At 35.3% G+C, this 142,852-nt stretch overlaps 12 protein-coding genes and 3 pseudogenes across 26 annotated transcripts in view; 12 read left to right on the plus strand and 3 right to left on the minus strand.

Annotated features, from left to right (window-relative positions):
- Window positions 1-862, plus strand: part of LOC146926614 (uncharacterized) — a 4,869-nt gene extending 4,007 nt beyond the window's left edge. Inside the window, exon 8 of the mRNA XM_085758874.1 lies at window positions 574-862. The gene's annotated coding sequence lies outside the window, so the exon portion shown is untranslated. The remainder of the gene's footprint in view (window positions 1-573) is intronic.
- A 1,304-nt stretch (window positions 863-2,166) lies between these two features.
- LOC146926615 (rhamnogalacturonan I rhamnosyltransferase 1-like) lies at window positions 2,167-4,765 on the plus strand. Of its 10 annotated transcripts, none has more exons than XR_015034171.1 (7): window positions 2,167-2,450; window positions 2,639-2,853; window positions 3,533-3,600; window positions 3,682-3,770; window positions 3,858-4,020; window positions 4,171-4,284; window positions 4,424-4,765. XR_015034171.1 is itself a non-coding variant. In XM_085758875.1 (7 exons), exons 2-7 carry the CDS (start codon window positions 2,745-2,747, stop codon window positions 4,428-4,430), a joined length of 471 nt encoding a protein of 156 aa, XP_085615001.1. In that variant the 5' UTR covers window positions 2,167-2,450; window positions 2,639-2,744; the 3' UTR covers window positions 4,431-4,765. The 10 variants fall into 10 exon arrangements, 4 of the variants coding, with proteins under 4 accessions (XP_085615001.1, XP_085615002.1, XP_085556245.1 ...); XM_085758875.1 differs by having other exon boundaries at window positions 4,250-4,284; XR_015005446.1 differs by lacking the exon at window positions 2,639-2,853 and having other exon boundaries at window positions 3,524-3,600; window positions 3,844-4,020.
- A 2,840-nt stretch (window positions 4,766-7,605) lies between these two features.
- Window positions 7,606-15,599, minus strand: LOC146926616 (trafficking protein particle complex II-specific subunit 120 homolog). Of its 2 annotated transcripts, none has more exons than XM_085700121.1 (10): window positions 15,136-15,599; window positions 13,850-14,056; window positions 13,229-13,411; window positions 12,053-12,156; window positions 11,825-11,884; window positions 11,039-11,327; window positions 10,465-10,760; window positions 9,460-10,307; window positions 8,090-9,031; window positions 7,606-7,994 (listed from the first exon to the last, which is right to left on the minus strand). In XM_085700121.1, the coding sequence occupies exons 1-10, from the start codon at window positions 15,550-15,552 to the stop codon at window positions 7,774-7,776; spliced, it is 3,567 nt and encodes a 1,188-aa protein (XP_085556247.1). In that variant the 5' UTR covers window positions 15,553-15,599; the 3' UTR covers window positions 7,606-7,773. The 2 variants fall into 2 exon arrangements, with proteins under 2 accessions (XP_085556247.1, XP_085556248.1); XM_085700122.1 differs by having other exon boundaries at window positions 10,465-10,757; window positions 15,136-15,577.
- Window positions 15,600-17,282: 1,683 nt separating this feature from the next.
- Window positions 17,283-24,473, plus strand: LOC146926617 (ribosome biogenesis protein BRX1 homolog 2). Its single transcript, XM_085700130.1, has 9 exons — window positions 17,283-17,372; window positions 18,282-18,510; window positions 21,252-21,393; window positions 21,922-22,000; window positions 22,180-22,304; window positions 22,769-22,870; window positions 23,741-23,809; window positions 23,894-23,992; window positions 24,096-24,473. Exons 4-9 carry the CDS (start codon window positions 21,952-21,954, stop codon window positions 24,225-24,227), a joined length of 576 nt encoding a protein of 191 aa, XP_085556256.1. The 5' UTR covers window positions 17,283-17,372; window positions 18,282-18,510; window positions 21,252-21,393; window positions 21,922-21,951; the 3' UTR covers window positions 24,228-24,473.
- LOC146926618 (ribosome biogenesis protein BRX1 homolog 2 pseudogene) lies at window positions 18,299-21,951 on the plus strand (annotated as a pseudogene).
- Window positions 18,920-102,639, plus strand: LOC146926619 (uncharacterized). Of its 3 annotated transcripts, XM_085700127.1 has the most exons (10): window positions 18,920-19,191; window positions 19,360-19,431; window positions 20,722-20,785; window positions 98,078-98,149; window positions 99,440-99,503; window positions 99,970-100,111; window positions 100,463-100,762; window positions 100,836-100,937; window positions 101,359-101,643; window positions 102,304-102,639. In XM_085700127.1, exons 6-10 carry the CDS (start codon window positions 99,983-99,985, stop codon window positions 102,385-102,387), a joined length of 900 nt encoding a protein of 299 aa, XP_085556253.1. In that variant the 5' UTR covers window positions 18,920-19,191; window positions 19,360-19,431; window positions 20,722-20,785; window positions 98,078-98,149; window positions 99,440-99,503; window positions 99,970-99,982; the 3' UTR covers window positions 102,388-102,639. The 3 variants fall into 3 exon arrangements, with proteins under 3 accessions (XP_085556253.1, XP_085556254.1, XP_085556255.1); XM_085700128.1 differs by lacking the exons at window positions 18,920-19,191; window positions 19,360-19,431; window positions 20,722-20,785 and adding an exon at window positions 97,638-97,909; XM_085700129.1 differs by lacking the exons at window positions 18,920-19,191; window positions 19,360-19,431; window positions 20,722-20,785; ... (1 more) ...; window positions 99,440-99,503; window positions 99,970-100,111 and adding an exon at window positions 100,152-100,381.
- LOC146926620 (uncharacterized) lies at window positions 25,101-58,338 on the plus strand. Its single transcript, XM_085700123.1, has 17 exons — window positions 25,101-25,539; window positions 26,790-26,937; window positions 27,049-27,209; window positions 49,874-49,973; window positions 50,229-50,303; window positions 50,417-50,551; window positions 51,986-52,075; window positions 52,175-52,357; window positions 52,441-52,545; window positions 53,546-53,704; window positions 55,408-55,452; window positions 55,565-55,786; window positions 56,246-56,352; window positions 56,726-56,782; window positions 57,042-57,111; window positions 57,227-57,470; window positions 58,047-58,338. Exons 1-16 carry the CDS (start codon window positions 25,205-25,207, stop codon window positions 57,386-57,388), a joined length of 2,154 nt encoding a protein of 717 aa, XP_085556249.1. The 5' UTR covers window positions 25,101-25,204; the 3' UTR covers window positions 57,389-57,470; window positions 58,047-58,338.
- Window positions 28,551-31,242, plus strand: LOC146926621 (molybdopterin biosynthesis protein CNX1-like). The gene is made up of 4 exons (XM_085708098.1): window positions 28,551-28,727; window positions 30,274-30,452; window positions 30,535-30,629; window positions 30,781-31,242. Exons 1-4 carry the CDS (start codon window positions 28,683-28,685, stop codon window positions 30,831-30,833), a joined length of 372 nt encoding a protein of 123 aa, XP_085564224.1. The 5' UTR covers window positions 28,551-28,682; the 3' UTR covers window positions 30,834-31,242.
- On the minus strand, window positions 65,024-72,855 carry LOC146926622 (trafficking protein particle complex II-specific subunit 120 homolog; annotated as a pseudogene). The gene is made up of 10 exons (XR_015005450.1): window positions 72,402-72,855; window positions 71,116-71,322; window positions 70,495-70,677; window positions 69,321-69,424; window positions 69,093-69,152; window positions 68,307-68,595; window positions 67,733-68,028; window positions 66,728-67,575; window positions 65,358-66,299; window positions 65,024-65,262 (listed from the first exon to the last, which is right to left on the minus strand). The product of XR_015005450.1 is annotated as a trafficking protein particle complex II-specific subunit 120 homolog (transcript).
- LOC146926623 (uncharacterized) lies at window positions 73,732-83,683 on the plus strand. Its single transcript, XM_085700125.1, has one exon. It carries the CDS (start codon window positions 74,268-74,270, stop codon window positions 79,068-79,070), a length of 4,803 nt encoding a protein of 1,600 aa, XP_085556251.1. The 5' UTR covers window positions 73,732-74,267; the 3' UTR covers window positions 79,071-83,683.
- On the plus strand, window positions 83,880-90,350 carry LOC146926624 (uncharacterized). The gene has a single exon (XM_085700126.1). It carries the CDS (start codon window positions 84,415-84,417, stop codon window positions 89,890-89,892), a length of 5,478 nt encoding a protein of 1,825 aa, XP_085556252.1. The 5' UTR covers window positions 83,880-84,414; the 3' UTR covers window positions 89,893-90,350.
- A 1,060-nt stretch (window positions 102,640-103,699) lies between the features above and the next one.
- LOC146926625 (ribosome biogenesis protein BRX1 homolog 2) lies at window positions 103,700-106,921 on the plus strand. The gene is made up of 6 exons (XM_085700131.1): window positions 103,700-104,448; window positions 104,628-104,752; window positions 105,217-105,318; window positions 106,189-106,257; window positions 106,342-106,440; window positions 106,544-106,921. The coding sequence occupies exons 1-6, from the start codon at window positions 104,400-104,402 to the stop codon at window positions 106,673-106,675; spliced, it is 576 nt and encodes a 191-aa protein (XP_085556257.1). The 5' UTR covers window positions 103,700-104,399; the 3' UTR covers window positions 106,676-106,921.
- A 621-nt stretch (window positions 106,922-107,542) lies between these two features.
- On the plus strand, window positions 107,543-113,216 carry LOC146926626 (uncharacterized). The gene is made up of 8 exons (XM_085700133.1): window positions 107,543-107,987; window positions 109,238-109,385; window positions 109,497-109,657; window positions 110,785-110,884; window positions 111,140-111,214; window positions 111,328-111,462; window positions 112,898-112,987; window positions 113,087-113,216. Coding segments are annotated over exons 1-4 (645 nt in total). The 5' UTR covers window positions 107,543-107,652; the 3' UTR covers window positions 110,786-110,884; window positions 111,140-111,214; window positions 111,328-111,462; window positions 112,898-112,987; window positions 113,087-113,216.
- Window positions 113,217-113,249: 33 nt separating this feature from the next.
- Window positions 113,250-119,067, plus strand: LOC146926627 (uncharacterized). The gene is made up of 10 exons (XM_085700132.1): window positions 113,250-113,273; window positions 113,357-113,461; window positions 114,435-114,593; window positions 116,298-116,342; window positions 116,455-116,676; window positions 117,136-117,242; window positions 117,617-117,673; window positions 117,933-118,002; window positions 118,118-118,361; window positions 118,938-119,067. The coding sequence occupies exons 1-9, from the start codon at window positions 113,268-113,270 to the stop codon at window positions 118,277-118,279; spliced, it is 933 nt and encodes a 310-aa protein (XP_085556258.1). The 5' UTR covers window positions 113,250-113,267; the 3' UTR covers window positions 118,280-118,361; window positions 118,938-119,067.
- Window positions 119,068-126,502: 7,435 nt separating this feature from the next.
- On the minus strand, window positions 126,503-135,748 carry LOC146926628 (trafficking protein particle complex II-specific subunit 120 homolog; annotated as a pseudogene). The gene is made up of 10 exons (XR_015005451.1): window positions 135,279-135,748; window positions 134,413-134,619; window positions 131,990-132,172; window positions 130,843-130,946; window positions 130,615-130,674; window positions 129,830-130,117; window positions 129,256-129,551; window positions 128,253-129,099; window positions 126,882-127,823; window positions 126,503-126,786 (listed from the first exon to the last, which is right to left on the minus strand). The product of XR_015005451.1 is annotated as a trafficking protein particle complex II-specific subunit 120 homolog (transcript).
- Between the last annotated feature and the right edge of the window lie 7,104 nt (window positions 135,749-142,852).

Raw genomic sequence — 142,852 nt, forward strand, 5'->3', positions numbered from 1 at the left:
TAATTCCTCATTTTAACATCTGTTTTCTTGGCTTTTCTGTTTGATTCCCTCCCACCCCCCAAATTCACTGATGTGTTAAAGTTCACTAAAACCAATAATATTAGGCGTTGTTTGTTTTCATTAACCCGAGAATAATACAAGATTGATGACGGGATCACATACCGAGTGTCAAATTTTAGGCTTATGAACTAAAACCCTACATGTTCCAGATGAACACTGTATGTACGCTTGAGGTGCTAGTGCAGTGGTAAGAGTTAAGCATTGTACCTTAAGGTACTGAGTTTGAATCTCCTTGGGGACAGCTGTACCTTAAGGTGCTAGTGCGGTGGTAAGAGTTAAGCATTGTACCTTAAGGCTTATGAACTAAAACCCTACATTTATTTTAAGTTTTCTCATTTCCTTCTTTCCATATTCCCGATGTAAATATCTGGCACAAGACATTTCAATGACAGATCAGAATAAAAATAATATTGATTTACTGTGACTATCTTGTGGAATTGTTTTAATGGAATATTTAAACTAATGAGTTTCTTATTCAGTTGCATCTAACATGTTAATAAACTCTTCTTGCAGGGTGATTTTGAAGCTTGTTACTTGGGCTGGTGATTTTTGATACATCTTTTTTAATATTGTAAGGTCATTGTTTTTGTCCCATTCATTTTCACTAGTCTTTGCCCCTTTGCAGCGTGAAACTTTGTAAATAGGATGTTGCTCCTTTATTATTTTAATATTAAAAAAAGGAGCAGCATCGAGTCCAGTGTTGTTTACTTTGTTGAGAATGACAGTAAAATGTGAAATATTTTGTAGATGCTGTTTTTGGATGCATTCAGACGTGTAGTGAAAATTTTACCGATTCTTTGAACTGCAAGTTCTACATGCGCATTAGCATTACCAATTTTTTAGAAGATTTTTTACGATCAGGATTTTTTTTTTTTTTGAGGGAACGATCAGGATTTTATAGTTTGGTTTTTGAGGAATTTTAACGTACCTTATGGATTTATATGATTTGAAACGACTCGATGAATGTTTAGCAAATTAATAATACTAACAACAAACATGTAAGAGTGTCTGTTACTTTTTGGCATCTATATCACCACCAATATATAAATGCAACTCCAAAATTAACTTCCACATTATTTTTTTTTAGCAAAAATTAACTAATTTGCTCATAGGAATAAATTTGATCTTTTGTATAGCTAATTTGTTTGGCCATAGGCCATAGTTTGTTTGGCCTTAAACGACCATATTTCCCTTTTTCTACGACATAACACCTACACAAATGGCTACCATAATTCTTACCAATTCAACCTATTCAAACTAATGCAGATATTTCTACAAACCTACTACTGTGATGCCTCAACCCTTAATCAGAAAATCAAATAGAATCATTAAACCTCCTACACTTACAGGCCTATTATTGCAACCTCCTAAAAAGTGCAGTGGGAAATTTTGACTCTACGACTTCAAGTAAATCATTTCCCATCTATCTCCCTCCTAAAAGTACGATGCTTTTTCTACATATTTTCAAAATATCAAATTTTCATAATTTTTTCTAATATATTATTCAAGATATTTAAGCTAAAAATTATGCATTGGTATTTGTAATAGGGACAACTGTGTCATGTATTATGGGACGAAGGGAGTATCATTTACTAAAATATCCTTATTAATTGTAGTTAGTAGAATAGTTAAGTTGGATGAAATTCAATAAATAAGGGTATAATAATGAAAAAAAATAATAAATGTTGCATTGGTATTTTAAAGTGACAATTATTTTGAGAAAAAGAAAAAAATAGTAAAGAGACAATTATTTTGAGACGGAGGGAGTACTCCTTTGGGTTAAACCACTACCAGAATCTCTCGTTTTTCCTGCGGATTTTCATGCAGAAATATATCCGCAGGAACACCTGAGGATTTTGCTGCGGCTGCGATTAGTTAAACGAAGTTTCCAGCGGATTCATATGCCGCAGGAAAATCTGCAGGTATATCAACATTTTGCAGGTATTTCTGTGGATTTTCCTGCGATTTTTCATATCTTCTTTCCTGCGGATTTTCATGCAGTTTGTTTATTTTGATGAAATTTAGTAATTTTCTTTTTAATTATAAATGATAATTGTTAGGAAAATTAAAACATTTTATAAGACAGATAAAATTTATAAGAGTCTCGTGATACAACCATTTCTCACTTCACCACAAAAGTCTCGTCAAACACTTCACCACCATCTCTCTCACGTCGCCGCCGTATCAGAGCCTCACCACCGCAATTTCGCCATCACTCTTGCCGTGAATTTCTCACTCCAATTGTGATTTCGCCGCTGTATCACTCACTTCACCACCATATTTGTCACCTCGCCGCCGTATCAGAACCTCACCACCGTATCTCTCACTCTCTCAGATTCTCAACTTCGTGGCACTTTTGATGAGGTTAATTCAGAAGAAAGTTTAGTGAGGTAGATTCCTTCACAAATCAATCTAATTTGATTCCCAATATTCTGTGTTCTTCGTATTGTTGTATTTAGGGTTCTGATTTCCATCAGTTTCATTCTAGATCGATTGAATTTTAGAGCAAAATGAGAAAATTGTAACAATTTCTGATTAATTTAAGTCTTATTCTATCTTTCTCCATCATTAATTTCAGGTATAATTGTTTCTATTTGTTATATGTTTCTGATATATAGACCAAATTGGTGAGAATTTATACGAAATATGGTTGTTTCGAGAATGCATGTAAAGTGTTTGATGAAATGCATGTGAGGAGTTTGTTATATGTTTCTGTTAGTTATGTGCCCTGTATAGTCTTACTGTTGGACCAGCTTCTGCGTCCAATTTCGACTCCGTTCTTGCATCGCTCAGGTTACTCTCGCTCGCTGAGTTGATGCTATAATTTTGATTTGATAATATATAGATTGTTAATTTTTGTTCCTATATTTGATTTGATGATACTTGCATGTTTAAAAGCTTATTTCAGCATTTGCTAATTTTTTAATTGATTTGATTTGATAATTTTTGTTCCTATATAGGTTGTTAATACCTCAAATCGTTTTTGATGTCCAATACACTGTCGAATGTTGATAAGAACTTGACAAGGATTTGTTAATTTGAGAGTCGCTGTATAAACCATATGTGTTGATGTTATTAGATGTTGTTACATTGATAAGGTATTGAACTTTTTGGAACTAATTGTTTTGAATTTGAAGCTATATGTATGTCTGAGTAATGTAATGTGGTTAGGAACAGTTTAGGAACAGTTTATAGTATGAGTTGAGAGGAGAAATCCCAAACTCTAGTCAAGCATTAATGTCTGATGATTGTTAAGTGTTGTTCTATAGTGGTTTTTGAAACTGTCCGGGGGTTATTATAATTTGAAATGCTGATTCTAGAGTGTTACCTTTATAGATAACCGTCGTATTATAATGTAATGTGGATATAAAGCAATAATTGATGTACAGGTCTGATGGATAGGTATAGAATATTTTTTATTGTTTTACTTTTAATTTCTCACTCATTTTGGTAAATATTAAAGCTCCTACAGGAAATTATACAAGTAATGGTTTTCTAAGAGTTTCCTTCAATGGTGGCTTGAATCAAATGCGTGATGCGGTTTGTACTTCCTATTCTAAAATTTATATGTTTGTATGATATCATAAGCTTAAATACTCATTTAGTGATATGGTATTTCAGATATGTGACATGGTGACAATTGCTCTATTTTTTAATCTCACATTGGTCGTGCCAGAGCTTGAAAAGACATCATTTTGGGCAGACCCTAGGTATATACGTTATTCTGATTTTTATTTTGAGTATCCTCTAATTTAACCTTCATATCATTCTAAAGTTGTGTAGTTTTCTTTTTACAGTAATTTTGAGGACATTTTTGATGTGAACCATTTCATTGATTCTTTACGAGACGAAGTTCGAATAGTGAAAAGAGTTCCTAAAAAGTTTAGCAGTAAATATGGATATTGTACCCTGCAGATGCCTCCTATTAGCTGCTCCAATGAAAAATATTACTTGGAGCAGGTGTGTTTCTTTTATGAATTGTAGTTTGACTGTAATTTGGTGGGACAGGTTTGTGTTAGGATGTTGGATGTGTTTGTTTATTTGTGAATTGTATAGAGCTTTTGCTTGCATAAGGTTTAAGGTTTGATATTATGTTGTGATGTTAATTAGGATTATGGATGCTCCATAGACATTGTGAAATCCCCATTTTAGATTATGGATTCTAAAATTTCTTCATGGTGGTTGTTAGATTTTTGGAGACTTTTGTTGGGTCTTTGTCTGCAGGTCAGTCTCTGAAGAACTTGTTTAATTTATGAACTGAGAATCTTAGATACTGTTGTGTATTGTAAAGAATTATTATTTATATTTTCAGTATTCCTAAAGTTATAATTGTGATTTTAGGTTTGTCAATTGCATGCTGCAGGTGCTGAATTGAAAGCTTAGTGAAGATAGCATAATGAACATGTGGCATAAGGGGAGTGGGGAAGTGATTCAGTAATTATAGGGAATATGTTAGGTGGTGTTAGTGTAACAAACTTTTGAGAAGGATGAGACATTATCAATTGTGGTATTTTATTTTGTTGTATGTTTAGTTCAATTGTAATAGATTATATTGAAATTTCAGTGTTTTTAAAGGCTATATATGCCTAGGTAAAGTTGTAGTGCAACTAGATTGCTTTGTCTCCTGCTACACATTCTAATTACTAAAATGTTTAGAGAAATTGTACCTTTTTTGATTTAAATAAAAAGAATGCTTTGAAGTGTATTGCATGAGCTGCAGATTTACCAGTTTTTTTTTTGTTCTTAAAAACATTTCCTGCGGATTTTCCTGCGTTATTTGCTGCGGAAGTACCTGCGGATTGTTCGCAGTAAACAAGCTTACGGGCAGGTAAACTCTTTAAAACTGACCAAACTTTAGCTGCGGATTAATTGACATTTCCTGCGGATATATTCGCAGGAAGATTTCCTGCGGAACCTAAAATCCTCAGGAATCAATTACCCACGAAGGTATTACCTGGGAACCTCAATCCTTGGGAAAATCTGCATGAAAGCGGTTTCCTGCGGAATTTTGGCCGAAATCCACAGGAAAACCGAAGATTTCTAGTAGTGAACGGTGTTTACGCTTCCTATTTAGGCGAGTTTTGGTTTATCTGTCTATAAAAAAAATTGGACACCGACCTTGTACTTTGAAAATTTTTTGGTTTTGGACATTCGTGAATTTTGACGATACAAAATAGTCAATATAACATAGAAGTAAACCAAAGTTCGCTCAAATTTCAGGCGGCAAAAGTACCTTAAATTTTGATATCATGAAGATAAAAAATTAAGGAATCTTGAAATTACAAAGTTGGAATTCAAAGTTTTTTTTTTTTTTTACAGAGGGATAAACACCAGTTGACAAGACACAAGTAAGCAAGATCCTTCATTTAATATGACACATACTTAGGGGATTTGATATATGTTTCTTGCGAATGGAAAATATTTGGCTAGGATGGATGAACCCACTTTATCTTCCTGACAAGTTCCACACGAATATTAGTTACTACTATTATACATAGTTGGGATTTTCTTATCAATAATACGACAAAAAAAGTGATCCTTATCGACTTAAGATCTGCAGGTCAAGAGTTGGTTGAATGGTTGATTAGCAGCTCCACATAGGGGGTGATGTATCTGTAGACACTTCGACAAACAAATAATTAAAAGCCATAAGTGGGAAGTTTTTAGGGTTATGGATTGTACATGGACTAGAACTAATTAGTAGGTTTTAAAAGAGCATGATATATCTTTAAAAAAAAAAAGCATGATATGATACGATGATTAGGGTTTTATGACCCAAAATCCTAGTTGGACAACTGTCTAAAATGACAGTTATAGACATGTCCATAATATGGTCTACTGTTAGATTAGTGACTTAAGGATGATCTGATCCGTTAGTATATTGAGCTTACTCAAATTCAAAAAATTAATATACAAAAATGTTATTCATACTTTATTTTAATCCGAGTTTCATATTTTATATTTGTTTAATATCCATCATCTTATTACATAATATAATCTTGATGCTGTTAAGTCAGTTTTTCATTTTTTTTCTATGATGGAAAAAATCAACCTTTAAAATGTAACAAAAAAAAATCAACCTTTAAAAATATTGGAGTAAATTCTTCAACATATTGGAATGGAGGCCTGACTCAATCAGATTTTTTTTTTTTGGTCAAAGTGAAAAGTCTGAGGTTCGAAACCTGGTCTTTGCATTGTTCTTGCAGCTATCAACTGAGTTGTGCTTATATGCCGACTCAATTGAAATCTTAACTCAAAAGATATTGATGTAGCAAATGTTGATTGGTTTACTTTATTCAGAATTTCAACTGATGCTCTTTGATGGGACAAGAATGTTCTCATTTTCACTAAAAAAACTCAGATTGATTGGATGATCTTTTTACAAAATTTACCACCAAGCTCAATTATAATTGATAAGTAAATTAATCCATTTGGGGTTGGTCCAATGGTTGGTTTGAGACCTTGAAGTGTGCCCCTCTCAAGGTCTCAGTTTCGATTATCTCTGTTGCCAATTTCGGTGGGTTAAGTCCATATAAAGCTATGCTCTGACTTTAAATGGACCCCCTGCAAATGGTTTGTTGCCAATTTCGGTGGGTTAAGTCCATATAAAGCTATGCTCTGACTTTAAATGGACCCCCTGCAAATGGACGACATGATTGGACCCCTCGGATTAGTCGGTTCTCAAGCAGGATATTGAGTTTTCAAAAAAATATTGATAAATAGATTTTTCAAACTCCTAGTTTTATGGAAGATCAACATAGGATGATTCACACAGCTTGATCTTCTCTTCCCACAATTTTTTTTAAAGGTTAATGTTGATGGTACTCATAACATAATTACTAGTATATCTATTTGTGGTGGTATTTTAGAAATGTTAATGGGATTTTCATCAATGTCTTTGTCTAGAATTTGAAAGTTTGTTATGCTCTCCATTATGAACTTCATGCTATACTCCTTCGTCTCAAATGTGATCGTGATATTCATCTACATGATGTCTTTCTTGACTGTGATTAACTTATACTCCCTCCATCTTTTTTCTTCTGATGATTTAGAACTTCAATTATATTTCAAAACTTTTGATATTTTAGTGAATTTATTATTGTTTTATCAAGTTTACCCTTTTTGAAAAACACCATAAACTATTAAAGTAGTTGTGACCTTTGGTTTATCACATGTGAATTTAATGATAAATAAAGACATTTTAGTAAAAAATACACAAATATTTATATACTTTAATTACTCCTTAAAACTTGTACCAAAAGCTAAGTAGCAGTTAGGATGGTTCAATTCAATCAAGAGTGCATCTATTTTATATTCTCTCCGTTTCAAAATGAGTGTCGTTTTAGGTGTTTACACATATATATTAAGAAATGCAATGATTAAAAGAAAGAATGATTAACTATTGGTTAGTTTTAAAAGTAATATTTTGGAAGTAGTGTGTTGAGTATTAATTGGAGGGTACAATTGAAAAGAAAAAGTTATTATTGTATTGGAAACTGAAAGTGACATTCATTTTGAAACAATTTTTTTTGGCTAAAGCGACACTCATTTTGAAACGGAGGGAGTACTTTAAATCTTTCATTGATGAGATTCATTATACGTTCCAACTTTCCTTCAAAAAAATTATACTTAACCGCATCACTCTAAATAATCCAACGAAATCTACACATTTTAGCATACAGTGATATCATAACATTTAAGGAGAAAATTTGTTCATGTATTCCCAAGAACACGAAGGTGATATGGTGGTCCACGGCAAAAAATTGGCTCAGCAGCTGAAGTTGCCCTAGCACGAGCCCGAAGGATGTCATTTGCATCATCGATCACTGCTGCGGCGAGTAGCGTATACTCTCCTGGGACAAGGAAATGCAGGCAAAAAGAATGTTTGATTTGCTGAAGTGGGGGGATTTCAATGGTAATTTCACTCAGGACACCTGAAAAAAGAATTGATTTTGGCAAGACAGTACAATGTTAGAAACCCATATGAATGCATACCAATTACAGAGAACAAACAAAAATTGAATAGTACCGGTCCACAGAACAGTTGATTTGGTACCATCTACACAGTTTTCCCCAGCTACATCTCTGCATGTAATGTTAAGATTAATTTTGATCGTATCCTTTGTATTATTACGGACCACAACTACCATTGATGTCATTTCATGTGCAAGCACGGAACTTTTAGAAGCAGGGGATTCAGGTAAATCAGATTCTTTAACAGGATCAAGATTATCTGAATCAGATTCATCTCTAACAAGCTTGAAGCCAAATGTCAGTGGATCTGGCAGCAACACATCCATGATTGATGTCTGTAGAGCAGCCTGGATAGGATCCTTGATATTTAACTCTCCAGAGCTATTGCGTCCCGAGTGCCATTGAACCTTAATCCTAGATACAAGGTTCTTGATGCAAGCATTGAGTTCGGCTTTGCTGCTCTTTTCAGAGAATGATGAATTTCTTCCTCCACCAATCTCATCTGTATGAGTATCCTTCGATAAAAAGCAATCATCAAGAACGGGTAATTTAAAATGCTCAAGAGGCACAAGAACCCTTGCTGAGCAATCTCTATCAATTCTTGTTTTAGGATAGCCGTATTCTGTAGCATCCTGATCAGCTAAATGATTGTCCTCGTTACTGTTGTTCTCCAGTTTGACAGAGACATTGATTTCAAATACAACATCAGTTGGATTAGACAGCTCAAGTTCAAGAAAACGCAGTCCCCAGCTTCCTCTGAAAGGATCTATTTTCACCAATCTGTCCATTTTTGACTCTGAGTTAACATGTCCTGCATTGGAACTATTATTCACATCATCCAACTTAGGAAGATTTTCACTAACATGAGCAGGAAATTCCATTGAAAGCAGCTGAGCCTTCACAAAAGACAAACCCTGCAAAACACAAATCTGCAGGGGAACAACAAGGCGTCTACCGGGGGATACAGCGTTTGGATCTTCAGATGTTTTCAGTGGACCTGAAATAAACATGGAAAGAACCTTAGTACCAGATATAAAAGGACAAGCACAAGTTAGTAACAGTCCTCAGCACAGCAGCACATGAAACCACCAAATGACAAATCAATAAATGCATGTTATTGCTAATATAGAGAATGCCAGTGTGCCATAAGATGGAGCTACATAAGGAACCTTGTCAAACATATTTCAACTATTTACGATGGGACAGGACTAAATGCAAGAGAACAATGATACTGATCTAACAAAAGGGGGAGAGGAAACATGGAAAAATTGAAACGGGGGCAAATAACGCTGCACAATCTAAATGAATAAAATATTCAGATCCACAAAAGGTTTTGATCTGAATGTATTCCAATGTAAGGCCTGCAGACTGAACTTCTAAACTCATCATGAAAGCAAGAAAATAATGATGTCTTGAAGACAGTACCGGCGTAGTGTATCAACAGTGATGGGCAACTTGCATCTTTGGAGTGCCTCGTATTATCAGCATCTGCCACACCAACCTGCCAGGCTCGCAAAGTCACAGGGAATGTAACTTCTGCTCCAGGCTTTAGAGGGAGGTGAGATTTTAATGTTTCAGAAGAATATGTGATTACAGAATCTTGATTTTTCCCGGACAGTGAAATATGTGCCTGCTCAATTGGAACTGTGCCTGCATTGGCCAGACTTATCCACACATCACGAATTTCGCCTTCGTACAAAATGATGGCCCCATCACCTCCAACAACATGTGATATCAGCAATGGAAGTGGCGGTACTACAGAAATACTTGGAACAGATACATTCTTCAACTTTGGAGATCCACAACACCGGAAAGGGTCAGAAAGGACAAGCCCTTGTGCGGCCCCAAGAAGCAGATTGTCAACCTCTTTAAACAGGTGTTCAGTAATAACACGAAAACAATGAACGATGCACCCAGGAATTGTAACTGGCCCCACTGATGTTGGAATGCCAGATAAGGTAATCACTTTTGAAGAATTTGGTAGAAGGCTTATGCTCACAGGAAAAGCATCAAAATTTCCTGAATGCACAGACAGATATATGCTATCGACTCTTAAATCAAAGCCACACGGGTTTGCCAATTCCACTAAAACCTGGATCGGCTCTCCAACAATCCAAACAAGCTCTTGCTTCTTGATATTATTTGGATCTCCTTTACTGAATGGCGTGTAAATGAAAGGGCCTGAAGGAGCAGAACCCACCCACCAGTCTTCTCTAGCAGGATTACGTTTAACAATGTCCATTTGTGTTGGGTGGACAGGAAAATAATGCGCCCTGAAAATAATTAAATTGTTTCTTGGATTAGCTCTCCAAAATTAATGTAATTGACCAAATTAGCATTTGAAAAACTTGACTTGAAAGGGAAGATGAAGGAATATGACTTGGTCATGATGAATTGCGTGAAAAAAAAATTCTTTAACCCAGTAAATACCTTATAAAAGGTAAGGCGGGATCAGCACAACGAGTCCCTGGTGGTAGCCTCTCGGACGAATTCGAAAGTGCATTAGCAAGACCATTTTGCCCAGCAGGAGTTATTAGAGGATAGTAGGACCTAAGTAGTCGTGCCGCTGCACTCCATGCAGTAAGAGGATCTCCGGCACGAACTGCAGAGAGCAGAATTTCTCTTAATACAACCATCTGGATGGTACTCCATTGAGACTCAAACAATGAGACAACTGATTGGTGATATATTTTCCCACCATCAGGTTTATCTGATCCAATTCCCTTCTGTGAAGAAGCAACGATTTAAATTACATTTTTATAACTGGAAAAGTTTTAGCAGCAAAATAAGAGATGTTTCCATAAGCAAATAAGAGATAAGCAGTAACAGTTTACTATCATAGCAAGTAATAATTTCTAGTTTAAAAAAAGTACGACAAATCAATCAAAAATTTCTCTCCAATACATAAAATAGTTATATTTTTAAAGTAACATAAGCTAGGCCATAGGTGTTTCGAGTATCCAAAGAAATAAGAAGTTTTGATGGGTGATGTGTGTATACTCACATTATGAATAAAATGATCGGAAACCGATGATCTACTTTGAACATGATAAGCTTTTGTGGTCATTGCCAAAACTTGCATTGCACTAATTGCAGCCAGCCTATTTTCTTGCTGCAAATATAACTGAGCAACCTGTCTCGAAAAGAAAGCGGCTTTCCTCTGGTATCCAAGACTACCATACAAACGAGCTATTTCAATGTATAATATGAGTCTATCACTTGCATCAATTAAAGATTTAGCACCATCTGCAGCTGTGGTTAACAACTCCACCACCTCCTTGGCCAGCTCTCGCCTGTTGATTGAGAGAATTCAGCCAAAATTGGTTTTCAAATAATAAAAAGAGGAACATATTGCTTGATACACCTAAATTCCTCTTGATAACAAACTAGTATAGATATTCTAAATCTCATATGTAAAATACCAACTGTTTTGAGTAAACAGGAGCATGAAATTTAAAAATTGATGAAGCATCATTCAATTGAAATGCTGGTCAAACTTCAAGAAGTTAAACAGTGAAATGCAAAATTCATAATGGCTCGTCGCGGTGCATGTATTCAAGATGATAGAGATTTGGGTACTATGGGGTGCCCAGGTCAAACAATTAGTAGTGTGGGATGCTCAGTAGAGAATTTAAGTGACTTGGTTCTCCGCCTTGATGGCTAGCTTCTTAGGGAGGGTACTCGAGTGCTTAGATACTTCTCAGAATACTCAAGCTAATTGAATTACGTATTCATAATGGGCATCATCATAGCACATTTATCACATTGTAAAGCACAGCAAAGAACGTACCTGCAAAGGAACCTTGCTAATTTCAAAGTAGCTTCAAGTTCAAAAGTTATGGGGGAAAATCTGCACAAAAGAAATAAAAACACGAAGAAATAAAAAAATAGAAATTGGAATAATCAGCATGACGCGTAAATATAGATTGAGTAATATAACTAGGGAAAGCACAGTTAAGCAATAGACATCAGAGAAATCGGTTAATGAAGGCTCAAACCTCAAAGGATAACTTCTTACCGCTGAGTATTATCTTGTGACTTCTTGTAATGCAAGATGACACTATTATAACGATATCTAACTTCATCCTCCAAGACTGAATCTTTCTGGCCCATACAGTCAATCTGAAACCATAAAAATGAAAAGAAATAAATAACACTAAATGTGAATGTAGACAAGAGCGTGTTCATTTTACAGGACAATCATGGTCGTCATATGACTTATATCTATACTCCTATGCGATGTAGCATGCACTGCCTGCCACTACTCTCAATTTATAGAAATATACTACAATATTTATACTGCAGATACCATGCAATGCCAGAAAACTGTCTATAAATTGAATCAATAACCAAATTATATATGACATGCAGCATTTCCAAGGTCAACTAATTTCCGCCTAAACCTCATGCCCTTGAATTCTTGAGTAAAAACAAAGACAAGATTCATTTGATAGCCGTATGAACATATCATCTTTCCCTTCTAAGAACCGAAATCTAGCTTAATTGGAGCACAAATTAGAGGATAAAGATTTTAGACATTGGAGCCTTAAATTGTCGATACTCTAGTCTACTAGTTCATGCTTTCTAAATAAATTATATACAAAGTAAGTAATTGTTCATACGTTGTCAGCAAATAAAAAAACAATTAAGCACTTGAAAAAGCAGTTAACAGTGGACACATAAAAAACCACTACGGCTGCATGTCTCGATCCCTTCCATTTTCAAAATGCAAAACTAATCACCACACAAAAGCAGTGTTTAGTGTTATATTTGGGTAAGGATTTTACAATCGTGGTTTAGAATGAACATAATTTTGTAAAACTGATTTAGTCAAATTTGAGTTTGACCAAAGTTTGCAAGCAATACCAATCTTGATTGTGAGTAACCACACCACAGATCTGGATATTTACTAAAACCACATTTGACAATAGAGGGAAAAAAAACTCTCTACCATGAATCCAAACCAAATACGCACTTTGGATGCAATCATAGATAGGGTTTACAAAACTCATAACGAAGAGAAGTTTTTATGTACCCACATTACTTCACCGGTTCCAATGAAAAACACAACGCATGTGGATTGCCTAGCCATACAGTCCACAATCTTTAATTATTATTGTTTTTTTTAAAAAACACTATTCAATTTTTAATCAAACTCAGAATGAAAGCACGAAAAGAGGAAGAAAAAAAATACCAGCAAGGCACAAACACTGCCCTCCAATGCACCAGCATACCAGAAGTAATCCCCAGTCAACCTGCCAAGTTCTAATGCAGTAGAATAATGAAGATTAGCATCAACAGGAGAACCTGCCAGCAAGCAGTAATCACCAATCGTCTTCTGAGCACGCCCAAGTCTCCGTTTTTTGGCCTTGATAACCTGCATTCCACACAAACACACAAAAGATCAATCAAATTGAACTTCACAACAAGGCCTGTTTGAATTGGCTTATTTGAGCTGAACGTATCAACATAAGAATTTGAGAGACTTTTGGAACAACTTATAGAAACACCTTATGGCATGTCCATAAGTTGTTTTAAGCTTATTTTTAGAAGCTCTCCAAAATGGCTTATGAAAATAGCTTATATTAAAACAGTTTGAAATTATTTTATCTTCTGTTATGGAAATAGCTTATACATAAGTACGTAGATGGTAAGCTATTATACTATAAGCTCTTAATTGAGCTGTTTATCCAAACAGAGCCAAGAACACGAAACCAAAAATCAAAATCCACATTATAACACATAACACCGCCAAGATATAAAAATAAAAAACAACAATAATAATCATGATTCATGACACCTAAAACATGAACACCTCCTCTGAGCTGAGACTAGCTTGAGAATCCAAAGGCGTCTTGAGAATAGTTCCAGAAGATTCTGCTTGAAGCATCCACTTCTCAAACTCCATTAGCAACGAAGCAGCTACTTCTTGCATCATAGTATTCAAATGAAACTCTAACGTTGCACGATCCGCAGGTGGAAACAACCTCAAATTTCCACCTCTCTTGCTTCCATCCTCAAGCTACAACAAAAAACAAAACAATAAATAAACAAAACCTACAAGGATCTGCTTGATAAGCACAATAAGCTAGCTTAAAATTGAAAGTTGATAAGCTCATATGACTAAAAAAACTGTTTTTTTCACGAGTTGATAGCTCATTTGGTAACGAGCTTATAGCTTATTTTTACTAGCTTATAAGCTTATATAACTAAAATACAATCATTTGGTAACCATCATTTTCTCAGCAGCATATAGCTTATTACTAGCTTATACCTTTTTTTTGATAAATATATATTCTTTATGTCATTTCATATTTAATTTTCCCTAACATTACATAATCAATCAGCTATCTATTCGCTAGAACCGATTCAATGAGGGAAACGCCGATTCAAGTTTGGAATTTTTAAATTTATAAAATAAAAATTAAATCTGTATTTTTCTAGACCGTCCAATCAGGACCAGAAACACTGCTCGGACGGACACATTCATTGTGCGAAAGTGTCTTCCAAGGCAAGGCAGGGTATCTGTTTTCTATCCGTTATAAGCTAGCTTATCAGCAAGGCTATCACTTATTTGCTAGCCTAATAATGTTTCTAATTATAACAATTTCTAACAGAAAATTCTAAAACTAAAAAAAAGTAAATAAGAATTAAAAGAAATATTTCCTTTTTTGGATCCATTTCTTAGGCTTTGTTTGGGAGTTTGGAGGGGAAGGAAAGGAAAGGCTTTGAGGGGTGCAAAATATGAGGAAAAATGGAGAAATTTTTCAAATTTTTTAAAAGAGTAGTTTTTTAGAGAATGATAAATTAATGCATATGCTTACTTTGTTTTTAATTTTAAAAATATTATAACAACATAGATTAAATTTGAAGAATTCTTATTAACCCTCCAAAACCCTCCTCCAATACAATTTTTTAGTTCCTCCAAATGAGGAGGGTTTTGTATTATGAAGAAAAGTTAACCCCCAAAGCCCTCCTTCCCATTTTCCTTTATTTCTTCTACTTGCTCATTCCTTTTTTCCCAAGCCTTCCCCTCCTTCCCCTCCAAACTCGCAAACAAATCTTAGGGAAATTAATCACGTTCAAAAAAAATGTCACTACCTGAGAATCATTAGGGTAAACCGCAAAGCAGCGATCAACAAGCGAAGAAGGATAAGATTTACAGGAACTTGCAAACTGATCAACAACATCATTAAGATGAACCAACGAAGAAGGACAATGAAAAATGCCAACAACAGCAAGAGTTTTCCGATGCGATTGAAAATCCTCCCAAGGACTAGGAGGATTAGCGCCGCCGAGGATGAATTTGAAGCGAAGTGAACCGGAATCCCAAGGTTGATGAGCGAAAGGGGATTTCTGGTGTTCGGTGTAGAAGGAGCTGATGGCGGAGAGAGGGATGGTGTGGAGTGGGAGGAGGAGGGAGTAGTAGTCGCGGAGGAGTGGTGGTGGGATTAGTCCGATTGGGATTACGGCGATTTGGACTGTGGAAGACCCTTCTATGCTTACTTCTGGTTCCATTCCATTCTGTGTGATCGTCGGAGTGGTTGGTTAGTTAGTTACTTGCTAAAAATAAACAACATGGTACTAAGATGATGAAACCACAAAATCATACAAAAGAAGAGTAAAAATATGTTCCCTCTTAAAGAGTGAAAATCACTTATTTAACTAGATTAGAAAAGGAGATGCGGCAAAATTATATTGTTGAAACTATTATATTCTCACTTTTGTAGGTTGTGTCGCAGGTGCAACAAAAGAGGTTCGTGACTATCACTTGAAGTCTGTGGAAGAGCAGGGACATGAAAGTGTGGTAACATGTTAGAGAGACATGTAGCAAAATCCTAGAGCGCGTGAAGCACTTAGATGGGGATTGGTTGAATGAAAATGTAACAAAGCATGGTCAACTCAGCAAACATAACAACAACCATACCGCCCACCTACAACAACACTGACAACAAATAACGCGCAACAACGGTTGTCTCGTTGGCAACTGCCAGCAACAGGGTGTCTCAGGTGCAACATTGGCGCTTCTATCTCCACCACGTTGAATTATACAGTGTTTGACATGTGCTTAAGGGATGTTGAAGGAAGATTCGTTTTTGCCAAGACACTTTGGTCACGACCTATTTGCTCCACAAAAATTTGTGAATCTCTCGGGATTGCTTCATGCAATCAATTTGGTGCATGATCTACAACTTTCTAATGTGGATTTTGAGTTAGATGTGAAGATAGTTATAGACTTTTCAACAACATAAATCATAACATTACGAAATTCAGTACTATATTAGCTTAATGTAGATGTTGTTGTAGCTTAATTTTAACAAACTCATGTCGAGTTTAGTCGGAGATAAGCGATGAGGTAGCTTATACATTAGCTAGGGATGTGACATTTTTAGCTAGTCCTCGTACTTTTGTTGATGTACCGTCATGTATTAACGAGTTGTTATCTAATGAAATACTATAAACATCATTTTTTTTAAAAGGACAAAGAAAAAACAATTTGAATGTGAGATTTCAGGCTAAAATTGACTTTACACCTTTTTCTTGTGAAGGAAAATTGACTTTAAACCTAACGACTAGTTTTTGGCTAAGAGAAAATACAATAACATCATGTTCATGAATCCTTTGAAATCGACGAGTAATTTTTTTTATTTCACAATTATAATCCGAAACATGCTTATATATAATAAGCAAGAATCTCTCTCATTTCAGCAGTTTTGAATTTTGCTTTTAAAAACAACAAAAAACAAAGTAAAAAAATAATAAAAACTTGTCAAATAAATCATAAAAATATAAACATAGCACCAAAAAATTATAAAAATCAAATAAAACTAATTAATTTTTTTCCGGATTAATCTGAGAATATGAAAAAATTTTAAAAAAATGAAAAATAGGTCTAAACGATTGAATTTTGGATTTTGAGGGGAGGAGTCCCATAAAAATTTCCTTGTAATGTGCAACCATCAGTGTGACGCGGTTTTTGTCAGGCGTTGTGCAATGTTGTTTCGCTTACCTGTCTTGTTGCAATGTTTGTTAGATTCAAGTTGTCAGATTAACTACAAATTCAATCAATCACTTTGTGTCATACATGAATATTTCAAACATTTGAATATAGTCGTACCGTAATCTTATTTTTATACATTAATATGAATGATATGAGTTTATCACAAATTCATTATTTTTTTAATAAACTTGTATTGTATTTATGTAGTATTTTAATTTAAATAAATGAATATTGTTAACTTTTAATTAAAAAATAAGATTCAGGGAGTTAGGGTTTTTGGACTCTCCCACCTGCCTCATCTTCAATCGGCGCCTTCCACCGAAATCGTCGCAGCTCCGTAAGCTTCTTTCTCTCTCTGTCAGAATCAGATTAATTTGCATCCGTTTTTCGTTTTCTATCAATTGAACACCAATTTACTTGTAGCTTCAACTTCTACATTAATGCGTTTCTATAAACACTAGCTTAATTTAGTAGGGATTTTAGCAAGAAATTCAAGGATGTATACAATTCGTGTAGTAATTTCATTCACGGAAAAGTTCCTAGAATGTGATTGTTTGTGTATGCTTGTAATTAGCTTCATTAGAAGCTTTTGTTCGTTTATTGCTAGAATATAGTTGCTGCTAGCACTGAGTTCAGTAATTTTGTTCTCTCTTATTTCGTTTCATTGCCCTCGTGCATGCTTATGTTGCTCTGAAGAAATCAAATGGGTCACTGTCAAAATGTTATATTGAATCAAAGTGGTAAATGGGTCATTGACAAAAATTTATTTTGTAGCTAAATGGTTCATGTATCATTAGTTTTAATGCAAGACCCTGTTTGGATAAACAGCTTATTTGCAGCTTACGGTTATGTATAAGCTATTTATAGGGAAAAAAGATAAGATTAAGTTGAATTGTTATAAGCTATAAGCTGTTTTAACAAGCCATCTTGGAGAACTTATGCAAATAAGCTGACAACAGCTTATGAATATGTCTTAAGCTGGTTTCATAAGTTCTCCCAAGCAGTCTCAGAAAACTTATGCAAGCAGATAAGCTAAAATAAGTCAATCCAAACAGGCCTAAAGTTTTAATTTTCAGGCACTGTCACTATATCTCAAGCAACTGATCATGTGTGTGACTTTTGAAGTGATTATGATAAACATCAAACTTTTTTAACGTTCTACCAGTTATGATTGATCGACAGTGTAACAACTTTTTACACTAATGACGTATATGAATTAAATGATTTAATTTATATTATGTGATAGATTTGTAGCCAAACCACATGGGGAAGAGAAAGCGAAGTGAAAAGGCTGAAGCTGAGGCCGTGCCCAAAAAGGAGGATGTTGCTCCAGAGAGACCAGTGAGGACTCTTTTGGGATGGAAGGATAAGAATGATAATGAGAATGAAATTGAGGCTAAGGATAATGGTGCTTCACCTGTATTCAGGAACAAAGAGAAAGTTTTGGTTACTTGCTCTAGGCGTATTGTTTACAGGTACAAATCTCAAAACCCAAATATATTTTGCTGTATCCGCACAGTTTGTGCTTGTTTTGAGTTTGGATTTGTTTATTTTGGTTATGTTTGGCAAACAACTTAGTTAAGTTATTATGCTGTAAGGGCGTATCTTGTAAGTGCTTATTTATAAGTTATTTCTGCAACAAAAATTAAATTAATGTCAAATGGTTTCGATGTAAAACAGTTTATGGACGTTTCATATGTTGTTTCTAGAAGTTGTCCCTAACAGTCTCACAAGTGTTTATTCCAGTAGATAAATTTAAATAATGCAATCCAAACAAGCTCTTTGTGTGCAGTAAAATTGAAACACACCGTTTCACTTATGTTTTTTTTTTCAAAAAAAATAATAATAAAAAAAAATTGAAGAAGGGCCGAGAACCTTCATTTTTTTTCTTTTGTTTTTACATTTCCCTTTTCTTTCTCTTTCTTCCCGTATCATTCTTTCTCTCTTCTCCACCTTTCTTCTTTTCTTCACATTTTTATTTCTTCCAAACCACCAATTCATCACCAAATCAAACACCCAAAATAAATATTATGCATCTAAGCAAGCTATTTCATAGTACAAGCTCTATTTGGTGGAATTTTGGGGTTAGAGTTTATGCTTTGGGAAAGAAAAGGAATACCCATATTGTGAAAGTTGCTCATTGAGACTTCTTGGAGGTATATTTAACAATTTACAACTCAATTAGTGTATATTTAGACATGATTAGTTGTTAGAAATTAATTTTTGAGATTAGAGTAGATGATATGGGGAATTTATGGTTAACTATAATTAGAGAAGTAGTAGAATGAGTTTCTAATTCATAAGAAAATATTATTGATGCTCAGATATGATGCCGGAAACTTCACATGCTTCTTCAGGAGTGGTTAGAGATCAAACTTAGTTGATTCGTCATAACTGTGAGTTGATAACTATCATTATCACATATTTTCACTATTAATATCACTGATATTTTGATATTTTTCTACGTTTAAGTGTTTATAAAAATGGGGAACACACCCTTTGAATATTTTTCCTCTCATTGATACTTGTGATGAAAGTCATTGATATTATTACGGTCTCTATTTAAATTATCTCTGACTTATGGGACAAAGGATTTGAAATTGAGAGTTGGCTGCATATATTATGACATGTGTTTGAGACATGGGAAATACGGGTTTTGAAATATATGTTTTTTTTTGGGAATTTTCGATACTAATATGCGTTTTTGAAAGGATTTGATATTAATATGTACGCGACTTGGACTTGGGTTTGAATTCAGATTTGCTTATGATTTATTAAGCATTATAGTTTCAATTGAGATTTGATTGTACGTATTTTGAATATAAGTTTTGATTTTGTGAAATATGGTTTTGGCAATTTGTTTTAAGAATGGTGTTTTGAAAATTACGGCTATAATGACGACGACCTAGGTGCACCTAGTATGTGATTTCAATTAGGTAGAATTGCCCCATTAGATGGAGCCGCCCCTTTGGAAAGGCCACCATTAGGAGGAGAGGGCTATCAATGAGAGGTAAACTTCCTAATTGAAAATGTTTTACACATTTTGTTTTGAGTCAAGAGAAAAGAGCTATCCGTTAGATGGAGCTGCCCCTATGGACAGGCCACCATTAGGAGGAGAGGGCTGTCAACGAGATGGAGCTAGTTCTTGATTCACCTATTTTGATATACTTTAAAAACATTTTGTTTTGAGTCGAGAGAAAAGAGCTATCCGTTAGATGGAGCCGCCCCTATGGAAAGGCCACCATTAGGAGGAGAGGGCTATCAACGAGATGGAGCTAGTTCTCGATTCACCCATTTTATTTATTTTAACTAAATGGAGTTTTCTATATTTTCTTTAAAGGTTTTTATTAAAAAATTTCGGCAATATATATTTTAAAGGCTTTTATTTTAATTTTCGGCAATTTATTTTTAAAGGCTTGTAATGTTATCTTCATGTTTTTACGAGGTGGGACTTTTCGTTGAAGTATACCTATTTTATTGGAAATATTTTCAAGGTGTGAATTTTCATGCGTATAAACGGTTGCAGATTATTAGAATTTTATACGGCTACTAGATTTGTAAATTGTCATTAAATTTTTGAGAAAAAAAAAATAATCGTGCTCTTGTGTGTTTCCCTTCTAGTTGGTCGTGGTTGTTGTCTCTCACTAAGTCCTTGTGACTTACCCCTTTTTCTTATATTTTTACAGATTCAAAGTCAATTGCGTAGAAAGCTTCTAGCAAGGTTAAAGATCTACCAGTGTCAATCTTTTGGTAGGTTTCCTATGTGTATGAATTGAATGATCAATGTATCTGCAGCTATTGGTTGTTTACAAATGTTTTGTTTTGAGTTGTATTTGAGATTCTAATGGTAACACAAGTATGAGAATAATGTTATTTGAGATACTGGATGATGAAACAGGTTTTAAAACAGGATTCATATCTTGGAAATGTTGAATTTTTAGAGGAAACTCTGTCGAAATTTCAGTAAATATTTTTTTTAAATGAAAACTGAATTGGAATTGTTTTTATTTTATAGTTTGTCAAGATGAATCAATAGGCTTGCCGGGCTAGAATGTTCTAGTTCGTGCGCCGGTCACGATTAGTGTTTTTGGGTCGTGACAAAGTAATTGTGTCAGAACGCTCATGTTTGTGTGTGAAATTAAGCACAAATGTACTTCTTCCTTTTATTGTGGGTTATTGGCTTTTGAATATGGTATTGATCATAAACTTATTATAGGTACCGACATTTGATGTTGAACTTGGTATCGCTTCTACCTCATTGCAAAAAGGATAACAAGGTTGAATCGAAAGAAACTAAGGGCGCCACCTTGAATGAGCTTGTTGAGCTCAAAAACTGTTCGTCGTGTTTATTTTTTGAGGTATTCTTTTTAAATATTTTTTATGACATAAGGTTTTTCAGTGACATCTATGCATTATGTTTATGAGCTATGCTATGTTGTTGTTGAGTTAGAAAATTGACTGTTTGTTTATGGTGTGAAGAATTATTCCATTTTGTTACAAATGTTGATGTCTATGTTGATATTCAGATTCCCTAAAAAAAATGTTGAAATTTAGATCTAATGCAATATGTTATTGTTGGTTAATTTCAAATTGATATAATCTGTTTCCTTTTTGTGATGGATTACACAACTGATTCTTGTGTCTTGTAGATTTTTTTTATCCATTTTAAATTTTAAAGTGTAGAACACGATCACTCCTTTGTTTCCCCTCCCAAATTGGTTTTCTATGTATTTACGCAGTTTACTTATTTTAAATCTGGCGACTGAGACAACATTTTCCATTTAATCTCGAGTTTGAGTTCCAGTTATTAATCTCGAGCAAGTCTAGTCTATTTGTGACATTTGGATAACTATCTTATATCTACCTTCTTTGTATGTGAATTTCAGTGCAGGAAGGCAAAAGATCTTTATCTTTGAATGGCAAAATGCCCCAACGGCCCGTCTGTTAAATTTTTAGTTAGTGCCGGTAATAATCTATCTGTTTGTTATCTTAAGGTTACTACATAAACCAATTTCCTTGCTATGATTATATAGTATTCTAGGATCAGTAATCCAGTTCTTCATTCTTCTTTTTGAATTATGACCATCTCTCTTTCTCTCCGAGGCCATTTTACTAGTTTCTCTTTTACCGTCACTGCTTTCCAGTGCACACAATGGAAGAATTGAAGCTTACTGGGAATCACCTAAAAGGCTCTCGTCCTCTTTTGACATTTTCATCAAATTTTGAAAAAGATGCATACTGGAAGTTGTTGAAGGAGATGCTGTTACAGGTATTTGGTTTGATTACTCTTCTATGCATAGTTTTGGATTCAAAAGTTAAGGTCATTTCGATAATACCATCTTAGTTTGGTGGTGATTTGGGGGTGTTACGTTATATGAGTTCCTAGTATGATCGAAAGTTGTTGTATTGTGCATTTTTCTGACGTATTTGTGATCTATTGTCATATATCTATATGCTTAAAAGTTTCTTAATCTGTCACCGTTGACTTGAGAAGTCTATAAATGTTATGTTTGGCTCTTGTCATAGTTTAAAATTTTAATTGTGTAGAATGCGGGCTAAGCATTTATTCCTGTTCACAATTTTCTGTAGTTTTGGTTCTTGTACTTGAGTTATGTATTTGAAAAGGGGTGTGGATTGTGTGCGCGCACGTTCATTTTTTTCTTGGTTATTAGAATAATCAAAGTATACACAATTTTGATTATTGCTGACGTAGTTTTTCTTTTCTTCATCCAGATATTTGAAACACCGAAGGACCACAGAAAGGCTAAGCCTTTCCATGACCACGTTTTTGTTTTCTCGATTGTTGATGACCATATATGGTTCCGAAATTACCAGGTTTGTGTTTGCATTTGCAAAAGATCTAAATAATTGGCATAACATTGTTTTCAAATTTGCATTATTTTCGAGTTTAAACTTTAAAATCTGTTGGTTTGTTGTTTTCAACATCACTCTACTAAAAACAAATAAGCGCTGGCATCTTGGTTATAATTATGCCAATTGTTTTGGTTAGCCATAGTTTTTGACTTAGAGTGAAATTGAGATGACAAATCTAAATGTCCTATTTCTTTGCTAACATTGCTGATGGATAAACTGGGTTTGTGAACATTTCAAATTAAAGCATTAGCCTTAGGTTCCTTTACAAACAGGCTTTAGTATATGAAAATAAAAATATACTTAAACACAATTACTTTGAAGACCAATAGAAATATGATATTATGACATGTGTCTAGATTTGATGTAAGATCAAACCAAAACCTTATATACTATATCAACGAAGAAGTAAATGATTGTTTTGCTATGGTTACATGGAAAGCTTTCAACTGATTTTTTGTAAACCACTGGATGCTATTATCATGTAATTACATTGTCTACACTTCTAGTCTAGGAGAAAAGAAAATGGATTCTTCACATAGGTATGCATGTCTTAAACACCATGACGCTACCACATGTGATTGACGGATCTACAGTGTTACTTATTCATGCATTGATGACTTTTATACTAATCCGGTGAACTTAATTTTGCTTATTTTATAATGTATGGAGGTCTTAATAATTTAAACAAGATAGAGGTATTATTTTATGCTGACACACTTGCATTTTTTGCAGATGTGGCTTTGCAATGCTATTCTCATTTTCTACTTTATGTTGTCATTGATGCTTACTGAACTATGTTACATAATAAAACACATTTTTATTCTCATGCAGATCTCTGTTCCTCACAACGAGTCAGACAAATTACCCCGTGGAAGCCTTGATAAAATGACATTGATTGAGGTCTGCAAATTGGCTTATCGATTTATATTTGATCTGACAATTCCTAAGATTCATTTAACTGATGTGTGCAAACTACTTGTTTAGGTTGGTCCACGGTTTTGCTTGAATCCGATTAAAATATTCGGTGGCAGTTTTGGAGGCCCGACTTTATATGAGAATCCACTCTACGTGTCGCCAAACCAGGTAACAACCAAAATATTCTCAATGTACACTTATAATTTTTGTAATTTTCTACTGAAAATAACTACATATTGGTTATATTTTTAACCTTTTTATGTTGTTGTAGATCCGAGCTTTGCAGAAGAAGAAAAAGGCTGGAACGTTTGCAAAGAAGGTCAAAGCAAAGACAAGGAGGAAAATGCATGAGATGGCCAATCCTCTTGAGCCTGATGAGTTTGCAGATATGTGGAAAGATTAATCTTAAATTCACCTGCCTCTTTTCACTAAAAGCAAGAATGGACATTTCACCTTATATCCAACATGAAATGGTGATTTTTGGCTGGCAGTCCGTTCTCTATTGCGGCTTTTTGATGTTGCGAATTGCTTTGTATGTTCTATTGGAGATATGGGATGTACTTCTATCTGATTGTTCCCATCAAACTATGATACTATGATCTGTAATGTTATTTTCTTAAATTATTGTTTTTCTGGTGACTGTTTCCTACCCTGCCAAACTTGTACTATATATTTTTGCTATATTTATATTCTTATTAGGTGTTTTAGTCAAGTAGTATTTAGCAGACAAGGTTGTAGTTTTTAGCCTAAGATTGACTTGGCTTATGCCCTTAAACATGACCAGCTTATTTTTTTCATTAATCTCACGAGAAGTAAGAATTACTACCTCCGTCCATAATTATAAGACCCTTTTGAAAAAGTATCAGTAATATTTGGGAAGCTATATTATTAAAAAAAATAAAATTTGGGAACTTATATATAAAATAACACTAGGCTTCCTTTTTCCATTTAGTAGCTTGTTTAACAAAGTGTGCGTTCCTAGGCTAAGGGTATGTTTGGCTTGCAAAATTGTTTTTACTTGCTGAATGTTAAAATATGTTGTCTTGACAGATTTGTGCAAGTAACAGTAAATATTTCCTTTAAAATTTGAACCTTTAAATATTTCCTTCCCTCCTCACTCTACAATGCCTAGTTCTCATATTGGTGGCAAGAAAAAATAATTACCATTTGTTCCCTTTTTGTGCTTTTCTCATATTGGTGGCAAGAAAAAAATAAATAGCATTTGTTCACTTTTTGCGCTTTTTCTTGTCCATAAAATGCTACTTATTTCTTGCTTTTAGTCTTACCTCCCAGGGGACATTTGCTTTGCCTGCAGATTCGTCTTTTGAAAAGCAGTATCCTAAATTTTGGGACTTTATAAAGAGGGCATGTACCAAATTGATGAAAATTTTAGTTGCCATTCAGGGAAGACATCCTTACTCCTTTGGGGATAAATTTGTGCTTTCATCGGTCATGGACTTCTGTTTGAATAGAATAATAGATCCCGAGCCAAATCTAATGTCATTTGAACAATTTATCATTCAATGTATGGTGATGATTAAGAGTATTCTGGAATGTAAGGAATACAAACCGAGTCTTACTGGTCGGGTGGTGGATGAAAAAGGAGTTACACTAGAGCAGATGAAGAAGAATATTTCCAGTGCAGTTGGTGGTGTTGTAACCACCCTTCTCCCCAATGAGCGGATAGTCCTTCTGTGTAATGTATTGATAACAAGGTATTCACTTCACAAGCTCTTCTTGGATTGTTTATTTGACCAGCATGTCTTGTTTTCTCAGCTGAGTAAGCTCTAAAGATGTGGCATATGTTTGTTTATGCACAGTTGTCAGATTCAAAAGTCTTTGAAAGATTTTGGAGGGTCTGTGGACTCTACCTCTGAACACACACATGAGTTTACCATAAATAAGAAACATTAAAAAAATATATAAATAATACATGCACAATATAACATAGTAACATAATAATAATAATACAACATTCCAAATTATAACTCCATAGGGTTTGGATCCTCTAAAAGGCAAAGTGAGTAAGTCAGGGGTTTTTATTTTAACAAACTCGTGATTCTTATGATCTATCGTACAATATCTACTTTTGATCTGTTAATTAATGGTCGATATTACTCACTTTACACTCTAAAGTGAGTTGCTCACTTTAGAAGAGCCGGATCCAACTCAATAATGCAAATTAGCTAAGTACGCATATAAGACCCTTCTACATAAAACATAAGACATAAGTTTCATAAGTGAAAACAATTAAAAAAACATATGATTATGCCTTCAAATGTCCAATCCTCTTACAACATCATCTTTGCCATCATCAATATCATATCCAACATTATCATCATCAAACTCTTCCCTAGATAAAAGTTTCTTCAACATAATTATCAAAGCCTTCTCAACCTCAAAGATATACCTATATAAAAAAGGTTCTTCATCATAATCACTTTTATTCTTGCAAGCTACATCTTCTCATTGTAGGGACCTAGAAAATGAAAAACACGGTTTCAAATGAAGTCCTATTGCGCTCATACACAGGAACTATGAGCCAATTTTTCAGCGCGAATTGTAAACCTCTTTAGTTCTCGAAATTCATCCCCATAGGAGTCCTACCATTATGCAGGACAAAGTCTTCTTGCATGTAGATATAAAACAAAACTACTATTCTGCATTGCAAAACCTAATTCACTGCTTTCAACTTCAAGATTTAGTGCGCAGTTCAGCAATGTTACTGTCATGTAAGAGTGTGTGTGCACATATTCAACATGTTTGCATATTATTGATTGAGAAGATGTCTTAAAATGTTACTTTTGAAGTTGACCAACTTTCTGTTCTTCGTGTACATTTTTCATGCTGACGAGCTACTGAGGTTCAGCTACATAATTTTCATTTGCATCAAGAGTCAGTTATAAATATCCTCATGATTATGCTCTCTATTTCCAGACTAAACAATGCCCTTAGCTCCCAACAGGTATTTTGTTCTGACAGCAAGTGATTTGGAGGAGTGGTACCGTAACCCTGAGTCTTTTCATCACGAGCAGGATATGGTCCAGTGGACAGAAAAATTGAGGCCATGTGCTGAAGCTCTCTACATTGTATTGTTTGAAAATAATGGCCAAGTAAGTGACATTTAAACATCACAGATTTTCTTGTATTTTCTCTCTGAAATATTTTAATGACTATATTAACTATAGACTAATATGTATGTGTGATCTTGACCGTTAATTTAGCTGCTAGCTCCTGTTGTCGTTTCTCTTCTTCAAGAGACCATGAACAATTGCCCGACTACAGTGACAGAAATTACTTCTGCATTGCTTCTTAAAGATGCTGCTTATGGTGCTGCTGCCTATGTTTATTATGAACTCTCAAACTATCTGATCTTTAAAGACTGGTGAGTCTAAAGCTACTATGCTATCTATTGTTTTATCTTGGTTTTCGGGTGTCAAACATTGATTACGTTTGAACCTTTTTAACCGGTGATATCTTATTTTTTCTTGGGAAGGGAAAAAGTAAGCAAAACCCTTGAGAATCGAGGTCCGGGAGTTGTTTTCGCTATGGGAAGGTGTTAGGCACCCATAACGACTATAGTATCCTATAGGAACCGTCTTTAATTTCTACGCGCGCGCTTTATTTTTAAATGCTATTTTGAAAGTGTTTGTTTAAACCTAAGGGTATTCTAAGTGAAGAATTGGAGGGAGAAGAATGTGTTTGAATTTTTATTTTATTTGAATTGAAGGAATTTTGTTCCTTGCCTACGTACCCGTTTAAGGGATCAAATCCACCGTAGTTCTCTTCCAAAAATGTTTTTGTTTTTGTTGGTTGATTTTAAGTTTGAAAATTGGAATTTTGAAGAATGGAGATTGAGAGGCTTCATGAGCATTGAGACTTAAGAAAAAAGTGGGGTTTGATTAGTGATTTGCAAAAGAAAGTCAAAGTAAGATTAAAGTTCATTGAAATTTGATTAAGAAAATAAAAGGGAAAATTACAATGGGATTTTGATCCCAAGGTTTATTTAGAAAATGGTTTGAGTGATGTTGTTCACATTTTTTTGGAAAATGATTTTTCTAAGTATAAAGCCTAAACATTCATCTAAACATACAATCCTAAACATACATCTAAACATGCATATTCTAGCTATATACCTAAAGTGAAGTGTGTGCATGTGTCGCACTACAAGAAAACAGCATTTTAGCCTCCAATTTTAGCATCGGCCATCGACACCGACGCTAATAGCGTCCACATAGAGTCGGCTTAACTCACGCTAGTTCGATTTATAATTTTTCTTTATTTTTTCGAAATTATAGAGTCGGCATAGCCGAGGCTACATGTAAGTAGACCCACATATGACTTTTTAGAATAGATTTAGAATGGGCCTATCCGACTCTATCACTTTTGATGATAAAAATTTAATTTATAATTTTTTTTGAAGGTTTTTTTAATATTATAAAATTGTTATTACCTCTTTGAACTTAAATCAACCAAAAAATTACCCCCTCACATTTTTCCCTCTCCTCGTTTACTAAAAAAAAAACTCAATATTTTCCCTCTTTTTCGTCTCACACTTAATCTCCAAAATTTTATCACTTGTAAATAAAATAAAAAATAAAATAATATCCACTCACTTATCTGAAACCCTTTCAGTCTCCACCTCACACCCACAAATCCAGAACTCATCTTCTCTCATTTTTCCAGATTCAATCCACCCGTTCTTCTTCTTCCAAATCACAACAGAATCAACGACAGATTCTTGATACGGATCCGAGTGAAGATCCGAATATGTGTGTGGCTCCGGTGATTCAAACATGTTCATCCACCGCCCTCTCTCGCCCTTCATCAAACTCACGAAACCCTTCGTAACCTGTTCATGAGCGAACTGCCAGCTTTCTCGCTTCCTTTGCTCTTCAATCAGGTATTTTTGAACGCTTGACTGTCTTCACCCTTTGTGTGATTTGCGTTTCTGGTTACGTTTCTTTTTTTTCTTTTTTTACTTGTGATTTTTGCTTGTTGTAATTTTTGGGTTATGTTTAACAAAAAGTTTCAATCCTGTTAAACGTATTTTTTTTAGTGTATTTTTTGTGTGGAATTTATGCTATGTAACAAATTAGCAATGTAATTCTTTAGATGTGATTATAAGCGAAAAAGAAGAGTAAAGTTAGGAAGATGAAAATGAGGTCAAAATTGTGGTGGTTGTTCCTTTGGTTGCTTTAGTTTTCTCTAGATTAGGATTTTGGAGTCATGACATGATTGTGATGGTGTTCTGTCAGTGCTTCAAATGGTGTGTGCGATAACAAATAGTGTCAATCTTGTTGGTAAGTGTATTTTTTACCCTAATAGTTGTTCATGATTCAACTTTTGTTATTGCCTATGAACATTCATCAACATTGCACACAAGTTGTTTGTTATAATGCTTGACTGTTGTATTTGGGATGAGAAAATAAAGAGTGTTGGTTTCAAGTGATTTTTTAGAACCAATCGTTGCAATTATTTTGAACATTGCTAATGATGAACACAAGTTATATTTTTAGAACCATTGCACACAAGTTTTTTTTTAGAACATTGCTAATGATTTAAGGTTTTTTGAATGGAGAAAGTAACTCTGAAATATGAAGGAACTGATAGTAAGATTTATTAATTGAGATTTGTTTATCATGTTTGTTGTTTGGTGGGTTTCGAGAAGTTTAGAACTTGGTTCACTTGGGACAAGAGCTATGTGTGAATTATCTTTGGTTTGATCCATTTTTTATTTATTTTTTGATATTGATGGGGAAAATATAAAAAAAAAATTGGGTTTTTAATAATAGCTTAATTAACACCAACTTTTAGAGCAATATGCGGTGAGTTCTTTTCTATCTGACTACTACATTAGATTGTCTTACACCAGCACAAACTTGTAATTCACTATTGAAGTGGATGCCAGTCTTTGTTTTCGGTTGTCAAGCCTTAAGTTTTCTTGTAGTCTCAATATGTTATGGAATATCATACATGTAAGCACTTGGTCACATGTTTTGAAATATCTACTTTTCAATAAGACTAGTGATAGTGTAGTGTGTTTACTCATATATTATTTATTATGTTAATCATGCATGTCTTTAACCGAGAATATACCCTCTCTTCTATAGCTTTGTACTCCTAGAAATGCTCAATTCCTGAAAGGGCCAATTAAACTAGCACCATGCTTCAAAGTTTATGCTTGGTTCTCTTCATTTCTGGAAATCTTCTATATAATTTTAACAATCGTATTTAACTCTAAAGTTCTATATAACAGTTTTAATAGTCATATTTAACTATAAAGTTTTATATAACAGTTTTTATGTAATGGTTTGGTGGTGTATTGTGTATGTTGTATTTCTGCAGTTGTAGGAATAGTAAAAATTTTAAAATTTTATCTAATGCTTTGGTGGGCAAGATTTTTTATAAATCATGTTATCTTAACTCAGGATTGATCTATCTTCCAGGTGTCTATTAAACCAGGCAAGCCGTTTAATTTTGCAGAGATTGACTCTCAATCAACAGAAAGTAAAATTCTAGCTTTTGGACTGCCTGGAAATCCTGTTAGTTCTTCAGTTTGCTTTCATCTCTTTGTGGTCCATGCTATACGCCAACTTGCAGGGTGGACAAATCCTCATCATCTGAGGTACATATACTTCAAAAGAACACTTGTTGTTGTGACGGCATGCCTGTTTTCTCTATGATTTCATTCATTCATTTTTGTGCAGGGTACAAGCTCGGCTTCAACAACCCATAAAGACAGATCAATTTAGACCAGAGTATCATTGTTCCACTGTTATATGGACTGAATATGATGGAACAGGTAAGTTAATGATGAATTGCATTATTGATTCTTTCTTTATGGCACATGTTTTTTTGCGCGTGTATTTGTTTTCCAGAGGCATAATTGCTATGCCGATATTTGACTGGGTTTCTCTAATGAATGAGCTTTACTTTCTGCCAATGAATTTCAGTTTTGTCGCCGAGAGCACTGGTCATCAGGGGAGCAGTCGACTACATAGTATGAAATCAGACTCAAACTTTGCGTTGCCAGCAATTAAATCAGATAAAATAACTACATATTCTTTTGGGGGTGCTGACCTCAGTGGCTATTCTTATAGTAAGTGATACAGTTGTTGCGGGGGCTGGACCATACCAAAGGTATTGTTGACCTTTATCTTATATTTCATACGGGTGCATGCAAACAAAGATACATACATAGTGTGGAAGATCAGGACTATGCATTTTTGTAACCAATTTGGATTTAATCATTAAACAAGCTAAGCACATTAATTAATTTTTGTGGTATCCAAACAATTTTATATGGAATATTGAAAGCTAAAACCAAAGTTTTTGCATTCCTCGATGAAATAACTTCTAGGTGCTTTTGATTCTTTACCATTTATATAAAACTGATAATTTAATTGATTATAAAAAAGTTAATGGATTATTGGCCATATTTAACATTATAAAAAAAGTTAATGGATTATTGGCCATATTTAACGTATTTATTATTGTCCTTTAAGGCTAGCTATGAGTTTTTATTGTTACTTGTTAATTGGGTGCATCTAGTGTACTCCTTCAAACCTAAGTAATATTTCTGTGGATGCTAGAGGAATGGAACAACTTATTGTTTGTTCTCATTAATCTACATTTGTATAAAATATCTTATCCATGATGATCTCTCAAAAAAATCTTATCCATGATGACATTTTTATGCTATTGGAAAAGTTCTATCAACTAGTAATAAAGATTACCCACATTTATTCTATAATTTCTATTGGTTTTCCTTTCTAAAATACAAGTGATATATGTGAAGTATGATTCACAAGGGATTTGTTAATTAAAATTATTTTAAATTTTAAATTAATAAAGAGATTGCATGTCAGATATGCTAGTAAGCTATGGTGACAATGTGGTTGTATTTGGGCCTGACTACAAGTTAAAAGATTCTATTTATTTTTTTCAAAATTATTCTCTGCTAGGTATATAAGTAAAATGTAAAATATAGTGGCTGACTATGAAGTAAATTGTTAGAGCATTTTTTTAATGAAATAAATTGTTCAAGTCAGATACAAATGTATGTACTTTGATGCTCAATTTAGTTTTTTTGTAAGTAATTAATATGTATGTAACAATGTCGATGCCCTATATTTTTTACATTAACAGTATCGATGTGTCCGTGTTAATGTCGTGTTAGATGTCCGTGCTTTATAGGTGGACTAGCTCTTAAAAAACGAATAAATTACCATGCAACACTTATTGACTATGGAATAGAATTATAATCACACTTGCTATGCAGTTCATTTCTTGTTTCAAGTACACTTAACTTCCTAAAATGCAGTGTTCAGTTTGGAACAGGTGTGAAAGCATTTGAGTCTGCAGCATGCAGCTTTTACAGTTAGATTTTAACAATTTTTTCTTTCATTTTTTTTTCCTCCTTTTTTGTGTTCTAAGCTTGTAATATATATGGAATTTTTGTGTCTGTTGTACATAGGGCAGAGTTACAAGTGACGAAGGCATGTTCTATAATTACTTCACCATATAGGTACTTTGATCTATACAAGTTGTGGCATGATGTATTATAATGAAGTTGTTTTTTGTTTTTCTCTTTTTCTTTGTGCATCTATCATGTAGAGACAAATATGACAAGTTTGATTGGCTTAGGGTGTGATGCTATGTGTTGTGTTTAGTCTCCCATCTACGTATTAGCTACTTTCACTTGTTTGTGAAAACAAATAGAAATAATGATCTAGAGTCCTCTAGATACTGGTATGCAGTTAAAGTTGATTGGGATAGTTCTAAGTTTATAAATTATTATTGATATCTAGTTAATTTATAATTTGTTTAAAGTTTAAATTGGAAGACTCTAGTTAGGATGTGTCTGAATTCAGCTGTTGTTTAATTACTTCTCTATTTTAGATGATTTTATTTTTTTTTCCGAACGTTACAAGTTCAAATTAATGAAACAACTGATTTGATGTATTAACTGGTTTATTAGCACAATTGGGAAAATAGGGTATAAAATGCAGTATTTTTTTTTACAAAAAAAATCATTTAGCGTCGGCCTGACCGACTCTATATCATTCAATTGACTTTTGTGAATATTGACTTTAGCATCGGTGTGGCCGACTCTATAAAGTTCCGTTGACTACTTAAATGTTGACTTTAGTGTTTGCCTATCCGACTCTAATAAAAACTTTTAGCGTCGGTTTCACCCACTCTACCTGATTTGGTTGACTTCTTAAAAGGTGGAATTAATAGCCTCGGCTCATTGTAGAGTCCGCATTAAACTCGGCACAACCGACGCTAAGTTAGCCTCGGAGTCCAGAAATCCAACTCTAGCCAGTAGCTTCGAGTTTTTTAGCCTGCCCCCGACGCCGACGCTAGTCCGACTCTAAATCAGTATTAGCGTCGGTTTTAGCTCTGTTAGAGTGGGTTTTCGGCCGACGCTAAAACACAGTTTTCTTGTAGTGTCGGTGCTTGTGTCGGTGTACATTATTAGAGTCCATTGTCCTTATTACATCATCGGCCTAGATACATTCTATGGTCTTGCAAGAAATTAAAATTGCATGAAAGTAAAGTACAAAAAGTCCTAATTATTACATTCTAATCTTTGGTGAAACTTAAAGTGCAAGAAATAAGATGGATATGGAATGAAATGGGAATGCTTATGAAGAATATGAGACATGAAATGAAATGGTTAGTAACACATGATAATATCAAGAGAAATAAAGCAAGAAAGACACTATAGCACAAAGCATAGAAAACAACCCAAAATAAAGGCAAAATGAGTGCAAACATGACTAGAATTTGCTCATAGAATGCAAGAGCCATATGACCTATAATTCTCACACTCCAACACATTTTAAAAGGTTTGGAATCAAATTTTGGAATGGGAATTAAGGCAACATGGTTAACTTGACATTTTGGAAGCAAACTTAAGCATATTTGCATTATTTATTTACACAAGTAACTTGTAAACTAAGTAACCAATCAAGATTCACCCCTATGCAGCAATACCAAACACAAACAGTAGCTAAAACCCTATGAAATCAAGTGGTATAGGTCACAAACATTCATCAAGCAATTGGGATTGAAATCAAGCAAATTTCCATTCATTTTTAGCACAAAATAGTAAGAAAATTAGCCACATTATTTTTACCAATCTTTAATATGCAAAATTATCACAAGAACACCACAAAAATATCAAGAAATGTGTATGAAAATTTTTAGAATTTTTAAAGAATTTTTAGACACAAAAACATATAAAATTTCACAATTTTTTAACAAAAATAGTAAACAATTGACAAGAAAATACCACACACTTTTTAACCAAGATTCAATATATGACAATATCACAAAAATATCAAGAAAATGATCAAGAACACATAGGAATTTTTTAGGAATTTTTAAAGGATTTTTTTAGGCTAAAAATAGGCAAGAAAATCACGAATTTTAGCAAGAATAAAAAAAATGCTTCAAATATTTTTCTCAGGTTTTAACACAAAAAAATGTCACAAAAATGTTAAGAAAAAAAAATCAAGAACACATAGAAAAATTTCTAGGATTTTTTGTGAACAAATTTGGACAGGATGGGGTGTATGTAGCAATTTTCAGCAAGTAAGACTGGGAAGGGGGGGGTGCACGTAGCATACTGGAAAAAAAGCAAAAAAAAAACGTTGGGCTTGGGTTACTGGAGCGGGTTCTAGGGTGGTATGGGTCGCACCGGTTCACTGGTCCATAAAAGGCTTTGAACCGGTTTTTTTACTTCATTTCATCTCCTCTTTCTCTCTCTAACAAAGGTTAGAGAGAGAACCTCTGCAAACCATCCCTTTCTTCTCCGATCCCTCTCTTCACTTTCCGGTCATCTACTCCAAGTTTCCGACGCGGTGGTCGCCGGAGCGCCGCCGTGCCGGAACACGAAACCTTCCTCTTCTTTAAACAAACTATATCAAACGGTTCCTCTTTTATTCCTCTTTTCAAATCCGAGGTCGGTTTCTGTGAATAGATGACTAGAACTCGCAGATCTAGGTTTTTATATCCGAATTAAATCTTAGGAAAATAAAAACGAACGAAGAATGAGATGAACTGGTACCTTTCAGTGACACTGTGAACCTGGTTTTTGAGCTGCAGTCACACTTGTTCTTCTCTGCTTCAGATTTTTGCTTGATTCCTCCTCTTTTTCAATCCAATCCACCACGCCTTGAAGATCGTTCCAGTTCAGGTATGGCAGAGAACGATTTTGAGACGTTGTTGATGCAAATTCACACGATTCAATTCTTTGAGAACTTACGCTCGTTGTGATTTGGTTTTTGGGGAATTTTCGTGTTTGGAAACGTTTTTTGGATGAATCTTTGAACTGGTGACGAATCTGTATCCTTGATGTTACGAGGCTTTGAATCTGATCTGGTTTGTTTATGATTCTTGATTCGGATTGCGTGAGATTTGAGCTTGAAATGCTCGAATTCAATCTTGTTGAGTGTGTCTGTGAGAATTTTTTGGTGAATTTTGGTAGTGATTAAAGGTTGTTACAGTGGAGGAGAAAACAGTTACGGTGGTTGGAGGTGGAGAAATAGTTTGTTAGGGTTGGGGGAAGATGAAGGTGGAGGCGCGTGAGGCAGAGGAGAGTGAGAGAGAAAGTTCTCTGATTCTTGACTTTTTTGGAAACGTGTAAAAAATGATTGGTGCTGTTCATGATTGTGATGTGGCAGATATTTATAGGTGGCGACTGTAACATCTGGACCAATAGGATAATGACACATGGACCTTGACTTGTAACTGACTTTTTGGACTAAACTGCAAATGACTAAAAAATAAAGGACTGAAATGCGAAAAATGACAAAAAAGGACCTTTAAAAGTAATTAATAATAAAATTGGTAAAAAACGTAATTTGGAAATAAACGTAAAGTGAAACGATTAAAATTGACAAAATGGACTAAAATGAACCAATGGCCTAAATGAGGTACTTTAAAGTAACCTCTCTCTGCCGAAATTTCGTGTGAAATGACCAAAATGCCCCTGGGGCTAAAACGACTAAAAATGACTCAGATGCGAATTTTAAAATCGATTTTTAACAGAGAATTGAAACAAAAGTTTATTTAAACCAACTTGAAAGACTCAGGGACAATTTTTTTAGATTTGAACAGAGTTTTGACACATGAAAAGACTAAAATGCCCCCTAGGGGCAAAACTGACTCAAAATGACTTCAAATGCAATTTTTAAAAGGGATTTTGACATAGGATTGAAATGAAGACTTATTCAAACTATTTGAAAGGACTCAAACAAATTTTTAAAGATTGAAAGAAATTTTAACATAGGAAATGACTAAAATGCCCCTAGGGGCTAAACTGACTAAAAAATGACTCAACTGATATTTTTTGAAATGAATTTTGACATGAGATTGAAACAAGGATTTATACAAACCAATTTAAAAGACTCAAACAATTTTCAAGGATTAAAATGAGTTGAATGCAGGAAATGACCAAAATACCCTTCTATGTGAATTTTGCAAATAACATTGAAATAAAATGCAGAGAAAGATGCAATTGATCAGAGACAAATCAAATGACTTGAAATGCAAGATAAGAAGAAATGAGTTAGTATTTTTAGGTCCAAAATTAGGGTATGACAGCTGCCCCTATTTAAGTTTCTTTGTCCGGAGAGTCAAGAGACGAGGTCTTTGACTTGACGGGACGAAGATACTTAAATATTAACATTTGCACTGTTTTTGGACATAAAAATACGCTCTTAGATTTTCAAAACATAAATGCCATGCAACATTTTGATTATGAATGCAAGACAAGCAACTGGAGTCTAACAGAGCATGTCGTATCACTGGGGATTTAGGTAGACATTGACAGGGTAGACAAACCAAGGGACAAAAGATAGGTACAAGCTGTTCTTTGGATCGAACCTGCCACTTGACCGAGAGATACAAACAAGAGATGGGTACAAGCTGTTCTTTGGATCGAACCTGCCACTTGATCGAGAGAATACAAACAAAAGATAGATACAAGCTGTTCTTTGGATCGAACCTGCCACTTGACCAAGAAATACAAACAAAAAATGGATACAAGCTGTTCTTTGGATCGAACTTGCCACTTGATTGAAAACATAGCCATATAGGCAGATACAAGCTGTTCTTTGGATCGAACTTGCCACTTGATCAATACCACAACATGTAAGTAGGTGCAAACTGTTCTTTGGATCGAACTTGCCGTTTGACCGATAACAAAACATGAGCAAAGGGTACAAACTGTTCTTTGGATCGAACTTGCCGTTTGACCGGAAACATAGACATATAAGCAGGTACAAGCTGTTCTTTGGATCGAACTTGCCACTTGACCAATAACAAGACACAAATTGAAAGTAAGTTGACATTGATTTGATTTGAATTGAAAGTTGACATTGAAAGAGGGATTGAAAGTTGAGATTGAGCAGAGACATAGACATTGAATTGAGAGTTGAAATTGAATTGAATTGAAAATTGACATTGGAGATTGATTTGAAATTGAAATTGAGATTGCTTCGAATTGAGATTGGATTGAATTGAAATTGAGATTGCTTCGAATTGAGATTGGATTGATTTAAAATTGAGATTGCTTCGAATTGAAATTGAATTGAATTGAAATTGGGATTTGAGAGTTGAGATTGCATCGAATTGAGATTGAATTGAATTTTGACAATTGAAATTGGATGATTGAAATTGAAGTTTGAGAGTTGAGATTGCATCGAATTTGACAGTTGAAACTGAAATTGTGATTGGTTTGAAATTGGAGATTGAAATTGAATTTGACAGTTGAAATTTGGATTGAATTGAAATTGGAATTTGAGTTGAATTGAAAGTTGAAATTGGAAATGCAGCATGTATGTATGGTATAACAAGATTATTGAATGTATGAGCACATAAAATGCATGATTATGCATGTATGAATGTTTGAAATGCATGATTGGTTTATAACTTGACAAGAAAGTTTCATAGAGATAGACAAAACATTGGAAGATTGGGCACGTAGTGGCTCGTGCTGCAACATATTTACAGGGGAAAACCTCTTTGGAGAGACCGTCGTTGAAAGACGTATCGAAACCATGGCTGAGGGCAATAAAACTTGTAAAGGAGGGACCCTTGGAAAGTTCTTGGATACAGGTTGCCGTTGCTAGGCGTGTCAGTGCTGGGTAAACATCGGATGTTCGCATCTGTGGTCAATGCTTTTCAATATTTTATTTTTTCATTTTCAAACCCCATTTTTGCCTGAACCGCCCTTTCGGGTTTTCGATTCACCGGGGAGTAAAATTCTTTTCATTGCCCCATTTTTGCCTGAATTGCCTTCATAGGTTGTCAATCAGCGGGGTGCTCATTTTTGCCTAAGCCGCCCTTTCGGGTTTTCGACTTAGCGAGCCTTTCATTTTCATTTTTCAATTTTCTTTTCATTTTCATTCTGTTTTTCATTCTTGCCATTGACCACAGATCATCCTGGGGAGTAACCTGCTTGTAACATGTATTGAAATAGACATTGACACTCATTTATTCATGCATGTTTCATTGAAATGTACCCTATTGCTCAGGTTTGTTTTCAAGATAGACATGAAAAGAGTTTTCAATTTTCAAAAATGTTTGCTTCAGACATTGATATTATCAAAATAGAAAGGAAATATTTTGTATATAGCATTAAAAGCAGGAAGAAAAATAGAGTTTCAAACAATAGCACAGGCTCAAATTGATGTAGAAGAGTGAAAGTCAGCCAAAGGCATGACTTCACGGATTTACAAAGCTTGGAAAATGGTAATTTTATAGGTTGGTGATACATTGAACACGATGACCGCTACATTTCATAGAAATTTTGAATTCACACGCACAGAAGCCTCTGATGAAGACGATCATTGACAGTTGCAGATGCCCCAAGGGGTGATGGTGATTTGCCAGATATAGTTACTTGTCCTTTATTGTCAACCTCATTTTTGCATGAACCGCCCTTTCGGGTTTTCGGCTCATCGAGGCGCCCATTCTTGCCTGAGTTGCGTACAATCTCAGCGAGCTCTTTCATATTCATTTTTTTTGTCCCTAACTTTTGCCTGGATCGCCCTTTCGGGTTTTCGATCCACCGGGAAGCGCATTTTTGCCTAGGCCGCCCTTCCAGGTTTTCGACCTACCACGCTGTTCTTTTCTTTTTAGACAAAGTATTTCTTGACTATATCGGCATTAACAGGATTTGGGAGTTCAACACCATCCATGTGTGTAAGAATCAAAGCACCACCAGAGAAAGCCTTCTTGACAACATAAGGACCTTCATAGTTAGGTGTCCACTTGCCCCTTGGGTCGGGTTGTTGACTTATCCTTCTTTTCAATACAAGTTCGCCTTCCTTGAATTCTCGAGGTCGGACTTTCTTGTCAAAAGCATTCTTCATTCGTACTTGATACAACTGTCCATGAGCCATAGCATCCATACGTTTCTCTTCAATCAGATTCAATTGATCATACCGACTTTGACACCATTCAGCCTCAGTTAACTTTGCTTCCATGATTACTCGAAGAGATGGAATCTCCACTTCCAGAGGGAGAACTGCTTCCATGCCATACACAAGAGAGAAAGGAGTTGCCCCGGTTGAACTGCGCACCGTAGTACGGTAACCATGCAGGGCAAAAGGTAGCATTTCATGCCAGTCTTTGTAAGTAGTGACCATTTTCTGAACAATCTTCTTGATGTTCTTGTTAGCGGCCTCAACTGCACCATTCATCTGAGGTCTATAAGGAGAAGAGTTGTGATGTTCAATCTTGAATTCTTCACATAAAGCTTGCATCATGCTATTGTTCAGATTGGAACCATTGTCAGTGATGATCTTGTTGGGAGCACCATATCGACAGATGATGTTATTCTTGATAAACTTCACAACCACTTGCTTGGTCACATTTGCATAGGAAGCAGCTTCAACCCACTTGGTGAAATAGTCAATTGCCACTAGAATGAAACGATGTCCATTGGAAGCCTTCGGTTCGATTCTTCCGATCACGTCAATGCCCCACATAGAGAAAGGCCATGGGGAAGATATAACATTGAGAGCATGTGGAGGCACATGAATCTTGTCAGCATAGATTTGACACTTGTGGCATCTTTTAGCATGTTTGTGGCAGTCACGCTCCATAGTTATCTAGTAATAGCCAGCTTTTAACAGTTTTCTTGACATGGTGTGACCCGAAGCATGGTCCCAAAGGTACCGTCATGTACATCATGCAACAATTTCTCAGCTTCTTGTTTGTCAACACATCTCAACAAGACCATGTCATAATTCCTCTTGTATAGGATTTCCCCGTCCAGAAGGAATCTGCTAGCCCATCGTCTCAAAGTCTTTTTATCCCTGTTGGAAGCACCAGGTGGATATTCACGATTTTGCAAGAATTGTTTGATGTTGTAATACCAAGGCTTTTTATCATTCACATCTTCGTCAGCTTGATCTGGCATATTTTCAATGGTAAACACATGAGCGGGTCTATCAAGACGCTGCACCTTGATCACGGGCACATCATTCCAATGATTGACACAAAACATAGAAGACAGAGTAGCAAGAGCGTCAGCCATCTGATTTTCATCCCGAGGGATGTGGTGCAGCTCAACCTTGGTGAAGTATGTCAACAGACGTCTTGCATAGTCACGATAGGGGATCAGCTTCTCATGATGAGTCTCCCATTCACCCTTTATCTGATTAATAACAAGTGCAGAATCTCCATAGATGTCAAGGTGTTTGATTCTCAGGTCAAGGGCTTCTTCAATGCCCAAGATGCATGCTTCATATTCAGCTATGTTGTTCGTGCATTCGAAAGTTATTCGAGCAGTGAAAGGAATGTGGTGCCCCTGTGGAGTTACAATGATGGCTCCAATTCCTTTACCATAAGCATTAACGGCACCATCAAACACCAATCCCCACTTGCTATTGGGATCCGGCCCTTCATTGATCAGTGGTTCTTCACAGTCTTTTGCTTTCAGATACATAATCTCTTCATCAGGGAAATCAAACTCAATCGGCTGGTAATCATCAAGAGGTTGACAAGCAAGATGCTCAGCAAGGACATTTCCTTTGATTGCTTTCTGAGCTTTGTACACAATATCATATTCAGACAACAACATTTGCCAACGCGCAATCTTTCCAGTAACAGCGGGCTTCTCGAAGATGTACTTGATTGGATCCATTCGGGATATCAACCAAGTTGTATGATTCACCATATAATGACGCAGGCATTTGGCAGCCCAAGCTAAAGCACAACAAGTCTTTTCAAGCATTGTATACCGAGTCTCACAATCGGTGAACTTCTTGCTCAGATAGTAGATAGCATGCTCTTTCTTACCAGTCTCATCTTGTTGACCGAGAACACAACCCACTGAATCATCTAACACTGATAGATACATAATCAAAGGCCTTCCTTCCACTGGTGGGACAAGGATAGGTGGCTCTAACAGGTATTCTTTAATGCTATCAAAAGCTTCCTGACATTCATCATTCCATACAACAGGCTGATTCTTTCTGAGCAATTTGAAAATTGGTCCACAAGTAGTGGTCATGTGAGATATAAATCTTGAAATGTAATTCAGACGTCCGAGGAAACCTCTGACTTGCTTTTCAGTTTGAGGGGCCGGCATCTCTCTGATGGCTCGGACTTTGTCAGGATCAACTTCGATGCCTCTTTGACTGACAATGAAGCCTAGCAATTTTCCAGATCTTACGCCGAATGTACACTTGTTAGGATTCAACCGCAGCTTGTACTTTCTCAATCTTTCAAACATCTTTTTCAAATACACAACATGCTGCTCTTCATCACTTGACTTCACAATCATATCATCAACATATACTTCAATCTCTTTGTGAATCATATCATGAAACAGAGTGGTCATACCCCTTTGATAGGTAGCACCAGCATTTATCAAGCCAAACGGCATCACTTTATAACAGAATGTTCCCCACGGAGTGATGAAGGACGTCTTTTCTCTATCTTCAGGAGACATTCGTATTTGATTATAACCAGAGAAACCATCCATAAAGGAGAACACTTTGGATTGAGCAGTACTGTCAACAAGCACATCAATATGAGGCAATGGGAAGTTATCTTTCGGACTGGCTTTGTTCAGATCTCTGTAATCAACACACATTCGAACTTTCCCATCTTTCTTTGGTACTGGTACAATGTTGGCAATCCACTCAGGATATTCAGCCGTCATGAGGAAACCTGCATCAATTTGCTTCTGCACCTCAGCCTTGATCTTAAGAGCCATGTCTGGACGAGACCTTCTCAACTTCCGTTTGACAGGAGGACATTCAGGTCTTGTCGGTATCCGGTGTTCCACAATCTTGGGATCTAGACCCGGCATATCTTTATAGGACCATGCAAAGACATCTGGATAATCATGGAGAAGCTGAGTAATCTTCTTTTTCACTTCTGGCTCGAGTGCAGCACCGATCTTGATCTCTCGCTTGTTCTCTTCAGTACCCAGGTTGATAAGCTCAATCTCTTCCTGGTGAGGCTGAATGGCTCTTCTTTCTTGCTCAAGCAGTCGAGTGATCTCATACGGTATCTCTTCATTATCTTCCTCATCTTCAGCTTCATATACCGGGAATTCAAAATTTGGAGGAACCATAGGGTCACTGTGTTCAACGGGTTTATTATGGTTCAATCTGCATAATATGATTGGGATGATTTTAGAAAAAGTTTTTCATGCAGATTTTTGAAATTAATAAGAAAATACAGATGTTTTGGTTTTTTCTTGCATTACCATTATTTCCAAGAAAAAGGCACTAAAAAGTATAAAAACAAGGAGTCGTGAGAAAGACGACAACTTTTATTGATAACGGCAATGCCGAAACAAACATGCCCTTACAATGATATCACTTTCGCCTTGGGCAGAGCGAAAGGATTGTTATTTTGAAAACAAAGAAAACATGAGCAACAAGACACATTACATGGAAGCATGCATGACTAAAGGAACATCAATGGCTTCCCAATTTCTTACAGTGCCTCCTGGTATAACAAATGTAGGCACATAACTACTCTCAGCAGCGTCTTCAGCAATAGCATTGATAAACCCAGCATTGTAGAAAGTTCCTGTTGAAACGCCTGAGGTTGGAGAGAATCCAAGGCCCTCTTTACGCTTGTTTTCCAAGATCTGAATCACTTTGCCCCAGCCGGCAGCTTGTCCTTCTTGAACAGCCTTCTGGGCATCTTTCAATGAGGCCATAGCAGTACTAGCTCTTCGAGGCTCCGCGCCTTCAACAGTCAAGCCTTGAAATGACGTCCCTTCAGCGGACCCTGCTTCAACACAAGAGAAAGATGACACTTGGCTAACCAGATACGCTTCTTCACCATGTACAGTGACAAGCTTACCATTCTTCACAAACTTGAGTTTCTGATGCAGAGTAGAAGTTACTGCCCCAGCGTCGTGAATCCACGGCCTTCCGAGGAGACAACTGTAAGAAGCGTTGATGTCCATGACTTGGAAAGTGATCTGGAATGTCTCAGGACCAATGGTAATTGGCAAGTCTACTTCCCCAAGAACATCTTTGCGAGATCCGTCGAAAGCTTTAACCAGATAGCTACTTCCCGTCAGAGAAATTCCATGATGACTCAACTGCCTTAGTGTAGACTCAGGCATTACATTCAAGGATGATCCAGTGTCCACCAACACATTGGATATCATGTCAGACTTGCAGTGCACCGAGATATGTAAAGCCAAGTTGTGGTGTTTCCCTGCTTCGGGGAGCTCATCATCACTAAACCCCAAGTTATTGCAAGCAGTAATGTTACCCACTATTCCGTCAAACTGGTCCACAGAGACTTTATGATCAACATAAGCCTGCTCAAGTATTTTCATCAACACTTTCCTGTGAGCCTCTGAGCTCATGAGCAGAGACAAGATGGATATCTTTGACGGAGTTTGCAGCAGCTGGTCAACAATTTTATAATCGCTCTTCTTGATGAGCCTCAAAATCTCGTCCAGATTAGACTCTTCAAAGGGGATGGCCCGAGGGGCTGGCATTCTCTTCCTCAAGGTTAGCCACGTTTCTTCTCTTGTACAATCTTGTCTGATAAACTCTATCTGGTTGGTGAATCTTGCGAGCACGGGCCACTTTTCAGACTGCGGCGGACAAAACCAGGAGACAATGAGCACGTGAAGCCATTTGTGACCGATGAATGATGCATATGATGCATGATATGCAAATGCAAAAAGACTCTTTTTTTGTCAGAAGACTTGTCAAAGTGGTTGTGAACATCACGGAGAAACACAGTTTTATTTGAAGATCTTGAGCAAAACTAGAAGTTTAGTTGAGATGGTATCACTTGGTGTTCACATCCGTGATGTTCAAAAGATGACTTGTCTAAGTCCTCCGATAAATGCATGGAAAAAAGTTTATGCATGTATGCATGTATGCATGATCACATTCAAGTTCGGAGAAAACATGGTGAGTTGAAGTTCAAAGTCGAGGAGTCATGGGTGGACACGGTGTCCGGTGAATCTAGGGTTTTAGGAGATAGTAACCGGGTTCTAAAAAGGTTCCCAAGTTGCAACCTCTCCGACGTATATCACGGTGTCACGAGACAACACTCGCTCCATAATTATCCGTGGAAGGTCTAACTTGAGTGTAGTATCGCGTGACGACTAAAACTCGAGACAACACTCGGTTTAGCCTCCGCACTACGTCCTAGAAAATGGCCATGGATGGGTTTGGTTATCTACGGTTCATAGCGTCATAGAACAATTAGAAGTAAAGTGTCTAAACGCGACAACACGCGCCGACAACATCACCCCCAAAATGCCTCAGCTATGTGGGATTAATCGCATAGTCCAAAACACGAGGCAACCCCCGGAATGAATTGTCGATTATATCCCTCCTAAATCCTAAGTTCGCTCAGCCCGGGTGCAGGACTTTTGATATTCTCACCCCACACGTTTGCAAGAAATTAAACATTTATTCACATAGGAAAGCAAGTAAAAGAAACAAGTAAAAAGAGCGCAAGCGTGGAAATAAAGACTAGGCGTAACTCTCGAATCTCCCCAGTGAAGTCGCCAGCTGTTTTATCTTGGTTTTCGGGTGTCAAACATTGATTACGTTTGAACCTTTTTAACCGGTGATATCTTATTTTTTCTTGGGAAGGGAAAAAGTAAGCAAAACCCTTGAGAATCGAGGTCCGAGAGTTGTTTTCGCTATGGGAAGGTGTTAGGCACCCATAACGACTATAGTATCCTATAGGAACCATCTTTAATTTCTACGCGCGCGCTTTATTTTTAAATGCTATTTTGAAAGTGTTTGTTTAAACCTAAGGGTATTCTAAGTGAAGAATTGGAGGGAGAAGAATGTGTTTGAATTTTTATTTTATTTGAATTGAAGGAATTTTGTTCCTTGCCTACGTACCCGTTTAAGGGATCAAATCCACCGTAGTTCTCTTCCAAAAATGTTTTTGTTTTTGTTGGTTGATTTTAAGTTTGAAAATTGGAATTTTGAAGAATGGAGATTGAGAGGCTTCATGAGCATTGAGACTTAAGAAAAAAGTGGGGTTTGATTAGTGATTTGCAAAAGAAAGTCAAAGTATGATTAAAGTTCATTGAAATTTGATTAAGAAAATAAAAGGGAAAATTACAATGGGATTTTGATCCCAAGGTTTATTTAGAAAATGGTTTGAGTGATGTTGTTCACATTTTTTTGGAAAATGATTTTTCTAAGTATAAAGCCTAAACATTCATCTAAACATACAATCCTAAACATACATCTAAACATGCATATTCTAGCTATATACCTAAAGTGAAGTGTGTGCATGTGTCGGTGCTTGTGTCGGTGTACATTATTAGAGTCCATTGTCCTTATTACATCATCGGCCTAGATACATTCTATGGTCTTGCAAGAAATTAAAATTGCATGAAAGTAAAGTACAAAAAGTCCTAATTATTACATTCTAATCTTTGGTGAAACTTAAAGTGCAAGAAATAAGATGGATATGGAATGAAATGGGAATGCTTATGAAGAATATGAGACATGAAATGAAATGGTTAGTAACACATGATAATATCAAGAGAAATAAAGCAAGAAAGACACTATAGCACAAAGCATAGAAAACAACCCAAAATAAAGGCAAAATGAGTGCAAACATGACTAGAATTTGCTCATAGAATGCAAGAGCCATATGACCTATAATTCTCACACTCCAACACATTTTAAAAGGTTTGGAATCAAATTTTGGAATGGGAATTAAGGCAACATGGTTAACTTGACATTTTGGAAGCAAACTTAAGCATATTTGCATTATTTATTTACACAAGTAACTTGTAAACTAAGTAACCAATCAAGATTCACCCCTATGCAGCAATACCAAACACAAACAGTAGCTAAAACCCTATGAAATCAAGTGGTATAGGTCACAAACATTCATCAAGCAATTGGGATTGAAATCAAGCAAATTTCCATTCATTTTTAGCACAAAATAGTAAGAAAATTAGCCACATTATTTTTACCAATCTTTAATATGCAAAATTATCACAAGAACACCACAAAAATATCAAGAAATGTGTATGAAAATTTTTAGAATTTTTAAAGAATTTTTAGACACAAAAACATATAAAATTTCACAATTTTTTAACAAAAATAGTAAACAATTGACAAGAAAATACCACACACTTTTTAACCAAGATTCAATATATGACAATATCACAAAAATATCAAGAAAATGATCAAGAACACATAGGAATTTTTTAGGAATTTTTAAAGGATTTTTTTAGGCTAAAAATAGGCAAGAAAATCACGAATTTTAGCAAGAATAAAAAAAATGCTTCAAATATTTTTCTCAGGTTTTAACACAAAAAAATGTCACAAAAATGTTAAGAAAAAAAAATCAAGAACACATAGAAAAATTTCTAGGATTTTTTGTGAACAAATTTGGACAGGATGGGGTGTATGTAGCAATTTTCAGCAAGTAAGACTGGGAAGGGGGGGGGTGCACGTAGCATACTGGAAAAAAAGCAAAAAAAAAACGTTGGGCTTGGGTTACTGGAGCGGGTTCTAGGGTGGTATGGGTCGCACCGGTTCACTGGTCCATAAAAGGCTTTGAACCGGTTTTTTTACTTCATTTCATCTCCTCTTTCTCTCTCTAACAAAGGTTAGAGAGAGAACCTCTGCAAACCATCCCTTTCTTCTCCGATCCCTCTCTTCACTTTCCGGTCATCTACTCCAAGTTTCCGACGCGGTGGTCGCCGGAGCGCCGCCGTGCCGGAACACGAAACCTTCCTCTTCTTTAAACAAACTATATCAAACGGTTCCTCTTTTATTCCTCTTTTCAAATCCGAGGTCGGTTTCTGTGAATAGATGACTAGAACTCGCAGATCTAGGTTTTTATATCCGAATTAAATCTTAGGAAAATAAAAACGAACGAAGAATGAGATGAACTGGTACCTTTCAGTGACACTGTGAACCTGGTTTTTGAGCTGCAGTCACACTTGTTCTTCTCTGCTTCAGATTTTTGCTTGATTCCTCCTCTTTTTCGATCCAATCCACCACGCCTTGAAGATCGTTCCAGTTCAGGTATGGCAGAGAACGATTTTGAGACGTTGTTGATGCAAATTCACACGATTCAATTCTTTGAGAACTTACGCTCGTTGTGATTTGGTTTTTGGGGAATTTTCGTGTTTGGAAACGTTTTTTGGATGAATCTTTGAACTGGTGACGAATCTGTATCCTTGATGTTACGAGGCTTTGAATCTGATCTGGTTTGTTTATGATTCTTGATTCGGATTGCGTGAGATTTGAGCTTGAAATGCTCGAATTCAATCTTGTTGAGTGTGTCTGTGAGAATTTTTTGGTGAATTTTGGTAGTGATTAAAGGTTGTTACAGTGGAGGAGAAAACAGTTACGGTGGTTGGAGGTGGAGAAATAGTTTGTTAGGGTTGGGGGAAGATGAAGGTGGAGGCGCGTGAGGCAGAGGAAAGTGAGAGAGAAAGTTCTCTGATTCTTGACTTTTTTGGAAACGTGTAAAAAATGATTGGTGTTGTTCATGATTGTGATGTGGCAGATATTTATACGTGGCGACTGTAACATCTGGACCAATAGGATAATGACACATGGACCTTGACTTGTAACTGACTTTTTGGACTAAACTGCAAATGACTAAAAAATAAAGGACTGAAATGCGAAAAATGACAAAAAAGGACCTTTAAAAGTAATTAATAATAAAATTGGTAAAAAACGTAATTTGGAAATAAACGTAAAGTGAAACGATTAAAATTGACAAAACGGACTAAAATGAACCAATGGCCTAAATGAGGTACTTTAAAGTAACCTCTCTCTGCTGAAATTTCGTGTGAAATGACCAAAATGCCCCTGGGGCTAAAACGACTAAAAATGACTCAGATGTGAATTTTAAAATGGATTTTTAACAGAGAATTGAAACAAAAGTTTATTTAAACCAACTTGAAAGACTCAGGGACAATTTTTTTAGATTTGAACAGAGTTTTGACACATGAAAAGACTAAAATGCCCCCTAGGGGCAAAACTGACTCAAAATGACTTCAAATGCAATTTTTAAAAGGGATTTTGACATAGGATTGAAATGAACACTTATTCAAACTATTTGAAAGGACTCAAACAAATTTTTAAAGATTGAAAGAAGTTTTAACATAGGAAATGACTAAAATGCCCCTAGGGGCTAAACTGACTAAAAAATGACTCAACTGATATTTTTTGAAATGAATTTTGACATGAGATTGAAACAAGGATTTATACAAACCAATTTAAAAGACTCAAACAATTTTCAAGGATTAAAATGAGTTGAATGCAGGAAATGACCAAAATACCCTTCTATGTGAATTTTGCAAATAACATTGAAATAAAATGCAGAGAAAGATGCAATTGATCAGAGACAAATCAAATGACTTGAAATGCAAGATAAGAAGAAATGAGTTAGTATTTTTAGGTCCAAAATTAGGGTATGACATCTATTATATTTTGTTAATTTGTATGTTTATGTAAGATCCATATTTGATTCTGTTAGAGGACAGGGGATAGAAGTTCAAGAGGTTGGTAGATAAAAAATCCTCAATAAAGATAAAATGAAGAAAGAAAACAGAGGGAACCCTTAAAATTTAGTCAGTGTAGCAGAGCTGTCCAGTCTCTTCCCGTGTATAAAATACTTATCGTGTTCAAAATCTATGAGCTAAGCACCAAAGAGAAACCATAAAAACGATTCTATTCTATATTAAGTCAGAGGAGAAGATACACCTTTGAAAATGCAGGCATTCCTGTCCAATCAAAACAGAAAACACCTTATGCAGGACATTGCAACAAAATGTTATTATCCTTGTCATCAAACCCTTGAATATAATGCGTAGAAGCTGATCCAAGCACATACCCATGATTTACGAGAAATTCCAAAATGCCTTTTCTTAAGGAATCACAAAGCTGGGCAGTGGATAAATAGAGGAGAGGCAGTTTCAGACTTAGATATGCACATAACACATATTTGAAGAGAGATATTTTATGACCGTAAACTGTGTTAGGACTTAATCACACGAGAGTCCAACCCAAAAGGCTAGTCTATTAGCGGGAGAGCCTTGTGGCTTAAGTACCACATTGAGTGCTTTTATCTACTCAATGTGGGACTCCTAACAATGCCACACCCTTTAAGAGACGACGCACACGGCGGCTTTCATTCTATCGACATTGACCCGGTGGTTGCCCTTTCCTCTTTGGTGGCTTCACTCATCTATCATCAGTATTCGATGGTGAGCCTTAATCCAGCCTTTTCCATAGTCGAACACTCAAGAAAGCACTAATTATTAGGACCTAAGCCCATAAGGAGAACCCAGCCCTAAAGAATAGTCTGTTAGGTGGGAGAGCCTCATGGCTTAAGCACACCACATTGAGTGCTTTTATCTACTCAATTTGGGACTCCTAACAAACTGCAACAGGTCTTGAGAGTTAATTTATGTAATGGTTCAATTTTGTAGTTCATTATATTATTGATAATAGACTCTTCTTATGTTAGGCTCTGCCTGGTGCACAGTACTCTGAAAATTTGTTCTAAAACATTTATTTGCAGGTTTAATGGTGCTTTATCGCACGAACTTTCAAATGATCATCCAAACCTGTTTATTATTCATCGTAAAGTTGCGGTAATATTGGGACAGTGGGTTTCTGAGGTATGTAATTGATTTAGTTGCTTTGTGAGTAAATTTCCACATTTTCATAAGTAATTTGCTCAAGATATGATGCATTGCTTTCTCTCACGACCTAAATATTGCAATTCAAAACATGTACAGGTTTAATAATTTCAATGTAAATATAGAACATGTTTATTAGTGTAAATAATTAGTTACTCTTTTACTGTCTAAAATTTTCAAATAAGGAACATTCCATTAGTGTTTACTATATCATGCCTTCTCCATTCTTCACAGATTAAAGATGAAACAAAAAGGCCTGTATATTGTGCTCTAATCAGATTATTACAGGGTAAAGATTTATCTGTCCGGGTATGTAACATGGTGCTATTGACTTTACTTCTGTTTCTCCGCTCGATCAATATATTTGTGCTTCATTATCTTTGTTTTGATTCTTCCAATCTAATGCAAGTTATTTTTTTTAGCTGGCAGCCTGTCGATCCCTGTGCTTACATGTTGAAGATGCAAACTTTTCAGAGAGGGAGTTTGTTGATCTTCTTCCCCTCTGTTGGGACTCATGTTTTAAGTTGTTTGAGGATGTCCAAGAATTTGATTCAAAGGTAAAATCTACTTCTGTGCAACTTTTTATTTCTTGATGGAAACATAAATTCATTTAGACTGTTTGGGAAATGTGTAATGACGGGGATGAATGGGAATAATCCTCTTCTGTTTGGTGATTAAGATTCATGCAGAGGAGAGGAGGGATTATAGCTGGAAATCATAGCCATTAAACCTTTCTTTTGGTTCCCCTCCAAAGTAGAGAGTAATGAATTGATTTCTTATGGTGATGATGGTTATAAAAAACAAGCAGAAGAGTTGTTATAAAATGGGGTGTATTTAATAATGGATGTGGCCTGTCATGTGGCCAAACCCAAAAAGGTTGTGGTGTGATCCGGCAAAGAATTTCAAGGAGATTTTTTGGGGAAGCAGAAGGTTGTATAGTGTACAAAATCTCATACCAAGTATGGTTATAAAATATCAGCAACAATGAGGATTTGAGTCTGTCAGGATTAGGGTTGAAGTGCTCAATGACCGATCCTTGCAATCTTCATTGATCGTAGTGAACTTTTTTATTTTTTCCCTTGGATAGATGTAACATGTAGGTTTATAGTTGGCAGTAGGTTGAATCATGCTAAAGTTTTGGTCTATTTCTTCTAACACTATTTTCTGCTTGTGCTTCTGGTCACTGCAGCTTACCTTAAATACTTAAATGAAAACGAGGTATAGTAGTTCCTAATGGTATTGGTTGATCCATGAAGTCAACCTCACCAAGTAGGATAGGGCTTGGATGTTGTTGAATGTTTGGCTTCCTTTAGAATCATAACTAGCTGTTTATATGTCTTAGCTTTTGGAGTTATTTGATGGTTTAGCTGTTTCTATATTTGGCTGTAAGACCGGTGATGTTGTATGGAACGGAATTTTGGGCGGTTAAGAACCAAACACGTGAATAAAATAAGCGTAGAGGAGATGAGGATGTTGCGTTGGATGTGTGGTAATACTAGATAGGATTAGAAATGACCACATTAGAGAGAGAGTGGGGAGTAGCACCCATAGTAGAAAAGATGGTGGAAAATAGGCTTAGGTGGTTTGGGCATGTAGAGAGAAGGCCTGTAGATTCTGTGGTAAGAAGAGTAGGTCAGATGGAGGATAGTCAAATCACAAGAGTTAAATGAAAAAGACCTAGAAAAACTATTAGGAACTACTTAAGAGATTAATGAGTTGGCTCCATATATGTTTTGGCGCAATTTGATCCAGGTTGCCGACCCCACTTAGTGGGATAAGGCTTAGTTGTTGTTGTAATCTGTTGTGACCAGGTATCCAGCTGGGTACCCTTTCTTTAGTCATTCTTTTAGCCTTTTCTTTTTGTAATAGATATCTAGAATTAAGCGAAGGTTGGCAAGATCACGTGTAATAGTAGTCTAAATATGATTTTTCTTTCCGAATTTGTTCCATTAGTGAATTGTAGTTGATATTTTTCTTAAAATATTTTTCAGGTTCAGATTTTGAATTTGATTTCTACCCTTATCGGACATGTTAGTCAAGTTGCTCCATTTGCAAACAAGTTGGTGCAGTTTTTTCAAAAGGTAACATAAGCATGATTCTATTTATTTTGTATACTATGTTTTGTTCATTTTAGCAAACTTGAATTTGTCTTATTTCTCTATTGCTAATATTATGGCAAGGTTTGGGAGGAAGCTTCTGGTGAAAGTCTGTTGCAGATTCAGCTTCTGGTTGCTTTGAAAAACTTTGTGATTGCACTTGGTTATCAATCACCCATTTGCTACAATATACTACTGCCACTTCTGGAGCATGGAATTGATATTAATAGTCCTGATGAAATCAATCTTCTTGAAGATAGCATGCTGGTAATCCCGTTGTCTTGTTTTTAACCAAGTAGATGTGTTACATTTTTGTGAGAGAATAGATCATGAAGATTCTAACCTTTCAGTTATGGGAGGCCACACTTTCCCAAGCTCCGTCAATTGTGCCTCAATTGTTATCATATTTTTCACGCCTTGTGGAGATTATGCAGAGAAACTTCGACCATTTGCAGGTTAGTCTTAGCTTCATACAAATAAATTTTAAAATTAACTACGTCTTTGCTTTCAAAAGAAAGATGATTGTTGAATTGAGACAACTGTTTCATGTACTTGTGATATGTGGTGTACATAATATTTGAATTTACAACAACAACCAATCCTTATCCCACTAAGTGGGTTTGGCTACATGAATCTAACAACGCCATAGTGTTTTATCAAAAACCATGTCTTCCTCCAATTCATTAATCTCTAGATCCTTCTTAATAGTTTGTAATATTTGAATTTAATGACAATAAATTTCTTCTGTTTCTAGTTCCCCTTCCTGCCACTGTTTTCGTGCCTTATAATATATTTAGATAATTGTTTTATGGAAAATGCTAACCAGTGCCCCAAGGGCACTAGTTAAGGAAACAAGTATAGTAAGAATTTCTTGGAACTTGTGTAATCTAATACTTAAGAGTGTAGAAAATGTTGTTTTCAATGCAAAACTTACCTTTTTTGTTTCCTTAACTAGTGCTCCGGAGGCACTACTTAGCATGACCCTTGTTTTTATATATAAGAAACACTGGTTAAAGAACATTGTATTGGGAACTGTGTTATTATCCTATATAATATATATATATATATATATATATATATATATATATATATATATATATATATATATATATATATATATATATATATATATATATATGGAATTAAAATCAATAGAGTTATCTTTCAGTTTCGAGCAACTCAACTGGTATCTAGATATGTGTGGCTTAAGGCCAAAAAAAAAAAATTAATCATTCATTTCTTCATTTGATGTAGTGGTATCCATATTTAAGCCAAGGGCATTTCTCTGTTCTTTGTGCTGTGTTTAGCTGCTTGAAACCTTCGCTTCGTTTATGACCTTTACTCTTACATATTATTGCTGATTTATTTACTCCCTTACCATAGCAGCACATTTTTATTGACCTTATTTTAATATCTTGGTTAATTGTTTTTACATTCACTTTATATGATGTACAGGTTGCAGTGAACATAATTGAAGATTACATAATTTTGGGAGGAAATGACTTTCTAAGCATGCATGCTACAAATATTGCTAACATTCTTGATTTAGTTGTTGGGAATGTCAGCGACAAAGGTCTACTTTCTGTTCTTCCTGTTGTCGATATCTTAATTCAGGTATGTTATTCCCAACTCATCAATTGTTATTAGCTACTGGGATTTTCGATATATAGTTTATCTTGTAAAGAGTTACAGCTTTTGGATGAAGATGGAAAAAAGAGAAATACGAAACAGTATATTGTTGAAAGGTTGTAGATATTCTATCATCACTGTATAGGCTAGCTAAACCATGTATTTAGAGTGAGTAGGATATCTGCGATCCTTTCATTTAGACTAATGTAACTTGGCCTCCACTGTGCAGTCAAAAGAAATACAATAACCTAACCTCAGACCTCTATTTATGCTACTAACAAGGTCAAGCACTTATACTAGTAGTAAAAGCACAACCTGTTGACAATATGACTTGCAACGTAGTAACTCTGAAATCTTCCAAGACCTGTATTCCCCCTGCTCGAATTTATTTATCGAATAAAATATGTATCAAAAGCACAAGGGCTATAGCTCAGTTGGTAGAGCACCTCGTTTACACACGCGCCAATGTTTTTTTTCATAGGAGTGGAAATTTTTATTCACTTTACCGTTTAATAACTCATAATCAAATATCAATAATGAAAAATTTCCAACTTGACAAAATAACGGAGGGGGAGGTCATAAGCGTCTATATCGTAAAATTGATTTTCGACGGAATGAAAAAGCCCCGCGATAAGAAGAAGAATTGACAATTAATGGAAAACAGAGATTGAATGTGCCCCTCCACCATATCTGTACAAATAGAATAAACCATTTATACAGAATGGTAAAGGGGGACACCATTTGCCGCTCAAACCGCAGCAGCAAATGCTATTCGAACAGTAGTAGATCAAGGCATGCAACGAGCGGTTACAGCAGCAAATATCCCCAACCTTTTGTTTTGAAACGTGCTGCCTGACTTTTATAAGCTGGTTACAAAAGTTTTTAATTCACCCCAATTCCCTTTATTCAACCATCAACTTGATATATTCCTTTGTTTTATTTTTTTTTCCTTTATGAATCCTTTAAAAGAATTATCAGCTATCACCTATCACTTTATGTAAAATGTAAAACAAATCATGATAAGTTGAATAGAAATAAGGATCCAACTCCTATTAAATGAGTAACTCAATTTAAAGAGTGGCCAAATGCATCCTGGGGTCCTTTAAGTTTAACGTTTGTACCGGATTAGTCCTTTTAGTTTCAAATTGGTCCTTTATGTTAGTAAAAGTGTGCATCTAGTTCTTTAGGTCATAAAATATATGCACCATTACCCTCTTTCCATCAAACTCAGTTAGAAAGTGTTATGTGGATGTTTATTGCTAACACAGTTGTATGAAAAAAGGGATCAATTTGTTACAAAAAAATAATTAAAGGACCAACTTGTTCACTTTTACCGACATAAATGAAACTAAAAAAACTAAGGATTAATCGAGTACAAACATTAAACTTAAAGCACCCTAGGTTGTATTTGACCTTAAAGAGTAATATGAATAACTCACCTTTATATATTCTCTATTTTTTTAAATTATATATGTTATTATAGCTGTTCTCCCTCTGCCATAGACTGCATTGCCACCTGCTATTATGGCATATTTTTGCCTTGTTGCCATGAACTGCCATCAATAATCCTATTTCGGTTTCATAAATTTCGTTGCTTGTGTCTAAATTTTGAAGGTAGTATTATTTTGTACCTTTTTTCTGATATCATTTCAAAAATAGTACATTTATTTGATTTTTCCTCTGTACAGTGTTTCCCCATGGAAGTGCCGCCACTTATCAGCAATACATTACAAGTAAGTCTAGTTATGTCCTTTAAAGATATGTGTGTGGTCAACTTATTTATTGTTTATAGTTAAAAATCTATAGACATAACTGTCAACTCTTGTATCATTTTATTTTCTCCAGAAATTAATTGTCATATGTTTGAGTGGAGGAGACGACCGGGACCCCTCTAAAACATCTGTTAAAGCATCTTCTGCCGCCATCCTGGCAAGGCTTTTGGTGATGAATACAAACTCACTTGGTCAATTAGCATCAGATCCATCGACTTCTCAACTGCTTCAGACGGCATCTATCCCAGTTCAAGAAAATATACTTCTTTGTCTGGTTGACATTTGGGTTGACAAGGTTGGTGTCGTTATATGCTTTAAAGATGGTGTTTGGGTTCTCCATATATTGCATATTTGTATCTAGTTTGTGATTGGACAAACTTTTTTTTTTTTCTTTCTATCAAGAGTGCTTGGACAAACCTGGAAAACAAGTTTCACGTTTGACTTTATTGTGGCATAGTGTTCATGTTGCCCTTGTTGAAATTATTGCCACTGTTGATCTTTTTTAAAATCACCCGGTTTTGTTTTTAGTCAATGGTTAAGTGTAAGGCTATGCATATCATTTTATTGTTGATATATATTCTTGAAAATAAGATTAGGATCTATGTATCCTATTGTGTAAATAGGAATAGAATATTCAATAATTATTTTATTTATTGCTTTTGAGCCTATATTAAGAGGCCTAGTTGTGTGGTTAAGACACAGGGTTTCACTATATTTTGCATCTGTTTTCTTATGCAACATATAAAATTTCCAGGTAGATAATGTTTCTTCCATCCAGAAGAAGACAATTGGCTTAGCCCTCTCAATAATTCTGACGTTAAGGATGCCTCAAGTTCTTGACAAACTTGATCAAATTTTAAGGTACTAATACACCTTTAAATATTATAGTTCGCCCGGACTCAAATAACAGCAAAAAAATAGTCATATTTGGTGGACTCAAATATAAGCAAATTTCAAACTTCATATTTAATGTTATCACTTCAAAATATCATTTACATTTAATTGGTGTACATATATAAGAAGTTTTCATAGAAAATTAAAGGAAGAGAAATGGTAATATGGGGAAACAATTATGTTTTTATTATATCAAGAAAATTAAAAGACATTAACTAACATTCTTAGTTAATCTACATTAAAATTAGTTGTTTTTTGCTTATATATAATTATAAGTTCGAAGGGAGTACCTTAGTGCAAGTAAGGAGCAAATGACCCCAGTGTATGTTTTGTTGTGCAGTGTTTGCACTAGTGTAATTCTGGGCAGAAACGACGACTTGACGGAGGAAGAGTCCAGGTTAGCTTTTTGTACTTGTAATATTTTCCTGTTTTTTGCACTTCATCCAGATTAGTTGAGACTTGGGCTGAATCTTGACCAGAATCCTCTTTTAATGTGTTGTGTAGTCCAATATTTCAGAATATATATTATTCGTTAACTGCTGGCTTTAGTTCTGAAAGTAACCCAGATTTTAGACTCTATAGGTGTTATCCCTTGTTTTAATTGTCAACTATCATGTTTTACGAACATAATTATTTATGTATGTTCTTATTAACAGTGGTGAGATGAGCTCCAGTACATCTCCTGATGAGGGCACTATTCCTGGTAAAGAATTCAGAAAAAGACAGGTTAGTGATTATGAAAGCTATATGTTATATCCATTCTGGAATGTTTCAATGTTTGTATGAAAGAAAGAAGAAAAAAAAACAAATGAATTGATGCATTTGTTTGTTTTGACTATAGATCAAATTATCAGACCGTATAAACCAGCTGTCCCTTGAGGACTCTGTCAGAGATAATCTACAAACTTGTGCTGCTATTCATGGAGAATCTTTTAATGCTGCAATGAGCAGTATTCATCCATCTGCGTTAGCACAATTGAAGCAGGCATTAAAAATGCCATAGCTGGGTGTGTCATTTTTGTGATCTAGTGGTGCTATGTGCATGCTCTCGGTCCTCCTGTCTATAGATTCATACTTCCTATACGGTATAATTCCTCATTTTAACATCTGTTTTCTTGGCTTTTCTGTTTGATTCCCTCCCACCCCCCAAATTCACTGATGTGTTAAAGTTCACTAAAACCAATAATATTAGGCGTTGTTTGTTTTCATTAACCCGAGAATAATACAAGATTGATGACGGGATCACATACCGAGTGTCAAATTTTAGGCTTATGAACTAAAACCCTACATGTTCCAGATGAACACTGTATGTACGCTTGAGGTGCTAGTGCAGTGGTAAGAGTTAAGCATTGTACCTTAAGGTACTGAGTTTGAATCTCCTTGGGGACAGCTGTACCTTAAGGTGCTAGTGCGGTGGTAAGAGTTAAGCATTGTACCTTAAGGCTTATGAACTAAAACCCTACATTTATTTTAAGTTTTCTCATTTCCTTCTTTCCATATTCCCGATGTAAATATCTGGCACAAGACATTTCAATGACAGATCAGAATAAAAATAATATTGATTTACTGTGACTATCTTGTGGAATTGTTTTAATGGAATATTTAAACTAATGAGTTTCTTATTCAGTTGCATCTAACATGTTAATAAACTCTTTTTGCAGGGTGATTTTGAAGCTTGTTACTTGGGCTGGTGATTTTTGATACATCTTTTTTAATATTGTGAGGTCATTGTTTTTGTCCCATTCATTTTCACTAGTCTTTGCCCCTTTGCAGCGTGAAACTTTGTAAATAGGATGTTGCTCCTTTATTATTTTAATATTAAAAAAAGGAGCAGCATCGAGTCCAGTGTTGTTTGCTTTGTTGAGAATGACAGTAAAATGTGAAATATTGTTTTGTAGATGCTGTTTTTGGATACATTCAGACGTGTAGTGAAAATTTTACCGATTCTTTGAACTGCAAGTTCTACATGCGCATTAGCATTACCAATTTTTTGTAAGATTTTTTACGATCAGGATTTTATAGTTTGGTTTTTGAGGATTTTTAACGTACCTTATGGATTTATATGATTTGAAACGACTCGATGAATGTTTAGCAAATTAATAATACTAACAATAAACATGTAAGAGTGTCTGTTGCTTTTTGGCATCTATATAACCACCAATATATAAATGCAACTCCAAAATTAACTTCCACATTATTTTTTTTGAGCAAAAATTAACTAATTTGCTCATAGGAATAAATTTGATCTTTTGTATAGCTAATTTGTTTGGCCATAGGCCATAGTTTGTTTGGCCTTAAACGACCATATTTCCCTTTTTCTACGCCATGACACCTACACAAATGGCTACCATAAACCCACCTATTGCGATCTCTTACCAATTCCACATATTCAAACTAATGCAGATATTTCTACAAACCTACTACTGTGATGCCTCAACCCTTAATCAGAAAATCAAATAGAATCATTAAACCTCCTACACTTACAGGCCTATTATTGCAACCTCCTAAAAAGTGCAGTGGGAAATTTTGACTCTACGAGTTCAAGTAAATCATTTCCCATCTATCTCCCTCCTAAAAGTCCGATGCTTTTTCTACATATTTTCAAAATATCAAATTTTCATAATTTTATCTAATATATTTTTCAAGATATTTAAGCTCAAAATTATGCATTGGCATTTGTAATAGGGTCAACTGTGTCATGTATTATGGGACGAAGGGAGTATCATTTACTAAAATACCCTTATTAATTGTAGTTAGTGGAATAGTTAAGTTGGATGAAATTCAATAAATAAGAGTATAATAATGAAAAAAAATAATAAATGTTGCATTGGTATTCTAAAGCGACAATTATTTTGAGAAAAAGAAAAAATAGTAAAGAGACAATTATTTTGAGACGGATGGAGTACTCCTTTGGGTTAAACGGTGTTTACGCTTCCTATTTAGGCGTGTTTTGGTTTATCTGTCTATAAAAAAAATTGGACACCCACCTTGTAATTTGAAGATTTTTTGGTTTTGGACATTCGTGAATTTTGACGGTACAAAATAGTCGATATAACACAAAAGTAAACCAAAGTTCGCTCAAATTTCAGGCGGCAAAAGTACCTTAAATTTTGATATCATGAAGATCAAAAATTAAGGAATCTTCAAATTACAAAGTTGGAATTCAAAGTTTTTTTTTTACAGAGGGGTAAACACCAGTTGACAAGACACAAGCAAGCAAGATCCTTCATTTAATATGACACATACTTAGGGGATTTGATATATGTTTCTTGCGAATGGAAAATATTTGGCTAGGATGGATGAACCCACTTTATCTTCCTGACAAGTTCCACACGAATATTAGTTACTACTATTAAACATAGTTGGGATTTTCTTATCAATAATACGACAAAAAAAGTGATCCTTATCGACTTAAAATCTGCAGGTCAAGAGTTGGTTGAATGGTTGATTGGCAGCTCCACATAGGGGGTGATGTATCTGTAGACACTTCGACAAACAAATAATTAAAAGCCATAAGTGGGAAGTTTTTAGGGTTATGGATTGTACATGGACTAGAACTAATTAGTAGGTTTTAAAAGAGCATGATATATCTTTAAAAAAAAAATCATGATATGATACGATGATTAGGGTTTTATGACCCAAAATCCTAGTTGGACAACTGTCTCAAATGACAGTTATAGACATGTCCATAATATGGTCTACTCTTAGATTAGTGACTTAAGGATGTTCTGATCCGTTAGTATATTGAGCTTACTCAAATTCAAAAAAAATAATATACGAAAATGTTATTCATACTTTATTTTAATCCGAGTTTCATATTTTATATTTGTTTAATACCCATATCATCTTATTACATAATATAATCTTGATGCTGTTAAGTCAGTTTTTCATTTTTTTTTTTCTATGATGGAAAAAATCAACCTTTTTTTTTTTTGGTTACATAAAAAATCAACCTTTAAAATGTAACAAAAAAAAAAATCAACCTTTAAAAATATTGGAGTAAATTCTTCAACATATTGGAATGGAGGCCTGGCTCAATCATTTTTTTTTTTTGGTCAAAGTGAAAAGTCTGAGGTTCGAAACCCGGTCTTTGCATTGTTCTTGCAGCTATCAACTGAGTTGTGCTTATATGCCGACTCAATTGAAATCTTAACTCAAAAGATATTGATGTAGCAAATGTTGATTGGTTTACTTTATTCAGAATTTCAACTAATGCTCTTTGATGGGACAAGAATGTTCTCATTTTCACTAAAAAAACTCAGATTGATTGAATGATCTTTTTACAAAATTTACCACCAAGCTCAATTATAATTGATAAGTAAATTAATCCATTTGGGGTTGATCCAATGGTTGGTTTGAGACCTTGAAGTGTGCCCCTCTCAAGGTCTCAGTTTCGATTATCCATGTTGCCAATTTCGGTGGGTTAAGTCCATATAAAGCTATGCTCTGACTTTAAATGGACCCCTGCAAGTGGACGACATGATTGGACCCCTCGGATTAGTCGGTTCTCAGGCAGGATATTGAGTTTTCAAAAAAATATTGATAAATAGATTTTTCAAACTCCTAGTTTTATGGAAGATCAACATAGGATGATTCACACAGCTTGATCTTCTCTTCCCACAATTTTTTTAAAGGTTAATGTTGATGGTACTCATAACATAATTACTAGTATATCTATTTGTGGTGGTATTTTAGAAATGTTAATGGGATTTTCATCAATGTCTTTGTCTAGAATTTGAAAGTTTGTTATGCTCTCCATTATGAACTTCATGCTATACTCCTTCGTCTCAAATGTGATCGTGATATTCATCTACATGATGTCTTTCTTGACTGTGATTAAGTTATACTCCCTCCATCTTTTTTCTTCTGATGTTTTAGAACTTCAATTATATTTCAAAACTTTTGATGTTTTAGTGAATTTATTATTGTTTTATCAAGTTTACCCTTTTTGAAAAACACCATAAACTATTAAAGTAGTTGTGACCTTTGATTTATCACATGTGAATTTAATGATAAATAAGGATATTTTAGTAAAAAAACACACAAATATTTATATATTTTAATTACTCCTTAAAACTTGTGCCAAGAGCTAAGTAGCAGTTAGGATGGTTCAATTCAATCAAGAGTGCATCTATTTTATACTTTAAATCTTTCATTGATGAGATTCATTATACGTTCCAACTTTCCTTCAAAAAAATTATACTACGTTCCAACTTCCACAATAAAATATATTTTTACTCATATCTATCGTGAGGCAAATTGTTATACCGACCATATTGCTAATTTAATGCTTGTTTTGATTATTAGCTTTTTAAAAAAAATAGTTTTAACATCCACGGTTGTTTGAGTTAGATGTTTATAACAATTTAATCTTTTTAGTTTTTTTTGTTACAAATTGATTTTTAAGTCATAAAGTATCTACATCATTATCCTATTTTCATCAAACTTTGTATGTCAAAATTCACCGCTCTCAAAAACAAGGTTCATAGATGTGTTATTCACTCTTGATTTATAACAAAAGTGATTGATTGTTTAATTTATAATATTGTTGATGAAATATTCATGTGTAAAATTAGGCTTGAATTCAAGGACAAGTAGAAGAAAATGTGTAATCATGTTTGATGTCATAAACACTTTTGGACCTACCAACTTAATGTTAATTGATCTATAAACATTTTTTAACGAAGTTGGCTGAAACAATGAGTGACACGTAAAATATAAACATGCACACATAACGTGAATTAACCAAGCGCGACAATTATGTCAAAAATAAAAATTAAGCGCACAGTATGAGAGTGAGAGAAATAAAAGTAGATTTTTTTTTTTGGTAGTGGAATCAAAATAGAATATACAATAGGGAATATATTATTACTAATTAAAATAACAATTTTTTTCTATGACAAACTTCAATGGTGTTAGCTGTGTTTTAAAATACAAATTTCAAATTGTTTGGTGAGTTATGATGGAGACTGAATCTTGTTCGTAATTTCAGTCACGAAGAACATAAACTTCTCTCTGATGTATGTCACAACAGTCACATTATTGAAATGGAAAGCATGTCTAATTTTTTTTTTTTTTTTTTTTTTGTAAAGAAGGAAAGCATGTCTAATTATTTGCTTTTGATTTCGCTTAGTTATAAATTTTTCCCTCACCTTAAAATGTGTCACCTAAGAACATCCCGGGTCAAATGACAATGATAATTATACTTCTTCGAAGTAATGATCAACAACTAAGAAAGCAATCGATAATTCAACTTAATAGATAGTAAAATCAAATCAAAACCTTAAAAAGTCTTTGCTTGCAGTGTTACAAAATACGAATGTTCTCTAGTTGGTGTGTAATTTTATTGTTTTCAAATTACAAATAGTCTTTGTGAATGATGATGCAGACTTTACGGCTTTCCACTTGTGGATTTTGAAGTAATGAAGAACATAGAACTGAAAACGACAAAGCGATGAAGAACAAAAGTTTTGTCACTGATGCTACTCTAAAAAAAAAATGAAGTATGTTCGTATTTTACAAGGATGAAAGAGAGGACTTGTTCAAGTTCATTATGAATGGTGTCTAAACCTATGCAACCTAATTAAGATCCTCTTGTTAGTCAAATAATAAGCTGATAATTATATATCTTGCAAATTGCTTGTAATGAAAAACGACAAATTAATTCTCGAAAAGAAATACTCCATCCGTTTCAAAATACATGTCCAATTTTTGCAATGTGCACTATTCACTTGACTTACTTTGACCATACTTTTTAACTAATGTATAATACAAATATTAGCATGTAAGATAATGTTTGATTTGTCTCGACAAATATTTTTAAAATATTAAATTTTTATAATCTTTTACTTTAGATAATTAAAGATATTAACGGTCAAAATTGTGCATTGGTATATGTGAAGTGGTTGACTTGAACATGTATTTTGAAACGGATGGAGTATTAAAGTACATGACATCTTAATCTCAATTTTTCGTATCAAGACCCTAAAATTGTTGCATTGTCACAACATTAACATCATAACGGTGTTCAACGTCGTTGTTTTATAGCAGATGCTAGCATAAAATCTTTTAGGTAATTCAGTTCAAACTTGTTAAAGGTGAAGTGTTCATGTTTAAAAGGAGAGCTTTAACTCCTCGTGATTTAAAATCTTGCTTTAAATAGTTTAATTTGATACCTTTGAGACAATGAAAGCAGGATTATCTCACTTACAATATAAACTGAAATTTGGTGCATCTTGTGCTTTCTTGAGGTGGATTATAAATAAAAGGCTTAAATATGCTTTTGGTCCCTGCAAAATAGGCCCGTTTTGGTTTTAGTCCCTGCAAAAAAATTTATAGCTTTTGGTCCCTGCAAAAATAGGTCAGTTTTGGTTTTAGTCCCTGCAAATCTTTTATAATTTTTTTTATAGTTTTTTTAAAAAAAAAATTAAAAAATTCTGGAAAATTAATAAAAAAATTAAAAAAATTCTGGAAAAATTAAAAATTAATAAAAAATTGAAAAAATATTAAAAAATTCTGGAAAATCGAAAAATTAATAAAAAAATTAAAAAAAATTAAAAAATTCTGGAAAATTGAAAAATTAATAAAAATCTTAAAAAAATTCTGGAAAAATTTAAAATTCATAACAAATTGAAAAAAATATTAAAAAATTCTGGAAAATCGAAAAATTAATAAAAAAATTAAAAAATTCTGGAAAAATTAAAAATTAATAAAAAATTTGAAAAAAATATTTAAAAATTCTGGAAAAATGAAAAATCAATAAAAAAATCTGAAAAAACAATAAAAAATTGAAAAAAATATTAAAAAATTTTGGAAAATTGAAAAATGAAAAAAATTGAAAAAAAGGGAAAAAATCTGGAAAAAATAAAAAAGATTAAAAAATCTGAAAAAAATAAAATTTCAAAAAATTTCTAAAAAAATTAAAATTTTCGAAAATAAAAAAGAAATTCTGGAAAAATGAAATTTTAATGAAAAATTTTCGAAGTTTTTGAAATTTTCATTAGTATTTCTCAAAAAAATTCCGGGAATTTTTGTGTATTTATAAACCGAGAATAAGGGAAAAAATATGTGTATTTATAAACCGAGCTTAGGTTTTTTATGTATTTTTCGAAATTTTCATTAGTATTTTTTCCGGGAATTTTTGTGTATTTATAAAGCGGGAACTTTTGTGTATTTATAAACCGAGAATAAGGGAAAAAATACACTGAAAAAACCTAAGCTCGACATATATACTAATCAAAATTTCGAAATTTCGAAAAATACATTTTTTCCAGAATTTCGAATTTTCGACATATATACTAATCAGAATATTTTTTATTTTCCAGAATTTTTTCATTATTTTTCATTTTATTAGATTATTTTATTTTTTTAATCATTTTTTATTTTTATTAATTTTTCCAGAATCAGGAACAAACATTAGTACAGTCCCAAAATAATCAAATTTCAAAATCACTGTCTCATCATAGTACAATCCCACATGATTTACAGACAAAACCCCCCAAGTTATTTCTTCTGTTGAATTCTTAAATTGGAAAGTAAACTTCCAAGTTTCAACCACAAGAGCTCAATGAGCATTACCGCATCACTCTAAATAATCCAACGAAATCTACACATTTTAGCATACAGTGATATCATAACATTTAAGGAGAAAATTTGTTCATGTATTCCCAAGAACACGAAGGTGATATGGTGGTCCACGGCAAAAAATTGGCTCAGCAGCTGAAGTTGCCCTAGCACGAGCCCGAAGGATGTCATTTGCATCATCGATCACTGCTGCGGCGAGTAGCATATACTCTCCTGGGACAAGGAAATGCAGGCAAAAAGAATGTTTGATTTGCTGAAGTGGGGGGATTTCAATGGTAATTTCACTCAGGACACCTGAAAAAAGAATTGATTTTGGCAAGACCGTACAATGTTAGAAAACCATATGAATGCATACCAATTACAGAGAACAAACAAAAATTGAATATTACCGGTCCACAGAACAGTTGATTTGGTACCATCTACACAGTTTTCCCCAGCTACATCTCTGCATGTAATGTTAAGATTAATTTTGATCGTATCCTTTGTGTTATTACGGACCACAACTACCATTGGTGTCATTTCATGTGCATGCACGGAACTTTTGGAAGCAGGGGATTCAGGTAAATCAGATTCTTTAACAGGATCAAGATTATCTGAATCAGATTCATCTCTAACAAGCTTGAAGCCAAATGTCAGTGGATCTGGCAGCAACACATCCATGACTGATGTCTGTAGAGCAGCCTGGATAGCATCCTTGATACTTAACTCTCCAGAGCTATTGCGTCCCGAGTGCCATTGAACCTTAATCCTAGATACAAGGTTCTTGATGCAAGCATTGAGTTCGGCTTTGCTGCTCTTTTCAGAGAATGATGAATTTCTTCCTCCACCAATCTCATCTGTATGAGTATCCTTCGATAAAAAGCAATCATCAAGAACGGGTAATTTAAAATGCTCAAGAGGCACAAGAACCCTTGCTGAGCAATCTCTATCAATTCTTGTTTTAGGATAGCCGTATTATGTAGCATCCTGATCAGCTAAATGATTGTCCTCGTTACTGTTGTTCTCCAGTTTGACAGAGACATTGATTTCAAATACAACATCAGTTGGATTAGACAGCTCAAGTTCAAGAAAACGCAGTCCCCAGCTTCCTCTGAAAGGATCTATTTTCACCAATCTGTCCATTTTTGACTCTGAGTTAACATGTCCTCCATTGGAACTATTATTCACATCATCCAACTTAGGAAGATTTTCACTAACATGAGCAGGAAATTCCATTGAAAGCAGTTGAGCCTTCACAAAAGACAAACCCTGCAAAACACAAATCTGCAGGGGAACAACAAGGCGTCTACCGGGTGATACAGCGTTTGGATCTTCAGATGTTTTCAGTGGACCTGAAATAAACATGGAAAGAACCTTAGTACCAGATATAAAAGGACAAGCACAAGTTAGTAACAGTCCTCAGCACAGCAGCACATGAAACCACCAAATGACAAATCAATAAATGCATGTTATTGCTAATATAGAGAATGCCAGTGTGCCATAAGATGGAGCTACATAAGGAACCTTGTCAAACATATTTCAACTATTTACGATGGGACAGGACTAAATGCAAGAGAACAATGATACTGATCTAACAAAAGGGGGAGAGGAAACATGGAAAAATTGAAAAGGGGGCAAATAACGCTGCACAATCTAAATGAATAAAATATTCAGATCCACAAAAGGTTTTGATCTGAATGTATTCCAATGTAAGGCCTGCAGACTGAACTTCTAAACTCATCATGAAAGCAAGAAAATAATGATGTCTTGAAGACAGTACCGGCGTAGTGTATCAACAGTGATGGGCAACTTGCATCTTTGGAGTGCCTCGTATTATCAGCATCTGCCACACCAACCTGCCAGGCTCGCAAAGTCACAGGGAATGTAACTTCTGCTCCAGGCTTTAGAGGGAGGTGAGATTTTAATGTTTCAGAAGAATATGTGATTACAGAATCTTGATTTTTCCCGAACAGTGAAATATGTGCCTGCTCAATTGGAATTGTGCCTGCATTGGCCAGACTTATCCACACATCACGAATTTCGCCTTCGTACAAAATGATGGCCCCATCACCTCCAACAACATGTGATATCAGCAATGGAAGTGGCGGTACTACAGAAATACTTGGAACAGATACATTCTTCAACTTTGGAGATCCACAACACCGGAAAGGGTCAGAAAGGACAAGCCCTTGTGCGTCCCCAAGAAGCAGATTGTCAACCTCTTTAAACAGGTGTTCAGTAATAACACCAAAACAATGAACGATGCACCCAGGAATTGTAACTGGCCCCACTGATGTTGGAATGCCAGATAAGGTAATCACTTTTGAAGAATTTGGTAGAAGGCTTATGCTCACAGGAAAAGCATCAAAATTTCCTGAATGCACAGACAGATATATGCTATCGACTCTTAAATCAAAGCCACACGGGTTTGCCAATTCCACTAAAACCTGGATCGGCTCTCCAACAATCCAAACAAGCTCTTGCTTCTTGATATTATTTGGATCTCCTTTACTGAATGGCGTGTAAATGAAAGGGCCTGAAGGAGCAGAACCCACCCACCAGTCTTCTCTAGCAGGATTACGTTTAACAATGTCCATTTGTGTTGGGTGGACAGGAAAAGAATGCACCCTGAAAATAATTAAATTGTTTCTTGGATTAGCTCTCCAAAATTAATGTAATTGACCAAATTAGCATTTGAAAAACTTGACTTGAAAGGGAAGATGAAGGAATATGACTTGGTCATGATGAATTGCGTGAAAAAAAAATTCTTTAACCCAGTAAATACCTTATAAAAGGTAAGGCGGGATCAGCACAACGAGTCCCTGGTGGTAGCCTCTCGGACGAATTCGAAAGTGCATTAGCAAGACCATTTTGCCCAGCAGGAGTTATTAGAGGATAGTAGGACCTAAGTAGTCGTGCCGCTGCACTCCATGCAGTAAGAGGATCTCCGGCACGAACTGCAGAGAGCAGAATTTCTCTTAATACAACCATCTGGATGGTACTCCATTGAGACTCAAACAATGAGACAACTGATTGGTGATATATTTTCCCACCATCAGGTTTATCTGATCCAATTCCCTTCTGTGAAGAAGCAACGATTTAAATTACATTTTTATAACTGGAAAAGTTTTAGCAGCAAAATAAGAGATGTTTCCATAAGCAAATAAGAGATAAGCAGTAACAGTTTACTATCATAGCAAGTAATAATTTCTAGTTTAAAAAAAGTACGACAAATCAATCAAAAATTTCTCTCCAATACATAAAATAGTTATATTTTTAAAGTAACATAAGCTAGGCCATAGGTGTTTCGAGTATCCAAAGAAATAAGGAGTTTTGATGGGTGATGTGTGTATACTCACATTATGAATAAAATGATCGGAAACCGATGATCTACTTTGAACATGATAAGCTTTTGTCGTCATTGCCAAAACTTGCATTGCACTAATTGCAGCCAGCCTATTTTCTTGCTGCAAATATAACTGAGCAACCTGTCTCGAAAAGAAAGCGGCTTTCCTCTGGTATCCAAGACTACCATACAAACGAGCTATTTCAATGTATAATATGAGTCTATCACTTGCATCAATTAAAGATTTAGCACCATCTGCAGCTGTGGTTAACAACTCCACCACCTCCTTGGCCAGCTCTCGCCTGTTGATTGAGAGAATTCAGCCAAAATTGGTTTTCAAATAATAAAAAGAGGAACATATTGCTTGATACACCTAAATTCCTCTTGATAACAAACTAGTATAGATATTCTAAATCTCATATGTAAGATACCAACTGTTTTGAGTAAACAGGAGCATGAAATTTAAAAATTGATGAAGCATCATTCAATTGAAATGCTGGTCAAACTTCAAGAAGTTAAACAGTGAAATGCAAAATTCATAATGGCTCGTCGCGGTGCATGTATTCAAGATGATAGAGATTTGGGTACTATGGGGTGCCCAGGTCAAACAATTAGTAGTGTGGGATGCTCAGTAGAGAATTTAAGTGACTTGGTTCTCCGCCTTGATGGCTAGCTTCTTAGGGAGGGTACTCGAGTGCTTAGATACTTCTCAGAATACTCAAGCTAATTGAATTACGTATTCATAATGGGCATCATCATAGCACATTTATCACATTGTAAAGCACAGCAAAGAACGTACCTGCAAAGGAACCTTGCTAATTTCAAAGTAGCTTCAAGTTCAAAAGTTATGGGGGAAAATCTGCACAAAAGAAATAAAAACACTAAGAAATAAAAAAATAGAAATTGGAATAATCAGCATGACGCGTAAATATAGATTGAGTAATATAACTAGGGAAAGCACAGTTAAGCAATAGACATCAGAGAAATCGGTTAATGAAGGCTCAAACCTCAAAGGATAACTTCTTACCGCTGAGTATTATCTTGTGACTTCTTGTAATGCAAGATGACACTATTATAACGATATCTAACTTCATTCTCCAAGACTGAATCTTTCTGGCCCATACAGTCAATCTGAAACCATAAAAATGAAAAGAAATAAATAACACTAAATGTGAATGTAGACAAGAGCGTGTTCATTTTACAGGACAATCATGGTCGTCATATGACTTATATCTATACTCCTATGCGATGTAGCATGCACTGCCTGCCACTACTCTCAATTTATAGAAATATACTACAATATTTATACTGCAGATACCATGCAATGCCAGAAAACTGTCTATAAATTGAATCAATAACCAAATTATATATGACATGCAGCATTTCCAAGGTCAACTAATTTCCGCCTAAACCTCATGCCCTTGAATTCTTGAGTAAAAACAAAGACAAGATTCATTTGATAGCCGTATGAACATATCATCTTTCCCTTCTAAGAACCGAAATCTAGCTTAATTGGAGCACAAATTAGAGGATAAAGATTTTAGACATTGGAGCCTTAAACTGTCGATACTCTAGTCTACTAGTTCATGCTTTCTAAATAAATTATATACAAAGTAAGTAATTGTTCATACGTTGTCAGCAAATAAAAAAACAATTAAGCACTTGAAAAAGTAGTTAACAGTGGACACATAAAAAACCACTACGGCTGCATGTCTCGATCCCTTCCATTTTCAAAATGCAAAACTAATCACCACACAAAAGCAGTGTCTAGTGTTGTATTTGGGTAAGGATTTTACAATCGTGGTTTAGAATGAACATAATTTTGTAAAACTGATTTAGTCAAATTTGAGTTTGACCAAAGTTTGCAAGCAAGACCAATCTTGATTGTGAGTAACCACACCACAGATCTGGATATTTACTAAAACCACATTTGACAATAGAGGGAAAAAAAACTCTCTACCATGAATCCAAACCAAATACGCACTTTGGATGCAATCATAGATAGGGTTTACAAAACTCATAACGAAGAGAAGTTTTTATGTACCCACATTACTTCACCGGTTCCAATGAAAAACACAACGCATGTGGATTGCCTAGCCATACAGTCCACAATCTTTAATTATTATTGTTTTTTTAAAAAAACACTATTCAATTTTTAATCAAACTCAGAATGAAAGCACGAAAAGAGGAAAAAAAAATACCAGCAAGGCACAAACACTGCCCTCCAATGCACCAGCATACCAGAAGTAATCCCCAGTCAACCTGCCAAGTTCTAATGCAGTAGAATAATGAAGATTAGCATCAACAGGAGAACCTGCCAGCAAGCAGTAATCACCAATCGTCTTCTGAGCACGCCCAAGTCTCCGTTTTTTGGCCTTGATAACCTGCATTCCACACAAACACACAAAAGATCAATCAAATTGAACTTCACAACAAGGCCTGTTTGAATTGGCTTATTTGAGCTGAACGTATCAACATAAGAATTTGAGAGACTTTTGGAACAACTTATAGAAACACCTTATGGCATGTCCATAAGTTGTTTTAAGCTTATTTTTAGAAGCTCTCCAAAATGGCTTATGAAAACAGCTTATATTAAAACAGTTTGAAATTATTTTATCTTCTGTTATGGAAATAGCTTATACATAAGTACGTAGATGGTAAGCTATTATACTATAAGCTCTTAATTGAGCTGTTTATCCAAACAGAGCCAAGAACACGAAACCAAAAATCAAAATCCACATTATAACACATAACACCGCCAAGATATAAAAATAAAAAACAACAATAATAATCATGATTCATGACACCTAAAACATGAACACCTCCTCTGAGCTGAGACTAGCTTGAGAATCCAAAGGCGTCTTGAGAATAGTTCCAGAAGATTCTGCTTGAAGCATCCACTTCTCAAACTCCATTAGCAACGAAGCAGCTACTTCTTGCATCATAGTATTCAAATGAAACTCTAACGTTGCACGATCCGCAGGTGGAAACAACCTCAAATTTCCACCTCTCTTGCTTCCATCCTCAAGCTACAACAAAAAACAAAACAATAAATAAACAAAACCTACAAGGATCTGCTTGATAAGCACAATAAGCTAGCTTAAAATTGAAAGTTGATAAGCTCATATGACTAAAAAAACTGTTTTTTTCACGAGTTGATAGCTCATTTGGTAACGAGCTTATAGCTTATTTTTACTAGCTTATAAGCTTATATAACTAAAATACAATCATTTGGTAACCATCATTTTCTCAGCAGCATATAGCTTATTACTAGCTTATACCTTTTTTTTGATAAATATATATTCTTTATGTCATTTCATATTTAATTTTCCCTAACATTACATAATCAATCAGCTATCTATTCGCTAGAACCGATTCAATGAGGGAAACGCCGATTCAAGTTTGGAATTTTTAAATTTATAAAATAAAAATTAAATCTGTATTTTTCTAGACCGTCCAATCAGGACCAGAAACACTGCTCGGACGGACACATTCATTGTGCGAAAGTGTCTTCCAAGGCAAGGCAGGGTATCTGTTTTCTATCCGCTATAAGCTAGCTTATCAGCAAGGCTATCACTTATTTGCTAGCCTAATAATGTTTCTAATTATAACAATTTCTAACAGAAAATTCTAAAACTAAAAAAAAGTAAATAAGAATTAAAAGAAATATTTCCTTTTTTGGATCCATTTCTTAGGCTTTGTTTGGGAGTTTGGAGGGGAAGGAAATGAAAGGCTTTGAGGGGTGCAAAATATGAGGAAAAATGGAGAAATTTTTCAAATTTTTTAAAAGAGTAGTTTTTTAGAGAATGATAAATTAATGCATATGCTTACTTTGTTTTTAATTTTAAAAATATTATAACAACATAGATTAAATTTGAAGAATTCTTATTAACCCTCCAAAACCCTCCTCCAATACAATTTTTTAGTTCCTCCAAATGATGAGGGTTTTGTATTATGAAGAAAAGTTAACCCCCAAAGCCCTCCTTCCCATTTTCCTTTATTTCTTCTACTTGCTCATTCCTTTTTTCCCAAGCCTTCCCCTCCTTCCCCTCCAAACTCGCAAACAAATCTTAGGGAAATTAATCACGTTCAAAAAAAATGTCACTACCTGAGAATCATTAGGGTAAAACGCAAAGCAGCGATCAACAAGCGAAGAAGGATAAGATTTACAGGAACTTGCAAACTGATCAACAACATCATTAAGATGAACCAACGAAGAAGGACAATGAAAAATGCCAACAACAGCAAGAGTTTTCCGATGCGATTGAAAATCCTCCCAAGGACTAGGAGGATTAGCGCCGCCGAGGACGAATTTGAAGCGAAGTGAACCGGAATCCCAAGGTTGATGAGCGAAAGGGGATTTCTGGTGTTCGGTGTAGAAGGAGCTGATGGCGGAGAGAGGGATGGTGTGGAGTGGGAGGAGGAGGGAGTAGTAGTCGCGGAGGAGTGGTGGTGGGATTAGTCCGATTGGGATTACGGCGATTTGGACTGTGGAAGACCCTTCTATGCTTACTTCTGGTTCCATTCCATTCTGTGTGATCGTCGGAGTGGTTGGTTAGTTAGTTACTCGCTAAAAATAAACATCATGGTACTAAGATGATGAAACCACAAAATCATACAAAAGAAGAGTAAAAATATGTTCCCTCTTTGACGACATCTTGTCATTACGTAATTTTATATGTATTTTAGCACAAAAATGGAGTTCACAAGGAGACTTATGCAGCAAAAGAGCAGAAAAACTGAAGAAAATACAAAGAAAGAAAACGTGTCACGATTTATAAGAAACGTGACACGATTTAAGAAGCTTCAGAAAGGTTTGGTTCGACATTATGAAAACGTGTCACGATGGGTAAAACGTGACACGATTTGGTGAAACCCTAATTCAGTTTCTTGCTCCAGAAGGTAAAAACGTGTCACGATTCACTTAAAACGTGACACGATTTGGGCGAATTTCTGTGCCTATTTATGCTGAAGTCTATTCCAAAAACAAGGGTGACGAATTCTAGAGAGCCAAGTACGATTTTGCAACCGCAAGGAAGGTCAGGAGGACGATTTCTTCATCTTCCAACCACTTTGTGTATGTTTTATTACCTCTAATGATTATGTTATTTGTAAACACTATTATGAGTAGCTAAATCCATTAGAGGTTAGGTCTGAGATGATTCGTTGTAACCCTAATTGAGATATTATGTTGTGAAACTCTATTTATTGTGAATGATATTCTAGTCTTTATTCAATTCAATTGTTCTTAATGCTTTTTATATCCTGATCAAATATAAATATGATTTTGTGAGAATGAATGACTACTGACCATAGCTTTCTACTTAGACCTATTGAATTGTTCTAATAAACATGGTTAGTCTAGGAATGGATAATCGTTTATTAGTGATATTAGGTTAACGTGCTTTAAACCTTCAAAGATTATTAGACCACCTAAGGGATTAGGGGCTGTAGTTTAAGAAGAGGGTCCTAACTCAAGGGATTGATTAGGACTATTTTGTTAACTATCGTGGGATTAGAAGATCATTCATACGAATAGGTGCAACATAACAATTAGGGGAACATAGATGATTCGAAAGACCTAAACTCATCTCTCTCTTATTCTTGAAAACCAATCTATTTTTAGCAATTACTTTTATGCAATCAAACCAATCTACTGCCTAGTGGCAAATCAAAATAACCTTTATACATCCTAAAATACGACGTAGTTGAATTATTGAGATTAAAAACAGTCCTCGTGGGATCGATATTTTTACTACTTCGATAGTATTTGGTGCACTTGCCAGAGATCTATCAAGTTTTTGGCGCCGTTGCCGGGGACTGTTGATTTATTTCAACAAGGCAATTACGTTATAATTTAGGATTTCTGCAATTTAATTTTCTGTTTTTATTTTTTTTTATTTTTTATTTTTCTGTTTTCATATTCATTTGGTTACTTTGCATTGTGCAGTGCTACTAAGGTATTTTGCTGTTTATGCGAGGTAAAGTGAGCACCGACGATCTCGAATTCGATCCAGAAATTGAAAGGACTGCTAGAGCACTCCGGAAAACTGTCCGGTCGCAAAGGTTAGCTCATTCCGTTCCACCGGGTGTTCGAGAACAAATACCGGAGCCACTCTCCACTGAATCTGAAACATCTGCTTCTCCTAAATCTGCAACTATGGAAGGAGTTGTACCACCGAGACCTAAGCTAGGAGACTACGGGTTAGCCACTCATCGCGGTCAACTGACCCATACTTTTCAACCAGCTAACCCCGTTGCTTTCGACATCAAGACAACTGTCCTCAACGGTTTGAGGGATAAACAATTCGATGGGACTGAAGCCATGAGTCCTCATGAACACTTGAGCCGCTTTGCTGAAACTTGCGAGTTTTGCGTGCAACCAGCCACCGTGACTGAAGCACAGAAGAAACTAAGGTTGTTCCCTTTCACTTTGACGGGAAGAGCAAAAGATTGGTTGCTAACAATTCCAAACGGGACTGTCCAAACATGGGAAGAGTTAGAGCTGAAGTTCTTGGAGAAGTATTTCCCTATGTCTAAATATTGGGAAAAGAAGATGGAGATCTCTAACTTCAAGCAAGGAGAAGGTGAATCATTGTACGATGCTTGGGAGCGATTCAATTTGCTTCTGAAGAGATGCCCTAATCATGAGTTCACCGAGAAACAATACCTCCAAATCTTCACTGAGGGGGTGACACCAAACACTAGAATGTTCTTAGATGCTTCCGCGGGAGGTAGTCTCAAAAGTAAAACTGATCATGAAGTTCAAGCTCTAATTGAAAACATGGCTGGCAATGAGTATCGTGATCAAGCTAAGAAGAAAGAAAGAGGAGTGTTTGGGGTAAGTGAGCAAACTGCTATCCTCGCTAACCAAGCAGCTATGAACAAACAAATAGAGGCTCTTACTAAGGAGTTTCAAGGTTTCACTTTGGCTCATAAGCAACAACAAGTAGCTGCAATCAAGTGTGATTTATGTGGTGAAGAACATCCAAATGGTGAATGTGTTCCAGAAGGATCAAGTGAGGAGGCTAACTTCATGGGAGGCTATCAAAGGCAAAATCAATACTACAATTCAGGTATCAACAAGCATCCCAATCTAAGCTACTCAAATAACAATGCTTTGAACTCTCAGATGCTCACTCCTCCACAACAACAAAGAAAGCCATCAGCTCTTGAGGAAACTATGATGAATTTCATGAAGATGACTCAAGGTAACTTTGAGGAGATGAAGAAGAGTCAAGAAGCTGAAAGAAAGAACAACGAAGCCTCCAGGAAGATGCTAGAAACTCAACTTGGGCAATTAGCTAAGCAGTTGGCTGAACAAAACAAAGGCGGATTCTCAGGTAATACAAAAGAGAACCCTAAGAATGAGTCTTGCAATGTTATTGAATTGAGGAGCAAAAAGGTTTTGACACCGTTAGTTCCAAAAGCTCCAAAGAAAGTTGATGAAGTAGTAGTGGAGGTAGAAAAAGATGGTGAAGTTGAAAAAGAAATTGAAGATGGAGTAGTTGAAAATGAAAAGAAGAAAAAAATAGAGGGAGATAAAAGTGAGAAATTGATAGATGAAGACTCAATCTTGAGGAAGTCAAAGAGTCAAATCTTGAAAGATGGAGACAAGCCACAAATTATTCCATCATATGTGAAGCTTCCTTACCCTCATCTAGAGAAGAAGAAAAAGAAGGAGGAAGGACAATTCAAGAGGTTCATGCAACTTGTCTCACAACTTCAAGTGAATATTCCTTTCAGTGAAGCTCTTGATCAAATGCCTTTGTATGCCAAGTTCATGAAAGATTTGCTAACGGGAAGAAGAAAGCCTAAAGATGATGAAAATATTTCTCTTTCCGAGAATTGTAGCGCCATTCTTCAAAAGAAGCTACCACCTAAGCTGAAAGATCCTGGTGCTTTTACTATCCCTTGTTCCATTGGACCGGTAGACATTGGAAGAGCTTTATGTGATCTAGGAGCAAGTATCAACTTGATGCCTCTTTCAATGATGAAGAAGCTCAAGTGTGGGGAGCCAAAACCAACGAGAATGACCATTACTTTAGCTGATCGGTCAATCTCTTATCCTGTTGGCATACTTGAAGATGTGCTAGTCAAAGTTAATGATCTTGTGTTTCCAGCAGACTTTGTGATCTTAGACATGGCTGAAGATGAAGATATGCCACTCATTTTAGGAAGACCTTTCCTTGCAACTGGTCGTGCTTTGATTGATGTTGAGATGGGAGAGCTAATGTTGAGGTTCCATAACGAGCAAGTGGTGTTCAATATCTTTGAAGCAATGAAACACCGAGAGGAAAACCCAAAATGTTACCGGATTGATGTTGTTGAAGAAATAGTAGAAGACAACTCTCGTGAACCTCAACCACCACAACCTCTTGAAAGAGCAATTGTAAATTCTATAGAGAGTTGTGAGCATGATGAAGATTTTGAGGTGAGTGATTGTGTCAAGCAACTTGAGGCAAGCAAGCAAGAGTTAGGCCCGGTAAAAATTGAAGAATTAATTGGTAAAGACTACACCGTGGCATCTACTGTGAGTAGAGAAGGAGAGAAAAATCCAGAATTAAAAGAACTACCTTCTCACTTGAAGTATGTTTTTCTCACTAAATACGCCTCTAAGCCAGCAATCATAAGCAACACTTTGACACCTTTAGAAGAAGAAAAATTGATGAGGGTGTTGAGGGACAATCAAGGAGCTTTGGGGTGGAATATTTCTGATTTGAAGGGTATTAGTCCAGCTTATTGCATGCACAAAATACACATGGAGGCTGAATACAAACCCATTGTTCAACCTCAAAGAAGGCTCAACCCAACAATGAAGGAGGTGGTAAAAAAAGAGGTGCTAAAGTTACTGGAAGCAGGAATGATTTACCCCATCTCTGATAGCTCATGGGTAAGTCTGGTCCACGTGGTACCAAAGAAAGGTGGAATGACGGTGGTGGCTAATGAAAAAAATGAATTAATACCCACCCGTACCGTTACTGGTTGGAGGATGTGTATAGACTACCGGAGGTTGAACACCGCAACAAGGAAGGATCATTTCCCTTTACCATTCATGGACCAAATGATTGAGAGGTTGGCTGGCCAAGCCTTTTATTGCTTTTTGGATGGGTATTCGGGGTACAATCAGATTGCGGTAGCTCCAGAAGATCAAGAGAAGACAGCCTTCACTTGTCCATTTGGTATATTTGCTTATAGGAGGATGCCCTTTGGGCTGTGTAATGCGCCGGCGACCTTTCAAAGGTGTATGCTCTCCATCTTTTCTGACATGATAGAGAAGAATATTGAGGTATTTATGGACGACTTTTCTGTGTTTGGTAAGTCTTTTGATCAATGCTTATTTCACCTAGATGCTGTCCTTAAACGATGCACCGAAACTAACCTTGTTTTAAACTGGGAAAAATGTCACTTTATGGTGACCGAAGGTATAGTTTTGGGGCATAAAATAAGTGCGAAGGGCATAGAGGTGGACCAAGCTAAAATAGAGGTTATAGAGAAGCTCCCTCCACCTGTTAATGTTAAGGGAATAAGAAGTTTCTTGGGGCATGCTGGTTTCTATCGGCGTTTTATAAAAGATTTTTCAAAAATTTCCAAGCCCCTCTGTAACCTCTTGGTCAAAGAAACTGAATTTAATTTTGATGATGAATGTTTGAATGCTTTTTCTTTGATTAAAAACAAGTTGGTAACTGCACCAATAATCATTGCACCCGATTGGGATTTACCATTTGAACTTATGTGTGATGCAAGTGATTATGCTGTTGGTGCAGTTCTAGGCCAACGCAAGAACAAGTTTTTCCATGCAATTTACTATGCAAGCAAGGTTTTAAATGAGAATCAAATTAACTATTCCACAACTGAAAAAGAGTTGCTTGCGGTAATTTTTGCATTGGAAAAGTTTCGTTCTTATCTAATAGGCTCCAAAGTCATTGTTTTTACAGATCATGCAGCTCTTAAATATCTCTTGACCAAAGGGGATTCAAAGCCTCGGCTGTTGAGGTGGATCCTTTTGCTACAAGAATTCGATCTTGAGATTCGTGACAAGAAAGGAGTAGAGAACGTAGTAGCTGATCATCTATCAAGGCTGGAAAATGATGAGGTGACAAACAAAGAGAAGGCCATCAAGGCCGAATTTCCTGATGAACAACTGTTTGCTATTGGAGAAAGGCCTTGGTTTGCTGACATTGCGAACTTTAAGGCCGGTAACATAGTTCCTGATGATATGACCTATCCTCAGAGAAAAAAATTCTTCAAGGATGCAAACCACTACTTGTGGGATGACCCGTATCTGTTTAAGGTAGGAACTGACGGTTTGATAAGACGTTGTGTTGCAGGTAAGGAAGCTCATAGTATCATGTGGCACTGCCATAGCTCAGCTTATGGGGGCCACCATAGTGGAGAAAGAACCGCGGCTAAAATTTTGCAAAGTGGATTCTGGTGGCCCACCCTTTTCAAAGATTGCCACGACTTTGTTGCACATTGTGACAAATGCCAAAGGACAGGTAACATCTCTAAGAGGAATGAGATGCCCCTATCAGGAATCATCGAAGTTGAACCATTTGATTGTTGGGGCATCGACTTTATGGGACCTTTCCCTTCCTCTTACTCTTTTCTTCATATTCTTGTCTGTGTTGATTATGTCACTAAATGGGTTGAAGCGATACCATGTGTTGCTAATGATGCTAAGACAGTTGTTAACTTCCTGCATAAAAACATTTTCACTAGGTTTGGAACACCTAGAGTCTTGATCAGTGATGGGGGGGAAGCACTTTTGCAATAATTTTCTTGAAAATTTGCTCAAAAAGTATAACATAAGGCACAAAGTTGCAACTCCCTACCACCCACAAACAAGTGGTCAAGCAGAGGTTTCAAACCGTCAGCTGAAACAAATCTTAGAGAAAACAGTTGCGTCGAATAGGAAGGACTGGTCAAAAAAATTAGATGACGCACTATGGGCATATAGGACTGCCTTTAAGACTCACCTCGGGCTCTCACCCTATCAGTTAGTCTATGGAAAGGCATGTCATCTACCAGTTGAGCTAGAACATAAGGCATACTGGGCCATTAAGACCTTAAACTTTGATCAAGAAGCCGCTGGTAAGAAAAGACTCTTGAAACTTAATGAACTGGAGGAGATGAGGCTTAGAGCATATGAAAATGCGCTCATTTATAAAGCCAGGACTAAAAGGTATCATGACAAAAACTTAGTGTCTAGGGATATTAACTGTGGGCAATTAGTTTTGTTGTATAATTCCAGGTTGAAACTGTTTCCTGGAAAGCTCAAGTCAAAGTGGTCTGGACCGTTCTTGGTGAAAAGTGTGTCACCTCATGGAGCTGTCGAGTTGATGACACCTGAAGGTGACCGAAGTTTCAAGGTAAATGGGCAAAGAGTTAAGCCATATCTGGGTGGCGACCTACCGAAGGCAAGGGTAGGACTTGTTTTGAATGATCCTTAGGGGTCGTCATGAGTCAAGCTAGTGACGGTAAAGAAGCGCTTGGTGGGAGGCAACCCACATTTAGATTTCAGGTAGTATTTCTTATTTCTTTTTATTGCTTTCAAATATTCAAAAACACAAAAAGATTTTAGCTGAAACAGACAGAGGAAAGAAAAAATTTTGTTTTCCAATACTGTGCAAATCGTGACACGTTTTGGGCAAAACGTGACACGATTTGCCCTCCCTCTGAAGCTCCTCTCAGAAATTTTTCTAAGTTAAAAAAGGTGCCATTCGACATTTCCAAAAACGTGTCACGATGCTGAAATCGTGACACGATTTTTGGCACCTAAAATTTTTTCTAAGTCTCAAACTGGTGCATTTCGACATTGAGAAATCGTGACACGTTGGCCAAAACGTGACACGATTTCTGGGCAAGAAAAATTTTCAAAAAGAGAAATCGTGACACGTTTAGCCCAAACGTGACACGATTTTAGCAGTTTCAAAAATTTAACCGTTACAAATCAAAATCGTGACACGTTTTTGGCCAAACGTGACACGATTTTCCCAGTCTATAAATATACCCAACACGATTTTCATTCCATTCACTTCCAAAAGTAGCTAAACTCTGCCAAAATTTTCCCAGAACCCTAACCTACGATTTTCTAACCCTTATCTACCACAAATCTTCATCTTTTCATCTTCCAATCATCAAACCATCACCATTAACCTTCATCTTCACCCACAAACAAACCAAATCCAACATCTCTATCCTCTCCACTCAAACCCTAACCCTAACACCGCACCCCCACCGTCCATCAACCACCGATTTTATAATACTGCTGCCCGTGACCGTTTCAAGGACATCCGAGGCTATAGGGTGATCCCGGAGAGAGGTTTTGATTTCACCAAACTCATCTCCAACCCCGAATTCCATCAAGTGATCACTGAGAGAGGGTGGGAGTCTCTTGTGAGTATGATATTTGAGCAGGCCAACAAAACGATTGGGATAGAATTTTATTCCAATGCTAGGTATATGGGGAGGAAGTATGTGTCCTATGTGAGGGGGAAGGAGATAGACTATAGCCCGGAGAGGATTAATCAGTTGCTGGAGATTGTGCCACCGGAGATTTGTGATGTGAAGAGGAGGATGGAGGAGTGCAAGAATTGGGATGATGAAAGGTGGGAGGAGTTGTTATTGCAGATTTGTGTTGAAGGTGCTAAGTGGCATGGAGGGTCACATATGCTGTTGAGGGCTGACTTCAAGCCCCATGCAAAGGCGTGGGCATCTTTTGTGGTGCAAACTATTGAGGGCACCTCTTGTACTTCAGAGATTCCGCTGCCCCGCTTGTTGACGCTGTCTGCTATTCTTGATGGTGCACCCATCAATGTTGGTGAGTTAATTGCCGACAATATCTATATGTTTGCTTCAGGTACCAAGAAGGCACTCCCTCATTTGAGCCTTATCAATTGGCTTTGTGAGGAGGAGGAGTGCGATTTGTTTGCTAATGATTTGAGTGCAGCAATGATGAAGCCCATCACCGACACTTACATGGATGGCTTTGTCAAGGATTATCATGACCGCATGCAGACTATCATGGGTGCCGAGGCAGCAGCAGGACAGCCACAGCCGCCACCACCACAACAGCCACAGCCACCACCTCAGAGTCAGACTTTTCAGGGAGAGGGGAGCAGTCAGCAGGGTGCCTATGCACCTATTCATCCTATGATGTTGGACTACATGTTCGGCCATGCCAACTAGATGAATGAGGTGTCAGATCAGGAGTATTGGAACCGTCCGAGGTTTGGTCAGGAGTTCACTGAGGCGGTCTGCCTCAACAGGAGGAAGATGACTGGGTCTTTCGAGCGCTTTGATGGGTCCGAGGAGGCTATGGACCACTACTTTGATGTCACCAGAGGTCGAGCTCAGGATAGAGAGCAGGAGATCCGAGCTGACTTTGTTGCTGGTGGAGCTCAGTCTAGGCAGCACTTTGGGGAGGATACCTATGCAGAGGAGGACCCCAACACTTGGATTCCGGAGGACCAGATGCAGGATTGAGTGGGCTCCTGATGGCCCACCTTTTATTATTTTTCTGTTTTTGTTTCAGCACTTTGGTTATGTAACTCTAATTTTATGTTCAAACAATTTTATTTGCTTTCATTAAGTTTAACTCGGTTTTAACCCCCGTTTATGTAATTATTCCTGCACTTGTTTATTATTGATGAATCTGTTTGTTTAGTTGACTTTTTACAGTTTAGTAACAAATAGTTGTTCAAGTGGTATTCCAAAAGTTCAAAAGGAGGAGTGACTTGGTTTTCAAAGGCGAAGTGTACGGCGTTGCTAGGTAGTCACATACTCCCAGAAATCTCAGCCATAAGGTTCATTGCCATATTTTGTTTTTCAATTTACTTATATTTAGCTTAGTTTTCCATGCAACTACATTTCTAGAACTTGCATTGTTTCTCTATTATTGATTGGTCTTTGTTAATTACACACTGAGGCAAAAGTGCTTGTTCCTGTGAGCCTTTTGAAGCCTACCCTGATTATACTTGTTAAACTTTATACTTTTCTTAGCCACTTTGAGCCGGTAGGATTAGAACTTTTTATTCGGTGACAAACTACATTACAAACTTAGAGACTTTTAGGACTTGTCCCTTATTGTTTTTCTAAGTTAGGCATTGTAGAATGTTGCTTAAAATTAAGTTTGGGGTTGCTATTGGAATTTGCAACCAATTAAGTTTGGGGTGGGGGTACTAGAGAATAAGAGAACAAAAAGAAAAAGAATTGTCATGCAAAATGCAAAAATACATTCAAAAATTGATGTATGAAAAAAAAATGAAATGAAATGAATGATGAAAAAGGGACCAAACTTTGAAACATGCGAGTAACTTCAAACTCGATTGTCCCTAAAAGTTATAAATATTCTCTAGTACCTTTGCATTGATTGTTATTCCACAAGGTGAATGATTGTAGGATTGAATTTGTTCTTTAACTTCCGTAGGAATGTCTAACTCAAATTTTGTGTAGCCTACTTATCCAAATATGTCCCACCTTTCACCTAAGCCCCGTTATAACCCTAAAGACCTCAAAAGTGTGTAATGATATTGACTTTGATTGATATTTAGAAACTTTTCAAGCGTATGGTAATATGTAGACCTGCATGTCGACTGGTAGAACCCTATTTCATATTGATGCGTGGAGTTGTGAATTGGTGGATGCGAACAAGTCAAACTAGCTCATCTTTAGCTAGTAAGGAGTTGAACTTTTGGGTACTATCGCTTGATCAGGTAATTGTTATTTCACTGTCGATTGTCAGCTTTGCAAGTAAATTCCTTGAGGACAAGGAATGGTTTAAGTTTGGGGTTGTGATGACATCTTGTCATTACGTAATTTTATATGTATTTTAGCACAAAAATGGAGTTCACAAGGAGACTTATGCAGCAAAAGAGCAGAAAAACTGAAGAAAATACAAAGAAAGAAAACGTGTCACGATTTATAAGAAACGTGACACGATTTAAGAAGCTTCAGAAAGGTTTGGTTCGACATTATGAAAACGTGTCACGATGGGTAAAACGTGACACGATTTGGTGAAACCCTAATTCAGTTTCTTGCTCCAGAAGGTAAAAACGTGTCACGATTCACTTAAAACGTGACACGATTTGGGCGAATTTCTGTGCCTATTTATGCTGAAGTCTATTCCAAAAACAAGGGTGACGAATTCTAGAGAGCCAAGTACGATTTTGCAACTACAAGGAAGGTCAGGAGGACGATTTCTTCATCTTCCAACCACTTTGTGTATGTTTTATTACCTCTAATGATTATGTTATTTGTAAACACTATTATGAGTAGCTAAATCCATTAGAGGTTAGGTCTGAGATGATTCGTTGTAACCCTAATTGAGATATTATGTTGTGAAACTCTATTTATTGTGAATGATATTCTAGTCTTTATTCAATTCAATTGTTCTTAATGCTTTTTATATCCTGATCAAATATAAATATGATTTTGTGAGAATGAATGACTACTGACCATAGCTTTCTACTTAGACCTATTGAATTGTTCTAATAAACATGGTTAGTCTAGGAATGGATAATCGTTTATTAGTGATATTAGGTTAACGTGCTTTAAACCTTCAAAGATTATTAGACCACCTAAGGGATTAGGGGCTGTAGTTTAAGAAGAGGGTCCTAACTCAAGGGATTGATTAGGACTATTTTGTTAACTATCGTGGGATTAGAAGATCATTCATACGAATAGGTGCAACATAACAATTAGGGGAACATAGATGATTCGAAAGACCTAAACTCATCTCTCTCTTATTCTTGAAAACCAATCTATTTTTAGCAATTACTTTTATGCAATCAAACCAATCTACTGCCTAGTGGCAAATCAAAATAACCTTTATACATCCTAAAATACGACGTAGTTGAATTATTGAGATTAAAAACAGTCCTCGTGGGATCGATATTTTTACTACTTCGATAGTATTTGGTGCACTTGCCAGAGATCTATCAAGTTTTTGGCGCCGTTGCCGGGGACTGTTGATTTATTTCAACAAGGCAATTACGTTATAATTTAGGATTTCTGCAATTTAATTTTCTGTTTTTATTTTTTTTATTTTTTATTTTTCTGTTTTCATATTCATTTGGTTACTTTGCATTGTGCAGTGCTACTAAGGTATTTTGCTGTTTATGCGAGGTAAAGTGAGCACCGACGATCTCGAATTCGATCCAGAAATTGAAAGGACTGCTAGAGCACTCCGGAAAACTGTCCGGTCGCAAAGGTTAGCTCATTCCGTTCCACCGGGTGTTCGAGAACAAATACCGGAGCCACTCTCCACTGAATCTGAAACATCTGCTTCTCCTAAATCTGCAACTATGGAAGGAGTTGTACCACCGAGACCTAAGCTAGGAGACTACGGGTTAGCCACTCATCGCGGTCAACTGACCCATACTTTTCAACCAGCTAACCCCGTTGCTTTCGACATCAAGACAACTGTCCTCAACGGTTTGAGGGATAAACAATTCGATGGGACTGAAGCCATGAGTCCTCATGAACACTTGAGCCGCTTTGCTGAAACTTGCGAGTTTTGCGTGCAACCAGCCACCGTGACTGAAGCACAGAAGAAACTAAGGTTGTTCCCTTTCACTTTGACGGGAAGAGCAAAAGATTGGTTGCTAACAATTCCAAACGGGACTGTCCAAACATGGGAAGAGTTAGAGCTGAAGTTCTTGGAGAAGTATTTCCCTATGTCTAAATATTGGGAAAAGAAGATGGAGATCTCTAACTTCAAGCAAGGAGAAGGTGAATCATTGTACGATGCTTGGGAGCGATTCAATTTGCTTCTGAAGAGATGCCCTAATCATGAGTTCACCGAGAAACAATACCTCCAAATCTTCACTGAGGGGGTGACACCAAACACTAGAATGTTCTTAGATGCTTCCGTGGGAGGTAGTCTCAAAAGTAAAACTGATCATGAAGTTCAAGCTCTAATTGAAAACATGGCTGGCAATGAGTATCGTGATCAAGCTAAGAAGAAAGAAAGAGGAGTGTTTGGGGTAAGTGAGCAAACTGCTATCCTCGCTAACCAAGCAGCTATGAACAAACAAATAGAGGCTCTTACTAAGGAGTTTCAAGGTTTCACTTTGGCTCATAAGCAACAACAAGTAGCTGCAATCAAGTGTGATTTATGTGGTGAAGAACATCCAAATGGTGAATGTGTTCCAGAAGGATCAAGTGAGGAGGCTAACTTCATGGGAGGCTATCAAAGGCAAAATCAATACTACAATTCAGGTATCAACAAGCATCCCAATCTAAGCTACTCAAATAACAACGCTTTGAACTCTCAGATGCTCACTCCTCCACAACAACAAAGAAAGCCATCAGCTCTTGAGGAAACTATGATGAATTTCATGAAGATGACTCAAGGTAACTTTGAGGAGATGAAGAAGAGTCAAGAAGCTGAAAGAAAGAACAACGAAGCCTCCAGGAAGATGCTAGAAACTCAACTTGGGCAATTAGCTAAGCAGTTGGCTGAACAAAACAAAGGCGGATTCTCAGGTAATACTAAAGAGAACCCTAAGAATGAGTCTTGCAATGTTATTGAATTGAGGAGCAAAAAGGTTTTGACACCGTTAGTTCCAAAAGCTCCAAAGAAAGTTGATGAAGTAGTGGTGGAGGTAGAAAAAGATGGTGAAGTTGAAAAAGAAATTGAAGATGGAGTAGTTGAAAATGAAAAGAAGAAAAAAATAGAGGGAGATAAAAGTGAGAAATTGATAGATGAAGACTCAATCTTGAGGAAGTCAAAGAGTCAAATCTTGAAAGATGGAGACAAGCCACAAATTATTCCATCATATGTGAAGCTTCCTTACCCTCATCTAGAGAAGAAGAAAAAGAAGGAGGAAGGACAATTCAAGAGGTTCATGCAACTTGTCTCACAACTTCAAGTGAATATTCCTTTCAGTGAAGCTCTTGATCAAATGCCTTTGTATGCCAAGTTCATGAAAGATTTGCTAACGGGAAGAAGAAAGCCTAAAGATGATGAAAATATTTCTCTTTCCGAGAATTGTAGCGCCATTCTTCAAAAGAAGCTACCACCTAAGCTGAAAGATCCTGGTGCTTTTACTATCCCTTGTTCCATTGGACCGGTAGACATTGGAAGAGCTTTATGTGATCTAGGAGCAAGTATCAACTTGATGCCTCTTTCAATGATGAAGAAGCTCAAGTGTGGGGAGCCAAAACCAACGAGAATGACCATTACTTTAGCTGATCGGTCAATCTCTTATCCTGTTGGCATACTTGAAGATGTGCTAGTCAAAGTTAATGATCTTGTGTTTCCAGCAGACTTTGTGATCTTAGACATGGCTGAAGATGAAGATATGCCACTCATTTTAGGAAGACCTTTCCTTGCAACTGGTCGTGCTTTGATTGATGTTGAGATGGGAGAGCTAATGTTGAGGTTCCATAACGAGCAAGTGGTGTTCAATATCTTTGAAGCAATGAAACACCGAGAGGAAAACCCAAAGTGTTACCGGATTGATGTTGTTGAAGAAATAGTAGAAGACAACTCTCGTGAACCTCAACCACCACAACCTCTTGAAAGAGCAATTGTAAATTCTATAGAGAGTTGTGAGCATGATGAAGATTTTGAGGTGAGTGATTGTGTCAAGCAACTTGAGGCAAGCAAGCATGAGTTAGGCCCGGTAAAAATTGAAGAATTAATTGGTAAAGACTACACCGTGGCATCTACTGTGAGTAGAGAAGGAGAGAAAAATCCAGAATTAAAAGAACTACCTTCTCACTTGAAGTATGTTTTTCTCACTAAAGACGCCTCTAAGCCAGCAATCATAAGCAACACTTTGACACCTTTAGAAGAAGAAAAATTGATGAGGGTGTTGAGGGACAATCAAGGAGCTTTGGGGTGGAATATTTCTGATTTGAAGGGTATTAGTCCAGCTTATTGCATGCACAAAATACACATGGAGGCTGAATACAAACCCGTTGTTCAACCTCAAAGAAGGCTCAACCCAACAATGAAGGAGGTGGTAAAAAAAGAGGTGCTAAAGTTACTGGAAGCAGGAATGATTTACCCCATCTCTGATAGCTCATGGGTAAGTCCGGTCCACGTGGTACCAAAGAAAGGTGGAATGACGGTGGTGGCTAATGAAAAAAATGAATTATTACCCACCCGTACCATTACTGGTTGGAGGATGTGTATAGACTACCGGAGGTTGAACACCGCAACAAGGAAGGATCATTTCCCTTTACCATTCATGGACCAAATGATTGAGAGGTTGGCTGGCCAAGCCTTTTATTGCTTTTTGGATGGGTATTCGGGGTACAATCAGATTGCGGTAGCTCCAGAAGATCAAGAGAAGACAGCCTTCACTTGTCCATTTGGTATATTTGCTTATAGGAGGATGCCCTTTGGGCTGTGTAATGCGCCGGCGACCTTTCAAAGGTGTATGCTCTCCATCTTTTCTGACATGATAGAGAAGAATATTGAGGTATTTATGGACGACTTTTCTGTGTTTGGTAAGTCTTTTGATCAATGCTTATTTCACCTAGATGCTGTCCTTAAACGATGCACCGAAACTAACCTTGTTTTAAACTGGGAAAAATGTCACTTTATGGTGACCGAAGGTATAGTTTTGGGGCATAAAATAAGTGCGAAGGGCATAGAGGTGGACCAAGCTAAAATAGAGGTTATAGAGAAGCTCCCTCCACCTGTTAATGTTAAGGGAATAAGAAGTTTCTTGGGGCATGCTGGTTTCTATCGGCGTTTTATAAAAGATTTTTCAAAAATTTCCAAGCCCCTCTGTAACCTCTTGGTCAAAGAAACTGAATTTAATTTTGATGATGAATGTTTGAATGCTTTTTCTTTGATTAAAAACAAGTTGGTAACTGCACCAATAATCATTGCACCCGATTGGGATTTACCATTTGAACTTATGTGTGATGCAAGTGATTATGCTGTTGGTGCAGTTCTAGGCCAACGCAAGAACAAGTTTTTCCATGCAATTTACTATGCAAGCAAGGTTTTAAATGAGAATCAAATTAACTATTCCACAACTGAAAAAGAGTTGCTTGCGGTAATTTTTGCATTGGAAAAGTTTCGTTCTTATCTAATAGGCTCCAAAGTCATTGTTTTTACAGATCATGCAGCTCTTAAATATCTCTTGACCAAAGGGGATTCAAAGCCTCGGCTGTTGAGGTGGATCCTTTTGCTACAAGAATTCGATCTTGAGATTCGTGACAAGAAAGGAGTAGAGAACGTAGTAGCTGATCATCTATCAAGGCTGGAAAATGATGAGGTGACAAACAAAGAGAAGGCCATCAAGGCCGAATTTCCTGATGAACAACTGTTTGCTATTGGAGAAAGGCCTTGGTTTGCTGACATTGCGAACTTTAAGGCCGGTAACATAGTTCCTGATGATATGACCTATCCTCAGAGAAAAAAATTCTTCAAGGATGCAAACCACTACTTGTGGGATGACCCGTATCTGTTTAAGGTAGGAACTGACGGTTTGATAAGACGTTGTGTTGCAGGTAAGGAAGCTCATAGTATCATGTGGCACTGCCATAGCTCAGCTTATGGGGGCCACCATAGTGGAGAAAGAACCGCGGCTAAAATTTTGCAAAGTGGATTCTGGTGGCCCACCCTTTTCAAAGATTGCCACGACTTTGTTGCACATTGTGACAAATGCCAAAGGACAGGTAACATCTCTAAGAGGAATGAGATGCCCCTATCAGGAATCATCGAAGTTGAACCATTTGATTGTTGGGGCATCGACTTTATGGGACCTTTCCCTTCCTCTTACTCTTTTCTTCATATTCTTGTCTGTGTTGATTATGTCACTAAATGGGTTGAAGCGATACCATGTGTTGCTAATGATGCTAAGACAGTTGTTAACTTCCTGCATAAAAACATTTTCACTAGGTTTGGAACACCTAGAGTCTTGATCAGTGATGGGGGGAAGCACTTTTGCAATAATTTTCTTGAAAATTTGCTCAAAAAGTATAACATAAGGCACAAAGTTGCAACTCCCTACCACCCACAAACAAGTGGTCAAGCAGAGGTTTCAAACCGTCAGCTGAAACAAATCTTAGAGAAAACAGTTGCGTCGAATAGGAAGGACTGGTCAAAAAAATTAGATGACGCACTATGGGCATATAGGACTGCCTTTAAGACTCACCTCGGGCTCTCACCCTATCAGTTAGTCTATGGAAAGGCATGTCATCTACCAGTTGAGCTAGAACATAAGGCATACTGGGCCATTAAGACCTTAAACTTTGATCAAGAAGCCGCTGGTAAGAAAAGACTCTTGAAACTTAATGAACTGGAGGAGATGAGGCTTAGAGCATATGAAAATGCGCTCATTTATAAAGCCAGGACTAAAAGGTATCATGACAAAAACTTAGTGTCTAGGGATATTAACTGTGGGCAATTAGTTTTGTTGTATAATTCCAGGTTGAAACTGTTTCCTGGAAAGCTCAAGTCAAAGTGGTCTGGACCGTTCTTGGTGAAAAGTGTGTCACCTCATGGAGCTGTCGAGTTGATGACACCTGAAGGTGACCGAAGTTTCAAGGTAAATGGGCAAAGAGTTAAGCCATATCTGGGTGGCGACCTACCGAAGGCAAGGGTAGGACTTGTTTTGAATGATCCTTAGGGGTCGTCATGAGTCAAGCTAGTGACGGTAAAGAAGCGCTTGGTGGGAGGCAACCCACATTTAGATTTCAGGTAGTATTTCTTATTTCTTTTTATTGCTTTCAAATATTCAAAAACACAAAAAGATTTTAGCTGAAACAGACAGAGGAAAGAAAAAATTTTGTTTTCCAATACTGTGCAAATCGTGACACGTTTTGGGCAAAACGTGACACGATTTGCCCTCCCTCTGAAGCTCCTCTCAGAAATTTTTCTAAGTTAAAAAAGGTGCCATTCGACATTTCCAAAAACGTGTCACGATGCTGAAATCGTGACACGATTTTTGGCACCTAAAATTTTTTCTAAGTCTCAAACTGGTGCATTTCGACATTGAGAAATCGTGACACGTTGGCCAAAACGTGACACGATTTCTGGGCAAGAAAAATTTTCAAAAAGAGAAATCGTGACACGTTTAGCCCAAACGTGACACGATTTTAGCAGTTTCAAAAATTTAACCGTTACAAATCAAAATCGTGACACGTTTTTGGCCAAACGTGACACGATTTTCCCAGACTATAAATATACCCAACACGATTTTCATTCCATTCACTTCCAAAAGTAGCTAAACTCTGCCAAAATTTTCCCAGAACCCTAACCTACGATTTTCTAACCCTTATCTACCACAAATCTTCATCTTTTCATCTTCCAATCATCAAACCATCACCATTAACCTTCATCTTCACCCACAAACAAACCAAATCCAACATCTCTATCCTCTCCACTCAAACCCTAACCCTAACACCGCACCCCCACCGTCCATCAACCACCGATTTTATAATACTGCTGCCCGTGACCGTTTCAAGGACATCCGAGGCTATAGGGTGATCCCGGAGAGAGGTTTTGATTTCACCAAACTCATCTCCAACCCCGAATTCCATCAAGTGATCACTGAGAGAGGGTGGGAGTCTCTTGTGAGTATGATATTTGAGCAGGCCAACAAAACGATTGGGATAGAATTTTATTCCAATGCTAGGTATATGGGGAGGAAGTATGTGTCCTATGTGAGGGGGAAGGAGATAGACTATAGCCCGGAGAGGATTAATCAGTTGCTGGAGATTGTGCCACCGGAGATTTGTGATGTGAAGAGGAGGATGGAGGAGTGCAAGAATTGGGATGATGAAAGGTGGGAGGAGTTGTTATTGCAGATTTGCGTTGAAGGTGCTAAGTGGCATGGAGGGTCACATATGCTGTTGAGGGCTGACTTCAAGCCCCATGCAAAGGCGTGGGCATCTTTTGTGGTGCAAACTATTGAGGGCACCTCTTGTACTTCAGAGATTCCGCTGCCCCGCTTGTTGACGCTGTCTGCTATTCTTGATGGTGCACCCATCAATGTTGGTGAGTTAATTGCCGACAATATCTATATGTTTGCTTCAGGTACCAAGAAGGCACTCCCTCATTTGAGCCTTATCAATTGGCTTTGTGAGGAGGAGGAGTGCGATTTGTTTGCTAATGATTTGAGTGCAGCAATGATGAAGCCCATCACCGACACTTACATGGATGGCTTTGTCAAGGATTATCATGACCGCATGCAGACTATCATGGGTGCCGAGGCAGCAGCAGGACAGCCACAGCCGCCACCACCACAACAGCCACAGCCACCACCTCAGAGTCAGACTTTTCAGGGAGAGGGGAGCAGTCAGCAGGGTGCCTATGCACCTATTCATCCTATGATGTTGGACTACATGTTCGGCCATGCCAACTGGATGAATGAGGTGTCAGATCAGGAGTATTGGAACCGTCCGAGGTTTGGTCAGGAGTTCACTGAGGCGGTCTGCCTCAACAAGAGGAAGATGACTGGGTCTTTCGAGCGCTTTGATGGGTCCGAGGAGGCTATGGACCACTACTTTGATGTCACCAGAGGTCGAGCTCAGGATAGAGAGCAGGAGATCCGAGCTGACTTTGCTGCTGGTGGAGCTCAGTCTAGGCAGCACTTTGGGGAGGATACCTATGCAGAGGAGGACCCCAACACTTGGATTTCGGAGGACCAGATGCAGGATTGAGTGGGCTCCTGATGGCCCACCTTTTATTATTTTTCTGTTTTTGTTTCAGCACTTTGGTTATGTAACTCTAATTTTATGTTCAAACAATTTTATTTGCTTTCATTAAGTTTAACTCGGTTTTAACCCCCGTTTATGTAATTATTCCTGCACTTGTTTATTATTGATGAATCTGTTTGTTTAGTTGACTTTTTACAGTTTAGTAACAAATAGTTGTTCAAGTGGTATTCCAAAAGTTCAAAAGGAGGAGTGACTTGGTTTTCAAAGGCGAAGTGTACGGCGTTGCTAGGTAGTCACATACTCCCAGAAATCTCAGCCATAAGGTTCATTGCCATATTTTGTTTTTCAATTTACTTATATTTAGCTTAGTTTTCCATGCAACTACATTTCTAGAACTTGCATTGTTTCTCTATTATTGATTGGTCTTTGTTAATTACACACTGAGGCAAAAGTGCTTGGTCCTGTGAGCCTTTTGAAGCCTACCCTGATTATACTTGTTAAACTTTATACTTTTCTTAGCCACTTTGAGCCGGTAGGATTAGAACTTTTTATTCGGTGACAAACTACATTACAAACTTAGAGACTTTTAGGACTTGTCCCTTATTGTTTTTCTGAGTTAGGCATTGTAGAATGTTGCTTAAAATTAAGTTTGGGGTTGCTATTGGAATTTGCAACCAATTAAGTTTGGGGTGGGGGTACTAGAGAATAAGAGAACAAAAAGAAAAAGAATTGTCATGCAAAATGCAAAAATACATTCAAAAATTGATGTATGAAAGAAAAAAAAATGAAATGAAATGAATGATGAAAAAGGGACCAAACTTTGAAACATGCGAGTAACTTCAAACTCGATTGTCCCTAAAAGTTATAAATATTCTCTAGTACCTTTGCATTGATTGTTATTCCACAAGGTGAATGATTGTAGGATTGAATTTGTTCTTTAACTTCCGTAGGAATGTCTAACTCAAATTTTGTGTAGCCTACTTATCCAAATATGTCCCACCTTTCACCTAAGCCCCGTTATAACCCTAAAGACCTCAAAAGTGTGTAATGATATTGACTTTGATTGATATTTAGAAACTTTTCAAGCGTATGGTAATATGTAGACCTGCATGTCGACTGGTAGAACCCTATTTCATATTGATGCGTGGAGTTGTGAATTGGTGGATGCGAACAAGTCAAACTAGCTCATCTTTAGCTAGTAAGGAGTTGAACTTTTGGGTACTATCGCTTGATCAGGTAATTGTTATTTCACTGTCGATTGTCAGCTTTGCAAGTAAATTCCTTGAGGACAAGGAATGGTTTAAGTTTGGGGTTGTGATGACATCTTGTCATTACGTAATTTTATATGTATTTTAGCACAAAAATGGAGTTCACAAGGAGACTTATGCAGCAAAAGAGCAGAAAAACTGAAGAAAATACAAAGAAAGAAAACGTGTCACGATTTATAAGAAACGTGACACGATTTAAGAAGCTTCAGAAAGGTTTGGTTCGACATTATGAAAACGTGTCACGATGGGTAAAACGTGACACGATTTGGTGAAACCCTAATTCAGTTTCTTGCTCCAGAAGGTAAAAACGTGTCACGATTCACTTAAAACGTGACACGATTTGGGCGAATTTCTGTGCCTATTTATGCTGAAGTCTATTCCAAAAACAAGGGTGACGAATTCTAGAGAGCCAAGTACGATTTTGCAACTACAAGGAAGGTCAGGAGGACGATTTCTTCATCTTCCAACCACTTTGTGTATGTTTTATTACCTCTAATGATTATGTTATTTGTAAACACTATTATGAGTAGCTAAATCCATTAGAGGTTAGGTCTGAGATGATTCGTTGTAACCCTAATTGAGATATTATGTTGTGAAACTCTATTTATTGTGAATGATATTCTAGTCTTTATTCAATTCAATTGTTCTTAATGCTTTTTATATCCTGATCAAATATAAATATGATTTTGTGAGAATGAATGACTACTGACCATAGCTTTCTACTTAGACCTATTGAATTGTTCTAATAAACATGGTTAGTCTAGGAATGGATAATCGTTTATTAGTGATATTAGGTTAACGTGCTTTAAACCTTCAAAGATTATTAGACCACCTAAGGGATTAGGGGCTGTAGTTTAAGAAGAGGGTCCTAACTCAAGGGATTGATTAGGACTATTTTGTTAACTATCGTGGGATTAGAAGATCATTCATACGAATAGGTGCAACATAACAATTAGGGGAACATAGATGATTCGAAAGACCTAAACTCATCTCTCTCTTATTCTTGAAAACCAATCTATTTTTAGCAATTACTTTTATGCAATCAAACCAATCTACTGCCTAGTGGCAAATCAAAATAACCTTTATACATCCTAAAATACGACGTAGTTGAATTATTGAGATTAAAAACAGTCCTCGTGGGATCGATATTTTTACTACTTCGATAGTATTTGGTGCACTTGCCAGAGATCTATCACTCTTAAAGAGTGAAAATCACTTATTTAACTAGATTAGAAAAGGAGATGCGGCAAAATTATATTGTTGAAACTATTATATTCTCACTTTTGTAGGTTGTGTCGCAGGTGCAACAAAAGAGGTTCGTGACTATCACTTGAAGTCTGTGGAAGAGCAGGGACATGAAAGTGTGGTAACATGTTAGAGAGACATGTAGTAAAATCCTAGAGCGCGTGAAGCACTTAGATGGGGATTGGTTGAATGAAAATGTAACAAAGCATGGTCAACTCAGCAAACATAACAACAACCATACCGCCCACCTACAACAACACTGACAACAAATAACGCGCAACAACGGTTGTCTCGTTGGCAACTGCCAGCAACAGGGTGTCTCAGGTGCAACATTGGCGCTTCTATCTCCACCACGTTGAATTATACAGTGTTTGACATGTGCTTAAGGGATGTTGAAGGAAGATTCGTTTTTGCCAAGACACTTTGGTCACGACCTATTTGCTCCACAAAAATTTGTGAATCTCTCGGGATTGCTTCATGCAATCAATTTGGTGCATGATCTACAACTTTCTAATGTGGATTTTGAGTTAGATGTGAAGATAGTTATAGACTTTTCAACAACATAAATCATAACATTACGAAATTCAGTACTATATTAGCTTAATGTAGATGTTGTTGTAGCTTAATTTTAACAAACTCATGTCGAGTTTAGTCGGAGATAAGCGATGAGGTAGCTTATACATTAGCTAGGGATGTAACATTTTTAGCTAGTCCTCGTACTTTTGTTGATGTACCGTCATGTATTAACGAGTTGTTATCTAATGAAAAACTATAAACATCATTTTTTTTTTAAAAGGACAAAGAAAAAACAATTTGAATGTGAGATTTCAGGCTAAAATTGACTTTACACCTTTTTCTTGTGAAGGAAAATTGACTTTAAACCTAACGACTAGTTTTTGGCTAAGAGAAAATACAATAACATCATGTTCATGAATCCTTTGAAATCGACGAGTAATTTTTTTTATTTCACAATTATAATCCGAAACATGCTTATATATAATAAGCAAGAATCTCTCTCATTTCAGCAGTTTTGAATTTTGCTTTTAAAAACAACAAAAAACAAAGTAAAAAAATAATAAAAACTTGTCAAATAAATCATAAAAATATAAACATAGCACCAAAAAATTATAAAAATCAAATAAAACTAATTAATTTTTTTCCGGATTAATCTGAGAATATGAAAAAATTTTAAAAAAATGAAAAATAGGTCTAAACGATTGAATTTTGGATTTTGAGGGGAGGAGTCCCATAAAAATTTCCTTGTAATGTGCAACCATCAGTGTGACGCGGTTTTTGTCAGGCGTTGTGCAATGTTGTTTCGCTTACCTGTCTTGTTGCAATGTTTGTTAGATTCAAGTTGTCAGATTAACTACAAATTCAATCAATCACTTTGTGTCATACATGAATATTTCAAACATTTGAATATAGTCGTACCGTAATCTTATTTTTATACATTAATATGAATGATATGAGTTTATCACAAATTCATTATTTTTTTAATAAACTTGTATTGTATTTATGTAGTATTTTAATTTAAATAAATGAATATTGTTAACTTTTAATTAAAAAATAAGATTCAGGGAGTTAGGGTTTTTGGACTCTCCCACCTGCCTCATCTTCAATCGGCGCCTTCCACCGAAATCGTCGCAGCTCCGTAAGCTTCTTTCTCTCTCTGTCAGAATCAGATTAATTTGCATCCGTTTTTCGTTTTCTATCAATTGAACACCAATTTACTTGTAGCTTCAACTTCTACATTAATGCGTTTCTATAAACACTAGCTTAATTTAGTAGGGATTTTAGCAAGAAATTCAAGGATGTATACAATTCGTGTAGTAATTTCATTCACGGAAAAGTTCCTAGAATGTGATTGTTTGTGTATGCTTGTAATTAGCTTCATTAGAAGCTTTTGTTCGTTTATTGCTAGAATATAGTTGCTGCTAGCACTGAGTTCAGTAATTTTGTTCTCTCTTATTTCGTTTCATTGCCCTCGTGCATGCTTATGTTGCTCTGAAGAAATCAAATGGGTCACTGTCAAAATGTTATATTGAATCAAAGTGGTAAATGGGTCATTGACAAAAATTTATTTTGTAGCTAAATGGTTCATGTATCATTAGTTTTAATGCAAGACCCTGTTTGGATAAACAGCTTATTTGCAGCTTACGGTTATGTATAAGCTATTTATAGGGAAAAAAGATAAGATTAAGTTGAATTGTTATAAGCTATAAGCTGTTTTAACAAGCCATCTTGGAGAACTTATGCAAATAAGCTGACAACAGCTTATGAATATGTCTTAAGCTGGTTTCATAAGTTCTCCCAAGCAGTCTCAGAAAACTTATGCAAGCAGATAAGCTAAAATAAGTCAATCCAAACAGGCCTAAATTTTTAATTTTCAGGCACTGTCACTATATCTCAAGCAACTGATCATGTGTGTGACTTTTGAAGTGATTATGATAAACATCAAACTTTTTTAACGTTCTACCAGTTATGATTGATCGACAGTGTAACAACTTTTTACACTAATGACGTATATGAATTAAAAGATTTAATTTATATTATGTGATAGATTTGTAGCCAAACCACATGGGGAAGAGAAAGCGAAGTTAAAAGGCTGAAGCTGAGGCCGTGCCCAAAAAGGAGGATGTTGCTCCAGAGAGACCAGTGAGGACTCTTTTGGGATGGAAGGATAAGAATGATAATGAGAATGAAATTGAGGCTAAGGATAATGGTGCTTCACCTGTATTCAGGAACAAAGAGAAAGTTTTGGTTACTTGCTCTAGGCGTATTGTTTACAGGTACAAATCTCAAAACCCAAATATATTTTGCTGTATCCGCACAGTTTGTGCTTGTTTTGAGTTTGGATTTGTTTATTTTGGTTATGTTTGGCAAACAACTTAGTTAAGTTATTATGCTGTAAGGGCGTATCTTGTAAGTGCTTATTTATAAGTTATTTCTGCAACAAAAATTAAATTAATGTCAAATGGTTTCGATGTAAAACTGTTTATGGACGTTTCATATGTTGTTTCTAGAAGTTGTCCCTAACAGTCTCACAAGTGTTTATTCCAGTAGATAAATTTAAATAATGCAATCCAAACAAGCTCTTTGTGTGCAGTAAAATTGAAACACACCGTTTCACTTATGTTTTTTTTTCAAAAAAAATAATAATAAAAAAAAATTGAAGAAGGGCCGAGAACCTTCATTTTTTTTCTTTTGTTTTTACATTTCCCTTTTCTTTCTCTTTCTTCCCGTATCATTCTTTCTCTCTTCTCCACCTTTCTTCTTTTCTTCACATTTTTATTTCTTCCAAACCACCAATTCATCACCAAATCAAACACCCAAAATAAATATTATGCATCTAAGCAAGCTATTTCATAGTACAAGCTCTATTTGGTGGAATTTTGGGGTTAGAGTTTATGCTTTGGGAAAGAAAAGGAATACCCATATTGTGAAAGTTGCTCATTGAGACTTCTTGGAGGTATATTTAACAATTTACAACTCAATTAGTGTATATTTAGACATGATTAGTTGTTAGAAATTAATTTTTGAGATTAGAGTAGATGATATGGGGAATTTATGGTTAACTATAATTAGAGAAGTAGTAGAATGAGTTTCTAATTCATAAGAAAATATTATTGATGCTCAGATATGATGCCGGAAACTTCACATGCTTCTTCAGGAGTGGTTAGAGATCAAACTTAGTTGATTCGTCATAACTGTGAGTTGATAACTATCATTATCACATATTTTCACTATTAATATCACTGATATTTTGATATTTTTCTACGTTTAAGTGTTTATAAAAATGGGGAACACACCCTTTGAATATTTTTCCTCTCATTGATACTTGTGATGAAAGTCATTGATATTATTACGGTCTCTATTTAAATTATCTCTGACTTATGGGACAAAGGATTTGAAATTGAGAGTTGGCTGCATATATTATGACATGTGTTTGAGACATGGGAAATACGGGTTTTGAAATATATGTTTTTTTTTGGGAATTTTCGATACTAATATGCGTTTTTGAAAGGATTTGATATTAATATGTACGCGACTTGGACTTGGGTTTGAATTCAGATTTGCTTATGATTTATTAAGCATTATAGTTTCAATTGAGATTTGATTGTACGTATTTTGAATATAAGTTTTGATTTTGTGAAATATGGTTTTGGCAATTTGTTTTAAGAATGGTGTTTTGAAAATTACGGTTATAATGACGACGACCTAGGTGCACCTAGTATGTGATTTCAATTAGGTAGAATTGCCCCATTAGATGGAGCCGCCCCTTTGGAAAGGCCACCATTAGGAGGAGAGGGCTATCAATGAGAGGTAAACTTCCTAATTGAAAATGTTTTACACATTTTGTTTTGAGTCAAGAGAAAAGAGCTATCCGTTAGATGGAGCTGCCCCTATGGACAGGCCACCATTAGGAGGAGAGGGCTGTCAACGAGATGGAGCTAGTTCTTGATTCACCTATTTTGATATACTTTAAAAACATTTTGTTTTGAGTCGAGAGAAAAGAGCTATCCGTTAGATGGAGCCGCCCCTATGGAAAGGCCACCATTAGGAGGAGAGGGCTATCAATGAGATGGAGCTAGTTCTCGATTCACCCATTTTATTTATTTTAACTAAATGGAGTTTTCTATATTTTCTTTAAAGGTTTTTATTAAAAAATTTCGGCAATATATATTTTAAAGGCTTTTATTTTAATTTTCGGCAATTTATTTTTAAAGGCTTGTAATGTTATCTTCATGTTTTTACGAGGTGGGACTTTTCGTTGAAGTATACCTATTTTATTGGAAATATTTTCAAGGTGTGAATTTTCATGCGTATAAACGGTTGCAGATTATTAGAATTTTATACGGCTACTAGATTTGTAAATTGTCATTAAATTTTTGAGAAAAAAAAAATAATCGTGCTCTTGTGTGTTTCCCTTCTAGTTGGTCGTGGTTGTTGTCTCTCACTAAGTCCTTGTGACTTACCCCTTTTTCTTATATTTTTACAGATTCAAAGTCAATTGCGTAGAAAGCTTCTAGCAAGGTTAAAGATCTACCAGTGTCAATCTTTTGGTAGGTTTCCTATGTGTATGAATTGAATGATCAATGTATCTGCAGCTATTGGTTGTTTACAAATGTTTTGTTTTGAGTTGTATTTGAGATTCTAATGGTAACACAAGTATGAGAATAATGTTATTTGAGATACTGGATGATGAAACAGGTTTTAAAACAGGATTCATATCTTGGAAATGTTGAATTTTTAGAGGAAACTCTGTCGAAATTTCAGTAAATATTTTTTTTAAATGAAAACTGAATTGGAATTGTTTTTATTTTATAGTTTGTCAAGATGAATCAATAGGCTTGCCGGGCTAGAATGTTCTAGTTCGTGCGCCGGTCACGATTAGTGTTTTTGGGTCGTGACAAAGTAATTGTGTCAGAACGCTCATGTTTGTGTGTGAAATTAAGCACAAATGTACTTCTTCCTTTTATTGTGGGTTATTGGCTTTTGAATATGGTATTGATCATAAACTTATTATAGGTACCGACATTTGATGTTGAACTTGGTATCGCTTCTGCCTCATTGCAAAAAGGATAACAAGGTTGAATCGAAAGAAACTAAAGGCGCCACCTTGAATGAGCTTGTTGAGCTCAAAAACTGTTCGTCGTGTTTATTTTTTGAGGTATTCTTTTTAAATATTTTTTATGACATAAGGTTTTTCAGTGACATCTATGCATTATGTTTATGAGCTATGCTATGTTGTTGTTGAGTTAGAAAATTGACTGTTTGTTTATGGTGTGAAGAATTATTCCATTTTGTTACAAATGTTGATGTCTATGTTGATATTTAGATTCCCTAAATGTTGATGTATAGAGACTTTCCAATAATGTTTGAAAGTTGGGACAAAATTCCAGAGAAAACAAAAACTAAAGTTTATGATGAAAAAATAAAGGTATCATTGATATACAACTATATATTTCTGATTTATTGTTTCTTTTGTTTAGTAACTATTATTTTATGTTTATGTTTCAAGACAAAATTTGTTGTTGATGATGGAGAACACAAAAGCTATATTTTGACAAGTATTGGAAGGAAATGGAAGGATGAGAGATGTCGGTTGTTCAAGGAACATTATAAATGGGATCTCCCATTAGAAGTGAATCTTGCGAATTATCCAAGTCATATTGACGCAACCGATTGGGCTCTTTTTGTAGCATATAGGCGGAAGCCAGACACGCAAAAGAAGGCGCGAAAAAATGCAGCAAATATGAAAAAACTAACGACCCCTCATACACTAGGAAAAAAGTCTCTTGCGAGGAAGAAAGATGAGTTGGTATGATTCACTCAATCTGTCATTGATCAAATACTTAATTGCACAAGTACTTATTATATGTGGTTATTTGTAGGAAGTGAAACATGGTCGAGAATACAGTAGGGGAGAAATGTTTTCAGTTTCTCATAAGGACTCCAAAGGGCTATATGTCAATGAAGAGGCCAAGAAAAAAGCTGTAAGTGCATCTTTTCCTTTTATTACTGACATGTGTATGTTTTATCCATGATACAAGTTAATGTTGTTCTAGCTGTTCTTTGCTTGGATGCAATTGCCTTTTCCTGAATGAAATTGTACAATTATGATTATGCACAAGTTTGACTTAGGTAACTGACTATACATGATTAATGATTCATTTTGGAATATTGTAAAGCAGACAAAGTTCACTGCTGGTGTGTATATTGTTTGGTTAGATTGTGCAGCCATTATTATAGATACAAGTAGAGTATTTGCTTTTGTTTTTTCATGTAGCATTGTGGATGTCAACTGCTAAACAAACAATTTCGATGTATGATTGATTGCTTTGTAAGTCTAACATAGTGATAAACATCTTGTGAAGTACCTTTGTTTATCAAATAAGAGCCCTGGATAATATGCAGGAACAATTGCAAATTGAAATGCAAAACACTCCTGAGAATGAAGCATTTGTCAAAGTGTTTGGAAAAGAACATCCTGGATATGTGCATTCTATGGGACTTGGGATAACACCATCTCAAATCTCTACTTCTCACCGTGCTAGAACGACATCTTCCTTTGAGGCTAATGAGAAGATGTTGAAAATGCAAGCCGAAATCGATTCACTTAAGGATAAGGTTTCACAAGTTGATATCTTGAAGGAACAAGTGGCATTCTTGATGCAAATGCAGAATTCTAGAGAAAAACAGGTAAAATTGTATTTTCACAAGTTGCATTCTTGTTGCTTGGATTAGGATGTTAATTTTTAGGTAGGGGTGTGCATGGTTCATAAACCAAACCAAACCAAATTGTATACACTTCCCGAATGATATTTTTTATTATCAACATCAGTTTAGGGTTGTCCTGGTGTTGTGTGGAATCATTGATTTGGATTGCAAGTTTCAAGCAGTAACTTGAAACTCGTAAGGACCTGCTGTAGTAATTTGAAATTAAATATGCATGGTTGCTGCCGTAATTGAGGATGTATTGCATCGGTTGTAGCAGTTTAACTATACCTTTTTATATACTTGCTGCAAATTATAGGTAGTTTAGTATGTGATGAAATAGCTTTAATTGGATTAGGGCTTTAAAATTTGGATCAGGTTTAAATAGTAATTTAGTTAAGGCTAAACAAATTTTTTGAAAACCTCTAGTTTTAGGGGCTGGTTAGGTTGTTGTTGTCAACTTCTTTGGAGCTCGACCTTGGATTTTGTTTGTTTTTACTTGGTTGTTTGGTGTTATTTTTACAAGGTCTGTTTGACTTGTTTGTTTTATTTTATTATCTATTTTGAATATTGTTGTTTTTCTTTTGTTTTGAGTGTTAATGAGTACTTTGATATTGCTAATCATTGTCTTATTTTATTTTTCAGCCAACAAACACAGAATCACCAAGAGATGGTGTGCGCTCCTCCGAGTCTAGTTACCGCCTTGAGAATCATGAGCAACATCACTAGGGATATTTAGATAAATATTATGAGCTAACGATGATGTACTTTTTTGTATAGTCAACCATTGAAATTCACTAGTATTTTGGTTTTTGAACGTTTAAGCTACTTTATTTCTAGTTTTAATCAAGTTCATTCAATGTATGGATCTGAATGTTTAAGCTACTTTATTTATAGTTTTAATTAAGTTCAATGTATATGGATCAACAATCATACTTTTGGATGGTTTATATGAATGAAATTAAGTAATTTGCAGTTATATATTATTCCATTTTACGTATTTATTGATTAATAGTTTCATTTTAATTTAAGATTAATTGTTATTTATTCAGCTGTCAAAATTAATCTAATGAAAATTGATAAATAAGAAATATTACTAAAAACAATGAAATTTATACATTTGCGACGGTTTTAAACTGTCGCAGCAAGCCTATAAGAGCCATTAAAACAAAAATAAAAAATCACATTGCGACAGTTACAACTGTCGCTATCCGTTTTACGACGGTTGTAACGACAGTTTACCTAACCGTCGCGAAATACCTTTGCGACATGCATTTTCCCGTCGGTTACAGAACTGTCGCAAATGTCCAATTGCGACAGTTTGAACTGTCGCAAAGCCTTAATTTACCTGTCGCAAAATGACAATTTTCTTGTAGTGATTTGTAAATTGTCATTAAATTTTTGAGAAAAAAAAAATAATCGTGCTCTTGTGTGTTTCCCTTCTAGTTGGTCGTGGTTGTTGTCTCTCACTAAGTCCTTGTGACTTACCCCTTTTTCTTATATTTTTACAGATTCAAAGTCAATTGCGTAGAAAGCTTCTAGCAAGGTTAAAGATCTACCAGTGTCAATCTTTTGGTAGGTTTCCTATGTGTATGAATTGAATGATCAATGTATCTGCAGCTATTGGTTGTTTACAAATGTTTTGTTTTGAGTTGTATTTGAGATTCTAATGGTAACACAAGTATGAGAATAATGTTATTTGAGATACTGGATGATGAAACAGGTTTTAAAACAGGATTCATATCTTGGAAATGTTGAATTTTTAGAGGAAACTCTGTCGAAATTTCAGTAAATATTTTTTTTAAATGAAAACTGAATTGGAATTGTTTTTATTTTATAGTTTGTCAAGATGAATCAATAGGCTTGCCGGGCTAGAATGTTCTAGTTCGTGCGCCGGTCACGATTAGTGTTTTTGGGTCGTGACAAAGTAATTGTGTCAGAACGCTCATGTTTGTGTGTGAAATTAAGCACAAATGTACTTCTTCCTTTTATTGTGGGTTATTGGCTTTTGAATATGGTATTGATCATAAACTTATTATAGGTACCGACATTTGATGTTGAACTTGGTATCGCTTCTGCCTCATTGCAAAAAGGATAACAAGGTTGAATCGAAAGAAACTAAAGGCGCCACCTTGAATGAGCTTGTTGAGCTCAAAAACTGTTCGTCGTGTTTATTTTTTGAGGTATTCTTTTTAAATATTTTTTATGACATAAGGTTTTTCAGTGACATCTATGCATTATGTTTATGAGCTATGCTATGTTGTTGTTGAGTTAGAAAATTGACTGTTTGTTTATGGTGTGAAGAATTATTCCATTTTGTTACAAATGTTGATGTCTATGTTGATATTTAGATTCCCTAAAAAAAATGTTGAAATTTAGATCTAATGCAATATGTTATTGTTGGTTAATTTCAAATTGATATAATCTGTTTCCTTTTTGTGATGGATTACACAACTGATTCTTGTGTCTTGTAGATTTTTTTTATCCATTTTAAATTTTAAAGTGTAGAACACGATCACTCCTTTGTTTCCCCTCCCAAATTGGTTTTCTATGTATTTACGCAGTTTACTTATTTTAAATCTGGCGACTGAGACAACATTTTCCATTTAATCTCGAGTTTGAGTTCCAGTTATTAATCTCGAGCAAGTCTAGTCTATTTGTGACATTTGGATAACTATCTTATATCTACCTTCTTTGTATGTGAATTTCAATGCAGGAAGGCAAAAGATCTTTATCTTTGGATGGCAAAATGCCCCAACGGCCCGTCTGTTAAATTTTTAGTTAGTGCCGGTAATAATCTATCTGTTTGTTATCTTAAGGTTACTACATAAACCAATTTCCTTGCTATGATTATATAGTATTCTAGGATCAGTAATCCAGTTCTTCATTCTTCTTTTTGAATTATGACCATCTCTCTTTCTCTCCGAGGCCATTTTACTAGTTTCTCTTTTACCGTCACTGCTTTCCAGTGCACACAATGGAAGAATTGAAGCTTACTGGGAATCACCTAAAAGGCTCTCGTCCTCTTTTGACATTTTCATCAAATTTTGAAAAAGATGCATACTGGAAGTTGTTGAAGGAGATGCTGTTACAGGTATTTGGTTTGATTACTCTTCTATGCACAGTTTTGGATTCAAAAGGTAAGGTCATTTCGATAATACCATCTTAGTTTGGTGGTGATTTGGGGGTGTTGCGTTATATGAGTTCCTAGTATGATCGAAAGTTGTTGTATTGTGCATTTTTCTGACGTATTTGTGATCTATTGTCATATATCTATATGCTTAAAAGTTTCTTAATCTGTCACCGTTGACTTGAGAAGTCTATAAATGTTATGTTTGGCTCTTGTCATAGTTTAAAATTTTAATTGTGTAGAATGCGGGCTAAGCATTTATTCCTGTTCACAATTTTCTGTAGTTTTGGTTCTTGTACTTGAGTTATGTATTTGAAAAGGGGTGTGGATTGTGTGCGCGCACGTTCATTTTTTTCTTGGTTATTAGAATAATCAAAGTATACACAATTTTGATTATTGCTGACGTAGTTTTTCTTTTCTTCATCCAGATATTTGAAACACCGAAGGACCACAGAAAGGCTAAGCCTTTCCATGACCACGTTTTTGTTTTCTCGATTGTTGATGACCATATATGGTTCCGAAATTACCAGGTTTGTGTTTGCATTTGCAAAAGATCTAAATAATTGGCATAACATTGTTTTCAAATTTGCATTATTTTCGAGTTTAAACTTTAAAATCTGTTGGTTTGTTGTTTTCAACATCACTCTACTAAAAACAAATAAGCGCTGGCATCTTGGTTATAATTATGCCAATTGTTTTGGTTAGCCATAGTTTTTGACTTAGAGTGAAATTGAGATGACAAATCTAAATGTCCTATTTCTTTGCTAACATTGCTGATGGATAAACTGGGTTTGTGAACATTTCAAATTAAAGCATTAGCCTTAGGTTCCTTTACAAACAGGCTTTAGTATATGAAAATAAAAATATACTTAAACACAATTACTTTGAAGACCAATAGAAATATGATATTATGACATGTGTCTAGATTTGATGTAAGATCAAACCAAAACCTTATATACTATATCAACGAAGAAGTAAATGATTGTTTTGCTATGGTTACATGGAAAGCTTTCAACTGATTTTTTGTAAACCACTGGATGCTATTATCATGTAATTACATTGTCTACACTTCTAGTCTAGGAGAAAAGAAAATGGATTCTTCACATAGGTATGCATGTCTTAAACACCATGACGCTACCACATGTGATTGACGGATCTACAGTGTTACTTATTCATGCATTGATGACTTTTATACTAATCCGGTGAACTTAATTTTGCTTATTTTATAATGTATGGAGGTCTTAATAATTTAAACAAGATAGAGGTATTATTTTATGCTGACACACTTGCATTTTTTGCAGATGTGGCTTTGCAATGCTATTCTCATTTTCTACTTTATGTTGTCATTGATGCTTACTGAACTATGTTACATAATAAAACACATTTTTATTCTCATGCAGATCTCTGTTCCTCACAACGAGTCAGACAAATTACCCCGTGGAAGCCTTGATAAAATGACATTGATTGAGGTCTGCAAATTGGCTTATCGATTTATATTTGATCTGACAATTCCTAAGATTCATTTAACTGATGTGTGCAAACTACTTGTTTAGGTTGGTCCACGGTTTTGCTTGAATCCGATTAAAATATTCGGTGGCAGTTTTGGAGGCCCGACTTTATATGAGAATCCACTCTACGTGTCGCCAAACCAGGTAACAACCAAAATATTCTCAATGTACACTTATAATTTTTGTAATTTTCTACTGAAAATAACTACATATTGGTTATATTTTTAACCTTTTTATGTTGTTGTAGATCCGAGCTTTGCAGAAGAAGAAAAAGGCTGGAACGTTTGCAAAGAAGGTCAAAGCAAAGACAAGGAGGAAAATGCATGAGATGGCCAATCCTCTTGAGCCTGATGAGTTTGCAGATATGTGGAAAGATTAATCTTAAATTCACCTGCCTCTTTTCACTAAAAGCAAGAATGGACATTTCACCTTATATCCAACATGAAATGGTGATTTTTGGCTGGCAGTCCGTTCTCTATTGCGGCTTTTTGATGTTGCGAATTGCTTTGTATGTTCTATTGGAGATATGGGATGTACTTCTATCTGATTGTTCCCATCAAACTATGATACTATGATCTGTAATGTTATTTTCTTAAATTATTGTTTTTCTGGTGACTGTTTCCTACCCTGCCAAACTTGTACTATATATTTTTGCTATATTTATATTCTTATTAGGTGTTTTAGTCAAGTAGTATTTAGCAGACAAGGTTGTAGTTTTTAGCCTAAGATTGACTTGGCTTATGCCCTTAAACATGACCAGCTTATTTTTTTCATTAATCTCACGAGAAGTAAGAATTACTACCTCCGTCCATAATTATAAGACCCTTTTGAAAAAGTATCAGTAATATTTGGGAAGCTATATTATTAAAAAAAATAAAATTTGGGAACTTATATATAAAATAACACTAGGCTTCCTTTTTCCATTTAGTAGCTTGTTTAACAAAGTGTGCGTTCCTAGGCTAAGGGTATGTTTGGCTTGCAAAATTGTTTTTACTTGCTGAATGTTAAAATATGTTGTCTTGACAGATTTGTGCAAGTAACAGTAAATATTTCCTTTAAAATTTGAACCTTTAAATATTTCCTTCCCTCCTCACTCTACAATGCCTAGTTCTCATATTGGTGGCAAGAAAAAATAATTACCATTTGTTCCCTTTTTGTGCTTTTCTCATATTGGTGGCAAGAAAAAAATAAATAGCATTTGTTCACTTTTTGCGCTTTTTCTTGTCCATAAAATGCTACTTATTTCTTGCTTTTAGTCTTACCTCCCAGGGGACATTTGCTTTGCCTGCAGATTCGTCTTTTGAAAAGCAGTATCCTAAATTTTGGGACTTTATAAAGAGGGCATGTACCAAATTGATGAAAATTTTAGTTGCCATTCAGGGAAGACATCCTTACTCCTTTGGGGATAAATTTGTGCTTTCATCGGTCATGGACTTCTGTTTGAATAGAATAATAGATCCCGAGCCAAATCTAATGTCATTTGAACAATTTATCATTCAATGTATGGTGATGATTAAGAGTATTCTGGAATGTAAGGAATACAAACCGAGTCTTACTGGTCGGGTGGTGGATGAAAAAGGAGTTACACTAGAGCAGATGAAGAAGAATATTTCCAGTGCAGTTGGTGGTGTTGTAACCACCCTTCTCCCCAATGAGCGGATAGTCCTTCTGTGTAATGTATTGATAACAAGGTATTCACTTCACAAGCTCTTCTTGGATTGTTTATTTGACCAGCATGTCTTGTTTTCTCAGCTGAGTAAGCTCTAAAGATGTGGCATATGTTTGTTTATGCACAGTTGTCAGATTCAAAAGTCTTTGAAAGATTTTGGAGGGTATGTGGACTCTACCTCTGAACACACACATGAGTTTACCATAAATAAGAAACATTAAAAAAATATATAAATAATACATGCACAATATAACATAGTAACATAATAATAATAATACAACATTCCAAATTATAACTCCATAGGGTTTGGATCCTCTAAAAGGCAAAGTGAGTAAGTCAGGGGTTTTTATTTTAACAAACTCGTGATTCTTATGATCTATCGTACAATATCTACTTTTGATCTGTTAATTAATGGTCGATATTACTCACTTTACACTCTAAAGTGAGTTGCTCACTTTAGAAGAGCCGGATCCAACTCAATAATGCAAATTAGCTAAGTACGCATATAAGACCCTTCTACATAAAACATAAGACATAAGTTTCATAAGTGAAAACAATTAAAAAAACATATGATTATGCCTTCAAATGTCCAATCCTCTTACAACATCATCTTTGCCATCATCAATATCATATCCAACATTATCATCATCAAACTCTTCCCTAGATAAAAGTTTCTTCAACATAATTATCAAAGCCTTCTCAACCTCAAAGATATACCTATATAAAAAAGGTTCTTCATCATAATCACTTTTATTCTTGCAAGCTACATCTTCTCATTGTAGGGACCTAGAAAATGAAAAACACGGTTTCAAATGAAGTCCTATTGCGCTCATACACAGGAACTATGAGCCAATTTTTCAGCGCGAATTGTAAACCTCTTTAGTTCTCGAAATTCATCCCCATAGGAGTCCTACCATTATGCAGGACAAAGTCTACTTGCATGTAGATATAAAACAAAACTACTATTCTGCATTGCAAAACCTAATTCACTGCTTTCAACTTCAAGATTTAGTGCGCAATTCAGCAATGTTACTGTCATGTAAGAGTGTGTGTGCACATATTCAACATGTTTGCATATTATTGATTGAGAAGATGTCTTAAAATGTTACTTTTGAAGTTGACCAACTTTCTGTTCTTCGTGTACATTTTTCATGCTGACGAGCTACTGAGGTTCAGCTACATAATTTTCATTTGCATCAAGAGTCAGTTATAAATATCCTCATGATTATGCTCTCTATTTCCAGACTAAACAATGCCCTTAGCTCCCAACAGGTATTTTGTTCTGACAGCAAGTGATTTGGAGGAGTGGTACCGTAACCCTGAGTCTTTTCATCACGAGCAGGATATGGTCCAGTGGACAGAAAAATTGAGGCCATGTGCTGAAGCTCTCTACATTGTATTGTTTGAAAATAATGGCCAAGTAAGTGACATTTAAACATCACAGATTTTCTTGTATTTTCTCTCTGAAATATTTTAATGACTATATTAACTATAGACTAATATGTATGTGTGATCTTGACCGTTAATTTAGCTGCTAGCTCCTGTTGTCGTTTCTCTTCTTCAAGAGACCATGAACAATTGCCCGACTACAGTGACAGAAATTACTTCTGCATTGCTTCTTAAAGATGCTGCTTATGGTGCTGCTGCCTATGTTTATTATGAACTCTCAAACTATCTGAGCTTTAAAGACTGGTGAGTCTAAAGCTACTATGCTATCTATTATATTTTGTTAATTTGTATGTTTATGTAAGATCCATATTTGATTCTGTTAGAGGACAGGGGATAGAAGTTCAAGAGGTTGGTAGATAAAAAATCCTCAATAAAGATAAAATGAAGAAAGAAAACAGAAGGAACCCTTAAAATTTAGTCAGTGTAGCAGAGCTGTCCAGTCTCTTCCCGTGTATAAAATACTTATCGTGTTCAAAATCTATGAGCTAAGCACCAAAGAGAAACCATAAAAACGATTCTATTCTATATTAAGTCAGAGGAGAAGATACACCTTTGAAAATGCAGGCATTCCTGTCCAATCAAAACAGAAAACACCTTATGCAGGACATTGCAACAAAATGTTATTATCCTTGTCATCAAACCCTTGAATATAATGCGTAGAAGCTGATCCAAGCACATACCCATGATTTACGAGAAATTCCAAAATGCCTTTTCTTAAGGAATCACAAAGCTGGGCAGTGGATAAATAGAGGAGAGGCAGTTTCAGACTTAGATATGCACATAACACATATTTGAAAAGAGATATTTTATGACCGTAAACTGTGTTAGGACTTAATCACACGAGAGTCCAACCCAAAAGGCTAGTCTATTAGCGGGAGAGCCTTGTGGCTTAAGTACCACATTGAGTGCTTTTATCTACTCAATGTGGGACTCCTAACAATGCCACACCCTTTAAGAGACGACGCACACGGCGGCTTTCATTCTATCGACATTGACCCGGTGGTTGCCCTTTCCTCTTTGGTGGCTTCACTCATCTATCATCAGTATTCGGTGGTGAGCCTTAATCCAGCCCTTTCCATAGTCGAACACTCAAGAAAGCACTAATTATTAGGACCTAAGCCCATAAGGAGAACCCAGCCCTAAAGAATAGTCCGTTAGGTGGGAGAGCCTCATGGCTTAAGCACACCACATTGAGTGCTTTTATCTACTCAATTTGGGACTCCTAACAAACTGCAACAGGTCTTGAGAGTTAATTTATGTAATGGTTCAATTTTGTAGTTCATTATATTATTGATAATAGACTCTTCTTATGTTAGGCTCTGCCTGGTGCACAGTACTCTGAAAATTTGTTCTAAAACATTTATTTGCAGATTTAATGGTGCTTTATCGCACGAACTTTCAAATGATCATCCAAACCTGTTTATTATTCATCGTAAAGTTGCGGTAATATTGGGACAGTGGGTTTCTGAGGTATGTAATTGATTTAGTTGCTTTGTGAGTAAATTTCCACAATTTCATAAGTAATTTGCTCAAGATATGATGCATTGCTTTCTCTCACGACCTAAATATTGCAATTCAAAACATGTACAGGTTTAATAATTTCAATGTAAATATAGAACATGTTTATTAGTGTAAATAATTAGTTACTCTTTTACTGTCTAAAATTTTCAAATAAGGAACATTCCATTAGTGTTTACTATATCATGCCTTCTCCATTCTTCACAGATTAAAGATGAAACAAAAAGGCCTGTATATTGTGCACTAATCAGATTATTACAGGGTAAAGATTTATCTGTCCGGGTATGTAACATGGTGCTATTGACTTTACTTCTGTTTCTCCGCTCGATCAATATATTTGTGCTTCATTATCTTTGTTTTGATTCTTCCAATCTAATGCAAGTTATTTTTTTTAGCTGGCAGCCTGTCGATCCCTGTGCTTACATGTTGAAGATGCAAACTTTTCAGAGAGGGAGTTTGTTGATCTTCTTCCCCTCTGTTGGGACTCATGTTTTAAGTTGTTTGAGGATGTCCAAGAATTTGATTCAAAGGTAAAATCTACTTCTGTGCAACTTTTTATTTCTTGATGGAAACATAAATTCATTTAGACTGTTTGGGAAATGTGTAATGACGGGGATGAATGGGAATAATCCTCTTCTGTTCGGTGATTAAGATTCATGCAGAGGAGAGGAGGGATTATAGCTGGAAATCATAGCCATTAAACCTTTCTTTTGGTTCCCCTCCAAAGTAGAGAGTAATGAATTGATTTCTTATGGTGATGATGGTTATAAAAAACAAGCAGAAGAGTTGTTATAAAATGGGGTGTATTTAATAATGGATGTGGCCTGTCATGTGGCCAAACCCAAAAAGGCTGTGGTGTGATCCGGCAAAGAATTTTCAAGGAGATTTTTTGGGGAAGCAGAAGGTTGTATAGTGTACAAAATCTCATACCAAGTATGGTTATAAAATATCAGCAACAATGAGGATTTGAGTCTGTCAGGATTAGGGTTGAAGTGCTCAATGACCGATCCTTGCAATCTTCATTGATCGTAGTGAACTTTTTTATTTTTTCCCTTGGATAGATGTAACATGTAGATTTATAGTTGGCAGTAGGTTGAATCATGCTAAAGTTTTGGTCTATTTCTTCTAACACTATTTTCTGCTTGTGCTTCTGGTCACTGCAGCTTACCTTAAATACTTAAATGAAAACGAGGTATAGTAGTTCCTAATGGTATTGGTTGATCCATGAAGTCAACCTCACCAAGTAGGATAGGGCTTGGATGTTGTTGAATGTTTGGCTTCCTTTAGAATCATAACTAGCTGTTTATATGTCTTAGCTTTTGGAGTTATTTGATGGTTTAGCTGTTTCTATATTTGGCTGTAAGACCGGCGATGTTGTATGGAACGGAATTTTGGGCGGTTAAGAACCAAACACGTGAATAAAATAAGCGTAGAGGAGATGAGGATGTTGCGTTGGATGTGTGGTAATACTAGATAGGATTAGAAATGACCACATTAGAGAGAGAGTGGGGAGTAGCACCCATAGTAGAAAAGATGGTGGAAAATAGGCTTAGGTGGTTTGGGCATGTAGAGAGAAGGCCTGTAGATTCTGTGGTAAGAAGAGTAGGTCAGATGGAGGATAGTCAAATCACAAGAGTTAAATGAAAAAGACCTAGAAAAATTATTAGGAACTACTTAAGAGATTAATGAGTTGGCTCCATATATGTTTTGGCGCAATTTGATCCAGGTTGCCGACCCCACTTAGTAGGATAAGGCTTAGTTGTTGTTGTAATCTGTTGTGACCAGGTATCCAGCTGGGTACCCTTTCTTTAGTCATTCTTTTAGCCTTTTCTTTTTGTAATAGATATCTAGAATTAAGCGAAGGTTGGCAAGATCACGTGTAATAGTAGTCTAAATATGATTTTTCTTTCCGAATTTGTTCCATTAGTGAATTGTAGTTGATATTTTTCTTAAAATATTTTTCAGGTTCAGATTTTGAATTTGATTTCTACCCTTATCGGACATGTTAGTCAAGTTGCTCCATTTGCAAACAAGTTGGTGCAGTTTTTTCAAAAGGTAACATAAGCATGATTCTATTTATTTTGTATACTATGTTTTGTTCATTTTAGCAAACTTGAATTTGTCTTATTTCTCTATTGCTAATATTATGGCAAGGTTTGGGAGGAAGCTTCTGGTGAAAGTCTGTTGCAGATTCAGCTTCTGGTTGCTTTGAAAAACTTTGTGATTGCACTTGGTTATCAATCACCCATTTGCTACAATATACTACTGCCACTTCTGGAGCATGCATGGAATTGATATTAATAGTCCTGATGAAATCAATCTTCTTGAAGATAGCATGCTGGTAATCCCGTTGTCTTGTTTTTAACCAAGTAGATGTGTTACATTTTTGTGAGAGAATAGATCATGAAGATTCTAACCTTTCAGTTATGGGAGGCCACACTTTCCCAAGCTCCGTCAATTGTGCCTCAATTGTTATCATATTTTTCACGCCTTGTGGAGATTATGCAGAGAAACTTCGACCATTTGCAGGTTAGTCTTAGCTTCATACAAATAAATTTTAAAATTAACTACGTCTTTGCTTTCAAAAGAAAGATGATTGTTGAATTGAGACAACTGTTTCATGTACTTGTGATATGTGGTGTACATAATATTTGAATTTACAACAACAACCAATCCTTATCCCACTAAGTGGGTTTGGCTACATGAATCTAACAACGCCATAGTGTTTTATCAAAAACCATGTCTTCCTCCAATTCATTAATCTCTAGATCCTTCTTAATAGTTTGTAATATTTGAATTTAATGACAATAAATTTCTTCTGTTTCTAGTTCCCCTTCCTGCCACTGTTTTCGTGCCTTATAATATATTTAGATAATTGTTTTATGGAAAATGCTAACCAGTGCCCCAAGGGCACTAGTTAAGGAAACAAGTATAGTAAGAATTTCTTGGAACTTGTGTAATCTAATACTTAAGAGTGTAGAAAATGTTGTTTTCAATGCAAAACTTACCTTTTTTGTTTCCTTAACTAGTGCTCCGGAGGCACTACTTAGCATGACCCTTGTTTTTATATATAAGAAACACTGGTTAAAGAACATTGTATTGGGAACTGTGTTATTATCCTATATATATATATATATATATATATATATATATATATATATATATATATATATATATATATATATGGAATTAAAATCAATAGAGTTATCTTTCAGTTTCGAGCAACTCAACTGGTATCTAGATATGTGTGGCTTAAGGCCAAAAAAAAAAAATTAATCATTCATTTCTTCATTTGATGTAGTGGTATCCATATTTAAGCCAAGGGCATTTCTCTGTTCTTTGTGCTGTGTTTAGCTGCTTGAAACCTTCGCTTCGTTTATGACCTTTACTCTTACATATTATTGCTGATTTATTTACTCCCTTACCATAGCAGCACATTTTTATTGACCTTATTTTAATATCTTGGTTAATTGTTTTTACATTCACTTTATATGATGTACAGGTTGCAGTGAACATAATTGAAGATTACATAATTTTGGGAGGAAATGACTTTCTAAGCATGCATGCTACAAATATTGCTAACATTCTTGATTTAGTTGTTGGGAATGTCAGCGACAAAGGTCTACTTTCTGTTCTTCCTGTTGTCGATATCTTAATTCAGGTATGTTATTCCCAACTCATCAATTGTTATTAGCTACTGGGATTTTCGATATATAGTTTATCTTGTAAAGAGTTACAGCTTTTGGATGAAGATGGAAAAAAGAGAAATACGAAACAGTATATTGTTGAAAGGTTGTAGATATTCTATCATCACTGTATAGGCTAGCTAAACCATGTATTTAGAGTGAGTAGGATATCTGCGATCCTTTCATTTAGACTAATGTAACTTGGCCTCCACTGTGCAGTCAAAAGAAATACAATAACCTAACCTCAGACCTCTATTTATGCTACTAACAAGGTCAAGCACTTATACTAGTAGTAAAAGCACAACCTGTTGACAATATGACTTGCAACGTAGTAACTCTGAAATCTTCCAAGACCTGTATTCCCCCTGCTCGAATTTATTTATCGAATAAAATATGTATCAAAAGCACAAGGGCTATAGCTCAGTTGGTAGAGCACCTCGTTTACACACGCGCCAATGTTTTTTTTCATAGGAGTGGAAATTTTTATTCACTTTACCGTTTAATAACTCATAATCAAATATCAATAATGAAAAATTTCCAACTTGACAAAATAACGGAGGGGGAGGTCATAAGCGTCTATATCGTAAAATTGATTTTCGACGGAATGAAAAAGCCCCGCGATAAGAAGAAGAATTGACAATTAATGGAAAACAGAGATTGAATGTGCCCCTCCACCATATCTGTACAAATAGAATAAACCATTTATACAGAATGGTAAAGGGGGACACCATTTGCCGCTCAAACCGCAGCAGCAAATGCTATTCGAACAGTAGTAGATCAAGGCATGCAACGAGCGGTTACAGCAGCAAATATCCCCAACCTTTTGTTTTGAAACGTGCTGCCTGACTTTTATAAGCTGGTTACAAAAGTTTTTAATTCACCCCAATTCCCTTTATTCAACCATCAACTTGATATATTCCTTTGTTTTATTTTTTTTTTCCTTTATGAATCCTTTAAAAGAATTATCAGCTATCACCTATCACTTTATGTAAAATGTAAAACAAATCATGATAAGTTGAATAGAAATAAGGATCCAACTCCTATTAAATGAGTAACTCAATTTAAAGAGTGGCCAAATGCATCCTGGGGTCCTTTAAGTTTAACGTTTGTACCGGATTAGTCCTTTTAGTTTCAAATTGGTCCTTTATGTTAGTAAAAGTGTGCATCTAGTTCTTTAGGTCATAAAATATATGCACCATTACCCTCTTTCCATCAAACTCAGTTAGAAAGTGTTATGTGGATGTTTATTGCTAACACAGTTGTATGAAAAAAGGGATCAATTTGTTACAAAAAAATAATTAAAGGACCAACTTGTTCACTTTTACCGACATAAATGAAACTAAAAAAACTAAGGATTAATCGAGTACAAACATTAAACTTAAAGCACCCTAGGTTGTATTTGACCTTAAAGAGTAATATGAATAACTCACCTTTATATATTCTCTATTTTTTTAAATTATATATGTTATTATAGCTGTTCTCCCTCTGCCATAGACTGCATTGCCACCTGCTATTATGGCATATTTTTGCCTTGTTGCCATGAACTGCCATCAATAATCCTATTTCGGTTTCATAAATTTCGTTGCTTGTGTCTAAATTTTGAAGGTAGTATTATTTTGTACCTTTTTTCTGATATCATTTCAAAAATAGTACATTTATTTGATTTTTCCTCTGTACAGTGTTTCCCCATGGAAGTGCCGCCACTTATCAGCAATACATTACAAGTAAGTCTAGTTATGTCCTTTAAAGATATGTGTGTGGTCAACTTATTTATTGTTTATAGTTAAAAATCTATAGACATAACTGTCAACTCTTGTATCATTTTATTTTCTCCAGAAATTAATTGTCATATGTTTGAGTGGAGGAGACGACCGGGACCCCTCTAAAACATCTGTTAAAGCATCTTCTGCCGCCATCCTGGCAAGGCTTTTGGTGATGAATACAAACTCACTTGGTCAATTAGCATCAGATCCATCGACTTCTCAACTGCTTCAGACGGCATCTATCCCAGTTCAAGAAAATATACTTCTTTGTCTGGTTGACATTTGGGTTGACAAGGTTGGTGTCGTTATATGCTTTAAAGATGGTGTTTGGGTTCTCCATATATTGCATATTTGTATCTAGTTTGTGATTGGACAAACTTTTTTTTTTTTCTTTCTATCAAGAGTGCTTGGACAAACCTGGAAAACAAGTTTCACGTTTGACTTTATTGTGGCATAGTGTTCATGTTGCCCTTGTTGAAATTATTGCCACTGTTGATCTTTTTTAAAATCACCCGGTTTTGTTTTTAGTCAATGGTTAAGTGTAAGGCTATGCATATCATTTTATTGTTGATATATATTCTTGAAAATAAGATTAGGATCTATGTATCCTATTGTGTAAATAGGAATAGAATATTCAATAATTATTTTATTTATTGCTTTTGAGCCTATATTAAGAGGCCTAGTTGTGTGGTTAAGACACAGGGTTTCACTATATTTTGCATCTGTTTTCTTATGCAACATATAAAATTTCCAGGTAGATAATGTTTCTTCCATCCAGAAGAAGACAATTGGCTTAGCCCTCTCAATAATTCTGACGTTAAGGATGCCTCAAGTTCTTGACAAACTTGATCAAATTTTAAGGTACTAATACACCTTTAAATATTATAGTTCGCCCGGACTCAAATAACAGCAAAAAAATAGTCATATTTGGTGGACTCAAATATAAGCAAATTTCAAACTTCATATTTAATGTTATCACTTCAAAAATATCATTTACATTTAATTGGTGTACATATATAAGAAGTTTTCATAGAAAATTAAAGGAAGAGAAATGGTAATATGGGGAAACAATTATGTTTTTATTATATCAAGAAAATTAAAAGACATTAACTAACATTCTTAGTTAATCTACATTAAAATTAGTTGTTTTTTGCTTATATATAATTATAAGTTCGAAGGGAGTACCTTAGTGCAAGTAAGGAGCAAATGACCCCAGTGTATGTTTTGTTGTGCAGTGTTTGCACTAGTGTAATTCTGGGCAGAAACGACGACTTGACGGAGGAAGAGTCCAGGTTAGCTTTTTGTACTTGTAATATTTTCCTGTTTTTTGCACTTCATCCAGATTAGTTGAGACTTGGGCTGAATCTTGACCAGAATCCTCTTTTAATGTGTTGTGTAGTCCAATATTTCAGAATATATATTATTCGTTAACTGCTGGCTTTAGTTCTGAAAGTAACCCAGATTTTAGACTCTATAGGTGTTATCCCTTGTTTTAATTGTCAACTATCATGTTTTACGAACATAATTATTTATGTATGTTCTTATTAACAGTGGTGAGATGAGCTCCAGTACATCTCCTGATGAGGGCACTATTCCTGGTAAAGAATTCAGAAAAAGACAGGTTAGTGATTATGAAAGCTATATGTTATATCCATTCTGGAATGTTTCAATGTTTGTATGAAAGAAAGAAGAAAAAAAAACAAATGAATTGATGCATTTGTTTGTTTTGACTATAGATCAAATTATCAGACCGTATAAACCAGCTGTCCCTTGAGGACTCTGTCAGAGATAATCTACAAACTTGTGCTGCTATTCATGGAGAATCTTTTAATGCTGCAATGAGCAGTATTCATCCATCTGCGTTAGCACAATTGAAGCAGGCATTAAAAATGCCATAGCTGGGTGTGTCATTTTTGTGATCTAGTGGTGCTATGTGCATGCTCTCGGTCCTCCTGTCTATAGATTCATACTTCCTATACGGTATAATTCCTCATTTTAACATCTGTTTTCTTGGCTTTTCTGTTTGATTCCCTCCCACCCCCCAAATTCACTGATGTGTTAAAGTTCACTAAAACCAATAATATTAGGCGTTGTTTGTTTTCATTAACCCGAGAATAATACAAGATTGATGACGGGATCACATACCGAGTGTCAAATTTTAGGCTTATGAACTAAAACCCTACATGTTCCAGATGAACACTGTATGTACGCTTGAGGTGCTAGTGCAGTGGTAAGAGTTAAGCATTGTACCTTAAGGTACTGAGTTTGAATCTCCTTGGGAACAGCTGTACCTTAAGGTGCTAGTGCGGTGGTAAGAGTTAAGCATTGTACCTTAAGGCTTATGAACTAAAACCCTACATTTATTTTAAGTTTTCTCATTTCCTTCTTTCCATATTCCCGATGTAAATATCTGGCACAAGACATTTCAATGACAGATCAGAATAAAAATAATATTGATTTACTGTGACTATCTTGTGGAATTGTTTTAATGGAATATTTAAACTAATGAGTTTCTTATTCAGTTGCATCTAACATGTTAATAAACTCTTCTTGCAGGGTGATTTTGAAGCTTGTTACTTGGGCTGGTGATTTTTGATACATCTTTTTTAATATTGTAAGGTCATTGTTTTTGTCCCATTCATTTTCACTAGTCTTTGCCCCTTTGCAGCGTGAAACTTTGTAAATAGGATGTTGCTCCTTTATTATTTTAATATTAAAAAAAGGAGCAGCATCGAGTCCAGTGTTGTTTACTTTGTTGAGAATGACAGTAAAATGTGAAATATTTTGTAGATGCTGTTTTTGGATGCATTCAAACGTGTAGTGAAAATTTTACCGATTCTTTGAACTGCAAGTTCTACATGCGCATTAGCATTACCAATTTTTTGTAAGATTTTTTACGATCAGGATTTTATAGTTTGGTTTTTGAGGATTTTTAACGTACCTTATGGATTTATATGGTTTGAAACGACTCGATGAATGTTTAGCAAATTAATAATACTAACAATAAACATGTAAGAGTGTCTGTTGCTTTTTGGCATCTATATAACCACCAATATATAAATGCAACTCCAAAATTAACTTCCACATTATTTTTTTTGAGCAAAAATTAACTAATTTGCTCATAGGAATAAATTTGATCTTTTGTATAGCTAATTTGTTTGGCCATAGGCCATAGTTTGTTTGGCCTTAAACGACCATATTTCCCTTTTTCTACGCCATGACACCTACACAAATGGCTACCATAAACCCACCTATTGCGATCTCTTACCAATTCCACATATTCAAACTAATGCAGATATTTCTACAAACCTACTACTGTGATGCCTCAACCCTTAATCAGAAAATCAAATAGAATCATTAAACCTCCTACACTTACAGGCCTATTATTGCAACCTCCTAAAAAGTGCAGTGGGAAATTTTGACTCTACGAGTTCAAGTAAATCATTTCCCATCTATCTCCCTCCTAAAAGTCCGATGCTTTTTCTACATATTTTCAAAATATCAAATTTTCATAATTTTTACTAATATATTTTTCAAGATATTTAAGCTCAAAATTATGCATTGGCATTTGTAATAGGGTCAACTGTGTCATGTATTATGGGACGAAGGGAGTATCATTTACTAAAATACCCTTATTAATTGTAGTTAGTGGAATAGTTAAGTTGGATGAAATTCAATAAATAAGAGTATAATAATGAAAAAAAATAATAAATGTTGCATTGGTATTCTAAAGTGACAATTATTTTGAGAAAAAGAAAAAATAGTAAAGAGACAATTATTTTGAGACGGAGGGAGTACTTTTTTGGGTTAAACGGTGTTTACGCTTCCTATTTAGGCGTGTTTTGGTTTATCTGTCTATAAAAAAAAATTGGACACCCGCCTTGTAATTTGAAGATTTTTTGGTTTTGGACATTCGTGAATTTTGACGGTACAAAATAGTCGATATAACACAAAAGTAAACCAAAGTTCGCTCAAATTTCAGGCGGCAAAAGTACCTTAAATTTTGATATCATGAAGATCAAAAATTAAGGAATCTTCAAATTACAAAGTTGGAATTCAAAGTTTTTTTTTTACAGAGGGGTAAACACCAGTTGACAAGACACAAGCAAGCAAGATCCTTCATTTAATATGACACATACTTAGGGGATTTGATATATGTTTCTTGCGAATGGAAAATATTTGGCTAGGATGGATGAACCCACTTTATCTTCCTGACAAGTTCCACACGAATATTAGTTACTACTATTAAACATAGTTGGGATTTTCTTATCAATAATACGACAAAAAAAGTGATCCTTATCGACTTAAAATCTGCAGGTCAAGAGTTGGTTGAATGGTTGATTGGCAGCTCCACATAGGGGGTGATGTATCTGTAGACACTTCGACAAACAAATAATTAAAAGCCATAAGTGGGAAGTTTTTAGGGTTATGGATTGTACATGGACTAGAACTAATTAGTAGGTTTTAAAAGAGCATGATATATCTTTAAAAAAAAAATCATGATATGATACGATGATTAGGGTTTTATGACCCAAAATCCTAGTTGGACAACTGTCTCAAATGACAGTTATAGACATGTCCATAATATGGTCTACTCTTAGATTAGTGACTTAAGGATGTTCTGATCCGTTAGTATATTGAGCTTACTCAAATTCAAAAAAAATAATATACGAAAATGTTATTCATACTTTATTTTAATCCGAGTTTCATATTTTATATTTGTTTAATACCCATATCATCTTATTACATAATATAATCTTGATGCTGTTAAGTCAGTTTTTCATTTTTTTTTTTCTATGATGGAAAAAATCAACCTTTTTTTTTTTTTGGTTACATAAAAAATCAACCTTTAAAATGTAACAAAAAAAAATCAACCTTTAAAAATATTGGAGTAAATTCTTCAACATATTGGAATGGAGGCCTGGCTCAATCATTTTTTTTTTTTTGGTCAAAGTGAAAAGTCTGAGGTTCGAAACCCGGTCTTTGCGTTGTTCTTGCAGCTATCAACTGAGTTGTGCTTATATGCCGACTCAATTGAAATCTTAACTCAAAAGATATTGATGTAGCAAATGTTGATTGGTTTACTTTATTCAGAATTTCAACTAATGCTCTTTGATGGGACAAGAATGTTCTCATTTTCACTAAAAAAACTCAGATTGATTGAATGATCTTTTTACAAAATTTACCACCAAGCTCAATTATAATTGATAAGTAAATTAATCCATTTGGGGTTGATCCAATGGTTGGTTTGAGACCTTGAAGTGTGCCCCTCTCAAGGTCTCAGTTTCGATTATCCATGTTTCCAATTTCGGTGGGTTAAGTCCATATAAAGCTATGCTCTGACTTTAAATGGACCCCTGCAAGTGGACGACATGATTGGACCCCTCGGATTAGTCGGTTCTCAGGCAGGATATTGAGTTTTCAAAAAAATATTGATAAATAGATTTTTCAAACTCCTAGTTTTATGGAAGATCAACATATAGGATGATTCACACAGCTTGATCTTCTCTTCCCACAATTTTTTTAAAGGTTAATGTTGATGGTACTCATAACATAATTACTAGTATATCTATTTGTGGTGGTATTTTAGAAATGTTAATGGGATTTTCATCAATGTCTTTGTCTAGAATTTGAAAGTTTGTTATGCTCTCCATTATGAACTTCATGCTATACTCCTTCGTCTCAAATGTGATCGTGATATTCATCTACATGATGTCTTTCTTGACTGTGATTAAGTTATACTCCCTCCATCTTTTTTCTTCTGATGTTTTAGAACTTCAATTATATTTCAAAACTTTTGATGTTTTAGTGAATTTATTATTGTTTTATCAAGTTTACCCTTTTTGAAAAACACCATAAACTATTAAAGTAGTTGTGACCTTTGATTTATCACATGTGAATTTAATGATAAATAAGGATATTTTAGTAAAAAAAACACACAAATATTTATATATTTTAATTACTCCTTAAAACTTGTGTCAAGAGCTAAGTAGCAGTTAGGATGGTTCAATTCAATCAAGAGTGCATCTATTTTATACTTTAAATCTTTCATTGATGAGATTCATTATACGTTCCAACTTTCCTTCAAAAAAATTATACTACGTTCCAACTTCCACAATAAAATATATTTTTACTCATTATACTTTAAATCTTTCATTGATGAGATTCATTATACGTTCCAACTTTCCTTCAAAAAAATTATACTACGTTCCAACTTCCACAATAAAATATATTTTTACTCATATCTATCGTGAGGCAAATTGTTATACCGACCATATTGCTAATTTAATGCTTGTTTTGATTATTAGCTTTTTAAAAAAAATAGTTTTAACAGCCACGGTTGTTTGAGTTAGATGTTTATAACAATTTAATCTTTTTAGTTTTTTTTTGTTACAAATTGATTTTTAAGTCATAAAATATCTACATCATTATCCTATTTTCATCAAACTTTGTATGTCAAAATTCACCGCTCTCAAAAACAAGGTTCATAGATGTGTTATTCACTCTTGATTTATAACAAAAGTGATTGATTGTTTAATTTATAATATTGTTGATGAAATATTCATGTGTAAAATTAGGCTTGAATTCAAGGACAAGTAGAAGAAAATGTGTAATCATGTTTGATGTCATAAACACTTTTGGACCTACCAACTTAATGTTAATTGATCTATAAACATTTTTTAATGAAGTTGGCTGAAACAATGAGTGACACGTAAAATATAAACATGCACACATAACGTGAATTAACCAAGCGCGACAATTATGTCAAAAATAAAAATTAAGCGCACAGTATGAGAGTGAGAGAAATAAAAGTAGATTTTTTTTTTTTTGGTAGTGGAATCAAAATAGAATATACAATAGGGAATATATTATTACTAATTAAAATAACAATTTTTTTCTAGGGTTAAATATGTTTTTGATCCCTATAAATATGTCAACTTTTCGTTTTAGTCCCTCTAAAATTTTCTTTCAACTTTTAGTCCCTATAAAATTTTCAATCTTCACTTTTGGTCCCTCTTTTAAAATAAACTCATATGTAGAATTCATATTTTTTAATAAAATTTTCCAGAAAAAATCAAAATATTATAAGAATCACCCCAAAAAAAATTTAGAATTTTTTAACAAAACATGAATTTAATATGAATTTTTATATTTTTTACGGTTAAAAATTCATATTTAATTTGTGTTTTGTTAAAAAATTCTAATTTTTTTCAGGAAATTGTTTTAGAATATTTTACACATTTCTGCAAAATTTTATTAAAAAATACATAAATTAAGTTGAAAATAGGGACCAAAAGTAGTGATTGAAAATTTTATAGGGACCAAAAGTTGAAGGAAAATTTTAGAGGGACTAAAACGAAAAATTGACATATTTATAGGGACCAAAAACATATTTAACCCTTTTTTCTATGACAAACTTCAATGGTGTTAGCTGTGTTTTAAAATACAAATTTCAAATTGTTTGGTGAGTTATGATGGAGACTGAATCTTGTTCGTAATTTCAGTCACGAAGAACATAAACTTCTCTCTGATGTATGTCACAACAGTCACATTATGGAAATGGAAAGCATGTCTAATTTTTTTTTTTTTTGTAAAGAAGGAAAGCATGTCTAATTATTTGCTTTTGATTTCGCTTAGTTATAAATTTTTCCCTCACCTTAAAATGTGTCACCTAAGAACATCCCGGGTCAAATCACAATGATAATTATACTTCTTCGAAGTAATGATCAACAACTAAGAAAGCAATCGATAATTCAACTTAATAGATAGTAAAATCAAATCAAAACCTTAAAAAGTCTTTGCTTGCAGTGTTACAAAATACGAATGTTCTCTAGTTGGTGTGTAATTTTATTGTTTTCAAATTACAAATAGTCTTTGTGAATGATGATGCAGACTTTACGGCTTTCCACTTGTGGATTTTGAAGTAATGAAGAACATAGAACTGAAAACGACAAAGCGATGAAGAACAAAAGTTTTGTCACTGATGCTACTCTAAAAAAAAAATGAAGTATGTTCGTATTTTACAAGGATGAAAGAGAGGACTTGTTCAAGTTCATTATGAATGGTGTCTAAACCTATGCAACCTAATTAAGATCCTCTTGTTAGTCAAATAATAAGCTGATAATTATATATCTTGCAAATTGCTTGTAATGAAAAACGACAAATTAATTCTCGAAAAGAAATACTCCATCCGTTTCAAAATACATGTCCAATTTTTGCAATGTGCACTATTCACTTGACTTACTTTGACCATACTTTTTAACTAATGTATAATACAAATATTAGCATGTAAGATAATGTTTGATTTGTCTCGACAAATATTTTTAAAATATTAAATTTTTATAATCTTTTACTTTAGATAATTAAAGATATTAACGGTCAAAATTGTGCATTGGTATATGTGAAGTGGTTGACTTGAACATGTATTTTGAAACAGATGGAGTATTAAAGTACATGACATCTTAATCTCAATTTTTCGTATCAAGACCCTAAAATTGTTGCATTGTCACAACATTAACATCATAACGGTGTTCAACGTCGTTGTTTTATAGCAGATGCTAGCATAAAATCTTTTAGGTAATTCAGTTCAAACTTGTTAAAGGTGAAGTGTTCATGTTTAAAAGGAGAGCTTTAACTCCTCGTGATTTAAAATCTTGCTTTAAATAGTTTAATTTGATACCTTTGAGACAATGAAAGCAGGATTATCTCACTTACAATATAAACTGAAATTTGGTGCATCTTGTGCTTTCTTGAGGTGGATTATAAATAAAAGGCTTAAATATGGTTTTGGTCCCTGCAAAATAGGCCCGTTTTGGTTTTAGTCCCTGCAAAAAAAATTTATAGCTTTTGGTCCCTGCAAAAATAGGTCAGTTTTGGTTTTAGTCCCTGCAAAAAAAATTTATAGCTTTTGATCCCTGCAAAAATAGCCCAGTTTTGGTTTTAGTCCCTGCAAATCTTTTATAATTTTTTTTATAGTTTTTTTTAAAAAAAAATTAAAAAATTCTGGAAAATTAATAAAAAAATTAAAAAAATTCTGGAAAAATTAAAAATTAATAAAAAATTGAAAAAATATTAAAAAATTCTGGAAAATCGAAAAATTAATAAAAAAATTAAAAAAAATTAAAAAATTCTGGAAAATTGAAAAATTAATAAAAATCTTAAAAAAAATCTGGAAAAATTTAAAATTCATAACAAATTGAAAAAAATATTAAAAAATTCTGGAAAAATGAAAAATCAATAAAAAAATCTGAAAAAACAATAAAAAATTAAAAAAATATTAAAAAATTTTGGAAAATTGAAAAATGAAAAAAATTGAAAAAAAGGGAAAAAATCTGGAAAAAATAAAAAAGATTATAAAAATCTGAAAAAAATAAAATTTCAAAAAATTTCTAAAAAAATTAAAATTCTGGAAAATGAAATTTTCGAAATTTTAAATTTTAATGAAATTTTAAATTTTCGAAAATAAAAAAGAAATTCTGGAAAAATGAAATTTTAATGAAAAATTTTCGAAGTTTTTGAAATTTTCATTAGTATTTCTCAAAAAATTTCCGGGAATTTTTGTGTATTTATAAACCGAGAATAAGGGAAAAAATATGTGTATTTATAAACCGAGCTTAGGTTTTTTATGTATTTTTCGAAATTTTCATTAGTATTTTTTCCGGGAATTTTTGTGTATTTATAAAGCGGGAACTTTTGTGTATTTATAAACCGAGAATAAGGGAAAAAATACACTGAAAAAACCTAAGCTCGACATATATACTAATCAAAATTTCGAAATTTCGAAAAATACATTTTTTCCAGAATTTCGAATTTTCGACATATATACTAATCAGAATATTTTTTATTTTCCAGAATTTTTTCATTATTTTTTATTTTATTAGATTATTTTATTTTTTTAATCATTTTTTATTTTTATTAATTTTTCCAGAATCAGGAACAAACATTAGTACAGTCCCAAAATAATCAAATTTCAAAATCACTGTCTCATCATAGTACAATCCCACATGATTTACAGACAAAACCCCCCAAGTTATTTCTTCTGTTGAATTCTTAAATTGGAAAGTAAACTTCCAAGTTTCAACCACAAGAGCTCAATGAGCATTACCGCATCACTCTAAATAATCCAATGAAATCTACACATTTTAGCATACAATGATATCATAACATTTAAGGAGAAAATTTGTTCATGTATTCCCAAGAACACGAAGGTGATATGGTGGTCCACGGCAAAAAATTGGCTCAGCAGCTGAAGTTGCCCTAGCACGAGCCCGAAGGATGTCATTTGCATCATCGATCACTGCTGCGGCGAGTAGCGTATACTCTCCTGGGACAAGGAAATGCAGGCAAAAAGAATGTTTGATTTGCTGAAGTGGGGGGATTTCAATGGTAATTTCACTCAGGACACCTGAAAAAAGAATTGATTTTGGCAAGACCGTACAATGTTAGAAAACCATATGAATGCATACCAATTACAGAGAACAAACAAAAATTGAATATTACCGGTCCACAGAACAGTTGATTTGGTACCATCTACACAGTTTTCCCCAGCTACATCTCTGCATGTAATGTTAAGATTAATTTTGATCGTATCCTTTGTGTTATTACGGACCACAACTACCATTGGTGTCATTTCATGTGCAAGCACGGAACTTTTGGAAGCAGGGGATTCAGGTAAATCAGATTCTTTAACAGGATCAAGATTATCTGAATCAGATTCATCTCTAACAAGCTTGAAGCCAAATGTCAGTGGATCTGGCAGCAACACATCCATGACTGATGTCTGTAGAGCAGCCTGGATAGCATCCTTGATACTTAACTCTCCAGAGCTATTGCGTCCCGAGTGCCATTGAACCTTAATCCTAGATACAAGGTTCTTGATGCAAGCATTGAGTTCGGCTTTGCTGCTCTTTTCAGAGAATGATGAATTTCTTCCTCCACCAATCCCATATGTATGAGTATCCTTCGATAAAAAGGAATCATCAAGAACGGGTAATTTAAAATGCTCAAGAGGCACAAGAACCCTTGCTGAGCAATCTCTATCAATTCTTGTTTTAGGATAGCCGTATTCTGTAGCATCCTGATCAGCTAAATGATTGTCCTCGTTACTGTTGTTCTCCAGTTTGACAGAGACATTGATTTCAAATACAACATCAGTTAGATTAGACAGCTCAAGTTCAAGAAAACGCAGTCCCCAGCTTCCTCTGAAAGGATCTATTTTCACCAATCTGTCCATTTTTGACTCTGAGTTAACATGTCCTCCATTGGAACTATTATTCACATCATCCAACTTAGGAAGATTTTCACCAACATGAGCAGGAAATTCCATTGAAAGCAGCTGAGCCTTCACAAAAGACAAACCCTGCAAAACACAAATCTGCAGGGGAACAACAAGGCGTCTACCGGGGGATACAGCGTTTGGATCTTCAGATGTTTTCAGTGGACCTGAAATAAACATGGAAAGAGCCGTAGTACCAGATATAAAAGGACAAGCACAAGTTAGTAACAGTCCTCAGCACAGCAGCACATGAAACCACCAAATGACAAATCAATAAATGCATGTTATTGCTAATATAGAGAATGCCAGTGTGCCATAAGATGGGAGCTACATAAGGAACCTTGTCAAACATATTTCAACTATTTACGATGGGACAGGACTAAATGCAAGAGAACAATGATACTGATCTAACAAAAGGGGGAGAGGAAACATGGAAAAATTGAAAAGGGGGCAAATAACGCTGCACAATCTAAATGAATAAAATATTCAGATCCACAAAAGGTTTTGATCTGAATGTATTCCAATGTAAGGCCTGTAGACTGAACTTCTAAACTCTTCATGAAAGCAAGAAAATAATGATGTCTTGAAGACAGTACCGGCGTAGTGTATCAACAGAGATGGGCAACTTGCATCTTTGGAGTGCCTCGTATTATCAGCATCTGCCACACCAACCTGCCAGGCTCGCAAAGTCACAGGGAATGTAACTTCTGCTCCAGGCTTTAGAGGGAGGTGAGATTTTAATGTTTCAGAAGAATATGTAATTACAGAATCTTGATTTTTCCCGGACAGTGAAATATGTGCCTGCTCAATTGGAACTGTGCCTGCATTGGCCAGACTTATCCACACATCACGAATTTCGCCTTCGTACAAAATGATGGCCCATCACCTCCAACAACATGTGATATCAGCAATGGAAGTGGCGGTACTACAGAAATACTTGGAACAGATACATTCTTCAACTTTGGAGATCCACAACACCGGAAAGGGTCAGAAAGGACAAGCCCTTGTGCGGCCCCAAGAAGCAGATTGTCAACCTCTTTAAACAGGTGTTCAGTAATAACACCAAAACATTGAACGATGCACCCAGGAATTGTAACTGGCCCCACTGATGTTGGAATGCCAGATAAGGTAATCACTTTTGAAGAATTTGGTAGAAGGCTTATGCTCACAGGAAAAGCATCAAAATTTCCTGAATGCACAGACAGGTATATGCTATCGACTCTTAAATCAAAGCCACACGGGTTTGCCAATTCCACTAAAACCTGGATCGGCTCTCCAACAATCCAAACAAGCTCTTGCTTCTTGATATTATTTGGATCTCCTTTACTGAATGGCCTGTAAATGAAAGGGCCTGAAGGAGCAGAACCCACCCACCAGTCTTCTCTAGCAGGATTACGTTTAACAATGTCCATTTGTGTTGGGTGGACAGGAAAAGAATGCACCCTGAAAATAATTAAATTGTTTCTTGGATTAGCTCTCCAAAATTAATGTAATTGACCAAATTAGCATTTGAAAAACTTGACTTGAAAGGGAAGATGAAGGAATATGACTTGGTCATGATGAATTGCGTGAAAAAAAATTCTTTAACCCAGTAAATACCTTATAAAAGGTAAGGCGGGATCAGCACAACGAGTCCCTGGTGGTAGCCTCTCGGACGAATTCGAAAGTGCATTAGCAAGACCATTTTGCCCAGCAGGAGTTATTAGAGGATAGTAGGACCTAAGTAGTCGTGCCGCTGCACTCCATGCAGTAAGAGGATCTCCGGCACGAACTGCAGAGAGCAGAATTTCTCTTAATACAACCATCTGGATGGTACTCCATTGAGACTCAAACAATGAGACAACTGATTAGTGATATATTTTCCCACCATCAGGTTTATCTGATCCAATTCCCTTCTGTGAAGAAGCAACGATTTAAATTACATTTTTATAACTGGAAAAGTTTTAGCAGCAAAATAAGAGATGTTTCCAAAAGCAAATAAGAGACAAGCAGTAACAGTTTACTATCATAGCAAGTAATAATTTCTAGTTTAAAAAAAGTACGACAAATCAATCAAAAATTTCTCTCCAATACATAAAATAGTTATATTTTTAAAGTAACATAAGCTAGGCCATAGGTGTTTCGAGTATCCAAAGAAATAAGGAGTTTTGATGGGTGATGTGTGTATACTCACATTATGAATAAAATGATCGGAAACCGATGATCTACTATGAACATGATAAGCTTTTGTGGTCATTGCCAAAACTTGCATTGCACTAATTGCAGCCAGCCTATTTTCTTGCTGCAAATATAACTGAGCAACCTGTCTCGAAAAGAAAGCGCTTTCCTCTGGTATCCAAGACTACCATACAAACGAGCTATTTCAATGTATAATATGAGTCTATCACTTGCATCAATTAAAGATTTAGCACCATCTGCAGCTGTGGTTAACAACTCCACCACCTCCTTGGCCAGCTCTCGCCTGTTGATTGAGAGAATTTAGCCAAAATTGGTTTTCAAATAATAAAAAGAGAAACATATTGCTTGATACACCTAAATTCCTCTTGATAACAAACTAGTATAGATATTCTAAATCTCATATGTAAAATACCAACTGTTTTGAGTAAACAGGAGCATGAAATTTAAAAATTGATGAAGCATCATTCAATTGAAATGCTGGTCTAACTTCAAGAAATTAAACAGTGAAATGCAAAATTCATAATGGCTCGTCGCGGTGCATGTATTCAAGATGATAGAGATTTGGGTACTATGGGGTGCCCCGGTCAAACAATTAGTAGTGTGGGATGCTCAGTAGAGAATTTAAGTGACTTGGTTCTCCGCCTTGATGGCTAGCTTCTTAGTGAGGGTACTCAAGTGCTTAGATACTTCTCAGAATACTCAAGCTAATTGAATTACGTATTCATAATGGGCATCAACATAGCACATTTATCACATTGTAAAGCACAGCAAAGAACGTACCTGCAAAGGAACCTTGCTAATTTCAAAGTAGCTTCAAGTTCAAAAGTTATGGGGGAAACTCTACACAAAAGAAATAAAAACACTAAGAAATAAAAAAATAAAAATTGGAATAATCAGCATGACGCGTAAATATAGATTGAGTAATATAACTAGGGAAAGCACAGCTAAGCAATAGACATCAGAGAAATCGGTTAATGAAGGCTCAAACCTCAAAGGATAACTTCTTACCGCTGAGTATTATCTTGTGACTTCTTGTAATGCAAGATGACACTATTATAACGATATCTAACTTCATCCTCCAAGATTGAATCTTTCTGGCCCATACGGTCAATCTGAAACCATAAAAATGAAAAGAAATAAATAACACTAAATGTGAATGTAGACAAGAGCGTGTTCATTTTACAGGACAATCATGGTCGTCATATGACTTATATCTATACTCCTATGCGATGTAGCATGCACTGCCTGCCACTACTCTCAATTTATAGAAATATACTACAATATTTATACTGCAGATACCATGCAATGCCAGAAAACTGTCTATAAATTGAATCAATAACCAAATTATATATGACATGCAGCATTTCCAAGGTCAACTAATTTCCGCCTAAACCTCATGCCCTTGAATTCTTGAGTAAAAACGAAGACAAGATTCAATTGATAGCCGTATGAACATATCATCTTTCCCTTCTAAGAACCGAAATCTAGCTTAATTGGAGCACAAATTAGAGGATAAAGATTTTAGACATTGGAGCCTTAAACTGTCGATACTCTAGTCTACTAGTTCATGCTTTCTAAATAAATTATATACGAAGTAAGTAATTGTTCATACGTTGTCAGCAAATAAAAAAACAATTAAGCACTTGAAAAAGCAGTTAACAGTGGACACATAAAAAACCACTACGGCTGTCTCGATCCCTTCCATTTTCAAAATGCAAAACTAATCACCACACAAAAGCAGTGTTTAGTGTTATATTTGGGTAAGGATTTTACAATCGTAGTGATTTAGTCAAATTTGAGTTTGACCAAAGTTTGCAAGCAAGACCAATCTTGATTGTGAGTAACCACACCACAGATCTGGATATTTACTAAAACCACATTTGACAATAGAGGAAAAAAAAACTCTCTACCATGAATCCAAACCAAACACGCACTTTGGATGCAATCAGAGATAGGGTTCACAAAACTCATAACGAAGAGAAGTTTTTATGTACCCACATTACTTCACCGGTTCCAATGAAAAACACAACGCATGTGGATTGCCTAGCCATACAGTCCACAATCTTTAATTATTATTGTTTTTTTTTTAAAAACACTATTCAATTTTTAATCAAACTCAGAATGAAAGCACGAAAAGAAGAGGGAAAAAAAATACCAGCAAGGCACAAACACTGCCCTCCAATGCACCAGCATACCAGAAGTAATCCCCAGTCGACCTGCCAAGTTCTAATGCAGTAGAATAATGACGATTAGCATCAACAGGAGAACCTGCCAGCAGGCAGTAATCACCAATCGTCTTCTGAGCACGCCCAAGTCTCCGTTTTTTGGCCTTGATAACCTGCATTCCACACAAACACACAAAAGATCAATCAAATTGAACTTCACAACAAGGCCTGTTTGAATTGGCTTATTTGAGCTGAACGTATCAACATAAGAATTTGAGAGACTGTTTGGAACAACTTATAGAAACACCTTATGGCATGTCCATAAGTTGTTTTAAGCTTATTTTTAGAAGCTCTCCAAAATGGCTTATGAAAACAGCTTATATTAAAACAGTTTGAAATTATTTTATCTTCTGTTATGGAAATAGCTTATACATAAGTACGTAGATGTTAAGCTATTATACTATAAGCTCTTAATTGAGCTGTTTATCCAAACAGAGCCAAGAACACGAAGCCAAAAATCAAAATCCACATTATAACACATAACACCGCCAAGATATAAAAATAAAAAACAACAATAATAATCATGATTCATGACACCTAAAACATGAACACCTCCTCTGAGCTGAGACTTTTTTTTTTTGAATCGGCAAATATTATTAACCAACAAGCCCGTGCAAGACGCACTAATAAGCTTGGGTGGAGAAAAAAATACAAAGAAGGGGAAATCGGTTGCCACAACAAACACCGGCTCGAACAAAAACCCCTATAAAAAACCACCGAAATAAAACTGAGAAAAGGAACATAACAACACCAATACTGCCAAAGGCAAACACGCCTACTGTAACCATCAAAGAAATTCAAAGGCTAATCCTGTACCACACACAACCAACAACGCCACAGCAAGGCCTATATAGCAGCAACAAAACAAAAGAAATACACACTGAGAATCGCATAACAAACACCCAAAGGCCAGACTGAATGCACGGAGACATAACAACCAACCACAACAGAAAACGCCCAAGCACATCAGAACACAGGAACAAACCTAACACAGCAATAAAAAGATACCAAGCATTCAGCAGGACAGTAACAGAGCGCAGGAAGCAAACCAGATACCGACACTGCTGCTGTGCTAAGACTGCACCAGCAATAGCAAAGCTGATCAGCCTTTCCCAGACAGCCTACCAGCAACCAACTCCATCATTTTCTCCGCATACAATCGATTGGATTCCAACACCATTCATAAAAGAGGCATATCGGAGTTTTCATCCGAGCCATAGCCCACCTCCAAGACAGCAGCTTAACGGAATCCACTACACTGTCCACACCATAGTCAACCCCCTTAAAAATTTTGTCGTTCCGAGCATTCCACAAAACCCAAATAGTCGCAAGCCAAATCAGCCCACGCCCTTTTCTAATATTCTTATTTGTACCGTCTACCTGCCAACACTCCCAATGTATGAACAGGTTTGGTGGAATAATGAATCCCCCTCCTAGCCACCGCATAAGCTCCAACCAAACGTTTGTAGCCAACTCGCAATGAAGAAACAGGTGTATGACTGACTCGTTACTCCGCCCACAAGCCACACACAACAAAGACCCTTCCATTGGTAAAACATTCCTTAACTCTAGATTGTCCTTAGTCGCAATACGGTTGAGAAGCACTCTCCAACTAAAAGCCACCACTTTAGACGGTGCCTTAATAGCCCATAAATCTTGGAACACCCTCTTCTCTTCAATTTGCCACAAGTCCTCTGTCAACACCAAATCCACCAACTTAGTATAGGCCGATTTAACGGAGTAGTCCCCTTTATCTTCTAAATTCCACCACCACTTATCTTCCACTTGCGTCAACACGAAACCCTCTAAATCCTCCTTGAGACTTAGTAGAAGCTCCTCCTCCCACATAAAAAGATTTCTTCTCCAATTGAACCTCCAAACCATACCCTCCTCCACCACCTCACACACCTCCCCAACCATAGCTTCCTTATCAATAACAATCGAGTAGAGCCTAGGATATTTCAAACTGAAACATTTTTCCCCTCGCCAACGGTCGTGCCAAAAACTCGTCGTCGACCCATTTCCCACTTTCCTCAAAACCTCCGAGTTAAACCAACTAGTACAACCATAATCCCCAAGCCTAACAACCTCTTTCCACCAGCTAGAACCATATCTAGGCCAAACCGCCTCCACCCCCCCCCCCCCCCCCCCCCTAACAAGGAACCCTCTCTAATACCATACTTTTCCACTAACACCCTTTTCCACAATGCCCTGTGACCATCCAACAATCTCCATCTCCATTTGGCCAACAAACTAATATTCATTACTCGTAAATCCTTTACACCTAAGCCACCATTGTTTTTGTGTTGACACACCGAATCCCACTTCACCCAACTAATCTTCTTCCCACCACCACCTCTGAGCTGAGACTAGCTTGAGAATCCAAAGGCGTCTTGAGAATAGTTCCAGAAGATTCTGCTTGAAGCACCCACTTCTCAAACTCCATTAGCAACGAAGCAGCTACTTCTTGCATCATAGTATTCAAATGAAACTCTAACGTTGCACGATCCGCAGGTGGAAACAACCTCAAATTTCCACCTCTCTTGCTTCCATCCTCAAGCTACAACAAAAAAACAAAACAATAAATAAACAAAACCTACAAGGATCTGCTTGACAAGCACAATAAGCTAGCTTACATTTGAAAGTTGATAAGCTCATATGACTAAAAAACTGTCTTTTTTTCACGAGTTGATAGCTCATTTGGTAACGAGCTTATAGCTTATTTTTACTAGCTTATAAGCTTATATAACTAAAATACAATCATTTGGTAACCATCATTTTCTCAGCAGCATATATTCTTTATGTCATTTCATATTTATAAGTCAGTTCAACCACTAATTTTACCTAACAATTCGCTAGAACCGAGCTTACCTTCAATCAGGGAAACGCCGATTCAAGTTTGGAATTTTTAAATTTATAAAATAAAAATTAAATCTGTATTTTTCTAGACCGTCCAATCAGGACCAGAAACACTGCTCGGACACATTCATTGTGCGAAAGTGTCTTCCAAGGCAAGGTATCTGTTTTCTATCCGCTATAAGCTAGCTTATCAGCAAGGCTATCACTTGTTTGCTAGCCTAATAATGTTTCTAATTATAACAATTTCTAACAGAAAATTCTAAAACTAAAAAAAGTAAATAAGAATTAAAAGAAATATTTCCTTTTTTGGATCCATTTCTTAGGGAAATTAATCACGTTCAAAAAAAATGTCACTACTACCTGAGAATCATTAGGGTAAAACGCAAAGCAGCGATCAACAAGCGAAGAAGGATAAGATTTACACGAATTTGCAAACTGATCAACAACATCATTAAGATGATCCAAGGAAGAAGGACAATGAACAATGCCAACAACAACAAGAGTTTTCCGATGCGATTGAAAATCCTCCCAAGGACTAGGAGGATTAGCGCCGCCGAGGACGAATTTGAAGCGAAGTGAACCGGAATCCCAAGGTTGATGAGCGAAAGGGGATTTCTGGTGTTCGGTGTAGAAGGAGGTGATGGCGGAGAGAGGGATGGTGTGGAGTGGGAGGAGGAGGGAGTAGTAGTCGCGGAGGAGTGGTGGTGGGATTAGTCCGATTGGGATTACGGCGATTTGGATTGTGGAAGAGCCTTCTATGCTTACTTCTGGTTCCATTCTGTTCTGTGTGATCGTCGGAGTGGTTGGTTAGTTAGTTACTTGCTCTTTCTCACTGTAAAATGACCTAAAAGGACACAAATTTAAACTCGAAACAAATCACTAGACAACGTCAAACATTCGTTAAATTAGCAGCGGATCAAAGTTAATCATTCAACTTCAACCAAAATATGAGATAAGAAAAACATTGCATAAAGACGAGAAATAAAAATAAACAACATCGTACTAAGATGATGAAATCACAAAATCATACAAAAGAAGTGTAAAAATATGTTCCCTCGTAAAAAGTGAAAATCACTTTTTTAACTCGATTAGAAAAGGAGATGCGGCAAAATTATAATGTTGAAACTATTATATTCTCACTTTTGTAGGTTGTGTCGCAGGTGCAACAAAAGAGGTTCGTGACTATCACTTGAAGTCTGTGGAAGCAGGGATACGAAAGTGTGGTAACATGTTACAGAGACGTGTAGTAAAATCCTGGAGCGCATGAAGCACTTAGATGGGGATTGGTTGAATGAAGATGTAATAAAGCATGGTCAACTCAACAAACATAACAACAACAATATCGCCCACCTACAACAACAGTGACAACAAATAACGTGCAACAACGGTTGTCTCGTTGGCAACGGCCAGCAACATAGTGTCTCAGGTGCAACATTGGCGCTTCTTTCTCCACCACGTTGAATTATATAGTGTTTGACATGTGTTTAAGGGATGTTGAAGGAAGATTCGTTTTTGCCAAGACACTTTGGTCACGACCTATTTGCTCCACAAAAATTTGTGAATCTCTCGGGATCGCTTCATGCAATCAATTTGGTGCATGATCTACAACTTTCTGATGTGGATTTTGAGTTAGATGTGAAGATAGTTATAGACTTTTCAACAACATAAATCATAACATTACGAAATTCAGTACTATATTAGCTTGATGTAGATGTTGTTGTAGCTTAATTTTAACAAACTCATGTCGAGTTTAGTCGGAGATAAGCGGTGAGGTAGCTTATACATTAGCTAGAGACGTGACATTTTTAGCTAGTCCTCGTACTTTTGTTGATGTACCGTCATGTATTAACGAGTTGTTATCTAATTAAATACTATAAACATCATTTTTTTTTTAAAAGGACAAAGAAAAAACAATTTGAATGTGAAATTTCAGGCTAAAATTGACTTTAAACCTAACGACTAGTTTTTGGCTAAGAGAAAATACAATAACATCATGTTCATGAATCCATTGAAATCGACGAGTAATTTTTTTTAGGCTTAAATATGCCTTTATTCCCTGCACTTTCATCAGATTTTGGCATTGGTCCCTGCACTTTTTTTGTTTGGAATTGGTCCCTGCACTTTGTAAAAATATTGGTATTGGTCCCTCTGTTAACTTTCTGTTAAAAAAAACACAAAATTATTGATATTGGTCCCTGCACTTTGTAAAAATATTGGTATTGGTCCTTGCACTTTGCAAAAATATTGGTATTGGTGCCACGTGGCATGAAATGATTGGGCCACGTGGCATGAAATGATTGGGCCACGTGGCACTCCGTTAGTTTTGTGTTATTTTTTTTAACAGAAAGTTAACGGAGGGACCAATACCAATATTTTTACAAACTGCAGGGACCAATGCTAAACAAAAAAAAGTGCAGGGACCAATGCCAAAATCTGATGAAAGTGCAGGGACCAATAACATATTTAAACCTTTTTTTTTTTATTTCACAATTATAATGTTTTTCATTAAATCTTTTTTAACTCAAACCGATTGATCTATCCAACCATTGCCTAAGATAAACTATCCAACAAATTTAAAGCATTTAGTCACTACTCCGTTTATAATGCTTTTTGAGATGTTACCTGTTTGAAAAATTTCAATAATTTTTTAAAAACTAAAACAATACACAAATGATCTAAAGCAAAAAGTTTATATTTGCATGGATTAAAAAATAAATCATATTTAAACCCTAATGGTTTAAGGGGGTGTATTGGATTAGGATTTTGAAGGACAACTTTTGTTTAAAAAAGTCTCAAAGATTTTAAAAGATTTTGTAGGATTTTAATGACTTTCATGATTTTAAAAGACAATCAGGATTTTCAATTTGGATTTCAATGGATTTACATCATAAGATTTTAAAGGATTTTAAAGGATTTTATGGATTTATAAGATTTCAAAAGATTTTATGAATTTTAAGGACTCATTGAAAAGAAATGATTACAACACACTCTCTATCATAATATTTTGAATACATACTATTATTTTTTTATTTTATTTTTATGAGAGATAGAGAGGGGGAAGAGAGGAGGGAGAGAAGGGAGAAAAGAGAGGAGATAGAGGGATATATATATATATATATATATATATATATATATATATATATATATATATATAGGGGTTTGCTAGGATACACCCACTAGTTTTTATTAAGGTATGTTTTAGCAAAGATATAACTAAAAAGTTGTTAAATACACCTTAAGGTGAATGCTGCTAAAACACACCTTCTAAAAAATAAGTGGGTGTATGTTAGCAACTCCTATAGACATTTGTTAGGATACACCCACTTATTTTTTAGAAGGTGTGTTTTAGTAAGTTATAACTAAAAAGTAGTTAAATACACCTTAAGGTGTAGCTTGCTAAAACACTCCCACATAAAAACTAGTGGGTGTGTTCTAGCAAATTCCATATATATATATATATATATATAGAGAGAGAGAGAGAGAGAGAGGGAGAAGAGAGAGAGAGAGAGAGAGAGAGAGAGAGAGGAGAAAAGAGAGGAGAGAGAGAGAGAGAGAGAGAGAGAAGGGAGAAGAGAGAGAGAGAGAGAGAGAGAGAGAGAGAGAGAGACGAAGAGAGAATGGAGAGAGAGGGGAGGGAGAAAAAGAGGAGAGAGGGAAGGGAGAAGAGAGAATGATGAAGGGATAAGAAAGAGATAGTAAATTTTTTTAAAGAAAAACAATCCCAAGAAATCTTATGTCTTTATGAAAGACTTTTTTTTGTTAAAATTTCACTAGACAATCTCACAAAATCCATCAAAATCTAATTTATTAAACAATCCTTTGAAATTTGAATGATTTTGAATACCATGAGACTTTTTTTAAGTGATGAAAAGTCTTGATTGAATACCTCAAGACTTTTTCAAAATGACAAAGAATCTTGATTGAATACCACAAGACTTTTTTTAAATTACAAAGAGTATTGATTGAATACCACAAGACTTTTTCATAATTAAAAAGTCTTTTAAAATTCCTTAGAATCCTAATCCAATACATCCCCCTAAATCATATATTTGCATGGATTAAAAAATAAATCATATTTAAACCCTAATGCTTTAAATCATATTTAAACCATTAGGGTTTTTGGACTCTCCCACCTGCTTCATCTTCAATCGGCGCCTTCCACCGAAATCGTCGCAGCTCCGTAAGCTTCTTTCTCTCTCTGTCAGAATCAGATTAATTTGCATCCGTTTTTCGTTTTCTATCAATTGAACACCAATTTACTTGTAGCTTCAACTTCTACATTAATGCGTTTGTATAAATACTAGCTTAATGTTGCTGCTAGCACCGAGTTCAGTAATTTTGTTCTCTCTTATTTCGTTTCATTGCCCTCGTGCATGCTTATGTTGCTCTGCTTCCACCGTTGTTACTGTACATACGTATGTATGTATCTGTTTTTGTTATCTTAACTGAAGAAATCAAATGGGTCACTGTCAAAATGTTATATTGAATCAAAGTGGCAAATGGGTCATTGACAAAAATTTATTTTCTAGCTAAATGAATCATGTATCATTAGTTTTAATGCAAGGCCCTGTTTGGATAAACAGCTTATTTGCAGCTTACGGTTATGTATAAGCTATTTATAGGGAAAAAATATAAGATTAAGTTGAATTGTTATAAGCTATAAGCTGTTTTAACAAGCCATCTTGGAGAACTTATGCAAATAAGCTGACAACAGCTTATGTATATGTCTTAAGCTGGTTTCATAAGTTCTCCCAAGCAGTCTCAGAAAACTTATGCAAGTAGATAAGCTAAAATAAGTCAATCCAAACAGGCCTAAAGTTTTAATTTTCAGGCACTGTCACTATATCTCAAGCAACTGATCATGTGTGTGACAAGACCTTTAAATGTTGAACTAATTTATGAATGCGGAGAACAGGATTTGTAGTTGTAATTAATGAGACACGAGCGAGACAAATGACCAAACAAGAGAACCTCAGCTACTTTTTTGCTTTCAAACCAAACATGTTTTTTTCTTTCTTTCTTTTAATGGAAAAAACTAAAATGTTTGCTTTTACTTAAAGTTTATTTCTTTACTTAATTTCTTTCAAGTTTACTTAACAAGAGAATTTCTTTCAAGTTATTGTTAATTAATATTTAATATTTTATATAAATGGTATACGTGCTTATAATAAATCTATGTTTTTTTTTTCAAATAGTCTAACGGCCGGAGAAATTTACCTTAAAGGTGAATATGTGGGTTGTTCGGGGTTCGAACCCCGACCCTTACATATAATATGCATTATCCCTTACCAAGTGAGCTAAGCTCACGAAGACTAAATCTATGTTTTTATTACTAAAGTAGCAAGTATAGTTTTATTATATACAAAATTTGAGGTAAGACCATTTGAATTTCATATTATATTATAAAAATATATAGGGTTATGTTAGACACTTGTTAAAGATTTAAAAATAGAAATAATCGATAAATTTTATATAAAAAATATTACTTTTGTTGTTTTAATGTTTTGAATGCACAATTTTAAAGATAAAAAACAGAGATTGGAACAACAAAGTTATGAGTTTAACGGTTGTATTTAACAAAAATTTTGGATCCTCTAAAATTAGAAAAGTAAAAAATATTATTTAAACATTTGTTACGCCTTACTTACACTTTCTAACTTTAATTTACTATCCTTCGAAAAAAAAAACTTTAATTTACTAATTATTGTCAAAATTACTCACTTTAAACTAAAAAGTCAATTGTTCACCGAACCCCTAAGAAAGCATAATACTCCCTCCGATCACTATTATAAGCAAAAATTCACTTTTTAAGTTCATTCAATAAATGATGTATGTGGTCTATATATAGGCCACATACATCATTTATTGAATGAACCTAAAAAGTCAACTTTTACTTATAATAGTGACCGGGGGAGTACCTTCTAACAAAAGTAAAATGAAATGACAATCAATATTAGAAGCATCTCCTTCAAAGAAAGGAAGAGGGGTGGCCCTTGTTGGCTTGAAATTCATCAAAACGGTTTACTTCAAGATAAATGTGAGTGATACATATTTTCCATACACTTAATTGAAGTATAATTTATAAACATAACTTCTTGAAGAAGATGAATGAGAAAGGCTTGAAAATCTTCCATTTTTCTGTTATTGTATTCTCAAATGAAGTTTCTACAACTCTACTTAGCTTCTTTACAAGCAGCAACAACTATATGAAGTGTAGAAGGACATACACGAGAATGTTAATGAGAGAAGATTGAGTCAGAGTGACTCCACCTACAAAGGATAATGTGTTGGCTTTTCATCATGGTAATTTCCTTCTAATTTTGGCTAACATGAAAGAAAACTTTAGATGTTTTTTTTTCTTTCTAATATAAACTTTAGGTAAATTGAGTTCTAGAGGTTCACGAGGATCTGAATAGACTCCAAAACTCAGCAAACACTAACATAGATGATCACATATATTTCATCAATAAGATCATCACACTGACAACGAGAATTGAACCTACAATCTTACTGACGAGTCAACTCGTTATCAACTTAGTTAACTTTTATTAACGAATATTTAGATAGTCATCGATGAAAATCTTTCTTTCCATATAAATTTAAAGAGCATCGTCATATGCACATTTTTAAGGATGTGTTGCAATATAAATTAACGAATTAAGTAATTAATGGTATTATGATAACCCTTATTCTGAATGGGTTAACAACAGATGTTGAAGAGATTATGAGTAAATTAATAAATACTAATTTGTGTTAGATATTATACAATTAATTTTTAAGTACCTTGTATGTAAACCAGAAAAGGAAAAATCCAAAACAAAGCACCTGTTGACATGTTTTATTGTGAACCTAACCTAATCTGATAAAAAGACAAACTTGCCTTAGATGGATTGCTATCTCAGTTTCTCAATGCATTGCCTGGTTGTTCTTCTTATATTACTTAACAAATGGTTTGCTGTTGTATAGCTGTTTCCTTACCAAACATTTTATATTTTATTACCACAATTTAGCTGTCGTCTTACACTCTTGTCTTGTTCTAGATCCCAAATTTATTTTTTAATTATTTGTTTGTTTATTTCAACTCTGACTATCTCTAGTCGTGCCAAAGAATGAGTAATATACTAATATGGACTTTTTATTGAAAGAAAAAAAAAACTAATATGGACTTTTTCAAAAAAACTAATATGCACGGCTAGGTTGGTACATTCTTCAAATGAATACAACTGCTCACATTATAATTTCAATTTAAATGAATATAAGTAATTTGAAAGATGTGCTAAAAAAATAATTTTAATGATTTGATTTTTTTTAAGCAACAAAAAGAAAAAAGTATCAATTAAAACATAAGAGAAAAAGAAAGAAAAAAGAGAATGAAAAACAAAAACAAAAACAAAAATTGTAGTATTGCACTAGACCATCTTCAATGGGAGGGTCTTAACCATTTAAGACCGGTACCTATTAGGTACCTCTATTGGGGAGAATCATTTTGAAGGTATTATAAGATCTGCGGTCTTATTTAAGACACCAACTTTTAAGTGGAACCCTCACTCTTTTAATATTAAAAAATTGAAATGTTATGATATAAAGTTATTGATAGTTGATTAGTGGGTCTCATTTAAGAAATTTTTGTCAGAAGCTAGGTTGGAGGGATTGAGTTCTTATTAGGTACTACTATTAAAAAATTATAAATAAGTGATGTGTACACATGTGACTCATTTAAGTACCAAAAAATGAGTGTCTCCATTGTGGATGGTCTAAACAAATTTAAGACGACCCATAACTTGAGAGAAATACATTTTTCTCTTTTTATCGGATTATACCTTTGTGATTTTTAGATATAACAAGAAATAAGTCCATTTCTAGGGCAATGAAGGCTAGCTTGGTTGATAAGTAATTGAGCTATCCGCTTGTGAATTTAACTTTCAAGACCTCTT

Source organism: Medicago sativa, chromosome 4 (genome assembly GCF_051527215.1).
Source record: "Medicago sativa cultivar Bolivia chromosome 4, Bolivia_mono, whole genome shotgun sequence".
Lineage (NCBI taxonomy): Eukaryota > Viridiplantae > Streptophyta > Magnoliopsida > Fabales > Fabaceae > Medicago > Medicago sativa.

Coding starts and splice junctions, on each gene's coding strand:
- LOC146926620 (XM_085700123.1), top strand. CDS start 25,205: ATGAAAATTTTAGTTGCCATTCAGGGAAGACATCCTTACTCCTTTGGG. Junction 52,546..53,545: donor GAAACTTCGACCATTTGCAG/GTTAGTCTTAGC, acceptor TATGATGTACAG/GTTGCAGTGAACATAATTGA. Junction 53,705..55,407: donor TTGTCGATATCTTAATTCAG/GTATGTTATTCC, acceptor TCCTCTGTACAG/TGTTTCCCCATGGAAGTGCC.
- LOC146926625 (XM_085700131.1), top strand. CDS start 104,400: ATGGCAAAATGCCCCAACGGCCCGTCTGTTAAATTTTTAGTTAGTGCC. Junction 106,258..106,341: donor ATAAAATGACATTGATTGAG/GTCTGCAAATTG, acceptor CTACTTGTTTAG/GTTGGTCCACGGTTTTGCTT. Junction 106,441..106,543: donor TCTACGTGTCGCCAAACCAG/GTAACAACCAAA, acceptor ATGTTGTTGTAG/ATCCGAGCTTTGCAGAAGAA.
- LOC146926627 (XM_085700132.1), top strand. Junction 113,462..114,434: donor GAAACTTCGACCATTTGCAG/GTTAGTCTTAGC, acceptor TATGATGTACAG/GTTGCAGTGAACATAATTGA. Junction 116,677..117,135: donor TTGACATTTGGGTTGACAAG/GTTGGTGTCGTT, acceptor TAAAATTTCCAG/GTAGATAATGTTTCTTCCAT.
- LOC146926626 (XM_085700133.1), top strand. CDS start 107,653: ATGAAAATTTTAGTTGCCATTCAGGGAAGACATCCTTACTCCTTTGGG. Junction 107,988..109,237: donor TGTAATGTATTGATAACAAG/GTATTCACTTCA, acceptor AGCTCCCAACAG/GTATTTTGTTCTGACAGCAA. Junction 109,386..109,496: donor TGTTTGAAAATAATGGCCAA/GTAAGTGACATT, acceptor CCGTTAATTTAG/CTGCTAGCTCCTGTTGTCGT.
- LOC146926615 (XM_085758875.1), top strand. CDS start 2,745: ATGCATGTGAGGAGTTTGTTATATGTTTCTGTTAGTTATGTGCCCTGT. Junction 2,854..3,532: donor TCCGTTCTTGCATCGCTCAG/GTTACTCTCGCT, acceptor AAGCTCCTACAG/GAAATTATACAAGTAATGGT. Junction 4,021..4,249: donor AAAAATATTACTTGGAGCAG/GTGTGTTTCTTT, acceptor GGTGGTTGTTAG/ATTTTTGGAGACTTTTGTTG.
- LOC146926617 (XM_085700130.1), top strand. CDS start 21,952: ATGGCAAAATGCCCCAACGGCCCGTCTGTTAAATTTTTAGTTAGTGCC. Junction 22,001..22,179: donor TAAATTTTTAGTTAGTGCCG/GTAATAATCTAT, acceptor ACTGCTTTCCAG/TGCACACAATGGAAGAATTG. Junction 22,871..23,740: donor TATGGTTCCGAAATTACCAG/GTTTGTGTTTGC, acceptor ATTCTCATGCAG/ATCTCTGTTCCTCACAACGA.
- LOC146926624 (XM_085700126.1), top strand. CDS start 84,415: ATGCGAGGTAAAGTGAGCACCGACGATCTCGAATTCGATCCAGAAATT.
- LOC146926621 (XM_085708098.1), top strand. CDS start 28,683: ATGAGCGAACTGCCAGCTTTCTCGCTTCCTTTGCTCTTCAATCAG. Junction 28,728..30,273: donor TTCCTTTGCTCTTCAATCAG/GTATTTTTGAAC, acceptor TCTATCTTCCAG/GTGTCTATTAAACCAGGCAA. Junction 30,630..30,780: donor GACTGAATATGATGGAACAG/GTAAGTTAATGA, acceptor AATGAATTTCAG/TTTTGTCGCCGAGAGCACTG.
- LOC146926616 (XM_085700121.1), bottom strand. CDS start 15,552: ATGGAACCAGAAGTAAGCATAGAAGGGTCTTCCACAGTCCAAATCGCC. Junction 13,412..13,849: donor CTAGTCTCAGCTCAGAGGAG/GTGTTCATGTTT, acceptor TGTGGAATGCAG/GTTATCAAGGCCAAAAAACG. Junction 10,308..10,464: donor CCCGCCTTACCTTTTATAAG/GTATTTACTGGG, acceptor AATTATTTTCAG/GGCGCATTATTTTCCTGTCC.
- LOC146926623 (XM_085700125.1), top strand. CDS start 74,268: ATGCGAGGTAAAGTGAGCACCGACGATCTCGAATTCGATCCAGAAATT.
- LOC146926619 (XM_085700127.1), top strand. CDS start 99,983: ATGTTGAACTTGGTATCGCTTCTGCCTCATTGCAAAAAGGATAACAAG. Junction 100,112..100,462: donor CGTCGTGTTTATTTTTTGAG/GTATTCTTTTTA, acceptor TTATGTTTCAAG/ACAAAATTTGTTGTTGATGA. Junction 101,644..102,303: donor AGAATTCTAGAGAAAAACAG/GTAAAATTGTAT, acceptor TTTATTTTTCAG/CCAACAAACACAGAATCACC.